We start from the raw sequence: 128,867 nt of genomic DNA, 5'->3' as shown, positions 1-128,867 counted from the left end.
AAAAGGGTCGATGAAATTAAATTAGGCAAAACCTTATACTTAATTGTTGTTCTTTATAAATGTGTTTTTTTATTGTTTGTATGCTTATAATTTTTTATTTTTTTGAGATTTTTCACTTCATCTCTTGATATCATTATTTTATTTTCTCCGTCTCTTCTTTAATTAATTTTCTTATGATTATCTTGGATTAGGACAGTTACATGGTTTTAATTAGTAGATTAGAGGAGAATTCAAATTGAAATTTGTTTAATTAATCCTTCAAATAGTTGAAATAATTTTCAGCTTGGGTTAGGAAGTAAAGGATACTTGAGTTTGTGAGTTGTGCAGTTGAAAGTTGATGTAAAATTTAGAGGACAATTCTTTAGCCCAAATCAAATGTTAGGTACAACATAGCATTTTCCAATCTTCTGAGACTAGAAGAACATAAAGAAGAGAAAATGGTTATGGTCCATGGACATAAGGTCATGTTACCGAGGGAGTTGCAGCCTTCTGCAAATGCATTCTCCTGTTCCCATCCATGCTCTTACTTCACACAGACACGGCCTAAGAGTCTATGCATAAAAGAGAGTAAAAGTCATGGCTCAGATATCAACGGTCTTTTTTTAAGTGGTAAGTGTAAAAAACAAATGAATGGCACATAACTTATCTGGCATATTGGGGTGGGAGGAAAAAGAGTTGATTGAAAGAAGAGTAAACCATCATTTTTCTATTGTTTTTCCATCATGTGCCAATTATTTTGTTCATGAGTTTTGTGACAAGGTTATAGTTTTTAACAAAATTACAATTTTTTTTTAAAATTTTTTTATTGTGATTTTTTAAACTTTATCAAAAAAATATACTTATGTAGATTATTTATTATTGCTTTTAACTTTTTAAAATCGTTTTCAAATAAGCTCTTAATAAATATTGATAAAAAAAATCTTTAAAATAGTAAAATTTATTAGAAAAATTATTTTTTAATAGAAATTTTAAAAAATAAAAAGAAATGTTTTAAAAGTAATTAAAATTTTATGGGCTTTTAAGTCAAACATAATATTCACTCGATATTTTTTTTTTGACCTAAAAATATATAGAATAATAAATATTATTTTGAAAAATAGAATCTTATTTTTTATATATTTTCAAATCAACCCCATGGAAACACACCATTCCCAAAACTTATAAACTAATCCAAAACCCAAACTCACTTCCAAAATATGTGGCTGAAAGGATTCCCTTCTGGGATTTGTAGGTTGATCAGAGGGTGTGTGGTTTCTGTCTCAAGAGGGAGAAAGAAAGGCAAAAATAGAAAAAACAAGAAAAGGGCGTCTGTGTCTGCACAACTGCCAGAATATATGGGCCGGATTTTGTCTCTTTATACATCTTTTTGGAAATTCTTTTGGCTAAATGGATGTTAAAATAGTGGAAAAAACAGCTTTCCATGATTCTAGCCTTTTCTAGCATATGTCTTTAGGCCTAAAAAGCCTATTGGGTAATTGTCTAATAAGTGCCTCTTTTTATAACTGAGTTGGCATGTCTGTTTGAAAATTGAAATTCTCCCATTAGCACTCATTTGAGTCTTGAAAAGTCCACCCAAGTTTTATGGGATTTGCCCCAAGGGCTCTTTCAATTTGAGTTCTAAGATTTGTCAAACTTATTTTTAAAAATATAATATAAATCTATATTCATTTGTAAAAATGGCGTTATTCTTATATATAAGTTTTAAATTTTAAAAACAAAAAAACAACAAATATATCAAAATTAATATGTATATTCAAATTTTGATAAGTTTATATTAATCTTTCTTACGATATCAAATACGAAAGCCCAAAATTATATATGTATATGTTTATCTTAATTTTATAGACGTGTTTTGAAATTGTGAAAGTCCTTATTATGGGTACTATCTAGATGCGCATTGTTACAAATAGTAATCTCGATGTAGGGTTTTGTTTGCCTGTATAAGGGATATGTGTTTGTTGAAATATAACGAAAATATCGTATCTACGTTAAGGTATTTATAATATTCATATCAATATAAAAAAGAAATTATTATATAAATGTGTTTTAAAATTATAAGAGCCCTTTTAGGCTTAAATTGGGTAATATATACTAGATCAAACTCTTACATTTTTTAGATTTCATTTAATTAATGAATATTGTATTTATTGTTGATATAAAATCATTCCTAGGTTGATATCCAAACACGTCCAACACCACGGTCAGGGTGAAATGGTTGGTTGTAGAGAATATTTTGAATATCAGGGGCGTTGTGGTCATTCTAGAATTACCAAAGCTAGGGTTTCGGGTCCTGCTGACTAGATTTGCTTGCTTTTGTCCTTATATTTAGATACTCTCTGCCCCTTTTGCCCTTGTTCTCCTCTGCTTTCTTCCTCCATTTGCCCAAGCCGTGATCCTATCCTCCCTTGATCGCTGTTTTCATTTCCTTTTCCGTAATAAATCTCGATCTCTACTCCATTTCCTTGTAACAAACACTTCTCTTTTGTCTCTGCTACCTGTCGGATTTCTACATTTGTGTTTAGTCTATGCCCTTGTTTTTTTCTTTGAGTGAAAGCTGGAAGCTCTTTACTCCTTTGAATTTGAATAGTTTTGATTACATCTCAGAAACTTGTGATTTTAACCGGCTAAGCTCATGATCAAGCTCAGAAAGATTGATCGTCTTTTGGGTTTCTTCACTTTCTAGAGATAAGTAGTTTTGATGATGATGGATCCCCAAGAACAAGTGAGTAATATCTTGCTCCACAGATGGGTTTTTGTTTTTTACTTCTCTTTATATGTCTGATTCTATCTTTCCAAACAGGTTTCGGGGTCTGAGAAAATGATTACAGATTCTCAACCAAACAAGGCCGAGCAGCTCAAGAGAAGCTGTGCGGATTGCCACACCACAAGAACACCTCTATGGAGAGGCGGACCAGCTGGGCCAAGGGTGACTGATTGATTAAACACTTCCATTTTCTCTTCAATTTAGGCTCTTCTCTTCATTTGGGTTACTGGGTCTTTGCTGATTTTGATTTTCGTCTTTTCAGTCGCTATGTAATGCTTGTGGGATCAGATACAGAAAACAGAGGAGCGCCCTTCTGGGGTTGGCCACAGGAAGAGGAGAAAAGAATAAGAAAAAGATTAACAGAACCAGTGGCAATAGTGAGCTTGTTTCAGTGAAGCTCAGATTGATGGCTTTGGGAAGAGATATGGTGTTGCAGAGAAGATTGGGATCTGGAAAACAGAGGAGGAAGTTGGGAGAAGAAGAAGAAGCTGCAATACTGTTGATGGCTCTCTCATCTGGTTCTGTATACGCTTAGTTAGAACCTAGAACAAACGGATAAAAAAAAAAGGAGAAAAATGGAAGTGAAAACTGAAAACCCTAACCAACATACCTACCATTGTCTTCTGGTTCTGAGCCAAGTGTTTGACCCATGTTTTACATTCCATAGTTTTGACTTTTGGGCTAGTTTTTGGGAAGGATTGAAAGAAAAAGCAGAGGAAAAATGATCACGGATTAGTAGTAATGGGAAGAATTGAATGCAATGATGTTGATTCTCATTTTGTGTTAGCATACTATTTATCCTTCAATTTCTCTATTAATTTCAGTGTAGTGGTCAAATGCACAAGCCTGGATCATTGATTGGCCTGCAAAAATGTCATTAATTAGAAAATAATGACATTTTTCTTATTAACTACTCATCTCCACTTTCATGCATATATCATCAAAGCATTCCCTTCCTAGATATGTCATTTAGGGTATGTTTGCTTTCATTTTTTGTTCTTTTTAATTTTTATTTTGAGAAATAAATTTCAAATTTATGTTTTTAGAAATGAGTAATCCTCTTAACTCCGAAGTATAGCTTAGGTTGAACATTTCTTTTAAAAGGAAAATTAAGAATAAAGAAACACAGTGAATAATTTTCACCTAAAAAATAGTAGCATTTTCTATTTCAAACATAAGAAAAAGGTTGTATTCTCGCTTATTATCAAAGTGACAGAAGGTTCGAGGTGATCCTACAGGGTGTCGCTGCATGGTTCGACATGCTTCCTCAAGAGCCAGAAGGTGACGTGGCTTCCTCAAAGTTTCTAGCTGATTCTCAAGCGTTCAGGACAAAGCGATGAAGGCGTGAAAGAACCAGAAGGTGCCACCCAAAGTACAGCGTGGCAGTGTGACAGGCTGACACGTCAATTACTTTCAGCACCTGTCTTGCCGCAAGCTCTTTATACACTCCCCCACTCTCTTCACATTCTGTTGAAGTCTCTCTACAATCCCCATTTCGATTAGTTCTGCCAAATCGAGGAAATTAACAGAAGATGCAATCAAGATTAGCAGCTAAAGCAACGACGTCCTATCGGGTCTTCTCCTTGGCCCGAAATCGAGCTATGCCGCGCGGACCCGCCTCTGCCCCAAACAGTGGTCGCACAGCTGACCCAGAAATCTACACTGCAAACCCAGGTATCAAGGAGGACCTCGTTCACCCTAGAGACAACGATGTAAGACTCTTCTTCTTCTTCTTCCCCCTCTCCCTCTCTCCGGTCATTTCTTTGTTTTCTGGGTCATTTGAGACTGAAATTACAGCATATCCTTGTAGAAGATAGACGACTCTCAGCAACGAACAGAGGATGTGAAACCCAGTAAAGAAACAGTGCCATTTGTGCCTCCAAAGCCTCCATATGCCGCCTCCCCAAGGCTAGAAACCACTGGAGTGAACCGTCCGTTGGACCCCATTACCCAGCAAAAACGCAGCATAAGTACAGATGCGATCTGCGCTGGAGTAGACGGAACACCATTGCCAAACAACGAAGAGGGTGAGCAGAGACGACGAGAGGTGGAAGAAGAAGATTACAGGGCTTATTACAGCCACCACAAAGCGTCACCGCTGTCAGAGATTGAGGTGGTTGACACCAGGAAGCCAATTACGAGAGCCACTGATGGAACGTACGGGGACCACGAAGGCGATAAGGTAGTGATCGGTTGGTTGCCGGAGCAGCTTGATACGGCGGAGGAGGCGCTGCAGAGAGCTAATGAGATATGGAAACAGTCGGCCATGAGAGGTGATCCTGATTCTCCTCAATCCAGAGTTCTGAGAGCTCTGCGTGGTGACTACTGAGTAAATTGAAAATGGAAATGGTGCTCGCAATGAACGAGTAAATCTAAGATGAAAATGTTTTTTTTTTTTTAATTTTTGGTAATTATCTGTCTTGGTTTAAACTTTAAAGTAAATATGTACAAATAATATGTGTTTGATATAATATTTTTTAAAAAATATATAAGAATAATGTGGCCACGATGACTTGGAACAACAAATTTTCTAGGCAAAACCCAATGTCCACCTTCTTAAGGTTCTGGATGGTCTCTCTTTCTGATACTGTTGACTGTTGACTTTCTTTCTCAGTTTTATTTTTGACAAATGTATTTTAAAATAGATGTCAAAGTAACTTTTGAAAACCATTCTTTAAAATCAATTTTCAAAAGTAACCTTGAAAATTATATTATTAAAAGAATTTTAAAACTTTTTCAAATTATTACCGAAAATATTTTATAAAAAATTATTAAAAATATGTCAAATTTGTTAGCTTATGAGTCCTTTCCATTTTGTTCCCTTGATTCTTGTGGCTGTGAGCATTTGCAAAAACATAAACGCAGACACATCTGATCTAATATCGACAGAAGACGAAATATTATTAACATGGAATGGAAGAATGGAACAACAATAATAGAGAGGAAAGTTGACAATCTTTATTTTCCCCACATCTAGCTTAAGATATATAAACAACATATTAGCATAAAATTACGCATGAAGTTGACAAACTGCTTCAGTCACCATTGCCGCTGCCAGATCCGCATCGAAGCTGCAGATGTTTTTTTTTCCTTTTTCTTTTTCATTTGATCCAGCTGGTTTATACATGATTATCTTTTTGGTTGTTTTAGAAGAGGTAGAAGAAACTGAGGGAAAGAAAAATGGAAGAAACAATGGGGTGGTTTTTGAAATGAGCGGAGTTGGAAAGGGAAGAAGGCGGAGGAGGGCTGTAATAGTAAAATGGAAAGTAAGGGAGAATTGGGTACCATCCACCGCCACCTCCTCCGCCTCCGCTGCCGCTACCACCAATGGGAGGGAGTGGCGGAGGGAACTGCAGGCTGTCAGGTGGTGGCGGGCAATCGGAGACGGGGGAAGAAGGTGGTGGTGGTGGAGCAGGAGGAGGAGGGCAGAGAATTGTGGGAGGAGGAGGCGGTGGGGATGGAGGCAGCGGCGGGGGAATGGGCTGACAAGGGTTGCTGCACTCAGAGCACATTGTGCATGAGATTTGGCCCTTGGACATTGTTGATATTGTTGTAGTAGCCACTGAGAATATGATTGAAGAAATGAAGACGAACAAGAAAGGGAAGAAAAGGGTGAATAATGGCTGTGGAGTCGCCATTTCAATGGCTGACACTGGGAGATAGTATTTACTGAGATGAGAAGAAGGGCAGTCTAGTAGAAGAAATGGGGATTGAGAGGGAGAGTGTACTGGAGATAAGAGAGGGAGGAGGAAGAAGACAAGAGTGGAAGTAAGATGAGAGGAGAAGAATGCAAGTGTGTTGATGGCCTCTCCATTCATACATGTGAATTATCCTCTATGTCACCATTATCAAAACAAACCAACAAATTCCACACCCTTCTATTCCCCAAGATTAAAATCACCCACATCAATTTTTTTAAGAGTAGTAACTTCCCAAGGTATTGTTGGTGTTGGACACAGCCCTACAAATACCATTCCACAGTATATATAATTTGAGATATATACACGTGGGGGCCGGATCCTTCTATTCCGATTCTTGATCTTATCCAGCGGATTTTTAGTCAATGACCAGGCCATGGGATTGGACCGCTTGCAGTCCACCCTGTCATTTATCAATAAAACACCTCCACTTCATGCCTTTCAAAACATACCGCCAAAGCAATTTGAAATCAAATTTTCAATTTTCAAAAATACTTCATAACAACACTTAAAACATTAAAACACCACAGCATTCGTCGTTCTCACTCGAAATTGTCTGAAGAAATGGCTCCTGCGAAGAGCAAGGCCTCAGATCTGTCTTCCACGCCTCACCCACCTTACTTCCAAGTCTTCTCATCTTTCCTTGATTTCTGTTTTTGTTTTTTCGCTTGCGTTTCTTTTCATTTCTGTGCTTTTTGGAATGGATGTGTCTCATTTTTTTTCTTTTTAATTTTAACAGATGATTTGTGAAGCGATATCGTCATTGAAGGAACGAACGGGCTCGAGCCAGCAAGCGATTTCGAAGTTTATCGAGGAGAAATACAGCGGGACTCTTCCTCCAAATTTCAACAAACTACTTTCAGTGCAGTTGAAAAGGTTTGTGAAATCAGAAAAACTGGTCAAAGTGAAGAACTCCTTCAAAACTGCTGCCACAGAGAAGGCGAAATCATTGAAGAAGAAGACGGATGCAGTGGAAAACACCGAGAAGAATGCAGCGAAGAAGATAACGAGTAACGCAGTGAAAACGAAGCCGCTAGATGGGGTGAAGACCCCGGATATTTTGAAGAAGAAGAAGAAGGCAGAGAAAGGCGCAAAGGGATCGGCGACGGTGACGAAGAAGATGAAGCGTCTGAGTCAGGTTAAGACTCCGGAAGCAATGAAGAAGGCTCCGACTCCTGTGAAGAGGAAGACTTCCAAATCCGCAATTTCTTCAAGACCTCCACTCAGAAAAAGGTAGAACAGTATCTATCTATCTATATATAACAGAAGAAGTTTTTCTTTGAGAAAGCCTTGTAGGGAAAACCATCTCAGAGCGTGTGATGGGAAAATGCTGCTTTTATTTTACCTTTTGCCCTAAAAAATTTGGTTGTAGTCTTGTAGATGAAGATCATGAATGGTATCATGGGTTGTCGTTGGGTTTTCTCTTTTTGTGTGTTCATCAAGGCTTCATCACATGCAATGAAAAATCAGTAAGGAATTGCACTTTCTATGATTCAAATCTGTGATTGTCATATCATTAATTGAACATGCCATAGAAGTTAGGGCAGACCTTTTGATCGATTAGCTGGTGATGAGCTGGACTTTGAAGCAACCATTAAATGGGTTTGCCACCACCCAAACCGACCTTTTCGTACCAAGTCACTATCCTGACCAAAAACAGAACATGGCCATTTTTGTTAACACATAACTTAATGAATACACTCTTATACTTAAACCTCTCGTTATTTCAACTATCATCTTTAAATGGAAATAATGAGAATATCAATAATCACAAATAGATCGATACTTCGAATTTCTCGATGTATTGGATATATCAAAGATGTATTGGATATATCAAAGATATGATCGATTAGCTGGTGATGAGCTGGACTTTGAAGCAACCATTAAATGGGTTTGCCACCACCCAAACCGACCTTTTCGTACCAAGTCACTATCCTGATCAAAAACAGGACATGGCCATTTTTGTTAACACCTAACTTCATGAATACACTCTTGTACTTAAACCTCCCGTTCTTTCAACTATCATCTTTAAATGGAAATAATGAAAATATCAATAATCATAAATAGATCGGTACTTCAAATTTCTCGATGTATTGGATATATCGAAGATGTATTAGATATATCGAAGATATATTGATGAATATTTTTAAAAAATATAATGATAGGGGTAAAATTGATCAAAATTTATAAAAATATAAGAAAAATTTTATAAAAATATAATTAGAAGTATAATATGTATTTTAAAGTTGTTTTATTAAAAAATTTGATATATGTATAATATGATTAATTATATTTGATAATAATATTGAATGCATCGATAAAAATATGAATTTTATAAGTGTATATTTATTATTAAATTATATCAAATATTATTTTATAATAATATTATGATATTTGATTATAATATATCGAATTTTAAAATATATATTAACATTAAAATTATGATCCATTTAATTCAATTGTATTAAATGATATAAAATAAATTATGATATATATATATATATATATAATTTTTTAATATTTAATTAATTTATTAATGATATTAAAAATACTATGAAGAAAATTATTATGATAATTTTTATATTTTTTATAATCAATTAAAAGAAATTTTTGTATTTAATTATAAAATAATTATAATTAATTTACTCTTTAAAATATTCTTTAAATATTTTCTTTATATGATGACTTTGGATATATATTTTTAGTACATGATATTTAACAAGGGGCAAACTTGCTCTAATGGTAAGATGAGTTGAACCCCAAACAAAATCAATATTTTTAATAAAGCATTGTAGCAAAGGGTATTGTAACTCTATTATAGCAGAGCACTTTAGCGCGTTTGACCATCATTGACCTATATTGACCATCCGATATATTGCAAAAAATCGTCGATTTTTTCCAAAATTTTCTCAAAACAATATTTCTCTACCAAATATAATTTTCATAACCTCCTATATCATCGATATATCTTGATATTTTCTTCATGCTTTTTTTTTATTATGGATAAGACTCCCAAAGTACATGGATTTTATTATCTTGAAATAGACTCTAGAAGTTAGAAGAAGGTTGTATATTAAAGTTTATTAACGAACCAGATGGGCCAATAAAAACCTCTGGACCTGCGACATATATCTCGATATTTTTCTTCATGCATTTTGGATTCTGGTTACTCTGGAAGTTAGAAGAAGGTTGTACATTAAAGTTTATTAACGAACCAGGGCCAATAAAAACCTATGGACGTGGGTACGAGTTAGGGAGGAAATGATGGAAGGATATATATCCCACTCAGATATCGTTATACATGAAGTGGCAATTGCTGGTTAGCTAATGACATCATTATGAAATTGAATCATCAGAGAGAGGGAGAGAGGATCATATAGGATCTGATTTTGGCTGCAATTGGATATGGATTTTGGTTTTAGTGTGAGAGACTTGGAACCACTGTTTTAGGCTTTTAGCTTTTTATAATGGGTCATGATGGCATGGTCCCGTCAATTTGAAACTTATTCTGATTTTGTTTTTCTTTTTTCATACTAGTGGCCGCTGATATTTCCAACATGATACACGTCCCAAGTGTGATGAAAAGTGTTGAAAAATGTGTTACATGTAAAATTCTTTGAACATTTAGCTATCACTCGTGATAAACAACGGAAAAATATTTCATACCACACCATCCGTAAGAGTTAATCATCGTAATGCTTTGATTTAATTCAACGATTAGATTTTATTTTGGGGAAGGCTCCCGAGGGAGCCACCCCAATGGTAACATTTCTAAAAATAAAAATTACAATTTCTTAGCACAAATATGATGAATGAGTGGTCGAGAATTGGCCTGCACCAGAAGGGTGTCGGGTGGGACGGCGGTGATCATGCCGGTGGCACGACCCATGTCTTGCCATAAAAAATATTGAACCAATTTGATATGGGTGGAACCGTGGAAGAGCACGCACATTGGCTTTAGTTGGGATAGTATACTTTCATATTCCAACATGTAATATAATAAGGCTAGGATCCATAAAACAAGTACTGATTGTATGACAATGTCTATAATACTTAATGGCTTAACTTCAATTATTAAGTCATTTCACCCACGTACCTTTCACATTGCTTTAAGACATAAGTAATTTGTTCTAGAATTGTTTGATTTACCGCCTTTTTAGAGACAAATTTATGGCAATAAAAAAAGTTTTTTTTTTCTTTTATGAAAAAAGCTTTATTTCTTGTTTCAGTTTTCAACTTACTATAATACTTAAATTTAATTCTCGGACAAAATAAAATCAAATTTATTTTTTATTTAATAAAAATATCTTATAAATAAATATATGAAAATTCTTACTATATGATACAACATATAAATCATTTTAAAAAAATCTTCGATAAATAAAATATTTTTAATTTTTTAAATAATAATGATTTTATATCGTATTTTATATAAATTTATTTATTATTATTTTTTAAATAAAATTTTTATTAATTGACATCAATAATAAAATAAAAAATAAAATATTAATTCTCATTATATTTATATATATATATTTTAAAATAGGTTAAGATAAACCCGACTCTTCTCCAAATATAATTATATTTAAAAGGAGTCCGATTGCAATTTGAGTTCAAGTGCAACTGGTCCACCCACGTGCCTATCACGATCCAGACGTTGAGTGAAGTGATCAGTAACCACCCAATTTTTTTTCCCAAGAATTCTTCGAGAATCAAGGAAGTGAAAGATACCCCTTGACTCCCTGCAGTAAATGGCAGCTCAATTAATTCACATTAAAATATAAATAATACATCTACGTTTAATAATCTTATTATTTAAATATTTAATTCTCCACACACCGGCCCACATGCCTCTGCCATCAACAGTCATTCGGACCATTAAAAATCTAATTGGCCCCACAATATCATTAAATATTAATTATTTTATTATTAATTTTTAATTATACCCATACCATAAAAGTTTAATTAAAGGCCTTCATTTTTTATTTTTTTTTAACTTGATAATGACTCCATATTCGATCAGAATGATTCCATTCTGAAAATGACCAAATTCCCACCACATCTAACTAGTTGAAAATTTGTCTTTCTGCCATGTCAGCAATTAGCTAATTAATTAATTAATTTAATTTTCATTAAAATAGGTACATGGGTTGTCACAAACTTACACGTATTTACTCTTTATTAATTATTTACTCCAATCTCAAGTAATCCATCCATTCGCTTAACTTGGAATCTTTTACAGATGCCCGCAACTCTTCTCAATCACAAGTTTCTTATAAGATAAACCTAACCACTTAAGTCTACAAATCATAACTAAACTTAAAGTCTAACTATTAATCATAATAGCATTAAGATGGAAGTATGGAAATATTTCTCAGCTCGGTTTGCTTTTCCAAATTCAGTAATTAAATCATCTCATAGCATTATAAAAGACAAAAATAGAAATCTATTAGACCTATATAAATACAAATAAAGTTAATTAAAAATAAAAATACATTATTTTTATTAAAATTTATAATTCATCTATAATTATTATGAAACCACTACAATCTTAATTCTTATTGTTCTAATACCCGTAAATAGATTTTAAAATTTATTTATTTTTATTTTTATACTTTTCTAAATGAAAAAGTTTTCATAATTCCAATATTCTTTTGAATATTTTATTTTAGAAAAATATAAGGATGAACTTTATTAGAGCATGACTTCTAAATTAAATAAAGTTTATTATCGAATATAAAAAAAAAAAAAGAGAAGTTACGAGCTTTTTTGACTTTGTAATTTAAAAGCAATTTTATATTTTAAAAAATTACAGACAATGTATGGTCATTATTTTTTATAAATAATTTTTAAAATAAAATAAAATATAAAATAATTTAAGAAAATAAATAGTAGTTATTTTTATCAATTTTTAAAAGTTGAAGAAAAACATGAATTCATTTAATCATATTTTTTTAAAACTTGTTTTTAAAAATTATTTTTAGGTTAAAAAAATAAAATAAAAACTATATTATCTCAAATGAAATAATATCTTAATGAATTATATCCAACAAAATAAATATTATCACATTTATATTTAATTTGTAAAAATAAAAAAAAAAACTAAATATATCCATGAGATATATTGTACCTAATATGATATTATATACTTATATTTAATTTGTAAAAAAAATGAAAAATATATTGTGATTAAAATTTTTAAGTTTATAAATAGAAATATTATTATTTTTAAATTAATAACTACAAGTTTAACTTTTTTTAATAAAAATTATTTATGGTACAAAATGAGAGTATTATATCTAGGAGTTTTTATTAAAAATAGGAAATAGTCAGTGATGAGTGGAATGATCCTATCCCATTTATCCGATCATCAATCAAACGTAGAGCATTGTCGTATATGTTGTCCGATGTTATCCAGATCCAGGCCATAAATAACATATTGAATCTCGTCAAAACGACATCGTTTGCCAATAATAGTGCAAGCTGCACACTCCTTTACCGAATCAGTAAAAGAAATAGATAAATAAATAAAATTAACTCAACCGCCGCTCGAGCGCGTGTTTACCACTCCGATTTTTTTTTACAGCGGTCAAACTGTAGGGCGAAAGTAGCGGAGGCGTGTGAGGCACATGACTTGTAGATCCAACGGCTTGGATGGCGCGTAGAGACCACGTGCTGTTGCAACTACATGCATTTAATAGAGAGAGCGACAGTCGTGAAAAATGCTGGTGAGTATGCGTAGCTCATAAATGATCACCACCCTCGCTTTGTTATTAAATCACCAAATTCCAACCTCCATAGCCACATATCACGATTTTCTCTCTCTAGATTTCGGATTTTCCAGAGAGAAATCCCTCTCTAGGTATTGGGAGTTTTAGGGAGAGAGGCGATGGAGGTAGAGAGTGTGAGCGTGTTCCGAGGACTGAGATCCTTCTGGGCGAGAAAAGGAGGGTATGTGCGCCTCAATGGATCGGGAAGGAGGAAGAACCGGGTCGAGCTTGCTCGGCTCGGTTCCAACCGTCGACGGCGGTTCTGGCGGATCAAGCCTAAGCTCCGCTTCTTCAGAATACCTTCTCCAAAGAAGTTCTTTATATGGCTGCGCGACGCGTACGTGAAGATGATGCTGGGGTTCGCCAATTCGAGAGTTATGAGCAGCGGCTACAGCGGCGTCTTGGGCGATGGCATTGGCGGCTTTGGGCAGCGACCGCCAAAGGAGTACGATGAGAAGATGATCATAGAAATCTACAGGTCGTTGGTTATGGCTCAGGGTCTGGCTCCGCGCGACGTCACCGCAATCGGTTCGGTAGTCCATTTCCGGTAAGTATGCCAAATTTACCGGATCGTAGGGCGGGGTTTTACTTGGTAATTGGAATTTTTTTTTTTTAATAAGTTGTAAAAATAATATTACAACTCTAGCGTCGAATCTCTCTTCTTGAATCTCGCCTTGGGAAGAAAAAAATTTAAAAAGAAAAAAAAAAAAAGTTCGATTTTGAATCTCAAATCCTTAATCTTCGAGCCGTTTAATTTTATTATTATTATTATTTAATTTTTGAATCAAATTAAAACTTTCAACCAACACATATGGATGTAGCCTTCCCTGTAGAAGGGAATATTTACATGTGGCAGACCAAATTTTAGGCCAATACGAACACTAATGTTGTACTAAAATTGATACAACACATAATTATACTTATTCAGTTATTTGAAGAGAGATTGTTAGCCGTACCCATTTGGCCTATTTGGTGGAGTGAGTTTGTATTTCTCTTGTCGGAGAAGCAACTGGACAAGGCGAAGTCATCATTTCTCCTACCTTTAATAATAATAATTTTATTTATTTATTTGAGTTAGTGGTGGTTAAAGAAAGAACAGAGAATATATGAAGGGAGATTCAATAGTGGGTTCATAATGATGACGGAGAGACGATGTTTTTTAGGATAGGTATTAAGGTCTCCATTCACGTGCTTTTACTTTTTTTCAATGCCTTAGTCAAAATTCTTAATTATTACGCCTGTTCTGTTCTAATCATTCGTCTCCACGTCGTGGGGACAAGGCCTCATGTAAGAAGGCCGAAGGCCGAATACGTCAAATTTAAGGTGACAATTTGGTATTTTTCCCTTTGTTGGAAGAATCGGAAGTGCTTTGGATTTATCTGTTGTAAAAAAAATTATTTTATACTTATAATATTTTATAAAACAAATATTTACAAACATCTCAAATTTATTCTTAAATAACATATTTTCATAAAAAAATTTTAAAATTATTTTCAATATTATAATTTATTACAGGAGCTTTTTTTTTTTAAAAAAAAAAAAACTATTTATAAAAGTAGCTTTCAAATAGGGTCTCCGAGCCTCTCTAAGAGTACTATTCCTTGTAAAAAAAAAATTTAATTTAATAACCAACATGAACATATTGATAATAAAGGTTATTTTTAATTAAATAAAAAAATTAAATATTTTGATTTTTTTTTATTTTATCATAGAACAAATACCACCCAAATGATTTTCTTGAAAAGCTTTTCTAGACAATAAGAAAGTTTTAATCAAAATTATTTTAAAATGATTCTTTTAGAAATAATAGAAGCTTGTTTTAAAGAAGATAACTATTTTTAAAACTTATTTAAAATATCTAGTATTAAAAAAGGTAATATTTTAAAATTTTGAAAATTTGATAGGAATTTTTAAGAATGTAAAGCAATTTCTTAGCTTTTTGTTTAAGATTTGCTTCATCTATTTGATGTGAAAATAGGAATAATCTAACCTACTTTTGTTTTGATCATTTAGTAAAAATCAAGGCAAACTTTATCTTGAAAGATTGGCAATTTTGACGTTGTAACTAGTACTAATAATTTTTTTTTCTAAGGTGGAGAGCTTTGCTTAACCTTATTTTATTTTTTAGTATTGTTTAAAGGCTCATTTTATGCCCAAAAAGGATGGTACATCAAGTTCTTGATGTCAAACTTATTTATGTAAGTAATTTTTATTTTTATTTTCATTTAGGATATGCTAAGAACTTTTCATTTTTATCTGCAAATATTGGGAATTTGTTTCAATTAGTAGAAGTTTATCACTCTTTAAATTCACTTAATTTTTTTTCCCTTCTATGACAAATATATTTCATCAAACATCTTTCAAGGCTTTTCTTGGTTATTAAAGTATATTTTAGGGCCTATCAGAATATCGAAGTCTACTTTTTTGATGCCTATAAAAAAAGACATCATCAATTAGATGTTGTTAAATATATAACTAAAGTCTCCTTGTTTTATATTTAAGTTATATGCGTTTAATATCATATACGAGTCTTAGTACTGTATGTCTTGATATGATTATTTTATACATCGATCTCATTCTTTTATACTTTTACCCTATTTGTTTGTACCTTGATCCCGTATATTTATACTTTTGCTTAATGACCTGAATTTCAACATACAATACCAACAACCTGGATTCAAAATTTGGTAGATATCGAATTCATTACCTTAGCACATTTTCTTACCATTGTTATAAAGAGTACCATAATGTAGATTCTGAAACATCAATTGGTTGTTGAAGCCCGCAAAAAAGGAGCAAATTCACCTTTGAATTGATTGTGAAAGTTTGATTATTCTATGTCTCTTTAGGAGTTATTATTAAAACGTTAAAAGTCGTTGCAATGTTTCTCCTGAGATTGTGCGATTAGGGGAATTAATTATTCGTGTCATAATGTTGGAAAATTGGTTTTAAGAAAATGACTCAAAACCACTTATAGGTGAATGGAAAATGACATTTGTTCCAAAAAAATACATGTTCTTTTGAAAAGATGTATCCGACGTGGTAAGAGACAACCTTTTCAACGTACATGTTTGGTCTCTTTAACACACAACCCCACCAAAAGTCACCACCTACAACTATAAGTAGGAGAACCCTGATAGCATTTCTAATTCATTCATTACATTTTCTCTATTCCTTCTCTTTAGTCCCTCGTACAAGAGAATGCTTGTTCTATCTTAGGAGTAAATAATCTTTTACACTATAAGCATTTAAGTAGGGTGAAATATGTTTTTAAGAACTCAAAGTCAAACTTTAAACTCGATTAACTTATTGTTTGCGAGTTTTATCTTATTTCATTTTTAGTATTTTGTTATAAAATCTACTTATTAATTTGCACAACGACATCATTTTTCTGTAAAAAAAAATAGTGAAAATTTACTTAAATATAATTGGTTTAATAATTGTGTTAGAGTGACCTGATATAAATACGACTCATTAATTATATGGAGAATATGACATGATTTGCTGAACTCATTTAATGAATGAGTTAAAGTTAAATTATGAATTTTGAAGAATTATGAATTTTGAAATACTTTTTAACTGATAATTAATTTAATTATTAATTTTAATTATAATATGTTTAGAATATGGAAAGTAAACTGAAAATTTGGTTTTATAAATGTTTATTTTTTTTATTTAATGTTTTAATTATAAAATCTTTTTAATCTTTGTGATGAAATATATAAAATTTTACTTAAATTATTAAATTTTCAACTATATATTATTTTATAATTTTGAAAGTATTTTAAATTTTTATAATTTCTAAATGTATAAAATTAATAAATTTTTATGAATTAAATAAGTCATGAACATTTCATTTTAAGAAGATTACGTGAACGAATTAAATGAAACAATCAAATTTAAACACAACTCGTTTATTAAAATGAACTACACAAGTTGACATAATAACAATACAAATATGATTACATTTAATTTGAATGAATTAAATTTATGTTATTTTTTTTAATTATATTGTTGTGTCATGTGAAAATTGTCACTTAAACCTACCTAAAAGAGGCTTGAATGGTTGCACCAAGAATGTTCTTAACCTAACCCACCTAAACTCTTGAGCAAAGATGCCCTTAAGGGTCTGAAGCCTTAAGAGGCAAACAATGTACAAAAAGTAAGGTTAGTGATTTATCAACCTTAGCCCACTTAAACTTTTAGGAGGTGAATGCCTTAGATGGTCATTTACTTCATGAGGGAAATGTAGTGAAAAGTAAAGGTTAAGGATTCTCAACTGAAGTTGATCACTTGAACCCAATGCCCTTTAAGGGTCACTTGCTTTGGAAGGCAAATGAAGTGATCAAATAAGTAGGGTATAAGATTTCTCAACTTGAGCACATTTAAACCCTTATAGGATAAATGCCCTTGATAGTCTCTTGCCCTAGGAGGTGAATAAAGTGAGAAGGAGAGGATAAGAGATTTTTTGACTTGGACCTAATTAAGCTGTAAGGTGATGAATCCTCCGAGGGTCTATTACCTTAGGAGGCAAATGAAATGAGTGGGGTAGTCATGAATATCTTGGCCTAAAGCCCACTACAATCCACAGATGCATGCCCTTTTATGAGTTCCTTGCCTTAGGAGGTGAAGGAAGTGAAAAAGAAAGGATTAGGTATGAGATTCTTAAATTCGTCCCTCATACCTAACGATTAGAACTTAGTATAATAATTCTAAATAAAATTCTTTGGTAACCCAAAAATTGTCACTAAATATTAAAAAAATAAAACAAAATGGAAGATTGTGACCTTTGATCTTAAATTTTTGTATGGGCTTCTAATAATTGTGTGGTAAAATCGACTTATTAATTTGCACAACGACATCATTATTAAGTAAAAAATAGTGAAAATTTACTTAAATATAATTGGTTTAATAATTGTGTTAGAGTGACCTGATATAAACACGACTCGTTAATTATACAGAGAATATGACATGATTTGTTCAACTCATTTAATGAATGAGTTAAAGTTGAATAATGAATCTTGAAATACTTTTTAACTAGTTTAAATATGAAGTTTTAATTTTATAAATGATAATTAATTTAATTATTTAATTTTAATTATAATATGTTTAGAATATGGAAAGTAAATTTTTATTTTGATTTTGTAAATGTTTATTTTTTTTATTTAATGTTTTAATTATAAAATTTTTTTAATCTTTGTGATGAAATATATAAAATTTTACTTAAATTATTAAATTTTCAACTATATATTATTTTATAATTTTGAAATTATTTTAAATTTTTATAATTTCTAAATATATAAAATTAATAAATTTTTATGAATTATATAAGTCATGAACATGTCATTTTAAGAAGATTACGTGAACGAATTAAATGAAATAATCAAATTTAAACACAACTTGTTTATTAAAATGGATCACACAAGTTGACATAATAAGGATACAAATATGATTACACTTAATTTGAATAAATTAAATTTATGTTATTTCTTAATTATATTATTGTGTCATGTGAAAATTGTCACTTAAACCTGCCTAAAAGAGGCTTGAATGGTTTCCCCAAGGATGTTCTTAACCTAACCCACCTAAACCCATAAGCAAATATACCCTTAAGGGTCCAAAGCCTTAAGAGGCAAGTAAATGACGAAAAGTAAGGTTAGTGATTTATCAACCTTAGCCCACTTAAACTTTTAGGAGATGAATGCCTTAGATGGTCGTTTACTTCATGAGGGAAATGAAGTGAGAGGTAAAGGTTAAGGATTCTCAACTGAAGTTGATCACTTGAACCCAATGCCCTTTAAGGGTCACTTGCTTTGGAAGGCAAATGAAGTGATCAAATAAGTAGGGTATAAGATTTCTCAACTTGAGCACATATAAACCCTTATAGGATAAATGCCCTTGATAGTCCCTTGCCCTAGGAGGTGAATAAAGTGAGAAGGATAGGATAAGAGATTTCTTGACTTGAACCTAATTAAGCTTTAAGGTGATGAATCCTTCGAGGGACTATTACCTTAGGAGGCAAATGAAGTGAGTGGGGTAGTCATGGATATCTTGGCCTAACCCTACTTCAATCCTTAGAGAATGTATGCCCTTTATGAGGTCATTGCCTTGAGAGGTGAAGGAAGTGAGAAAAAAATGATTAGGGATTTCTCAACCTAAGCCATTCTGAACCCCTTAGGCAATAAATGCCCTTCAAGGTCCCTTGTCTTAGGAGGTAAATGAAGTGAAAGAAGTAGCTTAGGGATTTCTTACCTCAACCTTCATGAACCCTTAGGCAGTGAATGCCTTAAGGGTTCATTTATTTAGGAAGTGAATGAAGTAAAAGGCAGAGGGGTGGGAATTTCTCAATGCTATGAAGAAGTCTTCATGTTTTCATAATAAGAAGAACTCAAAATATCGCTTGAATAATGATATTAGAAAATAATTGGATTGAGAATATCCTTCCCTATATTATGTTGCAATGAAAGAATCCCATACTATCAAGGCGGCTTTCATGTTTTCATAACAAGAAGAACTCAAAATATCACATGGAGAATAATATTAGAAAATAATCGGACCGAAAAGATCATTCCCCATATAATGTTGCAATAAAAGAATCTCATACCATGAATGCATCTGTCATGTTTTCATAACAAAGAGAGCTCAAAATATGGTATGGATAATGATATTAAAAAGTAATTGGACTAAGAAGATATTTCCCTATATAATGTTGCATTGATAAGTGTAACGCCCCAAGCCCAATTTAGGGGTAAAATCATAATTTAGAAATTATTAATTAATTAAAATAATTTAATAAGGGTAAAAAAATCTTTTTCGTATTTAAAACCCCTATATATAAATTGGATTTTTTATACCGTCTCTATTTAAAAAACCCTTTTATATAGAGATCAGAAATATCAAAGAGCATAGGGCTAAAGATTTAGACGTTTAGGGTTTGAAGATCAATTTTTTAGGTGAAATTTTTAATCCTTAAATTAATATTTTATATTCGTTAATTAGTTTTGAACACTTTAGATATTCTTTGAAATATCTCAATTTTGATTAGAGTTCGTTTAATTAATTTATAGGTCAAAGAGATTAAAAATTTATAAACATAGTTTGATTTATTCATGGAGATCGATAGATTTTGTTTACTCAAATGAATAGATCTAGAATAATAATAATAATAAATAATTAAAATAAGATTAGCGTGTTTTTCTGGAACGGTGAAGAAAAAATAATAATAATGTAGATGTGTGTCGTGTAACAGAGGGTTTAAAAGAGAAAAAAAAAAATCAAAAACAAAAATGCATGTGGACGTCCAAGAAAGAAGAAAAACAAAGTGTTATTATTATAATAATATGTGTAGTTGGTGGCTTGGAGTAATGGTGTTGTCGGGTCTTTGAAAGTAATAATATATATATAATGGGGTGTAGAGGTGGAATTGCGGTTAAGTGACAGTTGGATTATGGGAACAATAATAATAATAATAATAATAATAATAATAATAATAATAATTTCTTGTATATGTTTTAATTTAATTTAAGTATATAAAGAAATAAATAGGGAGGGTAAGATTAGGAAAGAAAATGAATTTTACAATAATTTGGAAACTCAGTAAATTAATTTATTATTGTTTAATAAGTTGAAAATAATATTGGGTAGTAATAATATTAGCATGAGAAATTAATTAGGATCTCTAATACTAAATGGAATATTTTTAAGATTGTTAAATTTTTACCTTTAGATAATTGTGTATGATATTATATTAGGTGAAGAGTAAATTCGTCAAGCTAAATACTTCAAGTTTTTTAGTGTTTCTTCAAGGTAAGAGAAATTAATGTAGAATTTTATAAAAGAAAATAATTTTCTTTTTTTTATTGTATTTTGAAATGTGTAAAAATATTATTTTTATCTTTACGCATGGATCAAATATGTGTTTTGTATGGAAAATATATTTGAGCATTTTCTTTGTTTATAAAAAATGAAAAATTGAGGAGATATGATATTTTGTTTTATAAGTTTAAATTAATGAAATAAAGTGTTTGACTTTGGATTATATGGTCCTAGTCAATGGGTTATAATAGTTAATATTATATGACCCTAGTTGACGGGTTATAATAGTTGATCTTATGACCCTAGTCAATGGATTATAATTGTTGACATTTGGTTTTGTTCACCTTAACTAGAATAAATTTGAAACTAGCCACTAATCTGTGAAGTTTCATCTAATTGAGCATCATTTGTTATTTGATAACCAGAGTAAAGATATTTTGAATGCATTTGATTTGGTTTTGATGAGAAATTGTTTTGAAATGGATATGAAAAAGTTTTGTTAAAAAGTTTGAATGTATTAGTATTTTGAACTCAAAATTTTTTATGAAAATAAGTATATGTTATATCTCCTATTTGCAAGTATGATTGAAAATATTTGATCCATGAAACTGTATTAATGTTCCTTATTGGGCTTTGAGTTCATCCACATTTGTTAATAGTCTTTCAAGTAACCTTAGTTCGAGTGAGGAGTGACCGTTAGAAGGAAATTTGGTTTTATTATGACATTTTTTTAAACTCTCTTTATTTTGGACATTGTTTAGATTTTAAAACTTAATTCTCATTTGAATTATTTTGAATTCGGAGTTATTTAGATAATAACACTTGGTTGATGTATTAGTTTTTTTTTTTTAAGTTGATACTTGGAGATTTTAGAATTTTATCATACTACTCTAAATAGGAATTTGGTAATTCAGTTACAAGATGAATATTGTGTTGTTTCCATTTTGAGCATTTAGGTTTGAGGTATGAAATGATCGTCATGTCCTTAGAATGGGTTTTGGGGCGTGACAATAAGCTAGTCAACCAATGTAATATTCATGATGCTATCCATTAATAGGGTTGTCACATATAGATAGGGATGGCAACAGGGCGGGTTTTTCCGGGTACCCGCCCCGCCCCGCCCCTAATGGGACGGGGTTTAAATTTAATAAACGGGTTTTAAACGAGTATGAGATTTTTTTTTTTAACCCGGGGCGGGTTTGAGTATTGCCCCATCCCGCCTCGCCCTGCCCTGTTTGCATATAAAATTAAATTTAATTTAAATTTTAAAATTAATTTAATTTAAATTTTAATTTTACTATTTTTAATATATAGATAATAATAAAAAATTTAATAAAATAAGTTATAAAAAATATAATAATTTTATTATTTATAAAATATATTTATTTTAATGTAATTAAAAAATTTAAAAGTAATTTTTGAAAAAAAATGTTAAACGGGACGGGGATGAGAATTATTTTTAATTAACGGGGCGGGGTTGGGATAAGGGCGACCTGTCCCGAACCCACCCCGTTGCCATTCCTATATACTGACAAGGAGCCAAAGCTCTGAAAATAAATGCTCCATTTGCAGTAGATTATTTTTAATTAAGGTGGATAAACGTCTAGAGAGCCATGTATACCTTAAGTTTCGTCCCTCATACCTAACAAGTAGAACTCAGTATGATAATTCTAAATAAAATTCTTTGGTAACCCAAAAATTGTCACTAAATATTTAAAAAATAAAATAAAATAAAATAGACTGTGACCTTTGATCTTAAATTTTCGTATGGGCTTCCAATAACTGTGTGGTGTGGCCTTCTTTGTGAGGTTGTGTTAGCTTGTGTGGAGTTTGGATTGGCCTAAACAATGATTCTTAAATGGGTTGATTACGCAAACCTATATTGGGCTTTGTTACAATAGGCCCACATCTAAGCCCAAACTTTTCATATTGTGTTTCGATTTGGGCTCTTTCGGCTAACTTCGGCCACCCGGGCCTGTCGTCGGATATATGTGCCGCATGAGGTTCTTATTTCTATTGGAACAATGCTATTAACATCAATGCTTAAAAACATGAAGACCTTGTTTCGAATATATTCCTTATTTTTTGTTTTAGCTGAAAGTTACAGGTAAATTTAAAGTAACATGTTAATATTATAAAATTTTTAACATAAGTCAAAATAAACCTTTTATACCATTAAGTTCTTCACAGATTATACCATTAAGACCTCTGAAATGACTGTCAGTTTAGAACAAGACGACCAAGTCATAAGACTTCTAGATAACAGATCCGTTGAAAAGCATAAGAAAGATGGCTATAATTTCATACACTTTGGTATGATTCAAGTAGCAGCTAAGCCTTTGACAAGATTAGGTTTAAACACCGCTATTGTCATGTGTTTAAGGGATAATAGGCATCTCGAATATAGAGATTCTATTATAGGCGCAGTCCAAGCTGGACTGAATGATGGCCCAGTTTATTTCCAGTGTTATCCTAACTTCACAGTTAGATTAAGAGATGCAGACATCTTAGATTCAGTTGTCCTGCATATTAAGACTCATGGCTTTAAGATCAAACCAGGAAACAGTCCTGTTTCTATCATAACCAGGTTTGCCTATAAGAGCATGAACACAAGCGTTGGATCTGGGGCTCTTTGCACCAGTCCTAAAGGTGAGACCACCTATTTTCACTCTGATATGCTAGATAAGTCGGATTTCATCATCCCCAAGAAGATCTTGTGGAAAGATGTTGATTTCCCTGAAAATTGGCATTTTGCTAATGCTGTTCCAGCCATAGCACAGCGTTCTGAAAGTATTGAACAAATTGTTCAATATCCAGATGGAGGAGGAGAACTGGTTTTCTCCAAATCTTTCAGACATTCCAGCAGCCCTAGAGTTTCTGTTTATGAACCCTCTAGAGCTTCAAGCTCTTCCATCCCAGTTAGAACCACTAGGGAAGAAGAAGGATCCAGCTCAGGAAATCCTAAGAACGTTAAGCTAACAGGTGTCAGAAGTTACACCAATATGGCTAGACCATTTTACTCTGAAGAAAATGAGTCTACTCAGGAATCCCAACAGGATGAGTCCCCTGTTATGTCTCCTACCTATTCTCAGATGATTAACACAATAAGCCTAAGTGATGAGGACTTTGAGATCAACAAGGATCTCTTAAGAAAGGACTTCTATTCTGAAGTCAATAAGGAAAAGAATGATTGGTTCTTTAGCACTATCCCTAAAGTCATTAGAACCATTCACCAAGAGGAATTTTATTCCTATTTAAGACAAGAAAAGAAAAACATTAAGTTTTGGATCTGGTTTGAACTCTTCAAACAAGAGGAATATCCAGATTATCCCTTTAAGCGTATAAAGGTTACCAGTAGTAATAATGAAAATAAACCATATGTATTCTCTAAGGATTTCCAAGAAAATCCCCAAGTCAACCAAGCTTTTGTCGATAGGATTAATCAGAAGATTAAGGATAATCTTGTTACTCCTTTGACTGTTCAGCCTGATAAGAGGATCAACATGGTTAAAGGTGATATTAGTTCAGAAGAAGAAGCTGATGAACTAATTAAGATGTTTGAGGAACCCCATAATCAAATTATTAACAACTTGGAAACCTTTAAGACTAGGAATTACTATCCTAGGCCTACTTTTCCTGACATGCAGTTTGAGGAAAGAAATCAGTATACTCAAGCCTCATACACCAGTGGTACTATCTATGAATGGAACATAGACGGTATGACCGAGTATAACATACTCACTAAGCTTCAAGAAATGACCATGGTTAGTACAGCCTATAAATTAAACAATAGACTGCCAGATCATGCTGTAGCTCAGACCATTGTTGCTGGGTTTACAGGTCAGCTTAAGGGATGGTGGGATAATTATCTCACCTTTGATGATAGAAATAGTATCCTTAAAGCCTATAGGATTAATGAGAGTAATGAAGTGGTTAAGGACGAAGATGGCCAAGATATTGAGGATGCAGTGGCTACTCTAATCTACTCAATATCCAAGCACTTCATTGGAGATCCTGCAAAAATTAAGGATAAAACTGCAGATCTCTTAACCAACCTTAAGTGTCCCAAGCTTCATGATTTTAGGTGGTATAGGGAAGTCTTCCTAACCAAAGTCATGCTAAGGTCTGATTGTAACCAGTCTTTTTGGAAAGAAAAATTCATCTCAGGATTACCCAAGCTTTTCTCTGAGAGAATTAGGATCAAGATAAGGGAACAGTATAACGGTCAAATTGATCTCTTCACTGTTTACAACAGTATCTTGAGAATCACTGGATCTCCTAGACATGGTTCGGAAAATTGAACTCATTTTAGGGTTTTTGATCTAGAGCCTAATAGCAGATTGACAAACCTTATGAGACGTCACCCCAACCCACTTACAGCCTAACAAACGCCTATCCACGGCTAACAACGGCTCAACCGGCAGGGCTCGCGCTCCCAGGCACACTGCTACCTATCCTAGGATAGTCCAAGAACACCCAAAACAATATATATGTATAAAAGGTTTATTTATATATATATTAATTTTCTAACTTTTATATATATTTTTTAAGTTACAAATTTTTTTAGTGATGGAACTTGGGTGGATTGGTTGAATTGATGATTAACTTAAATTAAGATACAATCATCCCAAGTCAAACCCAATTTAAGGTAATTAAACAAATCTCAATACAATTTCATTTTTTTAAACTCAAGTTGAATTTGAGTTGATCATATTAGACTCGTGTTGGTTGAGTTGATGATGCTATATAATTCAAAATTCATTTACAATGTTTATACAAAAAAAAAAACCTTTTTTATATATATTTATATGAAAATTTAAATAGTAAATAACACAAAATTTTAAGAGAGTAACATAAGAATAAAAAAAATTATATATCTTTCTAAAAAAATGAAAAAGAAAAACATGATATAATATATATTTTTTATTAAAAAAAATCAAAGGAAAATAAATATTATTATATAGAATAATATATCTTATAAATATTGTAAAACATTAAATTGGATTCAGATTCAAATTTAGCTCAAATTGTTCAAAACTTAACTTGTAACTTCAAGCTAAAGGACACTATCAGTTTCTATGAAGTGTAGACCTCCCAAAAAGGTAACGAAGACTTGTAAAGGTTTCCTCGGATCAAATGAAAATTGACCATCGAGTGCAAAGACATAAGGGAGCTTGATTGTAAGACCCATCCATTGAGTCCAAACCAAATTCGTTAAGAAAATCAAATTCAAGTTCAACTTAAATATTGAAAACGATAGTCCAAATTGGTTCAATCGTCCGATTTGAGTACAAGTTAAGTTTATTGATATTCAAATTTAGCTCAAGTTGTTCAAAACTTAACTCATAACTTCGAGCTAAAGGACACTATCAGTTTCTATGGAGTGTAGACCTCCCAAAAAGGTAACAAAGACTTGCAAAGGTTTCCTCGAATCAAACGAAAATTGATCATCGAGTGCAAAAACATAAGGGAGCTTGATTGGAAGACCCATCCATTGAGTCCAAACCAAATTCATTAAAAAAATCAAACTCAAGTTCAACTTAAATATTGAAAACGATCGTCCAAATTGGCTCAAATGTTAAGTTGAGTACAAGTTAAGTTGAGCCGATTCGCGTGATTTGAACCCTTAATTTTTTAAAACAAAATTAATAAAATGTGTACAAAATTTTGTATAGAATTAGAAAAAAAAAAGGTTTTGAACTTCTAAGCAGTGAATTGAAAAAACAAGCTGGGTGAATTGACTAATTGTGATAAAAAAAAAGGATTAACAAAATGACGTCTCCTCCCGTGAAACACAAAGTCAATGTAAAAGAAGTAGGGCGCAACGACAGCAGTAACGTTGCAGTTGAACGGAGAACTTGAACTCGAACCCTCATGTCTGCCAAACGGCTAGAGCTCCTGAAAGCTCAGTTTCATCCAAAATTTTTGGCCTTTTTGAATAGCCTGGATGGTCAATCGGTCAATGTAAATCAAAGAGTGCCAACGGCTAAGAAAATATTTAACGTTTAAATAATGTGACATTGCCACATACTGAGAAAAAGAGCTGTTTAGTCTACGTCCACCACTCCGTTATTATACGACTCTTTCATAATCATGGGCTTGCGCAACTTGTACGATCCTGGAATACAATCTTTTTAAAAAATTAAAACGTATAATCAAATTGATTCGATTTGTATTATATTTCAACGGTTAAGATTAGGGTGTCTTAATTGCAATCATTGCTGACGTTATAAAATCTGGGTAAGTCTTGATATTCCTTCTTGGCATTGTGAATAAGTCAACAAACCCCTTCCATGTAAAATGACTCTCTTCCCATTTTGATTATGACTTTTTTTTAGTTGGTCATTTTTACCCCAAATAAATAACAAATATTCATCCTATTTCTATGAATTTTGCAAATTATTTGCTTCGTTTTAACCTAAATATAATAAAAATATATATAAAAAATAATTTTCTTGTATTTAATTATATCACAAAAAATATAAAAATAAATAAATATAATTAAAATTAATTATTAAATAATACACAAAGATAATCTATTGATTATAAATATGTATTTTTTATTTTATTTTATAATTTTTTCTTTATATTTTTCCTCAAATTCTTCAAAAACTAAATGTAAAGTTATGTTTTTTGCTTTTACCCAAAATTTAAAATTTTAAAAGAGTAGTACAAAAAACCATTATATTAAAATTGTTTGGAAATATTTGCAACAAAAAAAAACCTTTTGTTTGAAAAAAAAATTAATTTAGATTCTTAAAATCTTTTTAAAATATTCAATAAAGTGGTGTTTTTTGAACAACACTCGTGCAGCGCATATATTACTATTATTATTTGAATTAATTAATTAAAAAAATAAAATAATCTCAAAATTTATGAATTTAATTATTTTCATATTTTTTTTTAAAAAAAATAATTCATTTTTAATATAAATATCATTTGTTATTTTAAGTATTTACATGTAAATTTTAAAAAAAAATGTTATTTTTATAAGAAAAAAATAATGATATTTTTATCAAAATAAAACTAAAAATTTGATAAACCATTAAATTTTAAAATTAGGATGTTTAAAAATCCATTTAATCAAGTAACCCTTATTATTATTATTATTAGTGTAAAATCGTAATTGGGTTTAATACTAAATGAATTATAATTTTCCTTTAAAATTAAAATTAAAATATAGAAAAAAAAAAAAGCGCGTCAAGATTGATCTGAAAGGGCAAGCATTGATTTGAAATTTTAATTCTTTAATTTCTCCTTTCCAAACAAATTTTTGTTTTTTCAATTTCTTAAACCAAATCATGAGAGAGAGAAAGTAGAAAAGGGAAAAATTGTATCGTAGCGTCGACAATATATGATGGTAGTGAAAGTTATAGTGGCTTAATCCCCACACCACAAGACACGTGCCGCACGTTCATGCAGTGATGTTATTTGAGTGCCAATTATTCCCCTTTTTTTAAATAAAAAAATATTATTATTATTATTACTTGAAGACGTTGATTCACGTCACAACATAGTACAAGGTAAGAACCTGGTTCATTTCATTTTACTCTACTTCGATTCTAGCTTTATAATAAATTTAGAATTTTATTCCAAAATATATAAATGCATTTAATTTTATAATAATTAGTTCTTAACATATATGTTGAATCTGTTCAATCATTTTCTAAATCCAAAATTTTAGAAAAATCGATCAACATGTCCCTTTGTTGAATGGGAGCCTAGCAAACTCAAGGGTTGAAGCTGCTTTAATGACCTAACAATCTTATTTACATGCGAGTCCAACGTGCTTTTTTATAAAAAATAATTGTACTTTATATCTAGTTGAGTCCAAAAATTAAGTTTTGGTTCATATAAATTCACTATTTAAACCCAAGACCTAAAGAAAGTGTGAAAATTGAGAAGAAATATATAAATTTTTTATCTTTAAAAAAATGACATTTATTTATTATGAAAAAAAATAATAAAAAAATAATAATTTAAATTTTATTCATTTTGTAAACCTCAATAAAATTTAATTTAATTAAGTGATTTGGAAAAAAAAAATACATCATTTTTCAAAAAAATAAAAATAAATTATTATTATTATTAGTTAAAAATCAAACATCTTGGAAAATATATTTTTAAAATTATATGTAAAAAATAACTAAAAATATGTTAAAATTATTTTTTAAAATTGATATATTTTTAGAATGTATTTTTAAAAAAAACTTATTTTTCTAAAAATAATAAAATTTTAGAATAATTATTAAAAAAATTAAGATATAAAATATATGTCAAATATTATGATAGAAAATATTTAAAATAGTTTTGAATAGTATATTGATCTTTTTACATTTTATATTTTTCCTATTAATTATATAATTTATGGATAAAATCTTAATTTTGAGTCCAAGATACAATTTTCACTTTTCACAAATCACTCGTCCTTTTATCCTTGCTACTGCTGCATCTTCCACCCATTCACTTCACGTAGTCTACAACCATGCAATACATCCTCCGAAGAAAGGGGAAATATCTCATAAACCTCAACTGTACTATACCTAAAGCGACGTTACTTACGTTCATCTTTGAGGGGACCAAATCTATTTTAAGTTTTTAACAACAGTATTTTGTCATATTCACGGGGCCAAAATTATTTAATTTATTTTTATAGACGTCTTAACCCAATATTTTTAAATAATATTTTCCATGATGACTTAAATATAATATTTCGGATAATGAAAAGCCCATATGCATGTCATGAATATCAACAAAACTTTAGCATTTGATGATACTTAAAGGATTTAGGATTTAGGATTTTGAAATGATACTAAAATACAAATATATATCTGTCCGTGGGTTTTTTTTTGGGTAAAGTCCTTATTTATATAAATAGTACTAACTTAGGCATTAAAATATTAAATAAATATAAATCCTAAGATTAATAATTACTAATAGTTTCCACATGGCAACTTGTTCATTTTTTATGGTTTTTTGGTTCCTTACTTCTCTTTGAATTGAATAGAAGCATTATTTATGTCAAGTTACGTACCAAAATCTTCTTTTCAAAAATTCAATAGCATATGCCATGTGATGTCATGATAGGCACATATGCATATGGAGAAATCAAAATAATAAATCTCATCTTATGTACAGTAAATCACCGACGAGGTCCCTAAAAAATCTAGTGCCTTTTATAAAAGAAATACCTAAAATTTATTTTGGAAAACAATTTATTTTTTTAACAATTATTTTATGTCAAAAATTCGACCAACAAAGCAATTCTTGAAGGACATGATATGAAGAATATTTTGAACCAGGACCCGACCCGTTTGGGGGAGTTGGGTAGATCCGACCGAGATATTGGTAGTGGAAGCCAGGCTGGTTGGGGAAGAGTAGGGTGTACGGATACTGGTGATCGTGCATACCGAGGAACACGCATCACAAAGTATAATCATGCAGATGCACAGGTAACTGCGCAAGAGCACCGTACACCTGCACACTTTCTGAATAGACTTGACACCACGCCACACACACTTCCCTACGTGTCCCCTAGATATTGCTCACCTCCACCGCCTGTGGTAGACCACCTCGCTGGGATTCCCTGCGGCACTCTCTCCCTCTGGGCCGACGCCTTCCATTCCAAGCCTAGTGCAAAGTGACAAAAAACCAGGACATCACCGGACCCATTGATTCTGCGGGCCCGGCCCACATTCACTGTTCCTTCTGCTTCAAATAATTGGGACTCACGTCTTATCTTTTAATTAATTAGTCGCAGTTGATATCAATTTGCAAAGGAGCCGACACAACACTTTCACCGAGATGTGTTTTTGATCCCATTCCAAATCATAAAAAATTATTAATAAAAGTTTTTAAAATCAAGATATCGTAAAAATTATTTTATGGATTTATATCTCGATTAATCCATCATGGTCTAACAAATTAAATTTGAGATGAAATTAGTATCAAATTTGTGTCACGCAAAGTCGAGTTAGAGCAAACATATCATACATTTATTTTGCAATTTCTAAAGTTTAGGTTTCTTAGTAGCTAAGATTGGGAAACATAATGTCAATTTAAAAAGATAAGTCAAAATAAAAACAAATTGTTTAAGAGAAGGAACGATCATTAATAACATTGAGTCTACTTTTGAAAAAGTAGGAACAAATCACACAAAGTTTGTGTAAGGATGGCTCCTTTTTAGAGGCCAAACTCCCCTTCCTGATTTGATGGTATTTCCTTTCTAGGGTGGAAAAGTCGTGGGTAAGGGTTAAGGACTTAATTATACATACACTTATTATTGATTGGTCAGTTTGATTAAGTTTAGTTGCATCTCGAAGAGACCATGAACAAAGCAATGAAACATGTGCAGAATATATATGTATATATATATTTAAATAGTTTGAGTTAAATAATATTTATCTAACTTAACAAAAAAAGAAAATAGATATTTGAGTTTTTAATTCCATTTTAACATTAGATTCCATAAATGTAAAGAAAAATTTGTCCAATAAAATAATATATTTCCTCAACTCCACGGTATAAAAATGACAATCAAATAATCTCGTGCTTATTTTCCTCATTTACATCTCTCCAAATTTATCATCATCATTATTATTATAATAAAATATTTTTTTAATGCTTTATGACAAATCGGGGAAAGTTAAAAAATTTAATTTAAAGGATCAATTGAATTAATTTTTGAATTTTTGAACCATATGTGGTTAAAAAAACACTTTTTATTCAAATCAAAGATATCAACAAAATTACTAAAATCGCTGTCAAATGCCATAAATCATAAGCTCGTACGACAAGTTTCAATTGTTTAAGAATGTAAACAAGATTATTTGAGAAAGGAAAATAAAATATCATGACGACTAGTAAAAAATTAAACACAATTCTCTCCGCTATGATCGGTTACTGAAGAAATCAAATGTGGCATTAGTGATTAAATAGCTAGATAATAATATACAATATCCCAAAAATGAAGGAAGGAGGTGACGTGCGAAAGAGTACAAGTGTTGAGAGAAAGATGTACCCGGGAGTATGGACGATGGACTGTGTGAGGGGTGGGGCAGGGGCGGAAAGGTCATTTCGATACAGGACAATCACAGCTGGTGGTTTCCCTCTACAATGCTCTGGCCTTATAAAAAATTCGTATTCCCAAAAATATCCATATTCTTAAATGGAAATTACTATTATTTCTATTATTACTCATCATCATTTATTTATTTATTTATTTTTATTATTATGATGATGATGTTTGGCCGTGGATTTCTATGGTGGAAAATGCAAAGCTGGAAAGGAAAGCCCCTCTCTCTACTTGTGCCTCTCTGCTGCTTCACCTTCTCCTAGAAAGTGATAGAAATAGAAAGACAGGGGAAAGAGAGAGGACTACACTGCACCGTCGGTGCAGATTAGCGCTCGTCGACCCCCCACGACGGCCGCGGCGTCGTTTTGGAGGGTTTTCCTTACATGGATTCTTCTCTCTCTGCTTCCTCTTTCCTCAAAGGTAGCTTCGTTCCCACGGCATCTGGCCTTAGATACAGAGAAAAGGGACGCTTGATTCGATCGATTTTTCATTTTCTTTCCCTAAAGACCCTAGTCGACCGCAGAGGCACCCTAGGATTTCTTTTCTCTTCTTTGGCTTCTTTGGTTACGAACCCATTGTTTGAGTTTAAATCGGAGAAGAAGGTGCTCAGGGCGGAGGTTTACCCTTTGAAGATGATGTGGTTCATGAGATTCTCCGGGTTGTTGTTCGCGATAATGGTGATGATTCTCTTCTCGCCGCATTTTCAATCTTTTCCTCCAGCCGAAGCTATTCGATCATCGCACCATGACGGTAATCTCCGTGTCCCGATTTTGATTCCGGCGGGTGATTCTTCCAGGTTGTTTTCATTTAGGAAAGCTTCGGCATTTAACAATGCTGAAGAATGCGGTTTCAGAGACCGAAATTTTTCGGGGAAATCGAGTGTTTGCGATCCATTTCTTGTTCACGTTGCGATTACTCTCGATGTTCACTACCTTCGAGGCTCAATGGCTGCTGTTCATTCCATTCTGCAGCATTCTCAGTGTCCGGAGGACATTTTCTTCCATTTTCTCGTCTCCGAAACGCATCTTGAAATTCTAGTTCGATCGACTTTCCCTCAGTTGAAGTTTAAGGTCTATTACTTCAATCCAGAGATTGTGCGGAACCTAATTTCGACCTCTGTGAGAGAAGCGCTCGAGCATCCGCTCAATTACGCTAGAAATTACTTGGCTGATCTTCTAGAGCCGTGTGTTCGCAGGGTAATATACCTCGATTCCGATCTAATCGTCGTCGACGATATATATAAGCTGTGGAGCACAAGTTTGGGGACTAGAACGATCGGAGCTCCGGAGTACTGTCACGCAAACTTCACTAGGTACTTCACCGACAAATTCTGGTCGGAAAAGCGCTACTACGGCACCTTTGACGGGCGGAAACCGTGCTACTTCAACACCGGCGTTATTGTGATAGATCTGGCCAAATGGAGGCGCTTCGGGTTCACAAAGCGGATCGAACGGTGGATGGAGGTCCAGAAGAACAACCGGATCTACGAGTTGGGCTCATTGCCGCCGTACCTATTGGTTTTTGCGGGGCACGTGGCGCCCATCGAGCACCGATGGAACCAGCACGGCTTAGGCGGAGATAATGTCAAAGGCAGCTGTCGCGAGCTCCATCCAGGTCCCGTCAGTCTCTTGCATTGGAGCGGCAGTGGCAAGCCCTGGGCGAGGCTTGACATGAAGGCCCCCTGTCCGATCGACGCCGTATGGTCGCCGTACGACTTGTACCGACCCTTACGGTGATCGGAGGATACCCGCCGCCGGTAAATTCGTACATGATGACTCTTTTGTCCCTTCCCTTGTTCCATTTCTCCTCATTTTGCACCTGTATTTTAGTTTTGCTACCTACTCATTTTTCTCCATTTTATTTTATTTTAATATTTTTTTAACTCTTTCACTTTAACTCAGAACGATTGTATTTTATTCTACCCTATTATTCCACCATTCAAAAATAAAAAATCTGAAAAAATAAATTCAATTTATTACTGCACATATTGTATAATTTATTTATTCTATTGATTACTGGGCAACATAGCCTATTATGGCTCTCTGCCGGGTGTCGGTCCAACTGTACTGACTCAATTTTCCTTTATAGCCCTTTACTCAGATAGTGGAAAAGGGCGTGGTCGGTGATTTTTTTAAATAATAAAATTGTATGTTTAATTGGGAATGTGTTATGTGGCACACTTTACGGGTAGAATCAGAGAGCACATAGTTTTGCCCGTGCGTAACTGCTTATTTATGTTTTGTTTGTATTAGAAATTTAGAATAAAAAAAAAAAAAAAAAAGGAAGTGGAAGGGATTTATCTACAAAGAAGCAAAGCGGTGCCGGCTCAGAGGAGTTGAGGTGGGAGGTGGGGAAGAATCTGGAAGGATGTGTATGGCTTGTGCAGGTGGGCTAGCTAAGTGGGTATTTGCGTTGGTGTCAGCGGCGGGGGACTTGTGAACTACCTCACCTTTGTGTTTTTTTGCGGCCCTTAGGTGGCAAATACCCGCTTTTCTTTTTCCAGTTTTTTGTTTTTTAATTCATTGAATGTTATAAAAATCTGAATGAAAATTAAATGGTGGCATCAAGGGTAGGGACCCAGTTGTCATTGTTGCGTAGGAAGTGTCCAAAGCTGACAATGGGGACCGATTCCTCCCCCCTAGCAGCACACGTGGCCAGTTAGCCTCTGCTGACTCAACACTCAAAAATTATCATTGGATTTATTTATTTATTATTAATTATATGAAATTAAGAGATTAATATGTTGTAACTGAAATGTGGGATTTATCATTTAAGTGGTTGGAAGGCATTGCTGGCTGCTTGAGTGATTAGCTGCTTTGTTTATTCATAAATGATTAAGACTTTGTAACATATAATTGAAGCCCTACCCAGAACACAAAAAAGATCAATTTGACTTGGACAGCAAAGCTGTCACAATCATTCTATTATGTAATTGTTTAACGAGCCATGTCACCCAATTTGGTTTCTACACGTTATAAAATGTATATGAATCATATTTAACAATTGGATTGGATAAACTATCTCTCTGAAGGCCTATAATTAAAAAGGAAAGGAACAAGGGAGACTGATAACCCACAAGCGGCAAGCCCATAACCCATCACAGTCAAGTGGCCTTTTATCTTTCTAGGATGCCACTCTCTTGGTTGCCTTATCAAGACTCATGGACAAACCCATCCTTTAGCAGAGGCCAGGCCAGTAGTTTCCTCTTCTGTGTTCTAGGTTTTGGCAAACCCTGTTTTCATTAATGGCTTAGAGACATGAGCTTGCTTCAATTAGAGTATTTTATTTTTAGTTATTTGCAGTGTTTCCAAAATAAAGTCGTCTCTGATTATCTCACAGAGAAAAGGTTCATTTCCACAATGACCTCAAAAAAGAGGCTCAGACCTACGGAACCTTTACAGCTAGAAACAACCATGGTGTAGATCCAAAGGGACCATTACATTATTTTGCTTATGGCCCACAAAACACTTTGTTCTTGCCTCTTGAACCGTAATATGTATCGTACATACCATGATACGTATTACATTCACAAACTTGGTTCCCTAACCTCGAATCACACAGGGCACCTAATTGCCTCTATTTAGTGGGACAGGTATCTTAAAAATACACGGATATCCAAGAGGCATGTAGGGCACTCCCTCATTAATGAGGCTTGAAGTCATAGAGAGGATGGTGGAATTTTTTTAGTGAATGAGAAGGGTGAACCACGGACTTGTCTCTAAAGCAAACCTTTGAATCCTACTGAAATGCATCGGAAATTGTGTAAATGAGGCAGCAAGAAATGTTCATGAATATAATTTGTATAATGTCACATGTGCATGAACCCACCTTTGAATTAATTACAAGAAAAAGGGATAGATATTTTGAGTGAACCTAATTTAGTAGGGATGATCACATGGGGTGTGAATTTTTTGAATGCTTAAGAGAGAATTATGGCTTGTACTCATTTGAAGGACCAAATTAAAACTTACTATGGAGTATGTGCCTTGATACTAGAATATTCCGAATTTAAAGGTCTATTTCTTGGCGGGATAGTTTATGATAAGGACTATGGTCAGCAATGAAGGTGGGCTAGTGGCAGTAGTAGGTCAATAAATACAAAGAGGGGCCTCTCCTCCCCACAGCCAATGTGGAAAGGCTAAACTCTAAGAGGCAGTAGCCCTAATCTAAATAATAGTAGCAGTTATCAATCATGCTCATTGTGGATCTTTCTGCTGCAATCTGGGAGAACCCAAAAGAAAAATGTGATGACCATTGTCACTTTTGCGGCTGCAAGATAAAGAATGTGATGAAACATCCAAACTTTTCAATGAACTTATTTGAAGCTCAGAATTGACCTTTATGGGAATTGAATAATTGGTGATTTTAAACGTGCCTGAATCTGGAGTTTCCTCCTTGTTTGATTGGAAGCTGATTATGTTGTTGCCTTTTGATTTTAGGTTGGGTTCTGCAGATTCAAAACTGGCTTAAGGATTTTTCATATTTTCGGGTCGCAAACAGGCCTGCAAATTGTGAGGCTTCACCATCATGATCAAGACAAGATGGACCATTGGATAGCTCAACTTGACCATATATACGTATGTTGTTGAAGGGACCATTCACTCTCCATGACCCACCACCAGAATTGATCTTTTGTTTCCCAAATACATGTGTATTTGTATGTATGAATCCTTGGGAGGGCTACAAAAAGAGCTTGTTTGCCCAACCTTGAATTATGGGGAAGTTGGCTGCTCTTTTCAGGTGGAACACACACGAAAGAACCTAACGATCACGTGTCAGATTCATAACTTATGGCTTGTGGCAGGATGGAATCAATGCAGCGGTCTCAAAATGTCATGGCAATGTAAAATATTTAACAGGTGGTGGGTTCAAAATTGGTACCAGCAGGGCCCTTTCTTCAGGGTGGGAGATGTTCCCAGTAATTCCTGCAACCCTAGTTTTTAAAGGAAGATTGTTATGTTGCTTGCTTTGATTTATGCAACTTTTAACAATGGGATCGACTATTTACAATGGAGATGAGTCATTAGTCTATGAGTAGCAATTCTGAAGGTTTGGAGCTTGGGGTTGGTCTTTGAATATCTCTGATCATTTCCCAACCAGACTCATCACGTTAGAGCCTGAAAACTTTTTAACCTCTTCTGGTTGGTGCGCGCATTTCACTGGAGATTTGCAGGCAAGGGCTGGACATGAATAAATCTTTGCAGGGTCCCAGCAAGAGATCTGAACCAGATGATCCAAGATGGTCTCCGAGTCCAGGCCAAGGCTCATATGCCGACATCAGTCAAAAGTAATGAGTTCTGACAGAGTTCGTGCTCATAGGGGGAAAGGAGAAAGCAGTCATGAACATATATCTAGACTGGTTTCACCAGCCCCTTTGCAGAACCACTAGAAGCCAATAACACCCCCACAGGGATACTTCACCACATACACCACAATCACAGTCATAATCACTGCAAGCTGGACCACTGAAAAGCTCCACCCAACCGGTTACATATTCCCTCTCTATGACCCACCACCGTAATGTGCTGTATATGCCTGGAATGCTATAATTCAAGCTTGACTGTCTAATATGAAATCAAATGGGAGGTATTTACTGCTTTCTGGTCACCCAAATCTCAATATGTAGCTGTGTGTTAAACAAATAAAGCAGATTCATTTTCTGATCACCCATACAATAAACTCTTAAATCTATTAGAGGTACTAGTCACCATAGAAGAGATGTGCTTAAGAGAATGCTCCCATATCTCACCTCTTGGGGTTATTGTGCATGTGCCTTCAGCTTAGTTTCTTTCCCCTTAATCTTCCTCTACTACATAAATCTCGAGATCAGTATATCTGTACATGAACTTTTCTTTTAGATTTCTTCCTGGAGTATATAGCCTCATACTGGGCTACCCTTGCATCAAGCTCAAATAAGTCATAGAACTCCATCTCTTTGAATTTTTTTCTCTCGTTTAATATCTAGCCCATTCTGGGCTATTTTCACAAATTCTCCGTCTAGAAAATTCACCCAGCATCTATGCCTCATTTTCTTGAACCGGGTTATAAACTGTCTAGCCAACTCCTCTCCTTACCTTTGCCTCAGCCTAGACACATTTGCCATTGAGATCGATCTCTAGTTCTGTCCTAAAAAAATAACAACACAAAGATTGTTATTAGGAAGAAACATGACTGCCTACGAGAGTAGATCAGTTTCTTGTGGATTTCTCCGAGGTCTGGTGTACTTCAATATTGGAATTTCAAAGATAAATGAGTGGACAAAAAGGTCTTCATTGAATTAATTGAGGGGAATTACACTAGAAATAGAGGGTTTTTTTTTATTTTTTTTATTTTAAAACATAATTTTTAAAAATATTTTCAAAATAAGACATCTTCAAAAATATTTCCAGACCTACGACACTTTGTGTCGGGAAGACGTTATATAGATTTTTACTGCATTTTATTAAAGTCATGACATGAAGACATAATATTAATGCATTTTATTGAAATCATGACTTGAAAACACGATTTTAATGTATTTGGCTGAAGTAGTGACGTGAAGGCATGGTTTTAGTGTATTTTGCTAACATTATGTTCTCAAGACACAAATTTAATATAAAATGATGAAGGATTTATTAAAATTGAAAATAATAATAATAATAATAATAATAATAGATAAGATCAATAAAAGATAGAAAAAACAATAAAAATAGAAAAATATGAAAAAATCAATAAAAAAAAGTTGTATCTTGAACCCACAATTTCATGATAATACATTAAAATCGTGTTTTAAGACAACTTCAAAATGATATACTAAATCATGTTTTCTTGAAGACTTCAAAAACCCGAGTTTTGAAAATATGAATTCATAATGATGCAAGAAATATGCTAGAAACTAGTTTATGCAGAACCAATTAGCCAGAATGAAAATTTAAGTAGGTGTTATAGGCCAGGTCACGAAGACTTGTAGCAAAATCAGAATGAGTTATACAAGGAAAACATTGTAAATGAATATCAACACAACATAGTTAGATAAAGTGGAAATTTTAACCAGTATTATAGGCAAAATTCTGGAGAACTGTGGCAAAACTCGAATAAGTTTTATGGAGGGAAGTGGTAGAAAATGGTGATATAAAATATAAAGAAGTAGAGGATGATACCGCTGTGGCCATCATACCAGGAGATAGTTAGATGATGTTGTGTTATGGGGTGTTTGAAGTTGGAGATAGATTTTTGTCCATGGAAGTGTCCAATGTGGACAAAATTTTTAGACCTATTTATTTTGAAAAGTATTATATTTTAGAAATAATATTTTGATCATCGACAACTTACCAAGAAGGACACTCCCCCATTGACAATATACTAGATACTACTTATACAATTTTGATTGTAGTCTCCAAACTATACAACTTTGCAGCAATCTTTGTAGTCAATCTTCTTAGCATTGATTAGTCCATACCCGATGGCTAAAGAGTATTTAACGTGTGAGGCTGGTTCAATGGTTACTCTTCATTGATGTAATAGTTATGGTTTATTGGAATAATGTGGCATGACATATACTAGAGGAGGAACTCTCCTTGCGCAATTCCTTGAGCAATGATGCTAAATTGATAGTGGAGATATTGATTAGATCCCTTTGCCTAATATAGGCTCAAGCTTTGGGTTCTACTTCCTGCCTAATATTGGGTTACACCTCCATTGATGCAACCATGATTGATCAACTTAACCCCATTTTGATTGAAAATATGGAAGGCTAGTGTGATACAGTAATTCCACCTTTTAATCAATCAAAACATACTGCTTAATCTAATCACAATCAAACGGTAGCCGACAGATATAGCAGCAAGTAACACTTGTTTTTTTTCCATCTGTTTTGGAAAACTGCTTCATATTTCCTGCAAATCCAGTTACGGCTCACAGCCACATGGATCCGAAAAGAACAGCGGCTGGCCATCTATCTAGTAGATTTAATTACTATATTTTAAACATAGCAGAAAGTGGCACTGGTTGAATTTTAAGTAGTAGACTGTAGAATATTACATTCTCCAACCAACAAAGAGTTCAAAACAAACCAAGCCGATTACATTGAAAATGAAATGGAGCAAATTAATGGAAAATATAAACTACAAACTAGAAAGTGAAGTTGAGAAACTTCAAGTTTGTCGTGGCTCCACCCCCCTCCTCCTCCTCTCAAGGGAACTGGAACTTCATGTAATCCTGCCTCCCAGAAGGGGGGCTGATGTACACCCAAAGCAGAGAAATAATGATGGAGAGCAATCCAGACCATACAAAGACGATGGTTGGAACTCTCCGTCTCCTTCCCATCAACCCCTTTGCAAATGGATAGAGGTGGCACAACACCCAGAAGCTGAAGAACACTCCTCCAACCAGCTTGCTCCACTGCGGGAATGTGCTGTACAATGTCCTCGCTACTCCCACTGCAATTGCAATCATGTTTATCATCATGATGGTTATGGGGGGAACCATTAGAAAGCTCCATTTCACCACGTATAGCTCTGCAAACTCATCATCCCCATCCTCAGGTGTAGCTGATTTGGATGTCAATGTGAATGAGATGTCTACCCCTGCAATCACCTTCAATAGCCCCTGCATCACAGCAGCAGGGTGGGCGCTTGTTCCACCTATCAACCAGAATTGCTCGTTCCTCCACCAGTCATGGAGAGTGATTCCTGACCATTTGATCTCCAGGATTGCCAGAAAGCAGAGAGTGAGCGTGATCATCAGCAAGAACACTAAAAAGGTCACGCTCAGGGTCTGGACTATGAACTGCCCTGTGAACAGAGAAACTGCAGGCAGAAAGCAATAGACTATGAGAAACAAGGAGGTGAACGGGTACATTCCCACATTGAAATATGCCACTCTCTGCAAGAATTTCATCCTTCGGCTTGCAAAGAGAGCGTTGTTCCGAGAGAAGAAGATCTCCACAGACCCAGTTGCCCATCGAAGGACTTGGTGAAGCCTATCAGTCAGATTGATTGGAGCTGTTCCTCGGAAGGCATCTCGCTTGGTGACACAGTAGACTGATCTCCAACCCCTATTGTGCATACGATAACCAGTCACAACATCTTCTGTTACAGATCCATATATCCAACCCACTCTTTTTCCCCACTCAGTTTTATCCTCATAGAAGCAAGAGATAACACTAATTGCCTCTGCAACTGTTGCAGCGTCTAAAGGCTCACGAGGCACAGCCAGAGAACCAGCTGGCCTGCCATGGCTACCCTTTCCCTGCAAGTCTTGAAGCGGCCTTCCTTGGAATTCCGCAACTGGGATGGATGCAGCTAGAGAATTAGAGTTCCCAAACCTTTTGGGAAGAAGCAAGGACTCAATGTCTGCATCGTCATCATTGTGATCCCCAATAATTGGCAAAACCATTTCCTCCTCTTCCTTCTTAGTCACCTTGGGTTTTCTCAGGAACAACTTGATTTTCCTTCTACCAAACCACCCATGGTGTTCTGTGGCTCTTGGAGGACTGAACCCATAAAGAGCAATTCTCCGGAAAACGCAGCCTGTCCCTACATACATTGGGCCCTGCAAGCCATCAAGAGCCCTCATGCTCACATCAAAAAACACTGTGTTGTGGTTTGCATACCTATCATTTGGATCAATCCCCTCGAACCTCTGGGGGAATTGAACGTAACAGATCCTGTCACCACCTCTGTCCAGCATAAAGCACATTCCTTCCCTTAGAGCCAGTGAATTGTAGATGTAGTGATCACAGTCAAGATTAAGAATAAATGGGCCATTCGACATAATTGCGCTGGTTCGGACCAGAGCATTCATGGCTCCAGCTTTCTTGTTGTGATCATAACCTGGCCTCTTCTCACGAGATACGTATACCAACATTGGCAACCTTATATCAACTTCTGTTGTATCAATCAAGTTCTCCCCATCTGCTTCTGCGCCAAAGACTGGTTCTGCATTTGGGGGTGCTAGCATTGCCTGCAAATCAAAGTAGGAATTTCAGTTTTCAAATTCCCACCCAATTCAGAATATGTATTTTTTTTGTCAATTCAAAATTAAATGAGATGAAAATTACCTGAATTATACCAGCATGATCTCCTCTTGAGTGGTCTGTCTCTGCTGATGACCATGTTCCAGGCCAATGCGAACCATCAGCCATCCAAGTAGCCTTTGGAACTTTAATGGGTTCCGAAAGATTGCCCCCCATCTCCATTTGTTTCTTCTTTGCCCGAAGCTCTTCATGGGCATTATATGCATCTGATCGTCGCCTTATAGATTCTGGTAAGGAGTTGATTCTCACCTTGAATTCATCATATTCCCTCTTTACTCTCCTCCTCTCCCTCACAAAATCAAGCCTTACTTTGTTTTTAAGGAAGTCGCGTTTCTGCCCAAAATATGCCTCAGGATTTCTCGGCTCTATCCCATGTTTCCTGCAGAAAGGAACCCAAGTTCTCGCGAAGCTTGCAGTCTCGGCAAGAGCTTCAAACGTGAGAAGAGATCCACCGTCATCAGAAAGATAACACGCCAGCTTTTCCACTGGATAATCAACAGCGAGGATTGATAGTATGGTATTTGCTGTGACAAGAGGGGGTTCTTTTTCGGGGTCTGCTGTGGAAACAAACACATCAATCCCGGGAAGATCTGATCTTCCTTTCGGATTCCTAAGGTTGGGGGATTCAAATCGGTCTTTCAGAACAGAGAGGTCAGTAACTCTGTTAATAGGACAGAGCTTTGGGAGCTGGTCTAGTATCCATGAGAGAGCGAACCAAAGTTCACAAGTTATGGACATTCCCCATAGCCACATTGCATCACGATTAGGATGCCTTATCCTCCATGTAAGGAAGAATCCAAGAGCAACAAGACGAAGTAGTACAAGCAATCTGCATAGCAACAAGTACCAATTTCAAAAAGCTACCCAGAAGCAAGTGCTCATTCATCTCCTATACCTCAAAATTTATGGTCATTCAAACAAAATTGTTCTTCCACTGATAATAATTGAATTGCAATAGAGAGGGCCTTTTGAGTTTACCTGTATGGACTAATTATTGCAGCAGAAACATTAACCTTCCTGGTTAAAGGCCTCCTGGTTTTCTCCCCAAAGTCAGGAGGGTGCTCAAAACCGTTTACTCCAGACCCAAAGCCATAGCCATCTTTGGGCCACACTGCATTTCCATACCCATACGTTCCCTTCGTTTCATAGAGCCAACGCGTGTGATCAAAATCATGGTTCGGAGCTTTGAAAGATTTCACAAGAGAAAGCCTCTTGTCTGGCTTGAAATCTGCCATAGAAGGCAATGGAAGTGCCTGATCCTCTGCTTCAGACCTGGGTTCATCATCATCATAAGAACTCCCATCATCATCATTCACATCCTTGTACGGTTCCTTGCAACCAGGACAATGACCACCTCCACTTCCAACACAATCCAAGTAACACTCTCTGCAAATCTTGAATCCACACTCACATGGACCCCCCCTCAACACCTTGCCTTGCATCGCCTTCTCATCACAACCCTTCATCCCACACAAAATTCCCGATTTCATCGTCTCTTTTCGTTCCATCGAGCACTCCAACACATGCCCACGAGTCACCGAATTGAATCCTCCTGTGAAAATAGTCCCAGAAATGAAACTCCTCTCTGGTTTCCCCAAATTTTTGTCATCTTCATTGAGACTTGTCTGTGAGGCGGATATGGGATTGTGATCAGGAGTTGGAGGCATATGAACAGTGTAAGTGACATACTCCGAATTCACCACCTCTTCATCATATCTCCCACCGGTCGATGTCCGCCTTCCACCACTCGAACCCCGATTCCCTCTGCCACTGAGAGGAGAATTTGGGTTGTTCAACACCGAAGAGCGCGGTACCGGACTCGTCAATCCCATACTTCTGATCGCTCCTCCTTTGCCTCCTGAAGAGACCGTGATGGTCACCGGAGAGGAGGACGGTGAAGAAGCCTTTTTAACCATTTCTTCTCAAATTTCCCGAGAAAGGAAGAGAAAATGACAGATTTTTCTCAAGAAACTGAGTCGAACCCAGCAAGAGAGAACCCAGAAGGAGGAAATTTTCAGAAAACAAAAGAAACCTGAGAGGGTTTATGAATGAAATGGAAATGGAATAAGCAGATCAAAGTGAGAGAGAAGTAGATGAATAAGCCTCTTTCTGGACAACGTTCGGAAATTTGAAATTTGAGTGAAAAGGGTTGGGAAATTTTTAACGGTCGACTAATCTTGGCCGTAGACAAGAATAGATCGGACGGTTAGATATCTACCTGAACGGTCGCTTTGGGACAGAGAGATTTAATTGGACGTGGTCCCAGATTGAGTAGAAAAGTCAAATGAAAAAAGGTTGGGATTCAACGGTCGAATAATCCAAACGCAATGGACCGTTGATACTGATTTTAAGTTCTTACAGATTTTAATGTCCCTGCCTTGTTGGACATTCCCTTCTGAGCAACACATTTTTACTAAAAGAAAAAAGACAACTTTATTTTCATTTTTTCCTTCCATTTTGAAATAAGAAAAAGATTAGATATTGTTTTTTTTTTAAATTCTAAATTAAATTTAAAATTAAATGGTGTTTAATAGTTTTAAGTATTAAGTGGTTTGTTTTTATAATATTTTATTTATAATTAAATATTAAAAAGTAAAAAAAAAAAACCAAGACATTGTTTTTTTTCATTTAAAAAAAAATCAAATATTTTGATTTCTTTATTTAATAAAAAATTTATAATAAGTTATAAAAGAAAATAAAAAAACAAACAACTTAAATTTTGAAAACAAATTTTTTTCAACAAAAAATTTAAAAAACAAACACCCTCTAAATATTTTATTATTATCTTTTTCTAAATCTATATATGATAAAAAGAAATACAAAAATAATTTACTATTATGTTATAATTGTATTGGTTATTTCATTCTTATGTTATTAAAAATTATAATTTGTTATTTATATGATATGTTAGGTAAAGGTTCTTATTTTTATTGATATGTGATTTTATTTTTGGAATATTTGATTAAAATAGTTAAAATACAACCTTATTTTACGAAAGTGACTCATATTTTTTATAACAAGAAGAATGATTTTTTTAAAAAAAATAAAAATAGGAGGATGTTTAGGGTCCATTTGGTCATGGTTTTTTAAATTTGTTTTTTTTTTTTTTTAAACTTAAAAACAATTTTTAAAAATAAGTTTCAAAAAACATAGCTAAATTGACACATGTTTTCCTTTTATATTTTAGAAATCGGTAAAAATAACTCTTATTTATTCTCTAAAAATTGTCATCTATTTCACTTTGTTTTTAAAAATTGTTTTCAGATAATAACGATCAAATAATGTTAAAAAATTTTAATAATAATTTTCTATTTTTAAAATAGAAAACTATTTTTAAATCATACGAAGTGGGGAATGTTTTGCCCTTTGACGTGAATAATCTTTTTATTTTTTGTTATTTATGAGTTTGAGCCAAGGAATTAATTCTGTACTCTTTTAAGGCAAACACTATCCATTAATTGTTAAACACATAGCATGTGCTGCAGCCTGCAGGCGGTGGGCATATTCCTTCCTTTACATTTTCCTTTTCAATAAACTAATTAAAAAAATCACAAAAAAAATTGATACTTCAAATTATAACTAGAGGAGGGAGCCCTTTTTAAATTAGGTGTCTTGTCTTGCAATCCAAGAAGGAAACATTCCAAAAGGAAAGAAGATGGTAGGCCCAAATCTAAATCCCAATTTCCATCAGGCCTTGACAGGGCCCATCCATCCACCACCTAACAAGCCCAGACCAGGTCCCATGGGCCAGGACCCTAACTACCCATTAAGATTTTTAACTAACTTTTAAATTTCTTAGTTCCATTGACGGACAGCAACGACCAAATCTCCATGCTTTGTAAGAACAGCTCAAAGGGAAAGGCCGGCTTTACACTACACTCGAAACTTTCAATTTTGTACTCGTCTCTCTGTCTCTTTCGTTCTTTCTCCAACATATATCACATTTTCCTTCTCCAATCTTCATCCTTTCAGCCCAAATCCATGGCTAGACTACTGTTCTTCTTCATTGTCATCATCATCTTCTTCTTTATCTCTCTTCCACTTTCACTCTCTCAATCAACAGCCGAAGAATCATGCAACGGTATCTTCTTGTCCTACAACTACACCTCAGGCCATCGCCTCCCGCCCACACTCATCCCCTCAGACCCATCCCAACAGCCTTACAGGTTCGAGTCCAATCTCGCCATCCTCAACAATGGCCTCCGCGAGCTCAAGTCATGGAGGGTCTATGTCGGGTTTGAGCACGGCGAGGTCTTGGTCTCTGCCTCTCATGCTGTGCTGGATGATGGGAGTTTGCTGCCGGCAAACGTTGGGAATGGCACGGTGTTCTCAGGGTTTCCGGAGAGGGACCTCAAGACTGCGGTTGAGACTGCGGGCTATTTGCCCCGGATGCGTGCTCAGGTCCAATTGGTGGGTACCCAGTTCGGTGTGACTGATCCGGATGTTCCCTTGCCCTCTACCATCACTCTTGCCAACGATGGATTCTCATGTCCTAACCCCACAAAGTGTAAGTGGTTTTTTCTCTGTTAATTCATGAATCACAGGGGTCGTTTTTCAATTGAATTGTCTAAAGGTTTATTTGTAATGAAAAGATTGAAGAATTGGATTTTCCGGTACATTAGTATAAGAGTGTATAGAGTAGAAATGACCTCTGTTTTTATGGGTGTTTGAGCAGTTAATGTTTTAATTTATTTGTACTTCATAGAAAAATGTGAAGTATCTTCACCTCTTCTCCTATGATTGAGGAGCCATTTTTTGTGATTTCTTCAGTGAACTTTTGGATGCATGTGTGCTGCACCGAAGATTCAAGGTCTAACTTCACCACGGGAGAAGATTTGCAGCCACTCCAAAATGGGGATGTTACCATAATGTATGATGTGATCAGGTCATATGAGACTAATTACCGGGCTCAGGTTACTATCTCAAACCACAATCCTCTAGATCGACTTGATAATTGGAAATTAAGTTGGGAGTGGAAGAGGGATGAATTCATCTATGCCATGAAAGGAGCTTATCCATCTGTTGTTGATAGCACAGACTGCATTTTTGGCAAGCCAGGTGAGAGCTATAAGGACATGGACTTTTCCAATGCCTTGAATTGTGAGAGAAGGCCAACCATCATTGACCTTCCTCCAACAATGGTGAATAATTCGGACCTTGGGATGATTCCCTTCTGTTGTCGGAATGGTACTATTTTGCCTCCTACGATGGATCAAAGCAAGTCTGTGTCAGTTTTCCAAATGCAGGTTTTCAAAATGCCAACAGAGTTTAATAGAACTCAGCTCATTCCACCTCAGAACTGGAAAATCAGGGGAGAGGTGAATCAAGATTATCAGTGTGCTCCTCCTGTGAGGGTGAGCCAGAGCCAGTTCCCGAACCCAAGTGGGTTGCCCTCAGAATCAACAGCAATCGCTACTTGGCAAGTGGCTTGCAACAAAACAGAGTCCAAGGGGGCAATCCCAAGATGTTGTGTATCTTTTTCAGCATTTTTCAATGATTCTGTTGTGCCTTGCAACACTTGTGCTTGTGGCTGCAAAAGCAGCCCAAGCAACACTTGTAGCGCTTCTGCACAGGCTCTTCTTCTACCATCAGAGGCTCTTCTCGTTCCGTTCGAGAACAGAACCCGCAAAACTACTGAATTTGCTGAGTTACAACGCCGGGCACTGCCTAATCCATTACCCTGTGGGGATAACTGTGGAGTCAGCATCAACTGGCACTTGTTTACAGACTACGACAATGGCTGGACAGCTAGGATCACACTCTTCAATTGGGGTGAAACTGACTTTGTGGATTGGTTTGCTGCGTTGCAGTTTGACAAAGCAGTGCCTGGATTCCAAACCATGTACTCTTTCAATGGAAGTGCTCTTCCTGGTGTCCCGGCTAACAATACCATATTCATGCAGGGGAAACCGGGATTGAACTATCTTCTGGCGGAAAAAGATGGGAAAAAACCGAAGAAAGATCCTCGGGTTCCTGGTGCACAACAGTCTGTACTCTCATTTACAAAGAAAACAACACCTGGAATAAAGGTGGCTCGTGGGGATGGGTTTCCTACTAAAGTGTTCTTCAATGGTGAAGAGTGCTCGCTTCCCTCAATACTTCCAAGCAATGCTTATAGGATGATTGTAGCAACTAGATTTTTTAGTTTTCTTCTAGCTGCTGTAGCTCTGTTGTTTCTGCAGCAATAGCTATGGTTTCTATACCTTCTCTCAATTCTTTAACTTTATCAATGCTTTATAATATGTAAACAGTCATCTGGTTCATTGTTAAAATATATGAGAAGCCAATTCGATGTTGCACATGAATCATTGAATAACTGAAGCTCCCTAAGTCACAAGCATTTCATAAGCTCTATGAGTTGATATCTATCAAACACATGGACATACATAACTGAAATCATAGCAAAGCAGCCAAATGGAGATTATGAATCAGTGATGCCAAACTAGAGTCACCATCACGAGCGTAATAAAAAGAAATGCTTTGTTAACCAGAGTTACAGAAAGGGATCAAATATTTGGCACATTGCCTCTATCAGGCACAGCTAACAATGTCAGTTTCCGAATTCTACAAAGCTTCATTGATGGTTAACTACTTTAAACTTTTCTAAGACCATTCACTCACGTGGAATCTAAGTCTTTGAACTAGGTATGAAACCAAAAAAAAAAAAAAACATGGAACTAAAGGTTACATATGTATAATTCCTTGAGAGTGTATGTCTTCTAAGAAGATGGTTATTATCCAAGGGATAGCCATCAAAATATGTATCAGTTTTCAGCCAGCCCAACATTCTGCTGCAAGACAACAAAAAGAGAAGGCAATTTATTTATCAAACACGCATACAGTATCATGACATATACAAAGAAACTGGGAAGAGTGATGAAGTCACAGAATATTAACCTTTTTGAATTGTCAGGACATGAATCCGTGGTCAAAGTGTTGGCCAAAAGATAAAGACTTACAGCCCGGCCTAGGCATACTTTCAGGCTTCATCCTAAAAGAATCATCAACCAAGAGGTTGTTTCCAGGTTGAGCAATATTTTCCGGGTTCCTATATCCATATTCTTCACCAAGGGAGACCATTCCCTGGCCAACAGAAGAAGCATTTCCATAGATAGCATTCATCTCAAGATGGAAGCCATGGCTATGGTCTTTTGAAAAATCAACCATTGGAGAAGCTAGAGGATAGCATGCTGCAGCATTACTTTCTATGGGATTCCCAACTGTCCTCAGAGCCTGGGCTTCAATATCATTAGAAAGAATTTGATTGGACAAAGGGTGATGCCCAAAATGCTGATGACCTGAAATTTCATTCAGCATTGGCATGCCATATGGGGTTTGAGCCATCTGCATCGTAGAAAAGCTACTCTGGCTTCCATAAACACTATCGTCATTAGCAGCTGGTAAGTTTAGAGATCTTGGAGTTCCTTCACTAACTTGAAAATCCAGGCTCCTATACATTTGAGCAGGTTGCTGCAGCATATTGGCTGGAACTTCATGAAGCAACTTCGCTTGTTTACTGCTATTGCAAGCTTGTTGCCCCACTCCATAGTGGAAAAGGTTCCTTTGATCTACAAAAGCCATGGGAGTCCTAGAGGTTCCTTCCCTGGTGAGACCTTGCAGTGGGACTTCACCAACCACATTAAGTTGGGGGTTGCAGCCATTTAAAGAAGCTGGATTCATATATGTCTTTTCGGGACCCTGTGAAATCTCACTTACCCTGCTGAGATAAAGGCGAAATTTCTGCACCATATAGCTGTAATTATCAGTGTCTTTTACCAAACAATAACAATAAATCTTTCTGGAGAAAATTTTTTCCATTACCTGAAGGTGGCTGGCAACATTTTCTCTAGTAAGACCAGGAAGATTCATTTGCTCTAGGATTTTCTTTGGAACTGCCTCTGCAATAACATGACATTTGCAACCTTAAGGTAGATGGAAACTAGCACAAAATAAAATCTATCAAGGGAGAGCAGAAACTTAAGCCTATAAGAAAGCCTATATAAACCCAGTTTAGGGCTTCATCTTTTGTCATTGTCTTCCGGACTCCAAAGAGCAAACCCTAGGTATCTCCTTTAGAGAGAGAAGACCATCCTCTCTTGTACCAAAATTAGTGAAAGAAGAGAGCGGACAAAAAATCATTTAAGTCCATGAGATCTATAATGCCTACAAACTATCTTCTTAGGATTGGATTTGATTTGGAAACATCCAAATTGCAAGTATTGGTTTATGTCTCTAGAGTTATGACATATTATTGTTTTTTTATTATTATATGTTTCCCTTATGTTAAATTTAGAGAGCCTGGGATTAGATATGCATGCACCCTATAAGATCCAAAACCAAGGAAGAAAGTAACATCGGTTCAGCTAGTAAGTAAAAACATAAAAATAAAAAATTCTTCAAACTATCAAACATGCAAAATCTACTACAATACCATCCCAACAACTTTTGTCATTGTCTTCGAGACTCCAGAGAGCAAATCCTAGCTACCCCTTTAAAGAGAGAAGACCACTATCTTTTATGACAAAATCCATGAAAGGAGAGATCATATGAAAGATTGTTCAATCTATGGAATCTATGACGCCTACAAAATTACCTTCATTAGATTGGATTTGATTTGAAAACATTTAGATCACATGTATGAGTTTCTATCTCTAGATCTATGTCATATTATGGTTTTTTTATTGTCATATTTTTTCCTATGTTTAATTTAGAGAGTTTGGGATCAGATATGCATACATCCTATAAGATTCAAGATCAAGGAATAAAGTAATTTAGGATTCCCAATTGGTAAGGGGGAAAAAATCTTCAAACTATAAACAATTGAAATCATTCCATCCCAACAAAAATCCAGTAATCAAATTTTTGAAGGGCATGATAAATTGTATAGCATAGCACATTCTTGAAAAATTAGTCTAAAAATGGTTAGAATATAGGAGCCCCACACATTAGACATGGTAATTTCACTTGGAACATGTACAATATTAATAGCTACATATTAATGAAGGTGAAAGAGTATTGAGAAAGCAAAGTGACTATCATCAAGGAAGGTGAAAGATTCATACTAGAATAGCCCAGTTGATTCACAGCTGCCACAAACTGTTGATGGAGGGCTGGTGTCCAAACCATCCTAGGCTTCTTTACCGTTGTTGGCATAGCATTCCTGGATTCTCCTTCATCCTCCCTATCTTTTTTCCTCTTCATGCTTCTACTGCCCTCTTCATTCCCACCCTCTACATCATCCTCCATTGCATGCTCCATTTCCTTCAATCCATTCCTTCTTTTCCGAATCACATGCTGCCATACCAGCTGAATTGCATCCATCCTAACCGGTTTAACCCAATAGTCACAGGCACCATGAATGATACCCTTCATGATAGTTTCCCTTTTCTCATCCGAAGACATCACTGAACAAACATGTGTATAATAGAATTAGTAAGATGCTGTGTCATCAAGATATGTTAATTTCTTCTCAGGGTTTTGGAAAAAAGACTACTTACTAACAACAGGCATGTCCATCTCCAATCCAATGATCTCAAGAAGCTTAAGTCCACTAATATCAGGCATATGCAAATCACTTAGAACAATATCAAACCTACTGCTATCTTCCCTTAGCAGGGACAGTGCCTCCTCCGCATTCCTACATTTGGTAACTGAAGATCTCGAAACCAAACTCAATCCAGTTGTCCCTACTCAAAACCCCATGAAGGAAAAGCAAAAATTAAGAAACCCACAAAGAAAAGAACTATAAATAACATACCTTTATACATGCAACGCTCAAGCATTCTTCCCATTATTTGAAGACAAGTCTGATCATCATCAACTGCAAGAACTCTGATACCTTCTGGGAACTGGAGAGGAACTGCAGCAGTTACAGACATGGAACCTTCTCCAGTTTCGACATTCATAGAAAAGACCAGTGAAGAGGAATCAGAGTGGAAGAGAAGAGAAAGAGAGGGTGAGAAGCAGCAGCGTTTTAACTTTTTTGAAAGATATTATTGACTGTGTTTGACACTCTGTATATTTAATAATTTATATGGACTTTTTTTTTTCTAATTCTGTTGACGTACGGCTTCGTATTTTGAACTGCATATGAAAAGGAAACAGACTAACAGCTCTTCAGAAAACCCTACTACTGCACCACTTTGGTAATGGTGGATTTATTTAGAAAGTCATAATTTTACTTATTATATTTACAGGATCTAATATGAGTTGTATCCATCACCATCAAGATTATAGTAATTGCCATGGAAATCTTTTTGTTTTTTTTTTTTATTCTTACTAAATATAAATCTTATGCGCAAAAAGTTGTTTACAGATTTCACCTTTAATACATTAGATATTGGATTCAAAGTCTTGGGGTTGAATCCCATTAAGGTATTATTTAATGGGTGTTTGATAAACCAATAATTTAATAATTTAATTTAAGTCATTAAATAAATTAAATATATTTAGTAAAATACTTTAATAATGATATGACTTAAAATAAAAAACACTTTAAACTAATAAATTAAAATAATTAATTTATTATTAAGTTAATATATTCATTTTACTTTTTTACTCTTATTCATTCTAATTATCTTTACGGTATTGGTATTCTATGACTTTTATTATTACTCGACCTCTTTATTATAGTTATAATCTATTATGATTAATATGTTAATTTAATGATTTAAAATAAATTTTAAGTTAATTTTATCAAACAATCTTAATACTTAAAATAAGAATTAAGTAATAAATTTTAAATTAATAACTTAATTATAATTTAACTTAAAGTTAACTTAAGTCATTAAATAATAAGAATTATATTTTACCAAATACTCCCTCAAAATAGGGTTATTTTTATTTAATAAAGTTAATTAGAATAAACATTTTATTGGAATCACAATGTCAAATACATACAAAAATATTTTGAAATTTGAACACGTTTCATAAAATTTTCAAACTTGAATCCAAAATTAAAAAAATAAGTCATTCAAACTTCATCTTGATTAAAAATAAATAAATAAAGTTAAGTGATTTCTTGAGAAAATAAGACTTCAAGAAATTTTAAGAAAGATTTTATTTTATTTATTTTTTTTTTTTAGAGGTGAATGTCTTTATATTTATATTATAGCAAACAATTTGAATTTCATGGCTAGTAATGAAATTAATAAGATGTAATTAGTTTTTTTTATTGATTTATTAATATAAAGAATGTGAATTGTAATTAAGACCGACATAAAAAGATTAGACATAAAAGGATGACACGACTTCATAAATAGAAGCTTTTAAGGTTCTGAACATGTCACAAGTGATAAACTCCTAGATCATTTTGTCACAAACCTGATAAAAGAGCTCACATGTCACAAGTGCAGTCCCCAATATGCAATGATTAGTCCTTTTCCATCATTTGATAAAATTCCAATCCCAGTTACAAATTATGGAATCAATTTTTCACCTTCTATTCATTTGAGAATTTTGGATAAAAGAATTGCTACAAGGGTATCATCACAAAATTACTTTCGGACCTTTACAAAAATATAATTCAGCCCTGTCAGAACATTCTACTGCTGATAGAATTACAATACAATGCTCCAGTTTATGAATTTCTAAAGACTTAAGTGGTTGCAGTGGTGGTATCTTAACTGGGGTTTGTCTATAGAACTCCTCCCATGCTATCATGGAAACTAACAGGCTGAGCTCTCAGCAAAGACTGGTAATATGATCACAAGAAAATCTCCTTCAAGATTAGGAGGACTAGCATGATGAAACACATGATAACGAGAATCGTTGCACATGTTACCATTCCACCTTTCCTCTGTGTTCTTTCTGCCTGCAATTCCAAATAATGCACCAGAACAGTGCTTAATTAGCAGCTAGAATTACACATTTGGGTTTAGCAGAAGCCTTGTGTAAAATGATGGATGAACAATGTTAGCAGTTAGTGTAAATCAATTAAGTTTAGCAGAAACCAGATGCTAAAGGAAGAGAGGAGACAAAGGACCTTTTCAAGCTGTTTAAAGCCCTCCTCAACTGATGCAGACACACTCTGAATGTTGTAGTCTATCCGATCAACAATTGTTCCCTGATAGAGATATCAATTTGGTCACCAGGATTCTGGATGAAATTCCAGGATTCTGGATGAAATTTATGGACAACGTATAAGGATTAAGGATGCCGCGTTGACCTGGTCTATCACAAGGACTGAGAGATCTTTCATGATTTGAGCAAGCTCATTCACAGATTCCACCACCTGTAAACAGGTTTTATTTAAAAAGGAAAACAAGAAGAACAGAATTTGGAATTGGTTGTACTAAGTGGAGTGCCTCCAATTACCTGTCTGATCTCTTTCTCCCTTTCAGCTGTGAATTTCTCACTCTTCTTTAGCTTGGCCATTTGATGCTCATTAAAACCCTGGATTGATTTAAGCATATAATAAGCAAGTAATAATACTGGAAGGAGGGTCAAGAAAAACAAAATAACAAGGTGGTAAATAGGTCCAAACTTAGCAGAATAAAAGGGTTTCCAACCAGCACCAAAGTATGTTAAATAATAAACTATAATTGCCCAAAAATATTTATATTTAACACCTGATTTATTAGAGCATTAAGTATCTGTTTAAACGAAAACATAAGTTCTAAAACAAGACATGCAATTTTCTGAGCTTTCATTTCCTCAGGAGAACCTAATTCTTTTTCTTTTCTGGCTTAATGTTAGGCCAACAATCCAGAAGTTAAAAGGATAAAAGAGAAAAAGAACAGCATACCATGTCACCAAACTCATCATCATCCAATCTGAATTTATTTTCATTCAAGTTCATCTCCAAGTCAACCCCGTCATGTCCCTGCAGTAACCAAAATAAATAAAAAATGAAATCTCAACAAGAAACAGGCCATGGACTATAATGAAAATCAACAATGTAAAACCAGTCAATAAGAGAAGAATGTGCATAACTTTGGAGTGGAAAGTCATCTTAAGCATGCAAGATTAGCTATCAATATCTATTGACATCGTACTTTCCTTGGAACTTACAATTCATATTTATTTATTATATAAGAAACAAGGATATATTTAGAAAAAATGCAAACCTCTTTTTGCTGCCTCAAACGCTTCAAATATGTTGACTGTCTCTTTCTGAGCTCCAATGAGAGGTTCTGAAGGTCTGTAGCAAGAGAACGCTGTTGGAAAAGGGAAAATTTAAGAAAAGAAAATACAATCCACATTAAAAGACCTCTAAAGAGAACATAAAACACTGATGAACTATTTCTTGTCAATGAATTAAAAGAAGTAAAAAATGTTTGAGATCTTTTTCTACAAAAGTACAAAAGTGAAACTGTGAAACAAATGGAACTGCACTATAGCAGTGAATTCAGGAGCACCCATCACCATAAGATGTATAGATTTCTTTTATATCCTATTCCTGTTGAAAGATATCAACTCAGTAGTACTAAAATGTTAGACTAATGAAAGATGCACAATATCCAGACAGGCAGCCAAAAGCTGAGGCTGTGTGTGATAAGAATAAAGATAAGGCAAGACTAGAGTAAATCATGGGCATACATCAAAATTACATGCAAACCATATAATTTTTTATAATAGAAAGTGCAATGACTATCGAGACCAACCTGTACATTTTTCCTAACATTAGAATCCTCAGAAGGCCCCCTTGCAGAAAGTTTTTGTAATCTCTTTTCTGACCTCTTCAGTAGATCTGTAATTTCTTGGGTGAGAGACTCAATCTTACGTTGATCTTCTTTGCCATCTTCAAAGGAGGGCATTAAAGCTTTGGCCTGAGCCTTGACTAACTCAGCCATTTTTACCCTAGAACGTTGTATATTTGCAGCTACTTCTTCAGAAACATCTACCCAAGCTGGAGGTAGACCCACTGTAAATGCATCCTTACTGCAGCAAGGAAAATATATTCAGCATTCAAAGAATATTTTCATTAGTAAAGCATAACTTGAGTACTTGACACTTGAACCATTTGTAAGCATTTAATTGGTGGGCATGGCTGATATCAGTATCCAACTCATTTGTTCAGCATTAAATGAAATGTTCTTAAGAATCTTTCCCTCCTTCATCCTCTTGAGAATTGCATTTTCAGACTCTTTAGCATCCCGCAAATTTTCACCTGTAGCAACCAACTATTTCCACCTAAAACCCCTACATTTCCCATTCAGTATCCATTATCTTTGAATTCCGACCAAACATATTTAGTTGAATCCAAACATTTCCTACAATCAGAATCCAAATAATCAAATTAAAGAAACATATATTCCATGTTGCGTATTGCATTAGCATATCCAATTCCCCGAAAGTACAAACACAAGAAAAAGCCCTAATATCCGTTTTTCACTTCCTATTCTAACTGTAGGAGGAGCACATACTTTTTTCACTGAACATATATTCCATGTTGTGTTGCACATTAATACATTCAATTTCTTGAAAATGTAAAACACAACAAGAGTCCAGATTTCCATTTTCTAATCCCTATTCCATTTTAGGCAGGGCACCATACTTCTTTCACCAAAAACTGGACAAGAGATTCAAAAGTTCAAGTATAAGTCCCCTTGTCAAATATCAAATTAAAAACCCATTTACCAGCTTGAATCCACTTTATTATGTCACCGACTCACCATCTATTCAACTCCAAAAGTTCTAGATTCAACTCCTAGACACGTCCGTTGATTGGTGACCTAATGAGTTAATCAATAACAAGTTGAAACATACCAGTGAATCACACTAACACCCTGCAACTGCATAAATTTATCTCAGCACAGTTCTCATTCTCTCTACAGAGACACAAATTTCCTAATTCCATTTTCCACAGAAGCTAGAAAAATGCTAGAACGGTTTGATATTACATACAGTCAAATCTTACAAAATTTATATGTAGTTCTCCTTTTCTTGGCTTAGGATGCCTAAGAAAATTAATCAAATCTTGGAATTTCCATAATAGGAGTGGATTCGTTTTCTTTTCTCGTCAAAAGGAGAGAGAAAGAGAAAGAAAAAGAAGCGTTACCTAGAAGGACCTGGATCCTCAGTGCTAAGAGGAGTATACGAAGACCGATTCGAGTGAAAAAGCGAAGTACTCGCCATTTCGATCACGGCACCGCCGGAGCTGACCCCCGCCGGAGCTCGAACGCTGTTCACAGCATCTCTGTGCTTTCTGAACACTACGGTTCGATTCATCGTGGCCATGGAAAACAGGACCTGCAACTACAAGTGAGAATTCCAAATTTGAGAACGAGGAAATGGTTTTCTCATAATTGGCAGAGTTGCTGAGGAATTTATGAGAAAAATACTTACGAGGGAAATTGGAATTCGAGGTGTTTGGAAATGTCCGAGGGACGACGACTTTCACGAATGAAGACGCAATTCGAAAACGAACCTTCATCCACACAACTGAGTTCAAGCCCACGCCCAAGCCCAAGCTCAGGCCCAACGTATTTGTCACGGAAAACCAGTCCCAAATTCCCGTATGATTTGTCGGAATTCGACTCCCATTGGGCCTTCAGTCAACTCGCTGGTCTGTCCGTACAAATTTGAGGTTGATATAATGGAGAGAAAAAAAAAAAAAAAAAGTTAATATGTAATAAATTTATTTTTTTTAAAATATAATTAAATAAACTTTTAATTTTGAGCCATTTAAACTTAATAGCTTCAACGCTTTTTCCTAATAAAGAATAGAGACTCCGAAGACCCAGATGATCCAAACTTTTCTAGGTGTCATGTCCCTTCACGCGCTTGGAGAACCCAAAATACCCAAAGTGCCCTGCAATCGGTGCCGGGTCCATTCCTCTTTGCGCGTACCGCAACCTTGGTAAGAATGTAATATACCGAATATTTTAAGAACTTTTTGGGAATTACGCGTCTCAATAGCGGTTGTTGATGGCAGTTTCCGAAAATTCGCGCGAGTCTATGGTCATTTACCGAAATGCAGTAACATGACCCGACCCGGTTCAAAGCTACTTCTTCCTTAAGTCTCCCCGGAGTCCATACAGATGTATAAATATTTATGTAAGTTGTACAGAGATTTTCTGAGAGAGAAATGTGTATTTGGTAGCTGAGAAAATTTTGCAGAATTTTCTACTGGTTAGGGGAAGAGACGTGTTGTTAGGTGAAGAATTTCTCGGCAAATTTTGTGGTGGAACTTAATGGACGATGATTCATGGAGCTTTGGTTTCTCTACTTCCTCCAAGAGCTATCGATCGGCCCTTCTGTCACGGCCAGGTGAGCTTCGTATTGGTTTTTTGTATGCTGTTTGGTTAATGAGAAAAAAAAAGGGAGAGGAAAGGGAAAGAGAAGGAAACAGAACGAAATTTTCTTTATTGTTGTATTTGTGTTGTTGTGGTTTCAGACAAAATAGAAAGGCTGCGTCAGCTGAGAAAACCTGTTTTCTTGTTACTTCAAATAATTAAAAAAGGAAAAAGAGAGAGAATGGAAGGAAAAAAAAATGGGATTTAAAGTTTTCATTTATTACTTTTTCTCGCCTCTTTCTATGAAACCAAAGTGGAGCTAAAAGGGAGTGGGACTTGATTCTACCTTTTTTAATGCTAATAAGTGGTGAATCTATGATGATTATTCTTGGAACAGATCTCTGCATTGATTTTGATGACTTAGAAGGAGATGATGATTCAAAGGTGGAGTTCCCATGCCCATTTTGTTCGGAGGATTTCGATATTGTTGGATTGTGCTGCCATATTGATGAAGAGCATCCAACCGAGTCAAATTATGGGGTATTACTTGTTTTTTTTTTTTTTGTTGTTGTTGTTGTAGTTGTAATTACTAATTAGCCTATGTTGATTGGTGGAATGAGGATACTTTTGGATGATAATGATTTTGTCTCCATTTTTTGTTTTTATGACTTGGGTCAAAAAGTTCATAAATGATATAAAACCTTTCAATTTGCTTTATCCAGGTCACTAAGTAGTTTTTGGAATTAATCTGGTAAGAATTATTGGATAGGCTTCTTTGCTTCTTTATGGGGTATGCTTTTGATGATGAGAGAGGAAAATAGAAAAGTTGATCATCTTGAGTAACTCAATCCAGAAAAGCCTTAAAGCACAGCTATGTTGGATAGGTTACCTTTTCGCACTGGACTTGATAGGCAGTCAATAATTACATCACTTTGGAGAATTGCCTCTCCACTTCATCTCTTATTTTATGGGTCATGTCATCTTTAAATTAATCTCTTTCTCTTTATGGATGATTAATTGAAGATATCATAACGCTCATAATCATCGGGTTTTTTGTTCCCCCACTTGTACTCATAGATTTACCGAAGTTATATTCCATACTTTGTCCTACTTTACCATTATGCAAACTCGTAACTTATTGAAGGGTGGGGGTTGGGGATTTTGGTCTGCCTGTCCTTGTGGGGGCAAGGGAGTGAAGACGAGAAACATTTGGATATGAGATTATTGCCAAATTTGTGCTGTTATGCTGTAACAGGAGCATACTTGTTTAGTAAGTTTTACATGGATTTTTGGACTCTAATTGTGCCTTCATTGAATAGATGTTGCTCACAATCTGCCTTCTTTTTGTTTGCAGATATGTACTGTTTGTGGTACAAGGGTTGGGATTGATATGATTGAACATTTAACTACACAGCATGGAAATATTTTCAAGATATCCTTTTTTACTCAATTGAGTTAATCTTTTTCCCCCTTTTTGCTTATGTTTGCTTTTTGGTTCTTATTTGAAATTTATGTCATAAGCATTGACATGAAATTCGCTCCTGCAAATTGTTTGCCCACAAATTAATTCTGCTCAAAGAACTGAATCGTGGATGGGGTTATGCAGTTGTCTGTGCAATTAACTAAATCAACATCACATTAGTGAAAAGTGATTTATATTTCTCATGGTTTTGTGAATACCAACAACAAATTAGAATTATGGTTCATTGTAATCTGTTTGTTTTCCTTCCCCCCTCCTCCCCCTCCCCCTCCCCCTCCCCTTCCCTCCTTTTTAAATCTCAATCTGACTCTGTCAGTTTTTTGCCTTGTTTTCTTTGAAAATCCATTGACAAAAGCTTGTAGGAAACTTCTATGCATGTAAACCATTTAGAAAGGTAAACAATAAGAGATTGGGTTTGTATACCTTTTTTTTTCTTTAAATCATTCGACCTTAGTTTCTGGAGACCCCTGCAACATCAGCTAATTTATCAGTACGACTGGTCCATCATGTTTACATTTTTTTCTTTTTCTAAAGTTTGATTCACATAAACATTCCGTTAGCCTCTATTTCTTGTTCAAGTGCATTACATTTCCATGTTTCTTTATTTGTTCATGTCCTTTTATGACATGTTAAAATAATCCTTTTATTTCATACTTTTATATGGTGATAAAAGCTATAGGTTTGCTCTGAATTTCCTTGACTAGAGGTTACCTTCAGCAAAAATTGAAACTCCATAAGGGCGAATCCCATTCACTCCGTTCTTGGCTGAAGAAGGAGTTGCAGGATGGACAACTGCAATCTCTTCTTAGGGGTTCCTCTGTGTTTTCTTCCTCCAATACGGAACCTGATCCATTGCTGTCATCTTTTATTTACAACATGCCCATGGTTGATGTCACTGAAAGCATGCAGCCTAGTTCTTCAACTGAAGTAAACTTCGAAAAGAAAAGCTTAGATGAGAATATGTTAGAAAGGTATGACCAAATCTCACTGTCCACCAACTTGTATCATTCATGTTCCCTTGTATGGTACTACTGACAACTTAATCATGTTTACTATGTAAACTGTTTGATTATGCTTTTTAGTATTGGTCTTCCACGATTATAGGTTCAATTTTTACATGGGATTGGTTTTTAAATGCTGGTAGTACAAGTTCTGCTTGGCTGTATATTGAGTATTTAGGGTGCATTTAGGTACCTTACTTTAATTTGTTAATAGTCTGAGTGAGACAGGATGTCAAGAATTGGTTTTTTAAAATGGATTACCCCAAAGACCTGACCAGTTCAGATCTTTCAGTTGAACCTTTGAAGACCAAAACCCAGTCAAACCATGTGAGGCTCGTCCAACCAAAGTTGGACGCTAAATTTATTCTATAGCGCAGCAATAATGACCAAGTTCTTTCCTTATATTGATTTTGAATCTTAGCATTTTGTTACTTCCATTATCTGGATGTGATTTCTAATGGCTTTGGAACACCATTTAAGTAGAAACCAGAGGCAGGAAAGCATTCTGTTGAGAAACCTGGTTCTGAATGAATTGGAAATTTGGTTGACCTTATAATCCCTCTTTGTGAAATTAACTTCAGATTGGCATTGTAACCCAGTATGTGCAAATAGTTTAATACTTAACATCTCTGCATTTACAAAATTAGATGATCATAGATGTACTGAGACGTATTCTGGAATTACTAATAAATTTCACCCTTTTGCCACACTCGATCTGACAGTATTTTTTTTGTGGCAGAAACATGCAACTGTCTCCCCTATCAGACAAGGACCAAAAGGAGAAGGCAAAACAATGTGAGTTTGTGCAGGGACTATTGTTATCCACCTTCCTCGATGACAATTTATGAATGAGGCTTCTGATGTTAAATTTTAACAAGCACATCATGTTGCAAGTGTTGAATATGCTGATTCCTTGACAGAGTTAGATTAGATGTAGGAATTGAATGCAATTCATGAAGTGTTCCCATCAGTTAGGCAAAAACAGAGTCAAAACTCCTGTATCCTCTCTTTTCTGTAAATCTAATGTTGTGTTTTCCTTGTGGCTCCTCTTACATTTCAGACTGGTAGATGAGTACTGAGCTTCTGTTTTGATATGATCTCACTTTAATTATAGTATATGATCATTGTGTCTCAAAAATGCTAGGTGATTTCCTTTTTCTTCTCCTTCTTACAAGTTTCTGAGGCTTCCTGCTAATAATCATAACCCTTTAACATTAGCATGGAAATGATTTCATTTGTTTCTGATAGTTGGAGGAAGTTGGCCATGGGCATTATTCTCAAATCCCCAGAAAAAAATTTTAATTCTTAATTTTGTTTTTAGCATTATTAGAAAGAAAGGGCATGGTGGAAAATTCTTTTACTTTTTTGAGTAACAGATTTCAAAACTGTTTAGTATGTGCTTTATTTTCTCCTTCATAATCCTCTATTCTAAATTCAGTGGATGATAACTGAAAGGTTTTCAATTTCATGATACCCACAGGAAGAAGTAAAAAATCAATAAAAATAAAATAAAATAAAATAAAGCCCACTGGTTGTCAAAATCAGCAGAAAGTCAGAAAGTCTATAGGATCCTTTCTTGTACAGTTCAGCAGGGTATGTTTGGCTGAAGGATGGTGTTATTCCTCAGCTTCTGTGTTATGTTGGTACAAGGATATGGTTATCCTTGGCAAGGACAAAGTTATCCTTGCTTGACCAAACCTCTGTTTAGGTAAAGGGATATGCCACATTTACCCAGTTTCCAATCAGAGGTAACTTCAGCAACGACAATATCCTCTGTACTAAAAAATTTCGGGTGGAAGAACTCACTTTACTTGACATGATCAGGAAATAAAATTCGGTCAAAAAAAAATTACGAGTAGAAATTTTGGGTAAATTGAAAATAGATGAATAAAGTTAAAAATTAAGCTATAATGCATTATGCGCATAGGCCAGGAAAAAAAATGTCAGAAAACCATGTTCAATTAGAACACACCATATGATACAAACGACCACACTGTTATTTTCCTTCATTTGTTTACGATTCAAAATTTGCATCATTTTTATCACAATTCCCTTCTCTCGTAGACATTTCCCAACCAGAGCATATAAATTTGTATGAAAATGCTTTTAAAAATAATTCTACTATAACAAGTGGTTTTGAAAACAAATAGGCATTTCACAAGATTTAGAAAACATCTTCAAAAAGTCGAAAAATTACATACAATGCTCAAGTGAATTTCTAAAAACATTTCGAGAGATAAAACACTTCGAGTGCGTTTTGTAGTGACTATAGAAAACGTTTTTAACCTTTCTAATACTTGAATGATAAAAAATTTAAAAACACTTCCTAAAATCAGTGTCGGGCTCTTCAACTCAAAGCACTTCAAATAGAAACATTTCCACTATAAAAGCCAAGCTGATGAATTGTACATCGCATTTATGAGTTCTAACCCTGCTTTTCAAATAAATGTTCAATAAACAGAGGATAATGGACAGGTGGTATGGAGTTAACCTGATTATTAAATCAGTTTTAAGTCCATACACAGTGTGGTCAATAAGAAAAGCAGTAGAAAGCCTATTCGAATGCAGAATGCCCAATGTACATGAAAGAATGTAATGTCACCCTATAACTGCTGTGGACGGAGCTTCCTTATCAACCACTTCTTTCTCAGTTTCACGTCCAAAGCCAGAAATGTTTTTGCCTTCTTTTCATCTTCCAAGAAATCACAGGCATCCAAAACAAGTTCCTCATCCATGTCTGGTAAGGCTTGGACTGCTTCAATCACACTCTCTATTGAGATGGAACCTGAGTTCTCGTCATCCTTGTTCTTTTCTGATATAGAAGAAACTGCAGTCACCATCTCCCTAAGAGCGCTAGCCATGTTCCCATCTTTTTTTCGAATTCTTTTTGGGGTTGCAGAATTCGATGGATTTTCTAATTGTCGCTTGTTCCTTCTTAACCCAGAATGTGATGACTCCTTCAACTCACCCAGCTGCTCTTCACTGGAAAATGATGCAGCTGGAGACTCTGAAATCTTCAAAACTCCTTGAAACTTGACTTCTGGAATGTCATCTGGTTCGTCGTAACCCAAATCGGTGTCTCTTCCATCAATGCTAAGTTCTCTGCATATCACGCACAAATCTTGGTAGTATGGCACAGGCCGGGTCATGTACTGGCGTGCGTTAGTATGTGTCTGCATTTCATCAAATCTAAGCTCTGAAACCGTGTTTTAAAAAATGAAGACAAAGAGGAATCATCCACAAATATTGAAAAACAGAGATAAGAGTCATTTAGCAGTTGGGCCTTGAATCATTCCCTTCATTTCCAGTTGCATCCAAAGACTAAAAGGCTCATACTCAGAATGGATGCATTGTAAAAGAGAGAATTTAAGTTATCAACCGAAGCTGATAAGAAACAATATCCTTTCTTGCAATCTTAATAAGCATCAACAATAATAATTCTTTTAAATTCTATGAAAACAAAATAGAGTGATTTCCATTCCAGGTGGACTCCAAACACAGCCAAATTGAATAAAATGAAAGACACACCTTGATATAATCCTGCCAGACGCAATCATCAGCAGTCACCATTTGTCGTGTGTCATCCCAGATAAACCCATTCAAGTCAAGGAGGCTCCGAATGACATTATATTGCCTTCTCAGAGTTTTGAATCGGTTTTTCAAAACATCCATATCATACTTAAAGCCAAATTTAGCATTAAACGACGCAATCATCTCCATCCATGCTTGTTTTCGGAATACACCATCAACCTGGTTCCCTTTCTGCACTTGATCTAGCATGAGGTCAATGAAATAACGGTCCATGGGTGGTTGCCAATAAGTCCTTGTACGATGACTCATGCTGGGGCCTGTTTCACCTGGTGGAGCTTGAGGTTTTTCATCCACAGTTTCTTTTGACAAAGAGATGTCATACTCTTCATTGATCATGATGTCATGGAGAGCCTCCACAGCCACCTCACCCAGGCTCATTGGCTGAGTGGCAGTTACTATCTTGTTCCCACCTGAATGTGATGACTCGTGAATAATGTCAGTTGGTTCCCCATCATCAACAGACGTAACAGGGGATATTCCACTCATCTTTGATCCTGATATGCTATTGTCAAGGTTGCCATCATGGCCAAAATGATTACCCTTTTGCTCAGGGGTTGCATTTCTATATATAAAACACAAGTCATTGTAATATGGGATAGTTTTTATTCTATATGACCTTGCATCTGGGTGTCCCTGCAAGTACAATCTGTAAGACTCCAGGAACAAACATGAAATAATTTTGAATAATAAAGCAAGCATTGTACCTTGATATATTCATCCCAGACATTATTATCAGCAGTCACCATTTGTCGCTGTTCATCCCAGCTAAAGCCCCTCTGACAAAGGAGATTCTTTATAGCCTTGTAAAGGTTCCTCAGTGTTTTGTGACGATTTTTCAGGACATCTTTCTCATATTGAAAATTGAATTTTGCATTGAACAATGCTGTCATTTGCTTCCATGCTCGTTTGCTGAATAAATGATCATCTATCCTATTCCCCTTGTTGACTTGCTCTAACATGAGGTCAATAAAATACCGATCCATTTCTGGTGTCCAAATTGTCCTGAAGCGATCATTACCGTTTCGGGCTCGGACACCCATCTGTCTACAATTTGAGGAAAGGTATAAGTAGAAGAGGTAAACTTCCAAAAAAGAATCATGATGGATTAAAAGACATGCATTAATCAAATTTCTCTATTACCTATTACAGTCCACTACTCTTCTGGCTGTAAGACAACAGCAAACTGCACAACAAAATTGTAATCCAAATTTGTCCTATTTAAAGTACAAGAGGTTTTATTGAGTTATTCCATCACTTTGTTGCACTTCCTTTTAGTTATGAGGCTCTAAACCATCTCTAATAAAGAAGCCACTTAGCCATGGAACTCTATAGAAGATGTATGGAGTTACCAAAAATTTTTGGTATGAAAACAGGCATAATTGTTTCAATCTAGCATCAAAAGCAAAAGAAATCACTTCTGAACGTGTTTTCAGTTTTGTTGATTGAAAGAATGACAAGGAGTAAGACCCTGAAATTCCACACACCTGCTAAAAAATGGTCTTCATATTATAGTGTCACTAAACCTTTACTAGAATAAAAGAGACTCCAAGTTATAATTTGCCATGTTTTTATCAATGTCTTTGCATCTACATTCATATTAAGACCTATTCTATCAGAAGTTCACAACCTTTCGGTCAACATATTAATTCATATTTCCTGCAACTCTTCATCTTAGTTTCTCCCTCAGCTTCCAAATTCCAAATTTGTTTCCCTTTTTTTTTGGATTATGACTCCAAAGTTTAATCTCTTTGTCAGGCTTCAAGAAGACTGGATGTGTCTCCTCACAACATGTTTTCTTTTCTTTTATCTTTTTCGGGATTTGAACAACACCGGAATGGCATAAAGTTCAATGACTAAGACAACATCACACAAAGTTCAGCACATCCTAATTCAAGTTCAGTAGAGTAGCAGCTTAATTTCACCAAATTTTTTTCTTTTTCGCATTTCTGAAAATGGTTTCCTCATCAACAAAGCTCACACCATAGAATGGGTTCCGAATTTAAAGTTCAATTGATCCCCAAACAAAGAGGTGGACTTCAATGTATGAGGTTTCCAACAGAAAACTTCAGAACAAGTTGTAATAGGAATATCTTTATCCAAGACAAAGGCTAATTTGCAGCACAAACTTATGCCAAACACAGGCGTTAGTAGTACTTGTACCGCAAGCCCACCTTTTTCCAAAGGACGACAACCAAGCCTACGGTTCCAAATCCACTTAGAACAAAACAAAGAGAAACTAATAGGCGGCCCTCAATCCAAACAGAAAAAGAAGAAAACCCATGTCCCAAACACCCACAAAGATTTATAACGCCTCAGTATTGAACCCAAACGGGCCTCCCACTCGGCTTCACTAAATTTCAAAAACAACCCAAGAGAAAACAAAAAGGAATTCATTCGACAATGCACAATTCAATCAGTTTTTATCAAATTCCAAATTCTTACCCGTATAAGCTTGCTCAGAGTGATTTCACTCCTACAAAACCCAACCCTTAATCTTTCATCCCTAAAATTAAAAGAAAGATCAAACTGAGTTTAAAATTCAAGGGGGTTTCGCATTACCATCTTCTACGCTATGAATAAATAAAAGAAAATTCAAATACAAGAATTATTCAAACCCAAAAACAAGAGACTAGAGAGAAACAGATAGAAAAATTAAAGAGGCATCACAGAGAAAGAAAATAAGCAGAAAAAGAATTGAGGGGTGAATGGAAACGAACCTGTTGTGGATCCTGGAAAAGGCGGAATAGCGGTTTCTGCAATTTGGAGGATAAGGTTTTCCAGGATAAGGTTGAAACAGGCTCGCTGCTGGAATACAACGCTAACCCTGACCGTAACAAGAAGCTAACCGTATAAGGGTTAGGGGATTAATAGGAATGAAGTTGTCCTGTTATTCGTAAAACAATAACACGGCCAATTAAATCTCTGCCCTGAGTCTATATAGAAAATATCAAATTATGGCATAATTTATATTATTTTATAAACAATTATCTAGTTCTAGAAAACAAAAATAATTCCAAAATTCGAAGGATTATTTTAGACCCTATTTCCTTCCTGTGATTGATATTATTATTTTTCGCATTATACATCAAGCTTCAAAGTTTCCAAGTTGGTTGAGCCGCCACCATCGATTGGGTCTTATCTCTCACGTCAGTGCTCAACCAGAATCTCTTAAAATGGTAGGGCAACACGAATGGAATATATATGTATATAGATGGAAAACAAAGTATTTGGAGAGTCTTATGAAGATACAGTACATGATTCTACGAATTTCTCTGGATTCTAGAAAATGATAAATTAGTTAAAAAATTAAAAAAGAAAAAATATTTTTAATTTAATGATTTTTTAAAATCTGCAACAATTTTCGCACATAGATGAATGGATTTCTCTCCTTATCTCACCACATCACCATTCTCATTTAGGACAATGAATCAGATATGCAATAAAATCAAAACATTTGATACTTACAGAACCTGTTTCGCCCTGTGATTTAACTTTTTATTTTTAAAAATAAAAAATTATTTTTAAAATTTTTTAACACAGCTTGACCATCATTCTTTGCAAATAATTTTTAAAAATAAAACAAAATAGAAAACAATTAGAAATTATTTCCTTAGTTTTTAAAAACATGAAACCGCTTAACCATTTTTTTGAAATTTGTTTTTAAAAATTGTTTTTAAGTTAAAAGAAAAAAAAAACAGTTTTTAAAAACAAATTTCAAAAAGCATGACTTGCCCTAAATTTTTTTAAACAAAATTTTAAACCATTAATTTTTCCAAGTAAAATTCTAAAAAATTTTATACCTTATGTAAAAGTTATTATTACCTTCTATGTATAACCAGACAGACAACTGCAAACCAAAATCATATGTATTTTAAAAATAAACCTCGAAAAGGTACTGGTATCCTCTATAAGTGCAGGGAAATCGTAGCCCATAGGTGGGGCTTGAATGTCCAGGCAACCAAACAGAGGCTAGACCTGAGACATAGGACATCAAAGCTCAGCTGAGTTTCAGTTAAATCAATTTGAAGCGGCACAGCTGTAGATTATTGGATCGAGGCAAAGAAATTTAAAGCATGTTTATGAATTAAATAAGGGATTACCGGCAGCCTAATCAATACTGTCAAGCCCCAAATGCCTTTAAAACGAGAATTGAGGTTACCAGTTGGTAGCGTCCTGGCGTAACAAAACCTGAATACAGATCTACACAACTAATACAATGTCAATAGCAATTACAGAAGTGGATTTGGAAGCTACCCATCAATGAAACAAAAAGATTACCATGATAAATTAATAAATAATAAGTATTAACCTTTAAAAGGTAAAAGAACATGATCTGAAAACTATTGGTATGGGTGTATATGTGCAGATAAGGGTACAGGATTTCCTTTTTCCAAATTTTCACGAGCATCGCATCAAAAATCACTGAACACTGGTAACAAGGCAGTGATTTACCACCCAGATAAAAAACAGTTTCATCCACCCTACACACAACAAAACAAGCAAGGCCATGTAGAGACTCTAGTCTGTTGATAATGGCTGCTGGGGGGGCCTGCCTGACAACAAGAGAACTACTGCATGGCAGTGATGAGTCCAACTGGGGCACCCGCCAGCATCCTTTTTGCTTACTGAGCCAGACTAAATCCACAGCCATTTTTCTTCCTTCCCTTTGTGGGCACTGTTTTTACAGAGGAACTTACAAAAATAGACAGATCAGAAGGCTGAACAACGACGCACAAGATCAAACCACGCTGTTTGGTAGGAGAGGAGAAGATGGTTTGTAACCAGAGGCACTTTGGGTTTATCGACACTTTCATTCCAAAACTGACACCTAGAGCTTTTCTGCCTACTTGGAAGAGAATTAGGCACTGTAAGGATATTCCTGCCCCATCATCACCTCCATTGTGAGTTATGGGAAAGAAAGAACTGATAGTCAGGAAGATCAACCTGCAAGCGCTTGAGCCAATTGCCAGCATCTTGTAATAGAGAGCTTGCTTGCTGGAATTCCTCGTTTCCACTAGGAGTCAGAATAGAACCTTTCAACTTATAGGAGGCAAGGCCAAAGACAGGTAATGAAATCTTTGGCAATGAGTCAACACCATAAACCTTCCTACCACTCGAACCATGAAGCTGTGTCTGACCTTTGCCTGCACCAATGGCAGAAGAAATTACAACAAAATTATGAACCACAAAGGCAGCACACAGTGTTGAGTGGATTATGTGTTTGTGCCTCAGAGAAAGAAAGGGAGAGCAACAGAGAGAAAGAGAGAGAGAGAGATACTTCTAGAATGTGTTGATAATGAATGGAAGGTCAAAAAAGATGCATCCAGATCTCGTAGCGTTTGGCCCATAGGTATTCTATATATTGGATACCTACACCCAAACTCCAAGTCATAAAAATTGAAAATCAAAGCAAGAAATAAGAATGACAATGAAGGCAACTAACATTCTAACATCTAATCAGTGCAAATGACAAAGACATACCAAGCTACAGACATCCAACTTGCAGGCAATAGATCACAGCTTCTGTACATCCCAATCTCTGGAAATTGAGCTGCAAGAACTGAAATCTGTGGGGATGGCCACATGTTAGGACAAAGAAATGAATGATGCTCAAGTTAAATAGAATAATCTCCAAGAAATTGGACTTGCCTTATCAGCCAAAGGTTTGCGAATATGTGGTTGTTCCTGTTCCAAATACTCAAATACACGTAGACCTGGTGAGTTGCAAACCTCAGCTTCATCACTGGATGAACTCATATGAGACTTCTCTCTCAAAGAGAGTCTGCTCATTCTTTGTGAGTTTAAATTCATAGGATTGTGCTGACTCCATGCACCATCTGCAACACCTTTGGCTCGCCTTTCTGCTTCACAGTCACTGCTTCCAGCACTACTTGTCTCTCTTGAAGATTCAGCATCACTCTCCTCACCAGGCCTCCTGATAGCATATAGAAGCAAATGTTCACAAGAAGCAATGATATACTTCAGCATTTCTCTGCTTTAGTCTAATCATGCATAAATCTAAAGCTGCATTCAGAGAATAGTACTAGAAACAGTGCATCAGATTGAAAACATTAATTTGATCAGTAGTTGTAAACCTAGCAGACTAACATTTAATATATCACCCAAGAACAAGGAACAAAAACAAATAGCAATTTGAGCTGAGCCACTAGGAATAATTCTCTAATTACTGAATGAATATGCTTAACTAACAGTGCTCAAATAAACATTATGCTTAAGTAACTCCAAATGGAGGGAAAAAGAGAGTATAATCAGGATTTAGTCTGTGTTCACTTACGACACAGGACTCATCTGACTTATATGCTATAGTCAGAATGCCTTAAACGGGTCAACAAAGAAAACAATTTGCAGCAAGCTCTTCAACAGTTTACTTCCATCCACATCAGTCTGTGCAAAGCAAGTTTTTCCACCAACAACATCAAAGATAGGGTGATATTATATCTGTAATGGAAGACAATTTCAGTACGATGATAGGAGACTATTAAGAAGTGTTTTAATTAGTATTCAAGCATGTTTCTGAATGCCCAGTTACTTTCCAACCATTCAAACCACAAACACAGTAGCTTCAACAGAAAGCTAGCATTTTTCTCAAGGACAAATTAACAACATCATAGTAATCTGAAAACCTAAATAGATCAAGTTATTAAACAAAACAGCACAAAAACTATCACCTATCTTATCTACATTGCTTGATGGAAGTGTGGACACACAAATAGGCTTTGAGTGCTTTACAAGTGTTCTAGAACAAAACTGCACCTTTTAATTGGGTAAAGTTCCATTGAAACCTTAAATAATTGGCATCCCCATTGATTTCAACAAAGCCTTTAAGCTTTATAGGCCAGTTTAGATCCTTGCTCAGAATTGAAATCCGATCGAAGAGATTTATAATGATTTGATCTACCTTACATCCAGGCTGATCCCATCATATTAGAATAATACATAGAGGTCCATGCATTCAAAAATATTTTTATCAGAATAACTTAGTAATTTTAATAAAGTATATCATTAACTAATAAATAACCTAAAATGAAAAATAGCAAAAAAAAAAAAAAATCTAAATTCATAAACAGCTTCAGTTCAGATACATTTTTCAACTTTTTTTTTCTCATTTTTTAATTTCAGATATCAGATTTAGATTGGAACCCAAATCTCCATAAGATCTTCATGGAATTCAACCTGTTGCCAGCCCTACTAGAGACTGAATGTTCCCCTAAGCAAGTATCGCAGTAGATGTTGGAAAGATCACATCAAGAACTATCAAATAATCTAATCCTGTTCACTACACATATATGCACTCTACTAGTCTTAGAAATACTGCTAAAGAAAGAAGACAAAAGAAGCATCCCATCCAAACAATTCTCCTAACTGTTTTGGAAAAAAAAAAAAAAGAGAGAGAGAAAGAGAGAAAGAGCAAAGGAAAAAATCAGAACTTTTTCAATCACCTATGATAGTATGATCATTATTAGAAATAGAAAAAATCACAAGTTTCAGAACAAAAAACCTCCACAAGCACCGGATATTAGGTAAGAACGACTAGCATGTGAATCTTTGTGACCCAAAATTGCACATCTAAGGGGCATATGTTGATATATATATATATAGGTGGTTTAGACATTCGATTTTACTAACAAAAGTGATGTCAAATATCATCTTCATATCAAAGGGAAAAAGCCTCTACAAGCACCCCATATTTACATGACAGTAAAGGATTATATAACTCACTTTTTTTTTTTTTTTTTTATAAGTAAACACATATATTAACAAAAGGCAAAAACACCGCAAGCATACAGGGAGTATACAAGGCGACGAAGGCCTCTCAACAAAAGACAAAAGAGACAAAAAAACCCACCAGCCCTTAAATGGAGGCTAACCACTCCAAGAATCCTATAAGGGAACGTGGCTCCGCTCCACTATACAATTTTGCCCAACCCCACACATTACAAACAAAAGAATTCTTAATTTTCTAAATGGCTAACCCCCCTAAATGCTAATGTATTCCTCTCCTTTCAAACCATCCAAAAAATAAATAACAGAATGGATCTCCAAATTTTTTTTCCTCTTTTTACCCACAAAAGAGCCCTTCCAGCTAAGAACCACCTCCTTTACAGTTTCTAGAAAGACCCACTGGGTACCAAATAAACCAAGGACAATCTCTCACAGCACTCTGGCCACTATACAATGAATGAGCAAATGATTTACATTTTCCTCTTCGCTACCACATAAATAACAACGATTAGGAAGCTGTCACCCTCTCTTTTGAAGCCTATCAAGGGTAAGAACCTTCCCCCAAGTAGCTTCCACGCAAAAAACGCTAATTTAGTTGGAACATTCTCCACCCAAATGCCATTTTTAGGAAACATGGAGACACTAGGGCTGATCAGCAAGCTATACGCTTTCTTAACACCAAACTTTATATAACTCACTTAGCCATGTATAATTAAGAAACCCTATTTAAATTTTGATAGTCATTCACAAAATGTCCCAAACATTCATAATATATGAGCATAATTAAAAATAAATAATGGGACTGTGGGAGTCAAACTTAAAAGCATGACAATGTGCCTCCACCCAAACATATTCCTCATATGGACAACATAAGGAAAAACATTACTAGACTGAAAGATGCCACAGAAAAAAGGCAACTGAAAGATTTGGATAAGGAATTGAGAAAATTTTAGATAAAATATCGATTCAAAGTAACTATAAGAATGCAACATCACTTAGATTGAGGAGTTCTAAAAATGCTTGCAGCCAATTTCAAATGTAAAAGCATTCTATCTACCAAATTGGTCTTTTCAGACAAACTTATTGCCATGGCCTGAGACAATGCAGATATTAGTGAGACATTATTGGGTACATAAGGGCCTGCAATTTTTAATTTAATTAACCATCTACAAAAAACGAAAGAAAAAGGAAAAGAAATAAAAACAACAATAGGGTTAAATCACATGAAATGGTATAAACCAGAAAAAAGAAAAGATGTCACAAAAAGGTAATAAAAAATGGAGGTAACAACTTGAAACCACTATGACAAATGTGGTAAACCATAACAATCTCCCAAACAAGGACCTAAATCTATCCAGTGAACAACACAGCCAGGTAGAAGAAAAGCATAGGGTGCCAGTGGGAAAAGATTATACTATTTTTTTTATAAAAAAAAATTATTTTAATAAAAATACATCACCATCATTTAAAGAGGTAACATAAACATACATACATACATATGTATATAGATATAGATATACAAATGAAATATCTAATATTAAAAATAGACTGAGACAAACAAAATAGAAAAGAAATATTTCAACAACATTTGCTTCACATGATTGTGAGGGACCGCATGCACATAGATATCTTCCCACTATTCCAAAAAGAGATTAACAATAGGGGGGAAAACAGGGGGGTGGGGGGTGTGGGGGAACAAAATACAAAAGCAAGCCACATCTATTTTACTTTATAATTTTAGAATTCAACCATCTGATCGACAAACCAATTAAGTTCCTTGCTATATTGGCCAAACAGAATTATAGTTTAGTCAGGGATTGCAAAATATTCAAAGCTTGAAACAAAAGTAACTGTCCCTCAAATTTTGATAGGGTCTAAGAAATTGTAACAGTCATTACAGGCCGAGGAAAATGATTGACTGATGAAAATGGTTTCCTCCACCAATTTCCATGACTGAGACACAAATGTTAAGAATTTGGATACTTATCATACACCAAGTGTATAGGAATATTTCCAGTCATGTCCAACTGCCCAAGGAAGGAAGGATTAAACTATGACTGTTGGAAATTGGAGGACATCAAAAGCTTGTATGCAAAAATCCAATAATAAATAAATTAGAAAACAAGAGAGCATGGGGATGCAGTTGTGACAAATATTGCCACTGAGGACAGGTAGTTACACTTGTCAACCGAAACTACAACGATAGCACAATCACCGACTGTTTAAGTTTCACTTTTGTGATAGAATTAGGTGTCAATAAAAACTACAAGATGGTTATTTTAAGGATAGTTCAGTATAAATTTCACTTTGGCCATAGAATTAAGTAAACTTGTATCATTTTGAGATAGATTCCTGCCCTTCAAATTGAGAAGACATAAAACTACAGCTAACAATGACAGACTTTCTCTTTCCCTAGCTAAAATACAATGAGTAAAGAAGAGAGAGAGAGAATAATTAACACTGATCAGCTGACATGCTGCCTCGTAATTTAACACCAATTCAAATTAATCATTGCTTACAGTTATTAGCAAGGGGAATATAAAGATAACGGAAAATTAGCAAGCCTTAAATGCATAAAACTCCAACCAGATGTCAATGAACATACAAAAAGTGAATGTAATAATCTCACCTCAGCCATGACAAGGGCTTCCGTGGGTCTATGTACAATTGTATGCCTGACAAGAACGGAACATAATACTGTTTAACAGAATCACTTCCATTCAACAATAGAGGCACTCCCACCCCATATACACTCCACTCTTTGAAAGATTCCCACAAATCCCCAAGGAAGAAGAATGGATTGTGATCAATTTCTCGAGTTCTCCATCCCCTTATGCTTGCCTACAAAATCAAAATACTACCAATTAACAAAACAAACAATAACCTATCAACATTTGGCCATTGAACAGAAATGTAGGAAAAGGGACAAGAGAATAAAATTTGGAATCCTAAATTTCTCATCATTCAAGTCTGAGAAAACTAGAACCTCCACTGAGTAAGCCTAACACAAACATTTTACTTTGTCGAGTTTAAATGCATATTCTTTAAAAAACACAGACAACAGAAACCATAATCCCCAATGCCTCTTCCAGTTGCTGAGAAATCCTAAGAAAATAAAAAGGAATCATGATATTGAACCTTAAAGGAACAAAACGAAAACAAAATCAATTTAACCGAGCCAACTACAATTATTCAGATTAGGAGTTGAAATTTTAGCTTTTTGGAAACGCAGAAAACATGATCCTAATGCTCCATTTGGTTGCGGAGAAAAAGTTAAGACTTTTCTCTATTCGAAACCTAAGAAAATTAAGAATTACCACTCAACTGGCCTAACACGATCAATTAGCCTACTTTTGCCGAAAATTCCTCTCCTTTACAAGCAACACAAGCAGCACAAAACGTAACATAAAAAAATTTTCTTCCTTTTCTTTCTCCCAATTTTCTCAGCTAGCAACCAAACAGATACTAATACGAATAAGAGGCAAGCAAGCAAACAAATTCCAAAATCAAAACCCCCAATTTTCTACCTCCGATGTGTACTGAGCCGGAACGACGGGCGTCACCGATTCCACAAGCCGATCAATGTTTGTCATATTCGCCGCCGGCCTCGGCGGCGATGCCGAACACACTGAGGGTTTCGACAATGTCGAATCGTCCGAGTCCGTCCGCGCCTCGGCCTCCGCCGCCGGCTCCGACCTCAACTGCTTCTGCTGCTGGTGCCGCCTCTGCTCCACCTGCTGCTGCTGCTGCAATAACAGCTGCTGATGCCGCCTCATCGCCGGCGAGTTGTAGAACCTGTCGCCACTGGGCGTCCGCGACACCGCGAAGCCTCCCGAGCCTGACATTACTCCCAATTCACCAATCCAAACTACACTTAACCACGACAGATCACGAAAAAACTTCAATTAATGTCAAAATCTTCGAAAATTAGGGTTACGATAGTAGAGAGTTAGGGCAGCCAAGTGTGAGTTTGTCCATTTGGATTGGATTGCGAAGAGAGAAAGCAAAGACTCGACTGCAGACAGAGAGAAGATGTTTTATATTTCGCACAATTTTGCTGAGGCTTCGACCAATTGGAGGTGTGTGATAATGACGCCACGGCCCCCTTGTGACTTGAATTGACGCATGTGCCCCTATTTGTTTCTATTCAACATTTTCTCCTCTTTTATTTCTGAATTCTATCAAAACATCTGTTGATAATATTGAGATTTTGTTGTGTACTATCAGAGTGCATGCACGCCACGCGTGGTGGGGGTGGGGGTGGGTGTCTAGCTTTGATCCCATTGAATATGCCAAAAGGTGCTTGTGTTGCTTTCTCTTCTAAAGTTTGTGGAGTAGATTTTTTTTTCTTTTAAATACCATCGTCCCATGAATTCTCTAATTTCGTATTTGTAAGTAATGGTAGATTTTTGCAATGTTTTAAGCCTCTAGACTGAAAAATATAATTAATTTCATACGATAATAATAATAATAAACTATTTTTGAAAGTTATTAAACTTGGGTTAATTTTGTAATTTACATTTTGTTAGTAGATTCCATGTCATTTGTAATAAATTGGTTTAATATATAACCATAATCTTGTCATTTGACCTACTCTATGACCAAGTATCAAAATTCATGTTGCCCCATTGCAACATCTTGAAAGGTGTTAGTTGGGAAAAATTATGTCATACAGATATAGTTTCACATTATGCATTGGATGTGCACTAAATATAATTACAGAATTGCTCTTAGGTTTTTTGAGAAGATTAATTGACTAATCTACCTTATATCATATCAACCATGAAAGAAAAGTAAGAGCAATTATTATATCAAATAATCAATCAACTTTCCTTGAATGGCTCAATCAATTCAACTTGTGAATGAATTATTTGTGACGCAATGCAGAGTCTACACATCGTAAAAATGTCAAAACCAATTGATCATTCAGGTAATGTTAGAATTTGTGATATTTTTAATTATAGTTTGTATATGATGTCATTCTAAGCTCGGTTAATTATAATTGTAGGAAAAAGATTCACTAATATATATAATTATAATTGACATGTTGAAGAAGACGAGAACCAATAGAGTATTTTAGAAGATCATATATATATAGGGCTTTTCCAATTTTACACCCATAATCTCTTAATCAAATCAAATCAATGTTTATTCAACATATTTAAGTGAATTTAAGATTTTAAGATGCTTTCAAAGAAGATCTCTTAGATAATCATTAATTGGTCAGAAAGTTCAAGATTAGATAACACATAATATGTACATTCATAAGTGGGTATTAAATCTTACCTATCAGATTGTCGAGCAGTTGTCAAAACTCACAATTTGTTACATTATAAAGATTTTCCATCTAAACCTATTATTGCTCATAATTTCATATGATTTTGGCTTACATCATTTTGGTTAAATAGCTATATATCAAAATAAGTATAAATTTAAAAATAAATTGTAATTATTTGCAAACAAATCCACGACCATCTATTCGAATATTTGATTAATCTTTCTAGGTGTATGTTATTACAACGGAAAAAGAATTCCTAAATAATTTTGAAAGGGTCTATTAAGATAAAATATTTTTTTTCTTAATTATATGTAACTTATATTTACATAAGTCACTTAACATGTACATTATCATATTCATCCAATATTAATTTTTGAAAGCCTATTAAGAATAGATGCGGTGAAGGAGATGGAATTAAGAGGAAAGAGGAAAAATAATTGGAGAGAAGTAGAGAGGGTATTCTCAAAGATGTTCCATGTGGACAATGCCTTTTATATGCTTGAAAAATGATAGTTTATACTATAATTTATGATGAAATTAACCAATTGCATAGTAAATGCAAAAGGAGTCAAATAACACATGATGGTCATTTACCATTAACATAGTATTTGCAATACTTCCTCTCTCATGTCCACCATATTTTGATCTTTTAAGATCATCTCGTTTAAATCTTTACTAATAAAACATAATGGCATAAAACCTGTACACAGAAAAAAAAAAAAATACAAAACAAAACATTACATTAACATCCTCTTATAAATACGTTTTTTCTCGGTTGATATAAGTATAATTTTTTCTACTAATTTATCATGAAAGATCTTTGAGTTAGCACATTCAAAACTTATGTACTAATTTGAAAAATGTTGTAGTTAGCAAAGTTTTTCTAAATAGATTTAGGTTATTACTTGACCACACTTATTAAATATCGATTTCATTACTCCTTTGTAGTTCTTGTGTATTAAATAACTAAGACAAGATGTGTTTGATTCCACCAACTTTAATATAATGTCTTTTAATCCATGCAATACAATATAACATTATCTTCATATAATATTATTATATTATTCTCAATCAAGGATAATCTACACGACTCTCAATTATGTTGGATCATACATCTTAGTCATATGCTTTCACAACTTACTTTATGCATTGTAAGTACTTTTAAGTGATTTGAAGAAGTGGTAATCACTATGTGTTTTACAAATCTCTGTGATATGATAGTATTGTTACAAGAAAATGCATATCTTGTATGACATCAAATTTTTATTATAGTTCAAAAGACGACTTACATGTGCATATCAAAGCAATTATGATTTTGAAATTTTTGAATATCATAGACTCATATCAATTAGGAATGACAATGAAGTAGTTTGGGACTAATCACCCTCGTCTCATTTATTTATGTCTACTCTCATCCCTACCTCAAAAGAAAAACTAAATGGGGCAAAGCAGGCGTAGAAAATTCTTATAGTTGCCTCACCTCACCCCATTTAAATTTTATTTTATTTTTTCAATTTTTATCATTTTTTTAAAATATAAATTTTATTAAAAATAAATATTATATATAAATATTTATAACTTATATTTATGAAAATTAATATTTTATACATGTTAAAAAAAAGTTGAAAATGAAAAAAAAAATCAACTAAAATATTTTATTTAACATTATATACAATCGGGAGCATGGTGAGGTGAGGCAAAGTCATACTCAAACCCACGTTAAAGCCATCGTAGATTAAAAAAATAAAAATAAAAATCTCAATCCTACCCAAGCCCATTTATCATAATTTCAAACTAATCCCATTTTTGGCGAGATAAATTTATGGAAAAACTCATCTTATTACCATCCTTAATATTAATTGTTCCACTAAGAAAATGCAATACATGCTTAATAGTATTCTAATTTCTTATAATTAAAGTGGAAGTATACTTTGCTAGTAAAGTGACATGAAATGCAATATATGGTCATGTATAATTTACAAGATACGTAAATGTATCATTGCACTAACGTGTGACATTTCAGAACCAAATAAATCTTCATCATTTTCATGAACACGAAATGAGTCTTTATTCACCTTAAGTAAATAGGCAACCATTGTTGAGTTTCGTGGATATGCTTTATCTATGTGAAAGTGTTATAAAACTTTCTCTGTATATGTTCATTGATGAACAAACATTCAACTTTAAATAAACACAAGTTGGGGTCTAAGACAAAATTTTATCCTTTTAAGATATTTCAAATTCATTTTTTTTAAATAAGATATTGTAAATAAAGACTTAAGTTATCAATATATATCGTAATAATTGTTGATTCAACTTTTGACTTCTTAATGAACATGCATGGACCAATCAAACAATTTGCAAATATTTCTTTTATTAGGTATCCGTTAAGGTGATTGCACTATACTCATTTGGAGTGTTTCAATTCATATAAAGATTATTGCACTTTAATCGAGTACAAGCTATGAGGTTTTGAGATAAATGTTTTAGGTTTTTAAAATCCTTTAAGAATTTTTATATACATGACACTATTTATGGATCCATATAAAAAATCATGACTATATTCATGAAACATTGGTCCTTCTAAGACTATTAAACTTGTTAGATACTAAAATATTATTGTATCCATTATGGGAGACTATGTTGCATTGCAGTGAATATTAGATCTCTGTGAAAAACCTTATGTGAAAAGTCATGTTTTACATCTTATGATATCATTTTTCTTATTTCACTCTCGCATAATCCATTTGTATTAAATAGGATTTATGTTTATAGGCATTTAAATTACAGATCCAAATACTTTTTGTTATGCTATGAGCTTATATATGTCTAGATAACACCTTTCTATTTTAGCTAGCTAGTCATTTTTATGTATGCATTCTTTCGTATTTATTGGTTTTGAATTTTCATCATTACTAATAATGTCAAAGGTCACTTAGAAAAAGAAAACATTATTAGTACTATTATTATTTTGATCTCATTTTTCCTTATATATACATAGTTTATTGAAATCTTTTTATTTTCATGTATCAATATCTATTTAAGGATAAATCTCTCTATTCTCGCCTTTTTAAGAGCAATCATCTTAAACTGAGACTAATTAGTCATTTAAAAGTGTCTTAGATTTATTTATTAACTGTTCTATAGAAACATTAATTCGTATTAGAATAATTGTAATCGACATATATGACTTTCTTATTTTCTTTATATCAATTACTGCATCCATTAATTGACTTGCAATACTTTGCAAGCGAATGATGTTTTAAACTTTTAGTTCACATTAATTTGCATAATTATCAAATAAGAAAAAGTTTATCCACTAAGCAATTTCCTATGTTTTTCTATAATAAACTTTTCTCCTCCAAATGGAAATATTAAAATGACAATTCATAAAACGTCATCATAAAAAACATCACCTCCAATCCCAATTAAGAGTCATGTTACCTAACATATTTAGAATACAATGCTTGTACTTCCATAGTCTAATTTACTTTTAATGACGTGATCATCTCTAAGTTGTTTTTGTTGACATTCAATGATTTGATGAATTAAGATGATTGTTGAAACCAATAATATGATTTTAGTATAAAGTCCAAAAAGCCATCTTAGCTACTCCAATCCCAATTAAGAGTTGCTTTGGTCTTAAGATACTTAGAATTCAATGCTTGTACGTCACTAGTCTTCTTTACTTTTATTAGGACATAACTATTTCTCAACTATCTCTGTCAAATATACATACATCAGGCCAGAAATTCAAGTCAAAATAGTCCAACTTTTCATTTTCCTTAATGCAAGCCCAAGACCCGCTCCCCAGCCGCCACCCTCAAATTAAAAAATTCTCTCTCTCTCTCTCTCAAGATAAGAGAAGAATTAAATATAATTAAAATGATTGACAAACTTAAATATGAATAATAAATTTAAAGAATCACGTGGAAAAATGCATTAATTTTGAACCAATATTTTATTTTTCTTTTATCCTTTTTCCCAGCTTTTTCGTCGACACCTTCCAATAACCAAAGCCAGTGTCAAGGCCTCGTCCTCGAGCCTACTTTCAGCCTCGAGTGTTGGAGCTTAGTCAGCCAACATATTATTTAAAGCAAACATAATAAAATAAATAAATAAATACAAGAATCAATTCATTACAAAATAGAAGTGTTGGTCCAATGGTCCCACCATACATGGGAACCCTAGCACATATCTTTGAGCCGGGCTGATGGTCTCAATCGGACTACAGAAGTGTGCCGACGGATCTGGTATTCCAAGCCGACTTAATCCTATCTTTTAAAATTTTATATTAATTATTTTTTATTTTAAAATATTTCTTAAAAATCTAATACCAATATTCAATACAAGTGGATTTCAAAGTGTTTTCACTATAAATATTCTTTACTACAGACGTTTTTAGTGTACATTATTTTTTTTATAATTATTTTTAAGAGAATCATCTATCAAATATTACTTCAAAAACACTATAAATAAATTTTATAAATATTTTTTAAAAATTTAAAAATATTTTTTATTTTCTTTTAAAAAAACATTTTTTACATTAAAAATGTTTTCAAAAGACACTACCACCCTTAATAGAACTAATTTGATTATCTGAATAATTGGAATTTCATATTTTTATCGAATCCTTCTTATCTTTTAATTGAGTTTGTGTGGGTAGATGTTATTTGGTAAGATTGATGGTAGTACATTGTGAAGGACAGAGTAAGGACCCTTCTCACCCCCTATGGTAGGATTGATGGTAATACATTGTGCATGACAGAGTAAGGACCCTTCTCACCCCCTACGAGTTGTATGAGGGAAAAGACTTTATTAATGAGTAAAGGAACTATACTCTAAAATCATTTCTTCTTAATTTTGAATTTTCTAAGAGAAGATTAATGCAAATTCCATTTTCTTTATAATATGAAAAAGTTTCAAATTCCATTTTGAATGTGATTCATTTGAAATTTAAATCATATTTAAGTTGTTGACTTAAAACTTATTACTTAATTTTTGCTTTAAATATTAAGGTTATTTGATAAAATTAACTTAAAATTTATTTTAAATAATTAATTTGATATATTCGTCTTCATAAATTATAATTAAGGTAAAGAAGATCGGGTAACAATAAAAATTATAGAGTTGTAAAAGAGATTGTACAAATAAATTAAAGATATGAAATTAAAAATAAGTTGATTATTTTTACATATTACTTATAGTTGATATTATTTTAAGTCATATTATTAAATTATTTTATCAATAAACTTAATTCACTTAATGACTTAAATTAAGTTATTAAGACACTTTAAATTATTAAGTTAATTTATCAAACGTGCACTAAATAAATAGAAAATTGGCTAATCAAACAAATTTCTTAATAATTTGTCAAATATTTATTTATTTTCATTTTTATAATACTTTTTAGGTTGAAATGCATACGAAATATGCTAAAATTGACATTGTGTTCAATTATTATTTTTTATTCTCCAAAACAAAAATAAAAATAAAAGAGAACTAATTAAAATACCTGGTGTTGTTGTCTTCCACAAGGGATAAAAACCTTGCATTTTTAGTTACAACCTTGTCATATATTATATGCCCTATCCTCATAATAATAACAATTTGGTCAAACCATATGAATGGATGATTTCCGAGCAATTGACGGTGTCAGTGATGGACAACAAGAAGGTCGTAAGCAGACACGTCATGTGTTTGAAAAATTGGCAATATGTGGGCTATAGAGACAAAATCATTATGTACGCATTTTTTACTTTGTTTATTTACAACCTTCCTATCAGCTGTCACGTGCGTTCCATCTTTTACGAAACTCCATTTTTAATGTGATATATAAAAATCACAATTTTCATTTTTTATCGCAATCAAATAACTTTCCACCATAATCTTTTTTTTTTTTTTTTTTTTTGTGGAGCATATGTTTAAATAATAATGATATACTTCCTTTTTTCCCCCTAAATTTAATTTTTTTCAACTTTAATTTGAATTTAAAAGGTGTAAGGTTAAGATAAAAATAAAAATAAAAATTTAAACAACAAAAAATTTAAATTTGAAAATATTTAATAAAACTTAATAATTTAAACTAATTTAAAATTAAATTATTGAAACAAAATTTATTACTTAATTTTTATTTTAAGTATTAAGATTATTTAATAAAATTAATTTAAAATTTATTCATAAATTATAATTAGAATTAGGATAAATGAACTTGAGTAATAATGGAAATAGTAGAATAATTGATTAGGACAAATAAAAATAAAAGGGTAAAATAAATTATTAAAGTTGATTTTTATTTTAAATTATATCATTAAATTATTTTATTAAATATATTTAATTATTTAAATTAAATTATTAAATTATTTTAAGTTATTAAATTGATTTATTAAATACTCATTAAGTTTTAAGAAAATATCCTTAAGTTGATATGAAAACGTATTGTTGTCTCTTATTAAGATTAAATGATTGAAAAATTCTATTAATGAAATAATAGATTTTATATTGCGTTTTTTTTATCTGTCATCAAGGCAAAGTTAAAATTGTACCTACACCCCCTAAACCCTAAGCCGCGGCTCGACCTAATTGAACCCATCGTGGTGCTGGCTCAGCCGCTTTGACTCACCGCTAGCCAGAAAGGGACCGCATCCGCACGGTCAAGGCACGCCACTTCGAATTGCCAAGAACGGTTCTCCGCAAAAACGCGCATCTGGTTCGCGATAAAGCAATGATTTAAAACTCAGTGGACCCATACGTGGCGAATCGTGCGGTGCAGATGAAAGCGCCACGAATCCGGGATGGAGAATCCCACGCACAATTCTCATTTTTGCTTTCCCCTCTAATGAATATCCCACGCGATTCCAGTTATCTGGCTCTCGGTCTTATCGAGAGACTGTCTAGCTGCTGAATCTTTTCCTACAAGCCCTAACTCGTCCGATTCGACTCAGAAGCTTCGGCTCTGGCCATGCGACTTTGGTTCTCTGCGATCTCCCTCTCGAGAGAGGAATCTTTGAATATCGCTCAGGTTTCTCTATTTTCTCGCGAGAATTTCAGCTATGCCTGCAGAATCTCATGCTCCTAGCCCCAGGGGCCTCCTCTGTAATGCTGGCGCAGGCGCTGCGGCCGGTACGTGTTGAATTCTATCTGTTTGGTTGAGAGAAAAAGGGAGGGAAAGAGAGAAATAGAAGGCTTTATTTATTTAATTTTTTTCTGCTTTTCTTTACAATCAAACAGAACATGGATGTTTGTTTGGTTCTTATGGGAGTACTTTTAATCAATCGGTTCATTGTGTTAAACTTTTAGATGGTTGCCAAACGGCCGATTTAAACATTCATCCTGGAATTTTCTTTTAAATATCCATTTCCTTGGAATATCTTTTTCAATTTTGTGAGTGAAGCTTCGATATATTCGGTTTGACGCTTTGAATTTGGGAATTCTCATACAGGAGTCATTGCGGCTACGTTTGTGTGCCCTTTAGATGTTATTAAGACGAGGTTTCAGGTTCATGGGCTGCCTCAGCTGGGTAATGGAAACATTAAAGGTAAGTCTTTTGACTTGAAAGGAATCATTTGATGGCAGTTTATGTACTTAATCTGTGTGGATTACCTCAAGTCATAACAAAATTCAGGTATATTTCCAACTTCATTGAAGGCAGGAGTATTTTATATGCGTTCAAATATGCTCATGGTTAAGGGGGAAAACCTTTGGATACATGCACAAGGATATACTAGTTTCTAGTTTATAAGGATGAAAAACCCTAACACACTTGGAATCATGAGGATATATGGTTTTATAGTTTATTCAATAGGTTAAGGATATAGTGATTTAACGAGTGCAAGTACATGTTATTTGTAATGAATGTGATCAGGCATTTACAAGACCTTAATAGTGGTAGTTTCTCCATGTCGCTAGGTAGTCTCATTGTTGGGAGTTTGGAACAAATATTTCAGAAGGAGGGATTGCGAGGCATGTATCGTGGGCTTTCTCCCACAGTCCTAGCATTGCTTCCAAACTGGGCAGTGAGTTCTCTCTCTTTTCCTGGCTATTATTTCATACCCGTGTTTGTTTGCAAAGGCTTGAGGATGTTTTTGACTTGGTATAATTGTAAGGTGATTGTCTGTTTTATTACTCCAGGGGTTGATATTATACCTAATATAAATGTACTTAAAAATAAAGAGCGTCGCTTTTTTTGCTTTGTGAATTGTGAAGTCTTGAGTTCCTTTGTTATAATTAAATTGGAGAGATTATTTGGGAAAATGAGAAGGGAATTTTTTTTTTTTTTTTAAATTGGGAAGTGGGAATAATGAAATTAGATTCTCTAGCTTTTTCATGTGATGTGTTCATGAAGAGAAAATGATAATTTTATTTTCCCTCACTCTCCTTTTTTAGCTTTCTTCATTTTGTAGTTATTCTATGTGGATGAAATCTAATTAGGGACTCTATATTCCTAAAGCCTTGTAGGTCTCCCACATTAGCCCCTAAAAAACATTTCCTAGAATTATTGCCAACCTCCTAGTCCAATATGCCCTTTGCCTTTAAAACATAAAGAATCTTGGCCAGTTAAAATACAGAGTGTTTGTATTCCTGTTAGAAAGGATTTGTTGATGAACACTATCGTCAAATGCTAAAGGGACCTTGTCCAATAAATCTAGCTGTTTGCATGAGCCATGAATGATTGATTGAGTTTAAGGATATATGGTCTAAATTATTTATTGACTCAAATATTTGTTGTAGTTGTGGAATTTTTAATGCCATGTGTTGTGCAATAAGAGTAAAGATAAAGCAAATCACACACATAAAGTTGCATGAGGTTTTATGTGGTTTAGTCAACCATGCTTACGCCCATGGATGAGAAAAAACCAATTCACTACATTGTAGAAGACTCACATAGGAAAGAAAAAACAAATACAACTCCCAAGTTTCAAAACAATCTATGTCAAGCTTTGAACAATCTATATTTTCTTTTTTCCTAGCATCTGCACTTTGAAGGGGAGCTCGCTTCACTAGGTGTTTCCTAATCTTCTCCACATGTTTACTTATCTCCCATGATATTTACAAGCTCATCTCAATCTCATAACTCGTTCCTCTTATGAATTTAAAATATTTGTAAAGATATTTTTAACACATTTGACTTGTTCTGGAAGGAAACGTATTTCTATTATAAAATGTCAAATATAAAATATTCTTTACTGGATGGGATATGTACCAATTAGAGAAATTAAGGCACTTTCCAACGATCTTCACTTTAACTTAAATTTCATCAAGTTAAGCCTTCATCTCTATGATACAGGCCTCCACCATGCACATCTCTTTTTACATATGTCACTGGTGAACTCAACTCTTACAATAAGTTATTATCGAGGCAATCACTTATGTGTACTTAGAAACTTATTTGAACCACATCTACAAGAAATTTAAGTTTTGAATGAAAGAATATCAAATTAGTATGCACTACTTCCATCCCTAGGTTCATAGTACTCGATTTTCTGAATCGTTACTCTGCCCTATGCCTTCCTCATGTTTCATGAAAACTCACTGTTTGCCTATTAATATATATCTCTATGAATTGAAATCATTCAGGCAATTCCTTTTCCATCTTTCAAGATCCGATTAGTGTATGGAGTGATTACACTTATTCCAAATAAGAAATTGCATTCTACATGTATGCCATTATGAAGAAAGAGCAACTAACTTTATCTTCAATCAGAAATCCTTTTGTAGTTTTCTTGTGTGATCCAACATATGATTGTATCATTTTTGGATCACACAAGAAAACTACAAAGGAATTTTGATTTACCATTTTTGTCCATTAGGGTATGACCCAATGGTAAGGGTGAGTCTTAGGATGTGTGGTAGAGGTGCATGGTCTTGATTCCTACCATTAGCAATTCTTGGATTACCCAGAGCTAGTTGTGGTGGGTGCGGTTAGGGTCCTTAGGGTTTTAAAGCCATGGGTGGGTTAGAGGGGCTGTGCCATGGTTTTCCGGTTATTAAAAAAAATCTTTTGTACCATTTTTATATTCATGTTGCAGTTTTGGAATCTTGAACCTTAGATATTCCCTTTAGCTTTTATGGAAATCTTAACATAGGCTCTAATATCAATTTGTTGTAACAATAGAGACTTTGATACCTATCAAAAAAAAAAAAAAAAACAGTAGACTTTGATACCATGGGTTGTGTTATGAGTGTTAAAAGAAAAGAAATTTGTTCACTTCAACTAATCATGCTTACATTTGCAGATAAGAGAAAATTATTTCACTATCCCCTTCGAAACAATCCAAAGTTTTCTTGCAAGTAGTATCTACACCCTAAATGTGAGATTTGTTTCATCCAATTTCTCCTCATTTTTCTCACATCTCCATCTACCTCATATGGGCCTTCTATATCTATCACAATTTTATGATTTTTTTTCCTCATAATTTAGAATATTTATAAAGATATACCTATAAAGGATGCTTATTTTTATAAGGAAATATTTTATTCAATATTCTTTAACTAAATACAATATAGGAATTTGAGACACTTTTTAACAATATCGAAAGCCTCATATAAGATTTTGTAGAATGCCACTTGGTTTCCTTTGGGATTATGAAATGTGACTAACATTTCCTATGAGGATATCAATTCTAAGTTACAATCTTCATTTTTTGCATATCTTTTTTTTCTTTGAAAAGTATGCAGATAAAATTATAGATAGAAGAAAGGTTGAAACACGCCAAAGTACGCTAGGAGTATACAAAGGGAGCCAAGCATAAAAAGAAAGGAAAAAAAAAAAGGGAAAGAACAAAACCACTTGCCCACCACTACTTGGCTCCTAACCAATCTACAAAATCGATCAAAAACTTCTACAAGAGTCCTAACAAGGTCCAATAAGGAAAACAAAAAAGTAGACTTAAGCTTTTGATATGAAGTTTATATCTTTTCAAAAGCCCTCCTATCTCTTTCACGCTAAATGACTCAAAGAAGGCACAAAGGGGCAATTAACCAAGCTTTCTTCTGTTTTTTCCTACTTGTGCTCCACTCCAACTTAGCAATGTCAATCTGAATGTATCACCCATTGCAAGCCAAATAATGAGAAAGTTAGTTGCCATAGATAATTAGTTATGACACAATGAAGAAGCAAATAGTTGATGGACTCTTCCTCCCTTTTACATAAAAAACAACCTATTTACTAGAGAAACCCCCCTTCTTTTCAATTAGTCTAAAGTCAGGACTCTTCCTCGTGATCCTTCCCATGTGAAAAAGCCAAATCTCGTCGATGCCCACGAGTTCCAAACCTCTATAACTTGAAAAGCCTCTCCACCCCTTGGAGTTAGGAAAAAGTCGAATGCCTTAATAGAAAACTTTTCATTCTTTGAGACTGACCAAGTCATTCTATTCTCCATCTCACGCTTAATTGAATGCTTTTGAATTCTCCGCAAAAAAGCTTCCATCATTTCTAACTCTCAATCATGGCATTGTCTTGAGAAACAAAGACTCCAATGACCTAGTTCCCTTTCGTCCTCCCACATATCTGCCACCCACTCATCCTTTGAATCAATGATGACAAATAAAGGGGGAAAGACCTTTTATTGGGGAGTCACTACACCATTTGTTCAACCAAAACTTGATTCTCCTCCCATTCCTAATAATAAAGCCAACCCTATTTTTTTTTTTTTTTTTGATAGGTAATAAAGCCAACCCTAATTTGAAAAACCTCCCAATTTTTCTTGATGGATTTCCAAAATCTAACTTCATAACCTTCTCTAAGCACCCTTGAAGTCCAACCTCCCCCTTCCTCTTCAAACTTCCCAACAATCACCCGCCTCCACAAAGAGTCTCTTTCCACAGTGAATCTCCAACCCCACTTACCCAGAAGCGCCTTGTTAAGAACAGTAAGATTCCTAATTCCCAATCCTCTTATCCTTTTGTCTAAGCATACTTTAGCCCAATTCACTAGATGAAGTTTTTTCTCTAAAGCTCTTCTACCAAAAGAAAAATCTCTTTGGAATTTTGCAAATCTTAAACTTACCCTTCTTGGAAATTACTATGAGGGACATGCAATAAATAGGGAGACTAGACAAAGTGCTTTTAATGAGAGTGAGTCTCCCTTCTTTCAACAAGTATTATCTTTTCCACAATCCTGGTCTTTTTTGCACTCTCTCTTGCACCTCTTCCCACATTGGCTCTGACTTGAACGAGGCTCCCAAAGGAAGGCTTAGATAAGTAAATCAAAGATTCTCCAACCAACAACCCAACTCAACTGCCAACTTTTCCAAATTGTCAATCCTTCCCATTGGGATGATTTCACTCTTATCAAAATTGACTTTCAACCCTTTAAGTGCCTCAAACCACATGAGTCACCTCAACTAGCCTATTATACCCCTCCCACCCACCGAAAAACCAGAGATGAAACTTATTTCCCTTGCCTTAACAAGAAATTGACTCAAGACCTCCATTGCAAGAACAAATAAATAAGGAGAGAAAGGGGCCCCCTTGTCTTAGACCTCTAGAACTTTGGAAGAAATCAATAGGGGTCCCATTCACTAAAACTAAGAAAGAAGCTAAAAAAATGCACCACTTCATCCAACCCTCCCGCTTTTGCTCAAAACCCATTTTCTTTATAACTGCCAATTGAAAACTCCAATTAACATGATCATAAGCCATCTCAATATTAAGCTTACAAATGATACCGAGAGTGGAGTTCTTTAACCTTGAATCGATAGTCTCATTTGCAATTAGAGCCGCATTTAAGATTTGCCTTCCCTCCACAAAAGCATGCCGAAAATCAGAAACTAATTTGCTGACAACCCTTTTTAACCTGTTAGCCAACATTTTGGCTAGAAGCTTATACAATCCTCCTATCAAATTGATGGGTTTAAAATCCTTTAAATCCTCTGCACCCCCTTTGGAATCAAGACCAAAAAAGTAGTATTCAAACTCCTCATAAATGAGCTTCTCTCAAAAACCTCTTTGAAGAAGCCGATCACCTCCACCTTTGCAAAATCCCATCACCTCCACCTTTCATTTTTTGCATATCCGTGTACATTTTCACACACAAGCAACCACTATGTTTTTTATTGGACCCATTTCCATAACCCTAAACCTTTTTCTACCTTTACATGATTACCAACACACCAAACTAACTTCAATGCCTTGCACCTAACAGTTTGATTCCACTTCAAAAGTCCTAAGACTGTAATTTGCAGTTACCATTTGTAGGAGAACTAGGAAGAAAGAAGGGGGAATGTGGGGTTTATCGTTGTGTTGGGTTGTTGGGAGTCAAAGGCTTTGGTGTTTGGGAAGGCCACTTTTCTTGGACTAGATTGAACTGAAAATCATTGAAATATATATCTTACACAAGTTTGAAGAGACATGGTGTTGAATGACCGAGAATCAAATGACTTACTTCTCAATGCACCAATAGAATTGGTTAGGTAACATAAATTTATGTTACACTTGAATATCTTTTATAGGAGCAATTTGTGCAATTTCTACAACAACTATGCATTATATTCTCGTTTGAAGATACTATGATGTAATTTCTAAGGTATCCCAAGATTATGATCATTGACCATTCCTGAAGTAGCTACCTTTGGGTTTGAACTTAATGCTTTCTTTATTTGTTAAATGGTTCAATTGTTGTTCTCTTTGTTGTTGTTGTTGTTGTCCTTTTTTTTATTTTTTTTTATGCTGTCTCTAAACATTTTTTAGATTTCGTTTTCTTTTCAATAATCCATATTATTGTTTTTGTAGGTGTATTTTACAATCTATGAGCAGCTCAAGAGCTTTCTTTGTTCCAATGGTTGGTTTATAACCTGTTGCTTTCTCTATGGGGGAAATTAGAGAATAACCATGTTCCATCTCATCCTTGATTATCCCATATTTAGCTTTAACTTTTGTTGTTATATACTCAGTTTCTTTATGTAACTCCTTTTTGAATGTAGATGAGAATCATCAACTTTCAATTGGTGCCAACATGATAGCTGCCTGTGGTGCTGGGGCTGCAACAACCATTGCTACAAATCCCCTTTGGGTTGTGAAGACCAGACTTCAAGTGTGTATCTCTAGTCCACATCCTCTATGCAATTATTGTTTAATGTATCCAACTATATAAATGGAACTGCTTTTTTCTACTTTTGGTAGTCTTGACATAAAACCTTTTCTCATTTGTCCTTAAAAATCTTGAAAATTTTGTTAATTGTCACCAACAGCAAAGAAAGGGGGAAGAAAAATCATTGATTTAAAAAGTAAAGAAGTATGTGTTCCGCCAAAAATAGAATAGGAGAGGGATGAATAGGGATGGTTTTCTCTGCCTATAAATGTCTTCTCATGGGAGATATGGATGGTTTGGCATGGCTTATTCCATCTATAATTGCAATGTATTCCAGGATCATGAGCAGGTGTTGTCTTTGGATTTGCTCTATTGCAACCAAAAAAAAAAAAAAGGATGTTTGTATTTCTTTAATGTTTACGGAGCAAAAGCTTACTGGAAGTACAGAAAATTGTTATTCCTTCTTTGGAACTTTGGGACCAGATTGGTTCTGCAACCTCATATACATCAGAAGAAAATTCAGTTTGGGTGCAGATGTAGCTTATTATGTATCTCCTGATTGGGATCCCTTTGCAGTTTTGATCGTTATCCTGTTTTGGTATAGAAATGGTTTTGACAATTTTTATACTTCAAAAATTTCTTGATAAAAAAAGAAAAAAAAAAAAGAAAGAAAAATCTTAGAGCGGAAGAACTACTGGTCTGTTTGGGCAACCCTAAAACCCTGTAGTTGAGGATAGTGTGTGTTTTAACTTATCTGTGTCCAGAAAGTCAAAAGGCTCCATGGAGTGTTCAACTTCCTCCTAAAATTCAGGCTCAAAATCTATTAGTGGGACCAATGTTAAAGTTGATGCTAAATTATATTAGATAGTAAGAAACAGTAACTAATTGATGAGGTCAAAAGAAATCTTAATTTTTCCCTTTGTTTCATTATTATTCTTTTCACACATATGCAATGGTTTCATGCTCATGAATGTATAAATAGGGCTTAAATTATGATCTGTGGATGATCATGTAGTGAGGACATATTTGGAATTGGGATTAATTATTAGGGATGACTGCTGCTGCTGCTGCTCCTACAACTATAAAAAAATTGCCAGTACAACAACTACTAAACCATTAATGATGATATATTTTATGATCTTAAATAGCTAGGTTAAGACTCTATTTTAGCTCATGTTGGAGGTGTTGAAGCCCACCTTTTCTCTCCTTTCCTTCTGCAGACTCAAGGAATGAGAGCAGGTGTTGTACCATATAGCAGTACTCTTTCAGCTTTGAGGAGAATTGCTTATGAGGAGGGTATTCGTGGATTATACAGGTTTATTATCCCCTGTGGTGTTAGTAAGTACACTTCTAATTGCAAATATAATCCTAACAATGTCTTTGATATCCTTTGCTGTGAACAGTGGGCTTGTGCCGGCATTGGCTGGTATCAGTCATGTGGCCATCCAATTCCCAACATATGAAAAAATCAAAATGTATTTGGCAAGTCGAGGTAAGTTTTCACCTTTGTAATGTTTTACAAAATCAAAGAGAGGAGAATCCGTGATGATTTTATGTGATGATTCCAGAAAACACTACAATGGATAAACTCGGTGCTCCTGATGTTGCTGTTGCCTCATCTGTCTCCAAAATATTTGCATCTACACTGACATATCCACATGAGGTATGATGTTATTTCATAATAACTTCTCTTTTTCAATATAAGAAAACATGATATTTTTAATGTTATGTACTAAAAGTAGGAAATGAAAATGGGCTTATGTATTAAATAAAGTTGTACTCACAAACCTAAAAAATTAAAGACTTTAGGCCATTTATTTCTTCCCTTGATAAAATACCACCCTCATTTTTTTTTCATTATACAGGTGAATGAAACTGTGAAGGGAAGCATCTACAACTATAATGAGGAGAATTTTCTAATGAAATCCTATAAAAGCTTTTTTGAGTCTATTTAATGTTTTATTGTTTTTTCTAGGAGGGGAAAAAGGCATATAGCATTTTTTCACGTACCAGCTATTGAATATTTCTCTTTCAGCCTTCAAACAACCCTCTAAAAAAAAAAAATCCATGCTTTCTAAAGTAAATTACTCCGACCGAAAATTTTCTTGGAGATATAATAGATAAGAATTAGGACTTGTTATCTAGAAAGCCTATATCAATCAATGATTTTCTTGCAGGAGTTGGTTTCCTTAAACTGGCCTTGTGCACCACTCTGATGCTATGATACTAGCTTTAATTATGAGAATAAGGATGTCATAGCTTTTCCATTTTGAATTGGCACCATCAGAACATTTTACAGTGTTTCTATCACAACTTTCTGAGTTCACAACATAAATCCTATTATCTAATTCCAATCTGTTAAAATGCATTCTTGTTGTATAAGATCCTTTTTTTTTTTTTTCGTCTTTACCAATTTTACATGGTTTCAGCTCCCTTTGCCTTTTTAGAGCCTTCAAATGTCAATGCTAATTTCTTTTAATTTCACTCCTGAGGCCCAGTTAATTGAACTTTTGCTCCTGCATTTTGAGCCCTTCAGGATTTTTTGTATGAATGTTTGACTGAGGTTCTTTACTGGTTTGTTGGCAATTTGGACAGACTGAATTTATCCTCCTTTCATTATATTTAGATGGCGAAATTTATTTTTGCATATGCAGGTGGTACGATCAAGGCTTCAAGAACAAGGGCATCACTCAGAAAAGCGTTACTCCGGTGTAGTTGACTGCATTAAAAAGGTATTGCAGCAAGAAGGCCTTGCTGGTTTTTACCGTGGGTGTGCCACCAACCTCTTGAGGACTACCCCAGCTGCTGTAATCACATTCACCAGTTTTGAAATGATTCACCGGTTTCTTGTCAATCTACTCCCTCCTGATCCGCATCCTCACACATTGTGAATATGGGCCAAACTGGAAAAGAGCATCTGGTGTTGATGAAGCAACATGCACTAGAATGCATTCCTCAGCAGATGTCAGGTCAGCACATTTTTTTAGGTGACAATTCAGTTTCTAGTTTCGTAATGTATTTTTATTATTTATGATAGACTTAGTAACATTTAATGCAATTTCGGCCCTCATTTAATTGTGTAAAACATCAAGTGCACTGGAAAAATGAGGAGTATTTTATACTGAAAAATGAATAATAATGATGATAAAGTGGACATTTAGAAATATCACCATCCTTTTTCCCCTCTGGGAATTGTAGATTTCTTTAATACACTATGATTCTTGACCTGCTAGTTTCTCCACTGCTCAGAATGCTGGAAGAGGCTGTTTTATTTGATTTGTTTTTGTTTGGATGGTGTTTGTTTGCAATTATACCATCTTGATCCATGGTGTCTTTATTTTTCTTCTGAGAAAGAACTGGATTATGACTCCATCAGAGACATGAAACATGCTTACCACTAAATTTTGAAAAACTATTCTTTTTTTTTCTTCTTTTTTTTCAGTAGATTATAATGAGGGCTCCATGGTGGTTTATTTTCAACCCTAAAGATCTAATACTGCCATTATATTTTTCTTTTTGTTTTTGCTGAAAGTCAGATCAAAATCTTTCCCCTATTTTTCCTATGTTTTTGCCGTTTCTTCCCTCCTATATCAAATTCAGAGTCCACACTTGCCTTTTGGGGTTGGGTCTATCGTTTCTTCCTGTTTCCTCCCGCCCAAACACTGCATTAGCGATATCTCTCTTCTCCTTTCCTCTCTGAAGTTGCTCTTTTTTTTTTGTCTCTTTCTCTCTTTGATGCCTCTCCATTGATCCTTTCTCTTGATCAAAACCTGCCATTCCTCTCTTTGGTCACAGTGCAGCGTTATCTTTAGCCTTTCAAGTTGAGCTGTCCGAATCCAAAGCCCCAAATAGATTACTAATTGTCTAATCACCCAAAGTTGCTCAAGTTAGAGGCCCATCTTAATTCAGTTTTCTCCAAAAATCATGCTTTGCATTATTTAAGATGAGACTGAATCCTCGCATCCTTCACAGAATTTAATTATTAGACCTCCTCAAAAGCAGATATACCCCACTCAAAAGCCACGAGAACCAAGCCATTAGGAGGAAGGGGAGAAAAAGAGAGGGAAAAAAAAAATCTTCTCTTCTTTTCCATGGGAATGACAGATTAAATCTACTAATAAAGCAGAAAGTGACCATAATTCGACAACTCATTAGCCCGGGAAAAAGGAGGTTTCCCGAAGAGCTTTTTATAATCCCATAAGACAACCCAGAGGCCCCAAGCAGTAAATAAGTAAGCCCTTTTCTTGACATTCTCTTTAGGAGGGCCTTTCTCTTTTTTTTTTTTAAGTGGACAACTGGATTTTATGCCATTCAAAAAGGCAAGCTTAACTCTTGGTTTTTTGATTATTTGATTCATTAGATATAATCAAAAGTTTATGACATCACTCTAACACATGGGCTTGTTTATAAAAGTACATTCCAATATTCCACTTGAATTTGGCCTTGAACTTGCCCTTCATTTTCATGCTCTTTACATTTCTACCACTTTTCCTAGATTTTTTTTAGTTGAAAATGTTTCTAGGTATTTCAAGTAGGTTCAATGTCTAAATCATTCGCTATTGTGAAAAAACTCATTTGCCCTCTTACATAGTGAACCAAGATTACACATCAAGACTCCTCCTGTATAAGCAAGGAAATAAATCAAAACTAAGCTTTTAATCTCATGCTATATTATGGATTTGATAAAACAATTTGAACAATCAATAACAGACACATTACACAAACGCTACACATGTATCACAAGTAAATACAAGAAGTAATTTCAAAGATTTTTATTTTTATTTTTTTTTGAATTTATATTTTTGTGGGGTATGAATATGAGAAAGAAAATGGTTGAGCATGTAGAGAGAGCATGATTTGAGTGTATGGGGGAGTGGGAATGTGATGATCAGCAAAGGGATTCCCTTTTCACACTCTCATTATAGCTTGGTCGGCTCAAAGCGTAGAGCCGCCCAAAAAAAGAAAAAAAAGAAAATCTACAGAATGCATTGCATTGCTTTCATGATTTGTATTTGGGTTTTGGGAATGGCTACTTCCCCAAACCATTATAAAAAACAACCACCTTTGATCATTGCTCTCTGGCATCCTTTTCCCTCTGCTTCTTCATCACTTCTCTCCTTTTTCTAATTAATTCTAAGGCGAAACCCAACCTTCTAACCGCAATCACTTGGTGGGAAAATTAAGAGAACCCACCAACTTACAACTCTGCCCTCTTAACAAACCCCCCTTACTTGAAAACAAAGATTAACTTTTTCTATGTGCTCTAGGATTCTAGGATTGTGGATGTGGTTACAGACTCAGAGTTGGGGGGCTTTGGGTTTCCATTTTTCATTCATATATTATCCCCCCAAGAGGGCCCTTTGGTTTTAACCTTCTGCCCACCCAAAAATAATAATAACTGTCATGAGTGCTATAGCCTTTTTTTTCCAAAGACATGGGCACCCACCATTTATTCTTTTACCATGTGGGAGACCCTCATGTTGAAAAGTCACTGTTATGATTATTAGTATGCAGTAAGTGGCCATTTTTCTGACTTTCGTTTCTGGGTCCATTTCAGCACCATTCCTTCTTTTCCTCTTCAATAGGAATTACCAAAAAAAAAAAAAAATTAAAATTTTGTACACTTAAAATAGACTTGTTGCCCATCGATTTAACTTTTGAAATCATTATTAACTTAATAATCATTTAATACTTCATCGACTTTTCTTATCTTGATGCCATACTCCCCACTGCTCATAATTACAATTGGAGAATAACAAACAAAATGATAAAAAGGAGAAATTGGTGACAACTAGAATCCTCTATGTGCTTTTCTCAATTTATCTCTTCCATCAACTCACTCTCTTTATACCTTTCCAATAAATAATTTCATCATTGAAATATCATCAACTCTTAATAATATATATTAAAGGATTTTCAACTTGTCATTTTAAACGGTTTTTTGGGAATATAAATCATTGAAGAAAAAAATAAAGAATTAAAAAGTCCTTAAATTTTATCATAGTGTCTGCACGATCAAGTGCATTTTCCACGCGCTTAATATGCGGGTGGTTTTGTAAATGAACTTGTTAAACTGATTCCGGTTACAGACTGTCAAATATTTCCTCAATTATAACAAGCCACGTAGCCTTTCGAAAGATTTCTTAAATTTTCTATTGTCCTAGTGGCTTTTTGACGCTTAGGTGGCGGTTTTTTATTGGGTGTTCTCGGAACCTCTGAAAAGGGCATTAAGCTATAATACAGTTGCTGTTAACAGATATATAGCAGCGTGACGGTGGGCCCTAAGAAAATTCCATATAGGTGGGTCCCAATGATCTCCGAAGCTGTTAGGCGTGGTGCCGAACCATCGATTTGAATTTTTTGAACGTTGGGACTACCGGACATGTTGACTTACGAAAAGGCCCTTGGCTTAGGATTCTTTTTTTTTTTTTTTTTTTGGGAAAAGAATTTTTTCAGTGTCACCTGAAATAGATGGCGCAGCTTGGTAAATGTCAAAAAGATTTATTTATCTGAGTCCTTTCTGTTTCTTTAATTTAATTTTAAAAGTTTTTTTTTTTTACCCTAAATCTAATTATTAATAATTCAAATAATAATAATTTTAAACGTTGGCATGGCCATAATAAAGGAATTATAAAATTTCAAAAGTGGGTTAGGTTCAACATTTTAAAATTGTTGATATTTTCTGCGTTCGTGTCAACTAGGAAATGACAGCCCAATTAAATTAATAATAATTTTAAAAAATGGTAGTTTTGACGTCATAAGCTTAAACCCAAAGAAATCTATAGAAAGTGGAGTAAAATAATTTGTACATTCTCTTAGAGCACAAGGGCATGGTCATTTGTGGAATTTAGCTAATTGTGTCATGATGAGCCCAAGAAAACCAGGTTGGTATTTGGTAACCGTTTTCAACAACCATTTTACTCTCTGAAAATGACCCTCTGCCTTCCCACTTGTGGGTCAATTTCGAGCTAACTGTTGTATATGCTTCCATTATGGCCAAAAAACAGGTTGCTTTTAGTGGCCTTTTTGAAAAACTACATCCGGAGGGTATATTTATTTTGGGTGCTTACAAGGCTCCCCTATACGACCGAATTGGTAGGTTACACTATGTATTTTAGTGTCATTACTTTATAATAAATTTTATCATATTGTTTTATACCTTAATCTCATTGCTTCTTATTATGATATCATTGTTTCTATCGATCTAATTTTTTTTATATCTTGAATTTTTATTTGTACTTTTATATGATGATAGAGATATTTTATTCTAAGTGATTAGTAGGCTCCAACTACTATCCAATTGGTCGATATAAAAAAACGTTAGCAATCAGATCACGTTATATATATATTTTACTTTTATTACTTTATAATGAGTTTGATCATGTTATTTTATACCTTATAGTCTTATTGCTTTGAACTTTGATGTAATTATTTCAATAGTTAAGATGCAAAGTTCAATATTTACAGAATCAATACTTTTTTATTTTCCCTTCTTACATTAAAATTGAATTCTAAAAGATGTTTGAGGAAAAAAATTTCGTCGTTTTGCATAAAATCATATAACAGGTGTCCCGAATTCTTTAAAGTTTATTTATTATGAATTATGAAGATTGGTGAGTGTGAAAAAGAAGAAATGGGTATTAGTATATCATCTATGCTTTCTTGTGCAAATATGATTAATATGAATTAAGTGGAGTTTTTTGGTCTACAACTACAACTAGAGGAAAATCAACCTCTCATTATTTCACCTTTTTAAACAAAGTAATTGATTTCATAAATTACTTTGTTAGAGTAGTTGATTGATGCACTCAATAACATCAATGGCCATTAAAAAAAAAATCAAGGATATTGATATAGTTTATTTGTATTTGACAAAAGTCTTCAACAATCCAACGACATACTTTTTAGATCATAATAAAATTGATGTGATTACATTATTGAATTGGTATATACTGAAAAGTGTGATTGATCAAATTGTGCTAGGTGTCTTTTTAGTCCCATTCTACCAAAAAATTCAGTCTCATTATTGATTGCATTTGATACATCATTTCATACCTGATCTTTTTATTTTTGCCTTTGTTCAATAGTTTAAATTTTACCATTTGCTTTTAAGGGTTGTGATACGGAATTCGAAACCTTTTAAATCAATACTATAGTTTTTTCCTAGGGTTATGTTTGGTTTTTAAAAAGTATTAACGAAAGAAAAATAAAATATTAAGAAAAACGATTTTTACGTATTTTGTTTAGAGAAGTCAACATCATTAAAATTAATATTTTTTTATATTTTTATATTATTTAATTTTGATATAAAAATTTAAATAAATAAGATGAGTTTGAAATATATATAAAAATAATTTATTAAATTTAAATCAATTTTAAATTTAAATTTTATTTTATTTTTTACTTTTCATTCCTATTCTCTTTTTCTCAAATTTTTCTTTAAATTTTCCTATAACCAAATATAACCTAGAAAATCTAATAAATAAATACGAAAGAGACCCATCAAAACCAATAAAACTCTTACCAAGGCCCATTAAATGATGAATAATGAAGTATTATTCCACATTAATTATTTCATCACCTGCAATTAATTCATCCAAATCTAACAGTAAACATCAACGAATTCTTACAAAGATGGGTACCACAAACTGCCCTTTACTAGACATAACTATTCGAAAGTTCCCAACCATCTAGCCATTTGTGGGCACTGCTGACACCACAAAAGATCCCTCGAGCTTTGTACCATAGCCCCATAACATGAAGGTGTTTCTACACTAGTCCTTTGTGGGACTTGTGCCCTAATCCACAGAAAGTGACTTCATACTTTTGGGGGCCTAATTTAGAAGGGCATGCTGGTAATCTAAGGAGGCAACATAGGCGGGTGAAGACACTGTTCATCCTTAATTTGAATTTTTGTTGCAGCAATATTTGAATCCATAGAAAGATTAGGTGGAAGACCGACCAAAGAATAAGGGAATCCTACAAAAACAGACAAAACCCATATATATTTATCAAATATAAATTCAAATGTTTGAATATTTTTGAATCCTAATGGAGGGAGTTGGCCAGAAACTTAGGATAAGGATTATGGGGTGGCATTTTTTTGAGGAATTTTTTTATGTGGTGAGAAAGGGACATCACCCATGGCTCCATTCTTAGAAAGTGCCCAAATTTCCACTTTGCCATATTTTCTTTCAATAGTGAATTGAAATTTGGTGCCATTTTTTTAAATTTTTTTTATGCATATTGATTTCTTGACCAATAAATATTAAATGGAATTTAATCATTTTATTATGTTTGTTAAATGAAAATTATAATATCAAAAGAAAATTAGGTTGGAGTCTAAATGTCCTAATAATTAGGACCATAAGTTTGGTTTAGAAAGATACCAAAGGAAGGAAAATAAATTTAGAAGAAAATGATTTTTTTTTGGGTATTTGATTTATTTTGAAAAAAAAATGTAATTAAATTTTATTATTTTAAATTTATTTAATTTTTTTTTATTTTGAGGAGAAACTGAGACATATCATCAGGCTGAGACTTGTGTGGGGTTCTTGAGGAAATACTGCTTAATTGCATCAATAGATGCATCATTTTTTAAGACATTCCACCATTTAATTTTATAAAAAAATTAAATAAGCTCCAAAATATATAAAAATAATTTATTAATTTTAAATTAAAATTTTATTTTTCTTTATGTTTTCTTCAAGATATAAAATTGATGTCCGTTTCATAGTTCAAGAATGAAAACTATTGATTTCAATGAACCATTTTGCTATGTTTGGTTGCTAAAATATGCCAAGCAAAGGCCAATTTTTTTTTTATTAAGTATATTTTTTATTTGGATGCCTTAAAAAAAAGTGATGAAAAAAAAAAGAGAAAAATGCTCAAACATTTTCCTTAACAAAACTTTGTAAATTTTGGGAAAAAAAAAGTATTTCTTAATAATTTTATTTATTTATTTATTTATTTTTGCTTTTACTGTCTTTCCCTTATTAAGAACTAAATATAAGTCTTCCTATTGTTTTGTTTAATTTATTTGAAAATAATGTATAGTAAATGTATAATTTATTAAATAAATTGACATCCTTCATATTCAAGATTTCTTTGATGGCTCCACCTCATTTTCCACTTAGACTAATTCAGCGAATCAAATTTCATTTTTCTTCTTTTTCCTTTTTTTTCATCCTTGTCCTAAAATTTTAAAATATCAAATTTACTACATTTTTACTTAATTAATTTGTTTAATTAAAAGTAAATTATTAAATAATTAGCATGTCTTCTGATAATTTCTCATTTTGTACATTCCATAAACTATTTTTCAAAATTTATGCATAATATAGAGATATTGTGAATCCTACGTGGGAAAAGGAAAATGGAGCTCACGGTAAGAAGTATGAGGGCGCGCGCACCTGAAGAGGAATTGAGCGCAAGGCACCGAAGCAAAGGTCCGAGCCGGCAGCTTCGGAGTGAGCTTGGGAAAGAGAGATTCAAAGTGTATAAAGGAAAGCTGAGTGTATATGGAGAGAGAGAAAAAGAACAGAGCAGAAGTGGGAGTGTAACTTCAACAACACAACAATAAAAAGATCCAACTTTCGCGATCTCTCTCTTTCACTTTTCTTTCTCTCGGCTTCTCTCTCTCTTCAAAACCCTAGCTCTGCAATCTGGTTCAGATGTCAACAACCACATGAAATTTCCTAGTCTCCTTCAGCTGAATTTTTGAAGTTCGAGTGCTGATCGTGAGAAATCGGTGTTCGGAATGGCTGCCGCGGATGGAGCATTGCTGTTTTCGGTGGCGTCAGTGGTGGAGGATGTGCTCCAGCAGCATGGGACTCGCTCCGCAGATCTTGATTTGGAGTCCAGGAAAGCAGAGGAGGCCGGTACATTTTTTCTCAGAATTCTTCCAAGTTTATTGCCTATTTGCATTGAATTTGTAGTTTCCTCCTATGCTTTGGTTGCTGAGAAAAGTGGTAGAAATGAAAATCGAATTGGATCTTTGGTTTTTCGTCTCTGATAAACTTTGAGGCTTCCTTGAGGCGAGTTCTTCGGTTTTTGGACGTGGAAAAAATATAAAGATTGAACATTTTGTTTTGGTTTGCTTTCCTCTGTTTTCTCGGCGGCCAAACTGTGTGTTGTGTTTAGCATTTGAAATATGCTTGAGAAGTTTCTTCCGGTAGTCACACGGATCTAGGCTGTTCTCATGCACGCGTGAGCGCGTGCGGTTCTTTTCTTAATCTCTTCAACTAGTTTGTATTCTTGTGTCTTTGTCTGTATCTAGAAAGAATGAATTATGTCATCTCATCTTACGATTTGTAAATGAATTTCTTGAAAATTTGCTCCTTTTTTTTTTTTTTTTTTTTCAGATAATTTGGTATCTCTCTAGCATAGCTAATTAAGGCGATTTTGTGTTGCAGCATCCCGAAGGTATGAAGCGGCAGGGTGGCTGAGAAAGATGGTTGGAGTTGTCGTAGGCAAAGATTTGCCAGCAGAGCCTTCTGAAGAAGAGTTTAGGCTTGGTTTGAGAAGTGGGTCAATCCTTTGCACAGTTCTCAATAAGATCCAACCTGGAGCTGTGTCGAAGGTGAACCTGGTTCTAATTCCGGATTAGCTTCAACTTTTATTGATGTTTCAGAAATAAGAAATATATATATGTATATTTTGTTTTTCATTATCAGGTGGTAGAAAGTCCATGTGATTCTGCTCTTATCCCTGATGGAGCGGCCTTGTCAGCATATCAGTATTTTGAAAATGTGAGGAACTTCCTTGTAGCTGTGCAGGAGATGGGGCTTCCAACTTTTGAGGCATCCGACCTCGAACAAGTAGGTGCTGTAGTTAAAGAGAAAGCAAAAAATTTGAATACTGCTATTATGATATTGGAGATGCTTCTAAGAATTGGTGGATAGTTATGATTAGAGAGTCTGTTTTGTGTTGGGGGTTATCTATAACTTCTTTATTTCATTTGTTAAATTTTCAGGGCGGAAAATCTGGAAGGGTTGTGAATTGTGTTCTGGCGCTTAAATCCTACAGCGAATGGAAACAAACTGGGGGAAATGGAATATGGAAATTTGGTGGAAATGTAAAACCTGCAGCAACTGGAAAATCTTTTGTAAGGAAAAATTCAGAGCCATTCACAAATTCCTTCTCTAGGAATTTGTCAGCTAGTGAAAATTCTCTTAACGCAATATCAATGGACCTAGACACTAATAAAATGGTTGGTAAGCTTTACTGTTTCAAATTTGAGTCCATACTTGATTTATCATATTTGGAGGACAACGATAACTGATATTTGTTCCTTCTATTACTTATATGCAGCCTAGTTCTGGTTCCTTGAGTATGCTCGTTCGTTCAATTCTATTAGATAAGAAACCTGAAGAAGTTCCCATGGTAAGGATTTAGTGTGCTAGGCCTTGTTAATTCAACTTTGCTCAATGTTGTTATGAAATTGCCCATTTTAAAACCAATTTGAGGATTAGAAATGGGGATGTAAAATGGTTGATGGCTTTGTGCAACATGGTCATATGTAAGCATAGTGCACCTACTACTTAAAGAGAAGATGCACGTCCACATGCAGTTCTAAAATTGACAGAGATGCTGTAGGTATCTAATTTGACCGACCCAATACATCTAATTTTTAAGGGTTCAGAGGATGGCTAGACAGATGTCTAAGTAGCATTCCATGGGGAGCAAGTGTAGACTTGCACATCATCCTTGCCTTATTAAAGGAAGGGCTGCATTTATTATTTTTACTACTCTACTGCTACTGATGGTCTTGTTTAAGAGATTGTAAATTTTATTACTACTACTGCTACTGATTTGAGCTGTTCTGCCTTCTGCTCTTAACAGTTGGTGGAATCTGTCCTAACTAAGGTTGTGGAGGAGTTTGAGCATCGCATTGCAAGCCAAAATGAGCTGGTATATTGTTAACCTCAGTACTGTCATTTTTCATTTCTCTTTTTAATGAAAATTTTTCAGTCTTACATTTATCCCTTTATCTGTATTTCAACCTAACAGAGGAAGACACCTTCAAAAGTTTTGGCTGTTTCCAACAGTAACAAGTCTCTTTTGAGAGCTGCTTCTAGTGATACTAAGGTAAGTTGGCCATCAGACTCATTACCTTCTGGCCATACTTCTGAAGATTAACATGCACTATATGAATCAATGACAAGATCATCTTCAGTGGGAAACTATAACATCTACGATTTAGGTGTAAAGATTTGTCACAAATAAAACAAGCTCATCTTCAATGTGAAAGTCTATGAAATATATGTATGAAGCTCAACTGAAATTTCTAACATTTTCTTTACCTGTTCCTGTAATGTAGATCGAAGACAAAAATGTTGCACTCATAAAGAAAGGGGAATGCTTTCGTAAATCCTTCGTCCCTGATGAGGAGTTGAAAGGCCGGATCCTGAAGCAACAAATGATATTTGACCAACAACAAAGAGATATTCAAGTAGGAACTAGTTTTGATGTACTCCTCAGCATTCACTTATCTTTTGAAATGCTTTCATGTCAGAACACTTATGTTGATCTAGTACTTATTTTCTAGGAGATGAAGCATGCCCTCCGAACCACAAAAGCTGGTATGCAGTTTATGCAAATGAAGTTTCATGAGGAGTTCCATAATCTTGGTAGGAATTCAGAACACAGTCCCAGTTTTCCTTTTGGGATTTTTAATGTAAATGAGGCGTTGATCTCATTATGAGTACACACTTTCCTTTATAGGCACACATATTCATGGCCTAGCTCATGCGGCTTCTGGATATCACAGAGTTCTCGAGGAAAACAGAAAGCTATACAATCAAGTGCAAGATCTCAAGGGTAACATTTATCAGTTGCATAGAAGCCTAATATCATGCTCATCTTTGTGACATATTTAAGTCCACAAGTGCATTAAATGGTTGTTTATTTTCATTTAATTAGGAAATATTCGGGTTTACTGTCGAGTGAGACCCTTCTTGTCTGGACAATTGAACTATCTAAGTACTGTGGATCACATGGAAGAAGGAAACATTACTATAAATTCTTCAAAGCATGGAAAAGGACGGAGATCCTTTAGCTTCAATAAAATCTTTGGACCAACTGCAACCCAAGGTTGGTGGAGTTAGTATTCAAGATTTATTTTTATTTTTATGATTTCCTCAGTTCTAATAATTTCTTTTACATCCTTTTTTCCACTTATATTACAGAGGAAGTCTTTTCAGACACCCAGCCACTCATTCGATCTGTTCTTGATGGTTATAATGTTTGCATATTTGCGTATGGCCAAACAGGATCAGGGAAAACTTACACCATGGTTAGATGTACTTCAATTTACCTCTAAAATTATTTTAATACATGCTCACTAATTCTTATTTAATTAAGCTTTCAGAATTTATTGAATTTTCTTTTCCATGTCTCTAGACTGGACCCAAAGAGCTTACACGGCAAACTCAAGGTGTAAATTATAGAGCATTGAGTGACTTGTTTCTTCTCTCAGAACAAAGAAAGGACACCTTCCGCTATGATGTTTCTGTACAGATGATTGAGATTTACAATGAGCAAGTTAGGGATCTCCTTGTTACTGATGGCCTTAACAAAAGATATCCTTTACAAGTAGTATGGTTTTGCTTCAGTTATAAGATTCGATCTTTTGTTCTGTTTGGTCTTGGTTGAAAATTGCAACCAATATTCAAAACTTGAAAGGTAACTCAAATATTTGAATTATCATATGAAGAAGTTAAAAATTGGTTGATTCACTTTAAAAAATTTTGAAATGTCAATTTTCAAAATTGCATAGAAATTAAAACCTTGGTTCTCTGCCACTTGTCAACATATGAATTCAGAGAGATAGAGAGACCAAATTTCCTTAATACAGTAACACATTAGAAATCCGTAACAGTTCTCAGACAGGACTCAATGTACCAGATGCAAACCTTGTTCCAGTGTCATCAACAGCTGACGTTATTGATCTGATGAACCTTGGACAAAGGAACCGAGTTGTGGGTGCAACAGCCCTCAATGACCGTAGTAGTCGCTCTCATAGGTATGATCATATTCCTCTATATATTTCTCTATGAATACTCTTTTAGTAATCTCTGCTGGTTTTGCTCACTTTATTTTCAATCAACTTGCAGTTGCTTGACTGTTCATGTTCAGGGAAGAGACTTGATGTCAGGAACTATTCTTCGTGGCTGTATGCATCTGGTTGATCTGGCCGGCAGTGAGAGAGTAGACAAATCTGAGGTCACTGGAGATAGACTAAAGGAGGCACAGCATATTAACAGATCTCTCTCTGCTCTAGGGGATGTCATCTCTTCCCTTGCCCAGAAGAATCCACATGTCCCTTACAGGAATAGTAAACTCACACAACTTCTTCAAGATTCACTTGGTAAGAATAAACTAATGCATTTTGAGAGTAGGAACTTCATATTTGATTCTGTTTTGTTTTATTTTATTTTTTAAATTATAATATGGCTTTTGGATTGTAATTCTATTTAGGGGGGCAAGCCAAGACACTAATGTTTGTTCACATTAGCCCTGAACCGGATGCTGTTGGAGAAACAATTAGCACACTTAAATTTGCAGAGCGGGTTGCCACGGTAGAACTTGGTGCTGCTCGTGTAAACAAGGATAGTGCAGATGTGAAAGAGCTGAAAGAACAGGTTCTTAATGCTCTCATTATTTATCGTTCTTCTCAATTCTTATTTCTTCTTCTAAAAACTTTGAACTATTATTTCAGATTGCTAGTCTTAAGGCAGCTCTGGCAAGGAAAGAGGGAGAACCAGAGGACATGCAACATTCATTTTCCAACAGCTCTGAAAGATACAGAACAAAAGCCAGTGATTTATCACCTTTTCATTCTAACAAGCAGGCGGGAGATATGTTAGATGATCAAAATAGCTGCAGGCAACCAATGGGGGATGTAGGCAACATTGAGGTAAATATTTTTTTTAATCATGATGGGAGATTCCTCTTTCTTGACCCCAATCATTGATATTAAACTTGAATAATAACATAAGCGTATTTAAACTTGAATGATAGCAAATTGCTGCTGGTGAGGGAACCTTTATTTCTTGATAATCATGAGACGCCATGCCAAAGTTTGAAGATGATCATAAACTATGTATTATATCACATTCATTGGAAATTTTCATAAAAAGTAATTTCTAGCTCATTTATGATTAGGTTCCACATATATGTGGTCTAGTTAGACATCAAATAATGGCTTCATTTTAGTTGACTGATTATTATGCATCCAAGTCTTTGTGAAACCAGAATTCAAGTTTGATGTTCTGATTATGTAGGCACGCGGCAATTCCATGATGAGGCAAAAGAAGCAAAGCTTTGATCTTGAGGAGTTACTAGGGAACTCACCTCCTTGGCCTCCAGTCAGTAGTTCTGTGCAAAATTATGTGGAGGACGACAAAGACATGGGCTCTGGTCAGTGGGTAGATAAGGTTATGGTGAATAAGCAAGATGCTGTACCTAGAGTTGGAAACCCTTTAGGATGTTGGGAAACAGAGAATAGGAACTTGCCTGATGCTTTCTACCAAAAACTTATTTCAGATTCTTCAAAGCTATTCCCGGATCAATCATATAACATATTCATGGCAAACAATCGTTATGACATTGCTAATAATGATGATTTGGATGAGGATGCTGCCACCAGTGATTCTTCTGATGCTGATTTGCTTTGGCAATTCAATAATGCAAAAATAACTAGCATGACTAATGGGATTGAGCCAAAGATCAAGAAACCTAATACAAAGCCAGCAAATGGTCCAGAACTAAGGTAATGCAAACTGTTTTATTCCTCATTTTAAATACTGTTACCTACTAAGTTCCCATGTATACTAACAAAATGTTCTCAAAATTTTCCTGCAGGAATTTGAATTCTACTGTGGGCCCTTCACCATCACGGAAACCATCAAATGGGGTTGGGACCCGACTGCACAGGAACGGAAGGCACCCAGTTCCCGCAGATGGAAAGCGGAAAATTGGGAATAGAAAGTAGCACTGTGATTACTTACATTTGGGAGAGGTGTTTTCCAATTCTTTTATTCCTTTGAGAGAGGTTTTTTTTTACTTAAATACTTTGTGTTTTATATATAGATCTTTTTTTTTGGTGTTCTTTATGATATATAGTTCAAGGCAGCAATAATTCCAGTTGCTTGTAATGTTAGTGGTGAGCTCACAGGTGTGTTCAACCTGTTTTGTTTCAATTACAGATACATCTATTTGAAGGATCTATACACTTCGTTGTTTTTCTTTTTTCTTTTTTTGACATGGGCTTCCAACGAGTCAGGGTTGTTATGGGTTTCAATTTTACCTTCAATCAAACTAAGACACAATACTAAAAGTCGTCTCCCGAATTCCCATTGGAGGTTTGAAAGGAGATAGAATTGGAAAATGAAGCCTCTTAGAAAGGAAAATTAGGCAATACAGAGTGTAAAAAGCAACTCAGTCTACAATAAAAAAATCAACATCTAAAAGGATGACGCCATTTCGTAATGGAGGGGGTTGCAGGCTATTGACATGGACCAAAGACTTGTTACCCCTAAGTTGCTTCACCAACACGAGGCTCCCAGCTTCTCACTGTGTGAATTTGCTTCCCGTGCTCTTCCCACACATCCACACCTATCTGCAAATCTCTTGGGTTTAACCCTCTTGTCTAGTTCTTCTTCATCTTCCTTTTCCCAGGAGATCACCACCCCCATTGCTCCGGCTATAATGTTCAAGGCCTTGATCGTAGACTCCCACAACCTCGTCCCAACGCTCATGCCCTCCATCAAGAGCATCGAGTTTGTTGAAGGCGATGGCGGCGTTGGCAGCATCAAGCAAACCAACTTCCCCGAAGGTTTGTCCCTTTGAATGTGGCTAGTACTACCACTACTTCTCAAGTAATAAGATAACAATGATCATATAAACGTTTTTACATGGCAGGGAGTCACTTCAAGTACTTGAAGCACAGGATCGACGCCATAGACCACGATAACTACTCATGCAAGTACACTTTGATCGAAGGAGAAGTGTTGGGTGACACCCTGGAGTCCATCTCATACGAAGTAAAGTTCGAGGCATCGGGCTCAGGGTCTGGTCTGTGTGCAAGATGACCAGCCATTATCATTCAAAGATTGAGCTCAAGGACGAGGACATCAAGACCGGCAAAGACAAGGCCATGGGGATGTACAAGGTTGTGGGAGAGTACCTCCTCGCCAACCCAGATGCCTATGCCTAAATTATGAGTGTATGGTTGATCTTATTTGTTATCATACATGTTGGTGTGGCTTTTTCATTTTTTTTCTTTTCTTTTTCGGTGGGCAAAATTGCTCATGGCTTGGTAATAAGAACCCACTTGCCCTTGATTGATTATAAGTTGAAGGTTTCTTACAGACTTATAGTCAAAACTTGTGTTGAAATTCTCCCAGGACTCCTACTGTAGTATGGGGAACTACCAAGTTCTAGACAAGAGAAAAGGGGACTCAAGAATAATCCATAATCACTTGAAAATTATTAGTCTTCATTATTTATGATTTTAAAAATTATTATTAATCATTCTCAAAATGCATTAGCTCCACACCTTAAAAGTAATCATTCGCCACGTCCAAAAATGGTGATCATCATCCCAAAATTTTGGGTTGAAAAATTCTTACAATCAATTAAGACTTTATTCGGATTTTAGAAAATTTGAGTCAAAGTATAAAGAAATTAAAATGGAGAGCAAAAAATGAATAAAATGAAAAATATAAATTAAATTCAATAAGTTTGTTAATATATTTTTAAAATTTACTTTAAAAAAATATTTTCATTCTTTTTTATTAGGATAAATTAAATAAAAAATTATATCAAACTACAATTCCAAAAATATATCAACTTAAAAATAAGATCAATCATATCATATATGCGTATATTAAGGTTTTTATTACTTTGCATAATTTCTTTATATCTTGTTTCATTCATTTGTACTTTTTTTTATATCTAGTTTTATTTTTTATACTATGATCTCATTACTAATGCTTTTTTATCGACCGATTTAGATTTATTTATGCACTTTCAATGATGGAGATGGAAAGTTTGATAAATATCAAATCAGTGCCTTAGATTTTTTTTTTGGAAAAAATGTTGAACTCTTTTCTTTCATTGTCATCTGCTTTCTGCGATTGGAAGGGGGAATCTAAATTTCACGGTGCAGCCTAGAATTATTTGGATGGACACAACTAGGATAGGTCTATTTCATTAAATTTGGCATCGGTCACAATCATTAGTAGATCAAGCTCAACTTTAGGTGACCATGTTACAAGGGGGCCATGTCCAGCGAGGGAATTGGGCTGGTCCCAATTTTTTCGTCCACCAATTGGATTAACGAATGGTCTTTGGGTCAGCCCAATGCTACCTGAAGCTGGCGACTTTATTTGACACAACTAGATTATGTCTATTTCATTAAATTTGGCATGGGTCATAATCATTAGTAGATCAAGCTCAAGTTTAGGTGACCATGTTACCAGGGCCCATGTCTAGCGAAGGAATTGGGCTGGGCCCAACTTTTTCGTCCACCAATTGGATTAACGAATCGTCTTTGGGTCAGCCCAATGCTACCTAAGCTGGCGACTTTATCAACGTTCTTTTCATATATATATGTCATACATTTATGGGAGAATTTGTTTGAAGGACAAAAAATGAAGGAAAAAAAAATGATTTGTCAACTTCAAAGCTTTGAAAAATAGATCGAAATTTAAGGCGATTCCTTGGGACATGTGTTGGAATTTTTATGTGTGGACTTACATAATCAATTTAATAATGTCATAAATCAGTGTTATTTATTTTTGCATTGTGGTCCATAATGGGACTGGACACATATTGTTGCTTGATTTTTTATGGGCTCACCCTAATTCACTTGACTGACCCATTAAGTCAAGTGGTGGTCCAAATAATGTGTGTGATATATATATGAATATATTTATTTATATATATATATAAGAAAAGGAAGGGCTCACTGGCGGCATGGCCCCTTGCTCCTTCCTCCTTTGGCTGAAAGAGAGCACGCACTCTCGTTTTGGACTGAATCTGGGTGTAGAAGGGAAGAGCTCATTAACCCGTAATTCTCGCACCATCAAGCACTGGAGGAGCTTCCTCAATACCAGAAAAGAGTAAGAAATGGCCTTTCACGGAATTAACCAAGGTGAACGTTTCCGTTTTTGCCGTTCATTGCATGCTTAAATGTCAACATGTGATCCTTTGCTGTTTAAATTTTCTTCAATTGGTATCAGAGCCAACATGGATGACATTTGAGCTGCAATTTTGGGTTAATTTTTAGGTTTCCCGTTTCCTGTTGTGGAAGCCATTTTTTGGAATTTTATTTCTCGTTTGATATTGATTCTCTGTTTTCAAGCCCGATTGTTGTTGGAAACTTGTAGAGAATATTGTTTGGAGCAAAACCCATCATTTTATTTGATTTTTGGAGCTTGTTTGGTGGGTTTTCGAGAATTAGGGCTTGCTTTGGTTCTTCCTATTATGCGTTTTTTGTGCAAATTTTGGGATTAAATTGAAGGTTTGATGTTTGAGGATGGATATCTAAGCGTTTTTTGTCGGAAAATGCCAAATTTTGGCCGAAAAAGGAAAATTTTTTTTTCTCCTGCATCAGGCCGTGTTCAGCTGGAGAAGGAGATGAATAGTGACGTGATGACGTCATAAAAAAAAAAAAAACCAAATTTTTTTTTTGTTTGTTGCCTTGGTATTCTTGGATTGATTGTGCATATGCTAGAATTATTATGCTTTTGTTAAATTTGGCTTTATTGGGACAATTATTATTATTATTGTTCTTTATGGTATGATTTTTCCTTATATCAATAATGTTGTCCTATGTCAATTTTGTTAAATATTTCAATTTATTGAGGCAATGAAGCACACTTGTGTGATTGCCTATCGCAATTCCAAGTGTGTCAAATTGTGAAAATTAAGATATTTTGAATTTTATTCATGACAATAGTGAACATATGTGTGGTTGCCTATCGTGATCCTATATGTGTCAAATTGTCTTTGTTGAGATATTTTATCTCCCTCTTTTGATTGTTTTATTATTGTGATAACTAAGGTCCATACGGGTATTGTGATTGTCCTATCGATGATTATAATATCTGGTAGGATGCTTGGATTGGTGAAGGAAATTAATTTTATATTATGAATTGTACTAATTTTCTTTGCCCTTTCGGTAATAAAATTAGTGCATCTTGGTTGTGATATTTAATTAGTTGTCCTTACCGCCATGGAATTTTCAAAATTCCAAGCTGTTGCTAAATTGAGAAATTCTGGAAACTAGCAAATGCATGATTTTGAAGTAACATGCATATTGCTTAATTTTGCTATTTTCCAGTTACTAGCAATCCTGGTATTACTCTGCAATTGTCTGCCATCAAACCTCTTACTGGAATAATTTTGAGGAATGTTTTGAGTCTTTCAATGTGCATATGATTATGCACATTTTGGACTGGGCTTTGAGAGTTGATAAGCCAAGTAAATTTGAGTTCTTCCATATTGTGGCACAAACGCCTAGGTCATATTTCTAGTGGTATCTGAAGTTTGATAGTATTATCACCCAAAATGACTTTAAAGAAAATACAGTTGTCAGATGCATATATTTGAGGGTCAGTAGGAGTAGTTACATATTTCTTGTTTTATATGTTGATGATATACTACTCGCATCAAATGATCCTAACTTGTTGATTGAGACAAAGCACATGTTGTCAACCCATTTTGACATGAAGGATCTTGGTGAGGCTTCTTATGTCTTGGGCATAAAGATTCTTCGTGATAGGGCTAATGGAGTGCTTAAATTGTCTCAAAGAGCCTATATTGAAAGGATATTGAAGAGGTTCAATATGCACAACTGTAAATCTACTAAAGCGCCAATTGTGAAGGGTGATAAATTTTCAAAGACTCAGTGTCCTCAAAATGATGATGAGAGAGAGGAAATGAAGACCATTCCTTATTCATCTGTGGTGGGCAGCCTTATGTATGCTCAAGTATGTACACGCCCTGATATTGCTTTTGTTGTGGGCATGTTGGGAAGGTACTTGAGCAATCCTGGGAGTCAACATTGGAAAGCAGCTAAGAAGGTCCTTAGGTATTTGCAAGGAACTAAGGACTTAATGTTGACATATCAGCGCACCAGCTTACTTGATGTAGTTGGGTTTTGTGATGCTGATTTTGCTGGCTGCATAGATGATAAGAAATCCACTACGGGCTATATTTTTATGATGACAGGAGGAGCTGTATCTTGGAAAAGTGTCAAGCAGACACTTACAGCATCCTCAACTATGGAGGCAGAGTATGTGGCATGTTATGAGGCTTGTTGTCATACTATGTGGATGCGGAATTTTGTTTTAGCTTTAGGAGTTGTTGACTCCATTTCGAGACCGCTGAAATTATTTTGTGATAATTCCGCAGCTGTTGCTTTCTCCAAGAACACTAGGAGTATTTCTCGCTCCAAACATATTGATGTAAAGTTCTATTTTGTTAAGGAGAAAGTGGCAGAGTCTCTTATTGATATTGAACACATGTCCACAAAAAGTATGTTGGCGGATCCATTAACAAAAGGCTTACCCATAATTGCGTTTCAGGAACATGTATCTCAAATGGGGTTGTTGGAAGCCTAGGTTGTATTAAGTTAGTGGGAGCCATTTTTTTGGTATTATAATATTATGGTATTGTTGGAAGGATTGCTACTATTGTATATTTCCCTATGAATCAAGCAATGAAGCATATATAATTGCTTTTGATTATTTATTTCTGATGAGATTCTATGGGACATTGATTTATGATTATGTGTATGTTGTAATGTTTGATTATGTAGTCCAAGTGGGAGATTGTTGGAATTTTTATGTGTGGACTTACATAATCAATTTAATAATGTCATAAATCAGTGTTATTTATTTTTGCATTGTGGTCCATAATGGGACTGGACACATATTGTTGCTTGATTTTTTATGGGCTCACCCTAATTCACTTGACTGGCCCATTAAGTCAAGTGGTGGTCCAAATAATGTGTGTGATATATATATGAATATATTTATTTATATATATATATAAGAAAAGGAAGGGCTCACTGGCGGCATGGCCCCTTGCTCCTTCCTCCTTTGGCTGAAAGAGAGCACGCACTCTCGTTTTGGACTGAATCTGGGTGTAGAAGGGAAGAGCTCATTAACCCGTAATTCTCGCACCATCAAGCACTGGAGGAGCTTCCTCAATACCAGAAAAGAGTAAGAAATGGCCTTTCACGGAATTAACCAAGGTGAACGTTTCCGTTTTTGCCGTTCATTGCATGCTTAAATGTCAACATGTGATCCTTTGCTGTTTAAATTTTCTTCCACATGTTCATGGGAAATTTTATTTATTTATTTATTTTTAACCATGGAAATATTTTCTAAACGTGTTGCAAACCCAACCTCCCAGCACAGCAGACAGCAATGAAAGTGTAGGGCTTCGTTTCCACAACCCCATGTTCAAATATCTTCATCCTCTTCAACATCTCTGTATCTTTGTTTGCAGACAAGCATGGGTGTGAAGACCGTTTCCAACGAGTTCTCGAGCTCCATCCCTCCCAGGAGGTGGTTCAAGGCCTTGATCCTCGAGTCCCACAACCTCCTCCCCAAGCTTGCCCCTCAGACCATCAAAAGCTAGGAGATGCTTGAAGGCAATGGCGGTGCTGGCACCATCAAACAAGTCAACTCCCGAAAGGTCCTACTACCACTACTACTACTTCATCACTAATTCCTTCATCATTATGATCATATATAATTAAGTTCTATTCTGGCAGGGAGTCGCTTCAAGTTCGTCAAATACAAAATCGACGAAGTTGATGAAAACAACTGCACCTGCAAATACAGTTTGATTGATGGAGATATGCTGGGGGACAAGCTTGAAACCATCAAATATGAGGTTAAGTTTGAGGCGTTTGGTGAGGGGAGTGTGTGCAAGAGCTCAAGCCATTATCATATGAAGGGTTGTTGGAATTTTTATGTGCGAAATTACATAATCAATTTGATAATGTCATAAATAAGTGTTAATTTAATTTTTTCATTGTGGTTCATAACGAGGCTGAACACATTATTGCTTGATTTCTATGGGTTCACCCTAATTCACTTGACTAACTCATTAAATCAAGTAGTCCAAATGATATGTGTAATGTGTAATATATATATATATATATATAGAGAGAGAGAGATATATGTGCATTTAGAAGGTGTCTCATTTCTTCTTTTTGGAGAGCACACACACATGGACTGAATTTTTGGGAGGAAAGGGAAGAGCTCATTGAACCCTAATTCTCGTACCATCACGCACCTAGAGCAGCTTCTTGGATACCAATGGAGGAAGAAATGACTTTCCATGGCATAAATCAAGGTAATCGATTCATTTTTTGCTGTTCAATGCATTCTTAAATATTTACATGTGATCCTATGTTGTTTAAATTCTCTTCAAGGGTGACATTGAACTCAAAGATGAGGACATCCAAGCTGGCAAGGACAAGGCCTTAGCCGCTTACAAGGTCGTCAAAGACCACCTTGTTGCCAACCCCTCTGTTTGTGCTTAACTTCTGTCTATCTCTGCTTCTTCAGTTCTTCACTTTCCTCTACCACCTTCTTATTTTAATTTTTTTTGGGTTTTCTTTAAATTTTGGGAGAACTGTTTTGGTTTTGAAATAAGACCTCTGCCATAGATTTGCTTGAGGGGTTTGTACGTAGGAAGCAAAAGAGTGAGGCATACATTGGTTTGAAGAAAGAAAACCAGAGGATTCACTGATTACTTGGTACTGATTATCAGTATTAAATGATATAATGTTTCAAACCAAAATGTCTTCACTTGCCACTTAAATGAAAATCCACTTTGGACATGTTCTGAAGCTCTAGGAAGCAAAGTTGGAGCAAAGACCTGTGCTTCCCTAGCTGGTCTACTTGGAATAATAATTAAATCATGGACCAGAGTGTCTTGATTCATTCACTGTTGGTCCTATTCTCTGCCAAAAATATTTGGACCTATTTTACTGCAGCTACTCTACTATTTCTGTTCCTTTATCCTTGAGATTATGTCTCTTTTGTAACCTAATTGTGTAGTTATAATGAAGTTTAATCTAGGCTCAATTCCTCAGGACCTTTAAGTGCCTGCCATGCTCATTTGCAAGTACTGTTGCTTTATTTTTGGCCAAAGAGAAGGGTGCAAATAAAATGACCATGACTAGCTTAGTAGATAGTGCATATTTACAAATTAGGGTTCTCATGGGAACACCCTTTATCTTCACCTTCTTTAGGGGAATACTCCTTCCCCATAAAGATGAACCTTATTGGTAAATTTAACCAATATATCATTGAATCTGACTGTAGCATGCCTCGAAGTTTAGCTCTTTTGCTCTCTTCCAATAACATTGACTCATTCATCACTGCATTTAGCCTAATTTTCCAGCATTTGAAAACAGAGAAATGAAAGACCAAGTCAATATGTGATTAGCCAAGGCAAATGAAAGCTTTGTCAATTGTTGATTGATTCATGAGCTAATTCAGATAGGCTGGACTGAGCTTGTTTGATGTTACCAAGCATGTTTTGTTATCAAATTGGAAGAAATTTTCTTACTTGAGAAGTTAAAAACATTCCACCTCTGTCTTGACAAGGAAGAAAGGTATTTTCATAACACAAACCAAAATCTGTCTTTTGGTCCAAGCGCTAGAATCCTGACTTCTTGCCATCTTGCTTTAACCTTTTCCACTCCTACCACGAGAACAAGAACCCGCATGGTCAAATGTCAATATAAGCAAATTTTGAAGAAGAAACCAAGCGTAGACGACATTTGTTTGTAAAATTTTGGCTTTTTCTAAACTTCCAGAGAATAGATGGTCATGTAGGAAAAAATAAAAATATTCTAAAGTCATATGAGAAGGAGGAGAAACACCGAGTGACGGCTCATGGTTTAAGGTATAAATGTAAGGAATGAAAAAATATGGATATTTTGAGAACCTAATAATTGTATTTGATTTATGTCCTATATAAGTTGATGTGAACATAGTTGTTTGAACCATGTTAAAACCTCTCGTATTTTTGTATAAATTATTTATCTTTTATGTTCTTAAAGTAACATTGTTATTATTGAAGGTTTGTTAACATAACAGCAACCTCTAAAACTTTTAAGACATGTTTGATATTAAATAATTTGATAATATATAAATTTTTAATTAATTTTAATTATATTTGCTTTTCTTTTATATTTTTAAATCACATATGAGAAAATAATTTTTTTTAATAATTTTTTTTTTCTTAATATTTTTTGGGAACCAATTTAAGCATTATAAATTGTATTAATTTTTTTTTCCATCATATTTTATTTTCTTCCTATGTTTTCATTACAGCTAAGCAACAAGAGATGAGAAAATCCAATGGATGATTCTCATCTTCTAGTTGTTTTCCAAGGATATGATAATCAAAGATTCGAATCGAAATTCCGTAAGTGGTTTGACTGAACATTGGAAACATTGGAAGGGGAGGTCAAACACGGGATTCTTTTTCCACAAGCGACTGCTATAGTACTTTGAATATTGTGGCTTCTAAAGTAAAATAAATTGCCAGGCATCACTCTCTATAAATTTACAACAATCATCTTCTTCCATCGAATTTCTCCTTCGTCACCTTATTTTCCCAGGAAAAATCAAGATGGGGGTAGTCAGTTTCGCCCAAGAATCCGAATCGCCGGTAGCTCCAGGGCGCTTATTCAAGGCCTTGATACTCGACTCACACAACCTGTGCCCCAAGCTCATGCCTCAGTCGATCAAAAGCATTGACATCATCCAAGGAGATGGAGGAGTTGGAACCATCAAGCAAACCAACTTCACCCGAGGTCTGTCCATCATCACACTTACAAAAAAACCCATTTTTCCCGATTATGGAACAAGAGCCAAGGCCTAAGGCCTAAGCCTAATCCATCACTGATATATATATATATACACACACATATATATATGTGTGTGTGTGTGTGTGTGTGTGCAGGCATTCACATCAAGCACAGGATTGATGAAGTTGATAATGAGAAGTGTCGGTGCAAGTTCACGTTGATAGAAGGGGATGTGATGGGGGAGAAGCTGAGGTCCGCAGGGTATGAGATTGAGTTCATGGATGATGGTGAAGGAGGGAGCATTTGCAGGATGTTGAGTGAGTACGAGACAGTGGGAGATGTTGTGTTCAGAGATGAGGATATAGAGGAAGGGAAAGAGAAGGCGACAGAGCTGTTTAAGCCTGTTGAGGCCTTCCTCTTGGCAAATCCTGATGCTTATGCTTAGTGCTATGTGCTTATTGTCGTATGATAATAAGTGAGTTATGCAATCTGTTTCTCGTTGAATGAATAGTGAGTATTATTCACTGGATTGTTTTGTAAATTTTGCTCTCCATATTTCTCTTTAGACCATTGAGAAAGGGGGAAGAAAAGTAAAAGAAATCAGCAAGAAGTTTCATGATTCATCCCGTAATTAATTTTTTTTAAAAAGAATTTATTTATTTAAATTAAATTGAATCAGCTAATTGGTAAGAATATAATAAAGAAACTATAGAAAAGGTAGCATTTTCCTTTGATGCGGATATATTATAATAAATTAATCATTTCAAGTCAAAATCTCTGGTCTATACTATTATTCCACACCGTCTCTTAAGGCACTACCCCACACCATTCATGAAATTCTAGACAAAATATAATCATTAAATTAATGTGTTCACTTTACATAGGGTAGTTCAAGAACACACATGTATGCTTTATTTAGATATTTTCTTAGTTTTCATTCCATGTACAGATTAACTCACGAGTCTTTGTTGGAGTTGGATGGGTGTCCAAGTCAGGCTGATCCAACCTGATCCCACATAATAAGAGATATAAAAGGAGTAGTTTTTTAAAGTTGAAAAACGGTCAAAAACCATCTAGAAACCACCCTAATAAATAAATAAATATCTCTTTCATTTTTACTTTTTCTATAAGAAACGAAAGATTGGGATAACTAGGAAAGTAAAGTTCTCTGCAAAAGGTAAAAAACTTTTATATTATAAAATATAATAATTCTCAATTTTAGTATGATTTCATTTTAGACTTGCAACGAAGAATTGAACGGTGAAACAACTATCTTTGGACTTTGAACTTTGAACTTTTCAAAAGGTAATCTGAAGATTTCCAACAATCTCAATAGTGAAAAATTCCCTCGAAAAATCACTAAATTTTCAACCTTGCTAGCAACTTGGTGAATATAAAGTTTATATGGGAAAAAAATAAAGCAATATCCTTTTTCAAGTATGAAACTTTTCAAGAAAATGATGCTTTTACCATTCTACATTATCACATTTTACTACCTTTTACTATCTTGTTAGATGACTTGTAAGACTAGGTGAACAAAAAAATTTAAATTTCATTTTTTTTTCTCACCTTTCCGTTCTTTCAACCATTACTTACCATCCTTAATTTATGGGTCTATGACACTTTTTTTTGGGGGGTAATTCTTCTAAAAGTGTCTTGCAACATTTCTATCAACACTACTTTGATAAAAACTAAAAAAAAAAAAAAAAGCTTATAAGTCATTAATTATTGTTTGGATATAAATAAATAAAAAATTAATTTAACAACAGTATTAGTAATAGGATACATGATAAAAAGGTGATTTTGGCATAAGCATCTATTACATGCTAGATCAAAAATCATTTCATGTGATTTTTAAAATTTTACTAAAGTTCTAATTTTTGTATAATAAAAATGTTTTCAGGCATTATGTTTTCTTAATATCCTATTTTGTATGGTTGACACGGAACAATCATGGTATACCATCTAACGTAACACATGTTATCATGACCTATGCAACTACAAAGCACCATGAGCCTTGGTGCATAGTAGTATATGCTCAAATGCATAATTTCCATTAGAATGTCCATGGATTTTTATCAACTTAATGAATTAATTTCAATATATAAGACTTTTCTATTGTAATAGATTGCACATAATCCACTAACATGATTCCTAGTGCATCTTGCTCTTGATCTTAAATATATGGATGGATCCACATTCTCTCAATATAGCTATGATGTTATACTATTCAAGGATTGAAATATCGGTTTTTACGGATATATCGGTACTTCGATTTTACGGATATATCGGAAATATCGGAGAAATATCGGTGGATATTTTTTCACAAATATCGATAGAGTGAAAATTATTTAAAATTAATAGGAATGCTTGAAAAAACTTTAAAAAATGATAAAATAAGTAAAAATACACATTTTAAAGTTATCTTGTAAGTGTAATTGACATATATATAATTAAGAAGAAAAATATCGTAAACAAAGATATATTGGTAGATTCGATATTTGAATTTTAAAAATAATATATATGAATTTTGAAAGTATATAGAGTTAGAATTGAGTTAAAAAATATTTGATTTTATTGAATAAAAATAATTTATACATAAATATAATACATATGATATTACAATAGTCCTTATATTAAGGAAAATATCAATGTGATTTCATTATATTGTTAGATGAAGATGACCCAATTTGTTGAAGATAATATTTATTTAAAATATTTTAAAATATTTTTCTTAAAACATGTTTTATTATATTTTAAATGAAAATTAAATTAATTTATATAAATATTTTATTTGAGATTTAATTTTTAAAATTTTATTAAAAATATATAGTAACAACTTTTTTTTATTAATATTAATTTATTTAATAATCAAAATAAAATTTGATAATTTATAATTATTTATATGGATAGAGGAAAATTGTTCATGATTTGGTTTTTTTTTTTACCTCTACTCAATCTAAAAATTAAAAGGGCCACCACTTTTGAAGTTGCCCTCCAGCCAAGAGAATTCCCCTTTTCTCTTCCCTTTTCTGAAGTTGCCCTCCAGCCGAGAGACTTCCTAAAAAGGACCTATCTTCCTCTGCCACTCTCAATCCTCGCAGGTACTAATTGATATTATTTTTTTTTGCAACCCCCGTTTGATTTCCAAGAAAATCCATCCCCCATTCGATTTCCGGGAAAATTCATCCTCGTTTGATTTCCGAGAAAATCCATTAAAAACCCCCAAAGAAAACCAAAAAATTTGCTTTTCTTTTGCTCCCTGTGATTTCTGGATCTGTTTTAAGGGTCTCTTTGTTGTTGTGCCATTGGATTTAAATTTCACAAACCCTAAATCCACGATTTTTGAGCCAGATTTTGTATCCTGTGTGCGGGCTGGATTGGTAGGAAATATCGGGAAATTTTTCGAAAAATCTGTAAAAATACTGAAATATCGGCGATATTTTCGGCGATTTTTTTTAAATTCTCCTCCGATTGCTCCGCGCGTCAGTCCACTCGCGATTTTTCTCCGATAAATCGGTGCTTCACCGATATATCGACGATTTTGTCGATTTTTTGCCGATTTTTCCGTCGATCGATAATCGGTGACGATTATCGTTTCGATGCCGCCCGATATCCGATATTTCTTCGAAATATCGGCGATATTTTCCGATTTTTCAATCCCTGATACTATTGCATCATTTTGACATTTTAATTACAAATGTTTGTTGTCGAATACACCATCGAATTATTTGAAAACCCATAAAAGCCTATAATAGATGTTAAGGGGTCCCTTTTCTTCCATCTCTTGATGAAAGTGATATTACATATATCTTAAATGGTTTAATATTTCATCTTGTTATAGAAACGGTGTTTCCTACAAATTGCTTGTGATGACTCAATCTCCCACATCTCTCTCAAAAGTGTTACCCTTGACATAAATATTTGATTTTATTATGCTTGCCCAAGTCTAGAATAAGACTTTGAGGATGTAAAATGAACTTATACATGTCACTGGTAGAGACTTTAGGACAAGTTTGAAGGTCTTGATTTAGTGACTAAAGTTGGAGATTTACTCTATGACGATTAATACATATTAAACCCATCTTGGCTAGATTAAAAGAAATAGATGATTATGTCATTGTAACATGTGTCATGTTGAAAAGTTTTTATATCATTGTTTATTAATTACCATGAAAGTGATTACTGTAGAGCGTTATAAAAACACTTCATTTCCTATCAAATACAATAAGAAATTTTTTTCATCCTCTTGAAGGTTAGAATAACTTTCAGGTCATTGTAATAGTGTATTTGATGGTGATTCTAAAAAGTAGAATATTTAAAAAAATTTAGTTTTCAAATATTAGAAATATTAAAAATATTTTTTAAAATCAATGTCAAACGCACCCTAAGTGCTCTTATGAATACATTTTTTGTTTTTTTTTAAATAATAATAATAATAATAATAACTTTTATATTAAATATAGTAACTTTTATAGTATGCACTTACCTACCTTATATATTTAAAAAAAGGTTTTTACAATTTGATATAGTAAAAAAAAAATTTAATATTTTAAACAATTTGTAATAACGTTTAAAAATCATTATTTTTTTAAAGATAAATCTTAAAATGTTGTAAATGAAGTGGTGAATGATCACATTGATGGTCATCTATGAACTCCATTTACTCATCTTTAAGACGAGTAATGAGAGTTCATATTCTGAAGTCTATAAAATGCTTCTTACACCCCATGTAAGGAGCATTCTCATTCTCTCTCTCTCTCTTTCTTTCATTCTCTCAACACTTTTCTTTGATTTCTTTCCCCTATAGACACACACACACACACATACATATATATATATATATATATATATATATATATATATATTATAATAGTAATACATAGTCATCCCTACTTTTATTTGAGTCACATTTATTTTCATTTTACAACATGTTATCAACATGAATTGATCTAAAGGTAATTCTCGTATCTTAAACTTGAAGTTATTTATATAGGATAAAATTTTACATATTTATATTATTGTTGATTTGTTTTGTTACATATTGTTAAAAGTTGTAAACAAATTATTTGATTTTGTTTATAATCAAACTTATACCAATGCTATCAAGTTATTATAACTTATTCTAATAATATTGTTTTGTCATATATCTGAAGTTATTTGACAATGTCGAATATCACAAAACTCGAATTTGTGGCACTTGACATTTCGGAAAAGAACTATCTATCTTGAATCCTTGATGCTGAAATACATCTTGATGCAATGAACCTGACCGAAATTTCTCTATTGTACCAAAATACTTAGCCTTTTTACGTAGTAACTCTGGTCAAGAAAAATTAGAGAAAGAGTCACTACGGCTTTTGTAGTATTCCGGGTATCGTTCTCAAGGACTGGCTTATGAAAATTGTCAACACTAGAATAAATGAATTGTTTTTGTTTAAATCCTTAAGTGAAAAACAATATGTGAATAATGTGAAACTAAGTAAAAGAAATTAAATTAATAAGAGAAAATGAATATTGATTTTAAATTCAATTGATTCAAGTTTGGGGTTTTCCACAATCCAACCTAGGGTATAGAAATTATAGAAAACAAGGGTATTTTAAGTAATATGATCTTAGGGTTTTGGAATCCTTGGCCACTCGCGATCAAGTTGAGTTCTATAACTCAAAATTGCATCCGAAACCTAATTTTTCCTTTTTAAAACAGATTCCTAAAACCATCAAATGAATGAGATTGATTATCAATTTAAGATTTGACTTTTTAACTATTCCTACTCCTTATAGCTTTGTTTAGGGGCAAATAACGGTAGGTAAGATGAGGATAACTAATGATCAAGAATTACCAAGAATCACTAGTATCAAGTAATAACCTACCGTATCATTCCCTAAACGAACTCACAAGGATAGGATAAAAAAATTGATAAATTGTCACTCAACCAATAATTAATCTCATTGTTATAATAATTCACCCATTGTCCCTATAGGTTTCTTAGCCCTTAGGTTTTCATGCTTCAAGCCCCAAGTTAGATCTTAGCCTCTCATGGGGGTGATGTCACATTCACAATCCATAGTAGGGTAAAAATCCATAATTTGAATCAAAAGAAACTAAAAACAATGTATTCAATAAAGAAGAAAAAGAAAACAAACCAAAGTTCTCGTCTTCTTCCTCTTTCAATGTCAAAAACTCCAGAAAAAAAATCCAAGATTCAAGATTCTAAAAACCTAGAATTGAGAGAGTTTATATAATATCCTCAATTACCTAACATGTGGCGCACTCTCATTGGCCACTTATTACAAAAATAATTTCCTAAAAATGATTAAAAAATAATAAAATGGTGATTTCTAGTCATGTGGGGTCCACCTAGGGCGGATGGAGTGCTTTAGATGCAATTCCCGAGGTAGAGGAGGCGGAACATCAAAGTGGCAGTGGGTGAATTCGAAATTGGTGTCATTTCGAAGTGGATTTCGAATTCATAAGTTGAATAGATGCAATTCCCGGGGTAGAGGAGGTGGAACATCAAAGTGGCAGTGGGTGAATTCGAAATTGATGTCATTTCGAAGTGGATTTCGAATTCATAAGTTGAATTTCGAAATCATAAGTTGAATTTCGAAATCATTTCGAAATGACCCTCCAACTTGGTGCAATTGTCTTCAAATGGCCATAACTTCTTCATTTCAGCTCCGATTTGAAAACCGTTTGAAGCGTTGGACTCCTGACTTCCCAAGCTTTGAAACGATATATAGTATGTTTATAATGGACTCCAGAAAGTGCTCCAAATTTGTCCTCAAAGTCAGAGTATATAATGCCATCAGATTTTTGAGTTCTAAATTTCCATGTAGCTAAATCTTGCTTCATGCCTCATTTCCCATGCTTCCTTGCCTTCTTTCTTACTCCATAATGGTCATTTATCATCCTCCAACCTCATGATATCCTTGTTTTGCCTTTCCTTACGTTCAATGAGTCTTGATTCACTTATTTCCTCATTTAGTCCTTTCTTGATCTTTCAAAATCTAAAGTCATTCAATTTGCACAATTTTCTTCCCTTGAACCTGAGATAAATCTCCAAAGTATAGATTAAACTCATGGCTAGGGCCTTAGCATTGATTTAGGTCAAGTTGGGTGATTTGAATGTCTTTTGGTGCACAAATCATATCGAATATGTGCCATTAGAGCACATATTTTGGCTCCAATCAGAACCTTGGAACTATGATCAAAGAAGGAAATCAAGCATCCCTGCAGGATCGCGCAAAAGCATTGATTTTCTTTTGTCATCACCGCCATGAAGGTTTAAAAAATGAGTATCTTACAGTAAATGACCATTTTACTCTATGGAGTAATTTGAAGGAAAGATATGTCCACCAGAAAATTGTGATTCTCCCAAAAGCTCGATATGATTGGATGCACCTAAGGTTGCAAGATTTTAAAACTGTTAGTGAATACAACTCCGTACTTTTCAAAATCAGCTCTCAATTAAAGTTGTGTGGAGAAAAAAATAACAGAAGAAGACATGTTAGAGAAAACTTTTACTACGTTTCATGCATCCAATGTGCTTTTGCAGCAACAATATCGAGAGCGTAGATTTACAAAATATTCTGAATTAATATCACGTCTTCTTGTTGCTGAACAAAATAATGAGCTTTTGATGAGAAATCACTAGTTTCGTCCAATTGGATCTGAACCATTCCCTGAAGTGAATGCAATATCGTCCTAAACTCGTGGACGAGGACGAGGACGTGGTCGTGAAAGAAATCTCTGATACCATGGTTCTTATAGTAATAATTCTAAGAAAATGAAAGCCTTATTGCACCACCAGAAGTGGAACAATACTAAGACAAAACAAGAAAATGGGAAGTGTTTACAAGATAAATCTCCTAAAAACCATGAAAATAATTGTTATAGATGTGGTATGAAGGGACATGAGTCTCGTACTTGTCGTACGCCCAAACATTTGGTTGATTTTTACCAAGCATTAATAAAAGCAAAAGGAAAAGAGATAGAGATAAACTTTACCAATGATGATGGATTTGACCTAACCTACTATGATATTGATTTCTTTGGAGGTCCCAATGAAAAAACATACCATTTGATAAATGATGAGAAAATTAACATTGATTGATGTTACTTTATATATGAAATAATATATTATTATGTCTTATATTTACATATGATTTTCTTTGTTATTTACATTATGCTTTGTTTTTTTGTTATATCTGAAATCCATGTGTTATTTGGTCTCAAGATGAATGAGAATGATCTATGTCTCGCAGACTGTGCGACCATACACACAATTTTTCGAGATAAAAGATATTTCCTCGAATTGACATTAATAAAAACTAATGTAAGTACCATATTTGGTACTACAAACTTAGTTGAAGGCTCTAGAAGAACAAATATAACGTTGCTAAATGGAACTAGATTCCATATAAATGACACTTTATATTCTAGCAAATCCAGAAGAAATTTGCTCAGTTTTAAATATATCCGTAGAAATGGATATCATATTGAAACTATGAATGAAGATAATGTAGAATATCTTTACATTACTTCCATTATATCTGACCAGAAGCTTATAATGGAAAAACTCCTGGCTTTCTCATTTGGGTTGTATCATACAACTATAAAGCCTATTGAATCATATGTTCTCGTGAACTAGAAGTTCAACGACCTAAAAGTTTTTGTCCTTTGGCATGATAGGCTAGGTCACCCAGGGTCTTCAATGATGCGTTGAATAATCGAATACTCACATGGGCATCCACTAAAGAACCAGAAGATTCTTTCACCTAATGAATACTCATGTGCTGCCTGCTCACAAGGTAAATTGATAATTAGACCATCTTTTACTAAAGTCATATCTGAGTCACCAATCTTTTTAGAAAGAATACATGGGGACATATGTGGGCCTATTCATCCACCATGTGGACCATTCCGTTATTTTATGATCTTAATAGATGCTTCTACTAGGTGGTCACATGTTTGTCTCATTTCTACACGTAACGTTGCCTTTTCTAGACTCTTTGCACAAATAATCAGATTACGAGCACAATTTCCAGATTATCCAATTAAGACAACACGTCTTGATAATGCTAGTGAATTTACTTCTCAAACATTCATTGACCATTGCATGTCAGTAGGGATAAATATTAAGCATCCTGTTGCTCATACTCATACCCAAAATGGTTTAGTAGAATCCTTCATCAAACGTCTCCAATTAATAGCTCGACCATTACTAATGAAAACCAAATTACTTACTTCCGCCTAGGGACATGCTATTATGCATGTTGCAGCTTTAGTCTGTATTCGACCTACAACTTACCATAAATACTCCCCTTCACAACTTGTGCTTGGAAAACAACCAAATATCTCTCACTTACGAATCTTTGGTTGTGCAGTATATGTACCAATTGCACCTACACAACGCACTAAAATGGGTCCCTAACGAAGACTTGAGATTTATGTAGGTTTTGATTCTCCATCTATCATAAGATATCTTGAACCTTTAACAGACGATGTTTTTACAGCCCGCTTTGCGGATTGTCATTTCAATGAGAGTGTTTTCCTGTCATTAAGGGGAGAAAAGTCGATTCCTGAAGAACGATGAGAAATTAGTTGGAAGACATCTACTATGACCCATCTTGATCCTCGTACAAATCAATGTGAACCAGAAGTTCAAAGGATCATTCATTTGCAAAATCTTGCAAATCAATTACTAGATGCATTCATTGATACAAAGAAAGTGACAAAGTCACATATCCCGACTGCAAATATTCCAACACGAATTGATGTCCCTGTAGGACAGTTAACAAATGAATCTAAGATACGCCTGAAGCATGGTAAACCTGTTGGCTCAAAGGATGTAACTTCCCGGAAGAGGAGAACCCAAGAAAAAATTGGCACTCTAGAAGAGGCCATTAAAATGACTGATCAATTTAAAATTGATAAATCTATGGCCCTAAAAGAGACACAAATAATGCAAAAAGCCTTTAAAGAGGCATATATTGAACGAAAAGCCCTTGAAGAGGCACATATTAAGCAAGAAGCCCTTAAAGAGGCACAAGTACCTAAAAATTGTGAGATCTTAATAAGTTATGTACACAGGAGAGAAAAATGTGATCGAAATAATATTGTTATTAACAATATTTTTGTTTTCCAAGTGACCTCTGATATCATAAGAAATGATGAAGATCCCAAACCATGAAATGTGGAACAATGTCGACATAGAAATGATTGATCAAAATGGAAATAAGCAATACAGACAGAGTTAAACTCATTAACAAAACAATAAGTTTTTGGACATGTAATCCAAATACATGAAGATGTAAAACCTATTGGGTACAAATCGGTATTTGTACGAAAGCACAATGAGAATAATGAAATCATAAGATATAAAACGCAATTAGTAGCACAAGGTTTCTCACAGAGACCTGGTATTGACTACGAGGAAACATATTCTCCCGTCATGGACGCAATCACATTTCGTTTCTTAATTAGTTTGGCAGTCTTAGAAGGACTGGATATGCATCTCATGGATGTTATTACGACATATTTATACGGATACATGGATAATGATATATACATG

At 34.4% G+C, this 128,867-nt stretch overlaps 17 protein-coding genes and 1 pseudogene across 26 annotated transcripts; 12 read left to right on the top strand and 6 right to left on the bottom strand.

Moving 5' to 3' along the window:
• Nucleotides 1-2,288: 2,288 nt before the first annotated feature.
• On the top strand, nucleotides 2,289-3,550 carry LOC100257206 (GATA transcription factor 15). Its single transcript, XM_010653922.3, has 3 exons — nucleotides 2,289-2,722; nucleotides 2,801-2,926; nucleotides 3,027-3,550. Exons 1-3 carry the CDS (start codon nucleotides 2,699-2,701, stop codon nucleotides 3,297-3,299), a joined length of 423 nt encoding a protein of 140 aa, XP_010652224.1. The 5' UTR covers nucleotides 2,289-2,698; the 3' UTR covers nucleotides 3,300-3,550.
• On the top strand, nucleotides 3,178-5,290 carry LOC100262313 (uncharacterized). 2 transcript variants are annotated; one of them, XM_002269516.5, is made up of 2 exons: nucleotides 3,178-4,476; nucleotides 4,575-5,290. In XM_002269516.5, exons 1-2 carry the CDS (start codon nucleotides 4,297-4,299, stop codon nucleotides 5,091-5,093), a joined length of 699 nt encoding a protein of 232 aa, XP_002269552.3. In that variant the 5' UTR covers nucleotides 3,178-4,296; the 3' UTR covers nucleotides 5,094-5,290. The 2 variants fall into 2 exon arrangements, with proteins under 2 accessions (XP_002269552.3, XP_059593871.1); XM_059737888.1 differs by having other exon boundaries at nucleotides 3,807-4,476; nucleotides 4,578-5,290.
• A 351-nt stretch (nucleotides 5,291-5,641) lies between these two features.
• Nucleotides 5,642-6,777, bottom strand: LOC104879790 (uncharacterized). Its single transcript, XM_010653921.3, has one exon. It carries the CDS (start codon nucleotides 6,580-6,582, stop codon nucleotides 5,911-5,913), a length of 672 nt encoding a protein of 223 aa, XP_010652223.1. The 5' UTR covers nucleotides 6,583-6,777; the 3' UTR covers nucleotides 5,642-5,910.
• A 142-nt stretch (nucleotides 6,778-6,919) lies between these two features.
• LOC100245167 (histone H1) lies at nucleotides 6,920-7,960 on the top strand. The gene is made up of 2 exons (XM_002269443.5): nucleotides 6,920-7,089; nucleotides 7,202-7,960. Exons 1-2 carry the CDS (start codon nucleotides 7,027-7,029, stop codon nucleotides 7,697-7,699), a joined length of 561 nt encoding a protein of 186 aa, XP_002269479.1. The 5' UTR covers nucleotides 6,920-7,026; the 3' UTR covers nucleotides 7,700-7,960.
• A 5,225-nt stretch (nucleotides 7,961-13,185) lies between these two features.
• LOC100260563 (uncharacterized) lies at nucleotides 13,186-13,963 on the top strand. The gene has a single exon (XM_059737887.1). The coding sequence runs from the start codon at nucleotides 13,352-13,354 to the stop codon at nucleotides 13,781-13,783; it is 432 nt and encodes a 143-aa protein (XP_059593870.1). The 5' UTR covers nucleotides 13,186-13,351; the 3' UTR covers nucleotides 13,784-13,963.
• Nucleotides 13,964-32,210: 18,247 nt separating this feature from the next.
• On the top strand, nucleotides 32,211-34,104 carry LOC100265777 (probable galacturonosyltransferase-like 7). The gene has a single exon (XM_002274139.4). The coding sequence runs from the start codon at nucleotides 32,505-32,507 to the stop codon at nucleotides 33,855-33,857; it is 1,353 nt and encodes a 450-aa protein (XP_002274175.1). The 5' UTR covers nucleotides 32,211-32,504; the 3' UTR covers nucleotides 33,858-34,104.
• Nucleotides 34,105-40,088: 5,984 nt separating this feature from the next.
• On the bottom strand, nucleotides 40,089-44,238 carry LOC100243459 (cellulose synthase-like protein D5). Its single transcript, XM_002273974.4, has 3 exons — nucleotides 43,115-44,238; nucleotides 42,161-42,965; nucleotides 40,089-42,063 (listed from the first exon to the last, which is right to left on the bottom strand). Exons 1-3 carry the CDS (start codon nucleotides 44,050-44,052, stop codon nucleotides 40,291-40,293), a joined length of 3,516 nt encoding a protein of 1,171 aa, XP_002274010.1. The 5' UTR covers nucleotides 44,053-44,238; the 3' UTR covers nucleotides 40,089-40,290.
• A 1,767-nt stretch (nucleotides 44,239-46,005) lies between these two features.
• LOC100255470 (COBRA-like protein 7) lies at nucleotides 46,006-48,403 on the top strand. Its single transcript, XM_002269377.4, has 2 exons — nucleotides 46,006-46,643; nucleotides 46,907-48,403. The coding sequence occupies exons 1-2, from the start codon at nucleotides 46,118-46,120 to the stop codon at nucleotides 48,322-48,324; spliced, it is 1,944 nt and encodes a 647-aa protein (XP_002269413.1). The 5' UTR covers nucleotides 46,006-46,117; the 3' UTR covers nucleotides 48,325-48,403.
• A 642-nt stretch (nucleotides 48,404-49,045) lies between these two features.
• On the bottom strand, nucleotides 49,046-52,014 carry LOC100260542 (two-component response regulator ARR1). The gene is made up of 5 exons (XM_059738808.1): nucleotides 51,894-52,014; nucleotides 51,634-51,786; nucleotides 51,199-51,540; nucleotides 49,958-50,034; nucleotides 49,046-49,876 (listed from the first exon to the last, which is right to left on the bottom strand). The coding sequence occupies exons 1-5, from the start codon at nucleotides 52,012-52,014 to the stop codon at nucleotides 49,046-49,048; spliced, it is 1,524 nt and encodes a 507-aa protein (XP_059594791.1).
• A 1,539-nt stretch (nucleotides 52,015-53,553) lies between these two features.
• Nucleotides 53,554-57,636, bottom strand: LOC100248594 (tlg2p-like protein a). 3 transcript variants are annotated; one of them, XM_010653919.3, is made up of 9 exons: nucleotides 57,425-57,636; nucleotides 57,138-57,334; nucleotides 55,741-56,017; nucleotides 55,204-55,293; nucleotides 54,882-54,959; nucleotides 54,452-54,529; nucleotides 54,303-54,368; nucleotides 54,120-54,200; nucleotides 53,554-53,948 (listed from the first exon to the last, which is right to left on the bottom strand). In XM_010653919.3, the coding sequence occupies exons 2-9, from the start codon at nucleotides 57,314-57,316 to the stop codon at nucleotides 53,841-53,843; spliced, it is 957 nt and encodes a 318-aa protein (XP_010652221.1). In that variant the 5' UTR covers nucleotides 57,317-57,334; nucleotides 57,425-57,636; the 3' UTR covers nucleotides 53,554-53,840. The 3 variants fall into 3 exon arrangements, with proteins under 3 accessions (XP_010652221.1, XP_002273927.1, XP_059593868.1); XM_002273891.5 differs by having other exon boundaries at nucleotides 57,138-57,328; nucleotides 57,425-57,507; XM_059737885.1 differs by lacking the exon at nucleotides 57,425-57,636 and having other exon boundaries at nucleotides 57,138-57,422.
• Nucleotides 57,637-58,116: 480 nt separating this feature from the next.
• On the top strand, nucleotides 58,117-61,933 carry LOC100253694 (protein DEHYDRATION-INDUCED 19 homolog 4). The gene is made up of 5 exons (XM_002273854.4): nucleotides 58,117-58,348; nucleotides 58,712-58,854; nucleotides 59,669-59,746; nucleotides 60,506-60,765; nucleotides 61,535-61,933. Exons 1-5 carry the CDS (start codon nucleotides 58,273-58,275, stop codon nucleotides 61,641-61,643), a joined length of 666 nt encoding a protein of 221 aa, XP_002273890.1. The 5' UTR covers nucleotides 58,117-58,272; the 3' UTR covers nucleotides 61,644-61,933.
• A 1,223-nt stretch (nucleotides 61,934-63,156) lies between these two features.
• Nucleotides 63,157-67,630, bottom strand: LOC100265757 (L10-interacting MYB domain-containing protein). Of its 4 annotated transcripts, none has more exons than XM_010653917.3 (5): nucleotides 67,104-67,630; nucleotides 66,829-66,889; nucleotides 65,091-65,426; nucleotides 64,324-65,019; nucleotides 63,157-63,968 (listed from the first exon to the last, which is right to left on the bottom strand). In XM_010653917.3, exons 3-5 carry the CDS (start codon nucleotides 65,424-65,426, stop codon nucleotides 63,399-63,401), a joined length of 1,602 nt encoding a protein of 533 aa, XP_010652219.1. In that variant the 5' UTR covers nucleotides 66,829-66,889; nucleotides 67,104-67,630; the 3' UTR covers nucleotides 63,157-63,398. The 4 variants fall into 4 exon arrangements, with proteins under 4 accessions (XP_010652219.1, XP_010652218.1, XP_002269324.1 ...); XM_010653916.3 differs by having other exon boundaries at nucleotides 65,091-65,430; nucleotides 67,104-67,629; XM_002269288.4 differs by lacking the exon at nucleotides 66,829-66,889 and having other exon boundaries at nucleotides 67,104-67,629.
• A 1,017-nt stretch (nucleotides 67,631-68,647) lies between these two features.
• On the bottom strand, nucleotides 68,648-76,224 carry LOC100243435 (uncharacterized). 3 transcript variants are annotated; one of them, XM_002269245.4, is made up of 6 exons: nucleotides 75,657-76,215; nucleotides 74,759-74,970; nucleotides 70,036-70,321; nucleotides 69,868-69,953; nucleotides 69,665-69,756; nucleotides 68,648-69,530 (listed from the first exon to the last, which is right to left on the bottom strand). In XM_002269245.4, exons 1-6 carry the CDS (start codon nucleotides 75,972-75,974, stop codon nucleotides 69,277-69,279), a joined length of 1,248 nt encoding a protein of 415 aa, XP_002269281.1. In that variant the 5' UTR covers nucleotides 75,975-76,215; the 3' UTR covers nucleotides 68,648-69,276. The 3 variants fall into 3 exon arrangements, with proteins under 3 accessions (XP_002269281.1, XP_019076911.1, XP_059593867.1); XM_059737884.1 differs by having other exon boundaries at nucleotides 69,416-69,530; nucleotides 69,665-69,767; nucleotides 75,657-76,224; XM_019221366.2 differs by lacking the exon at nucleotides 69,665-69,756 and having other exon boundaries at nucleotides 75,657-76,223.
• Nucleotides 76,225-84,094: 7,870 nt separating this feature from the next.
• On the top strand, nucleotides 84,095-94,600 carry LOC100258843 (nicotinamide adenine dinucleotide transporter 1, chloroplastic). 2 transcript variants are annotated; one of them, XM_002273538.5, is made up of 9 exons: nucleotides 84,095-84,529; nucleotides 84,849-84,944; nucleotides 85,316-85,422; nucleotides 91,139-91,187; nucleotides 91,330-91,439; nucleotides 92,657-92,751; nucleotides 92,840-92,928; nucleotides 93,005-93,099; nucleotides 94,091-94,600. In XM_002273538.5, the coding sequence occupies exons 1-9, from the start codon at nucleotides 84,460-84,462 to the stop codon at nucleotides 94,325-94,327; spliced, it is 948 nt and encodes a 315-aa protein (XP_002273574.1). In that variant the 5' UTR covers nucleotides 84,095-84,459; the 3' UTR covers nucleotides 94,328-94,600. The 2 variants fall into 2 exon arrangements, with proteins under 2 accessions (XP_002273574.1, XP_019076891.1); XM_019221346.2 differs by having other exon boundaries at nucleotides 84,122-84,529; nucleotides 93,302-94,600.
• A 7,359-nt stretch (nucleotides 94,601-101,959) lies between these two features.
• On the top strand, nucleotides 101,960-108,702 carry LOC100248567 (kinesin-like protein KIN-14I). The gene is made up of 19 exons (XM_059737883.1): nucleotides 101,960-102,316; nucleotides 102,851-103,017; nucleotides 103,112-103,255; nucleotides 103,411-103,647; nucleotides 103,749-103,820; nucleotides 104,280-104,348; nucleotides 104,448-104,525; nucleotides 104,758-104,889; nucleotides 104,986-105,067; nucleotides 105,162-105,257; nucleotides 105,360-105,530; nucleotides 105,626-105,732; nucleotides 105,840-106,020; nucleotides 106,302-106,461; nucleotides 106,553-106,806; nucleotides 106,917-107,080; nucleotides 107,158-107,355; nucleotides 107,723-108,210; nucleotides 108,303-108,702. Exons 1-19 carry the CDS (start codon nucleotides 102,196-102,198, stop codon nucleotides 108,430-108,432), a joined length of 3,051 nt encoding a protein of 1,016 aa, XP_059593866.1. The 5' UTR covers nucleotides 101,960-102,195; the 3' UTR covers nucleotides 108,433-108,702.
• Nucleotides 108,703-108,802: 100 nt separating this feature from the next.
• Nucleotides 108,803-109,840, top strand: LOC100253672 (major allergen Pru ar 1-like; annotated as a pseudogene).
• Nucleotides 109,841-114,968: 5,128 nt separating this feature from the next.
• On the top strand, nucleotides 114,969-116,007 carry LOC100258821 (major strawberry allergen Fra a 1-3-like). Its single transcript, XM_010654225.1, has 3 exons — nucleotides 114,969-115,089; nucleotides 115,231-115,382; nucleotides 115,897-116,007. Exons 1-3 carry the CDS (start codon nucleotides 114,969-114,971, stop codon nucleotides 116,005-116,007), a joined length of 384 nt encoding a protein of 127 aa, XP_010652527.1.
• A 2,049-nt stretch (nucleotides 116,008-118,056) lies between these two features.
• LOC100264209 (pathogenesis-related protein STH-21) lies at nucleotides 118,057-118,913 on the top strand. The gene is made up of 2 exons (XM_002269092.4): nucleotides 118,057-118,296; nucleotides 118,446-118,913. The coding sequence occupies exons 1-2, from the start codon at nucleotides 118,113-118,115 to the stop codon at nucleotides 118,733-118,735; spliced, it is 474 nt and encodes a 157-aa protein (XP_002269128.1). The 5' UTR covers nucleotides 118,057-118,112; the 3' UTR covers nucleotides 118,736-118,913.
• The last annotated feature ends 9,954 nt before the right edge of the window (nucleotides 118,914-128,867 follow it).

Source organism: Vitis vinifera, chromosome 7 (assembly GCF_030704535.1).
Source record: "Vitis vinifera cultivar Pinot Noir 40024 chromosome 7, ASM3070453v1".
Lineage (NCBI taxonomy): Eukaryota > Viridiplantae > Streptophyta > Magnoliopsida > Vitales > Vitaceae > Vitis > Vitis vinifera.
The sequence above is the reverse complement of the archived record's forward strand: the minus strand, read 5'-3'. Positions and strand labels throughout refer to the sequence as shown.

Excerpts from the sequence above, each read along its gene's own strand:
- LOC100260563 (XM_059737887.1), top strand. The coding sequence starts at position 13,352 with ATGGAGGTAGAGAGTGTGAGCGTGTTCCGAGGACTGAGATCCTTCTGG.
- LOC104879790 (XM_010653921.3), bottom strand. The coding sequence starts at position 6,582 with ATGAATGGAGAGGCCATCAACACACTTGCATTCTTCTCCTCTCATCTT.
- LOC100245167 (XM_002269443.5), top strand. The coding sequence starts at position 7,027 with ATGGCTCCTGCGAAGAGCAAGGCCTCAGATCTGTCTTCCACGCCTCAC. Across the intron at positions 7,090-7,201 it reads CTCACCCACCTTACTTCCAA|ATGATTTGTGAAGCGATATC; the intron begins GTCTTCTCATCT and ends TAATTTTAACAG.
- LOC100265757 (XM_010653917.3), bottom strand. The coding sequence starts at position 65,426 with ATGGGTGTCCGAGCCCGAAACGGTAATGATCGCTTCAGGACAATTTGG. Across the intron at positions 65,020-65,090 it reads TCTGGGATGAATATATCAAG|GGACACCCAGATGCAAGGTC; the intron begins GTACAATGCTTG and ends TTGTACTTGCAG. Across the intron at positions 63,969-64,323 it reads TCTGGCAGGATTATATCAAG|ACACATACTAACGCACGCCA; the intron begins GTGTGTCTTTCA and ends GATGAAATGCAG.
- LOC100258843 (XM_002273538.5), top strand. The coding sequence starts at position 84,460 with ATGCCTGCAGAATCTCATGCTCCTAGCCCCAGGGGCCTCCTCTGTAAT. Across the intron at positions 84,945-85,315 it reads GGGTAATGGAAACATTAAAG|GTAGTCTCATTGTTGGGAGT; the intron begins GTAAGTCTTTTG and ends CCATGTCGCTAG. Across the intron at positions 93,100-94,090 it reads CACTGACATATCCACATGAG|GTGGTACGATCAAGGCTTCA; the intron begins GTATGATGTTAT and ends TTGCATATGCAG.
- LOC100248594 (XM_010653919.3), bottom strand. The coding sequence starts at position 57,316 with ATGGCCACGATGAATCGAACCGTAGTGTTCAGAAAGCACAGAGATGCT. Across the intron at positions 56,018-57,137 it reads GAGGATCCAGGTCCTTCTAG|TAAGGATGCATTTACAGTGG; the intron begins GTAACGCTTCTT and ends TCCTTGCTGCAG. Across the intron at positions 53,949-54,119 it reads GCTTTAAACAGCTTGAAAAG|GCAGAAAGAACACAGAGGAA; the intron begins GTCCTTTGTCTC and ends TTGGAATTGCAG.
- LOC100262313 (XM_002269516.5), top strand. The coding sequence starts at position 4,297 with ATGCAATCAAGATTAGCAGCTAAAGCAACGACGTCCTATCGGGTCTTC. Across the intron at positions 4,477-4,574 it reads TTCACCCTAGAGACAACGAT|AAGATAGACGACTCTCAGCA; the intron begins GTAAGACTCTTC and ends ATATCCTTGTAG.
- LOC100253694 (XM_002273854.4), top strand. The coding sequence starts at position 58,273 with ATGGACGATGATTCATGGAGCTTTGGTTTCTCTACTTCCTCCAAGAGC. Across the intron at positions 58,349-58,711 it reads GGCCCTTCTGTCACGGCCAG|ATCTCTGCATTGATTTTGAT; the intron begins GTGAGCTTCGTA and ends TTCTTGGAACAG. Across the intron at positions 59,747-60,505 it reads AGCATGGAAATATTTTCAAG|CTTCAGCAAAAATTGAAACT; the intron begins ATATCCTTTTTT and ends ACTAGAGGTTAC.
- LOC100248567 (XM_059737883.1), top strand. The coding sequence starts at position 102,196 with ATGGCTGCCGCGGATGGAGCATTGCTGTTTTCGGTGGCGTCAGTGGTG. Across the intron at positions 104,526-104,757 it reads CTGCTTCTAGTGATACTAAG|ATCGAAGACAAAAATGTTGC; the intron begins GTAAGTTGGCCA and ends CCTGTAATGTAG. Across the intron at positions 108,211-108,302 it reads GCAAATGGTCCAGAACTAAG|GAATTTGAATTCTACTGTGG; the intron begins GTAATGCAAACT and ends ATTTTCCTGCAG.
- LOC100243435 (XM_002269245.4), bottom strand. The coding sequence starts at position 75,974 with ATGTCAGGCTCGGGAGGCTTCGCGGTGTCGCGGACGCCCAGTGGCGAC. Across the intron at positions 70,322-74,758 it reads AAGCCCTTGTCATGGCTGAG|GAGGCCTGGTGAGGAGAGTG; the intron begins GTGAGATTATTA and ends ATATGCTATCAG. Across the intron at positions 69,757-69,867 it reads AGTTGGATGTCTGTAGCTTG|GTATCCAATATATAGAATAC; the intron begins GTATGTCTTTGT and ends GTTTGGGTGTAG.
- LOC100258821 (XM_010654225.1), top strand. The coding sequence starts at position 114,969 with ATGGGTGTGAAGACCGTTTCCAACGAGTTCTCGAGCTCCATCCCTCCC. Across the intron at positions 115,090-115,230 it reads TGCCCCTCAGACCATCAAAA|GGAGTCGCTTCAAGTTCGTC; the intron begins GCTAGGAGATGC and ends CTATTCTGGCAG. Across the intron at positions 115,383-115,896 it reads AGGCGTTTGGTGAGGGGAGT|GGTGACATTGAACTCAAAGA; the intron begins GTGTGCAAGAGC and ends ATTCTCTTCAAG.
- LOC100257206 (XM_010653922.3), top strand. The coding sequence starts at position 2,699 with ATGATGATGGATCCCCAAGAACAA. Across the intron at positions 2,723-2,800 it reads TGATGGATCCCCAAGAACAA|GTTTCGGGGTCTGAGAAAAT; the intron begins GTGAGTAATATC and ends CTTTCCAAACAG. Across the intron at positions 2,927-3,026 it reads GCGGACCAGCTGGGCCAAGG|TCGCTATGTAATGCTTGTGG; the intron begins GTGACTGATTGA and ends TCGTCTTTTCAG.
- LOC100265777 (XM_002274139.4), top strand. The coding sequence starts at position 32,505 with ATGGATTCTTCTCTCTCTGCTTCCTCTTTCCTCAAAGGTAGCTTCGTT.
- LOC100243459 (XM_002273974.4), bottom strand. The coding sequence starts at position 44,052 with ATGGTTAAAAAGGCTTCTTCACCGTCCTCCTCTCCGGTGACCATCACG. Across the intron at positions 42,966-43,114 it reads GCAATAATTAGTCCATACAG|ATTGCTTGTACTACTTCGTC; the intron begins GTAAACTCAAAA and ends GTTGCTATGCAG. Across the intron at positions 42,064-42,160 it reads ATCATGCTGGTATAATTCAG|GCAATGCTAGCACCCCCAAA; the intron begins GTAATTTTCATC and ends TTTGATTTGCAG.
- LOC100255470 (XM_002269377.4), top strand. The coding sequence starts at position 46,118 with ATGGCTAGACTACTGTTCTTCTTCATTGTCATCATCATCTTCTTCTTT. Across the intron at positions 46,644-46,906 it reads ATGTCCTAACCCCACAAAGT|TGAACTTTTGGATGCATGTG; the intron begins GTAAGTGGTTTT and ends TGATTTCTTCAG.
- LOC100260542 (XM_059738808.1), bottom strand. The coding sequence starts at position 52,014 with ATGTCTGTAACTGCTGCAGTTCCTCTCCAGTTCCCAGAAGGTATCAGA. Across the intron at positions 50,035-51,198 it reads GAATCAACTGGGCTATTCTA|AGGCAGTTCCAAAGAAAATC; the intron begins GTATGAATCTTT and ends ATGTTATTGCAG. Across the intron at positions 49,877-49,957 it reads ATGTTGCCAGCCACCTTCAG|AAATTTCGCCTTTATCTCAG; the intron begins GTAATGGAAAAA and ends TATATGGTGCAG.
- LOC100264209 (XM_002269092.4), top strand. The coding sequence starts at position 118,113 with ATGGGGGTAGTCAGTTTCGCCCAAGAATCCGAATCGCCGGTAGCTCCA. Across the intron at positions 118,297-118,445 it reads GCAAACCAACTTCACCCGAG|GCATTCACATCAAGCACAGG; the intron begins GTCTGTCCATCA and ends GTGTGTGTGCAG.